The 112,055-nt window shown below is 32.2% G+C and overlaps 8 protein-coding genes across 13 annotated transcripts; 2 read left to right on the forward strand and 6 right to left on the reverse strand.

The window, feature by feature from the left end:
- Nucleotides 1-6,471: 6,471 nt before the first annotated feature.
- On the reverse strand, nucleotides 6,472-24,531 carry LOC123694737 (lachesin-like). Its single transcript, XM_045640265.1, has 9 exons — nucleotides 24,370-24,531; nucleotides 20,635-20,743; nucleotides 20,161-20,267; nucleotides 19,625-19,810; nucleotides 16,713-16,905; nucleotides 16,337-16,465; nucleotides 15,392-15,511; nucleotides 9,595-9,765; nucleotides 6,472-7,789 (listed from the first exon to the last, which is right to left on the reverse strand). Exons 2-9 carry the CDS (start codon nucleotides 20,702-20,704, stop codon nucleotides 7,425-7,427), a joined length of 1,341 nt encoding a protein of 446 aa, XP_045496221.1. The 5' UTR covers nucleotides 20,705-20,743; nucleotides 24,370-24,531; the 3' UTR covers nucleotides 6,472-7,424.
- Nucleotides 17,583-19,487, forward strand: LOC123694738. Its single transcript, XM_045640281.1, has 2 exons — nucleotides 17,583-17,895; nucleotides 19,186-19,487. Exons 1-2 carry the CDS (start codon nucleotides 17,616-17,618, stop codon nucleotides 19,458-19,460), a joined length of 555 nt encoding a protein of 184 aa, XP_045496237.1. The 5' UTR covers nucleotides 17,583-17,615; the 3' UTR covers nucleotides 19,461-19,487.
- Nucleotides 24,532-26,244: 1,713 nt separating the features above from the next.
- LOC123691659 (NADH dehydrogenase [ubiquinone] iron-sulfur protein 3, mitochondrial-like) lies at nucleotides 26,245-27,042 on the reverse strand. Its single transcript, XM_045636205.1, has one exon. It carries the CDS (start codon nucleotides 27,040-27,042, stop codon nucleotides 26,245-26,247), a length of 798 nt encoding a protein of 265 aa, XP_045492161.1.
- Nucleotides 27,043-45,316: 18,274 nt separating this feature from the next.
- LOC123693063 (monocarboxylate transporter 12-B-like) lies at nucleotides 45,317-50,394 on the reverse strand. Its single transcript, XM_045638011.1, has 8 exons — nucleotides 50,258-50,394; nucleotides 49,147-49,273; nucleotides 48,052-48,322; nucleotides 47,652-47,854; nucleotides 47,094-47,349; nucleotides 46,627-46,796; nucleotides 46,317-46,482; nucleotides 45,317-45,977 (listed from the first exon to the last, which is right to left on the reverse strand). The coding sequence occupies exons 2-8, from the start codon at nucleotides 49,255-49,257 to the stop codon at nucleotides 45,628-45,630; spliced, it is 1,527 nt and encodes a 508-aa protein (XP_045493967.1). The 5' UTR covers nucleotides 49,258-49,273; nucleotides 50,258-50,394; the 3' UTR covers nucleotides 45,317-45,627.
- A 5,647-nt stretch (nucleotides 50,395-56,041) lies between these two features.
- On the reverse strand, nucleotides 56,042-63,055 carry LOC123693070 (monocarboxylate transporter 12-B-like). Its single transcript, XM_045638024.1, has 7 exons — nucleotides 62,926-63,055; nucleotides 61,998-62,268; nucleotides 61,599-61,801; nucleotides 57,985-58,249; nucleotides 57,337-57,506; nucleotides 57,004-57,169; nucleotides 56,042-56,670 (listed from the first exon to the last, which is right to left on the reverse strand). Exons 1-7 carry the CDS (start codon nucleotides 63,034-63,036, stop codon nucleotides 56,321-56,323), a joined length of 1,536 nt encoding a protein of 511 aa, XP_045493980.1. The 5' UTR covers nucleotides 63,037-63,055; the 3' UTR covers nucleotides 56,042-56,320.
- Nucleotides 63,056-72,471: 9,416 nt separating this feature from the next.
- LOC123693080 (monocarboxylate transporter 2-like) lies at nucleotides 72,472-80,612 on the reverse strand. Of its 5 annotated transcripts, none has more exons than XM_045638059.1 (8): nucleotides 80,421-80,612; nucleotides 75,535-75,696; nucleotides 74,550-74,820; nucleotides 74,023-74,225; nucleotides 73,718-73,952; nucleotides 73,442-73,611; nucleotides 73,205-73,370; nucleotides 72,472-72,971 (listed from the first exon to the last, which is right to left on the reverse strand). In XM_045638059.1, the coding sequence occupies exons 2-8, from the start codon at nucleotides 75,643-75,645 to the stop codon at nucleotides 72,619-72,621; spliced, it is 1,509 nt and encodes a 502-aa protein (XP_045494015.1). In that variant the 5' UTR covers nucleotides 75,646-75,696; nucleotides 80,421-80,612; the 3' UTR covers nucleotides 72,472-72,618. The 5 variants fall into 5 exon arrangements, with proteins under 5 accessions (XP_045494015.1, XP_045494007.1, XP_045493987.1 ...); XM_045638051.1 differs by having other exon boundaries at nucleotides 73,205-73,367; nucleotides 73,700-73,952; XM_045638031.1 differs by having other exon boundaries at nucleotides 73,700-73,952; nucleotides 80,421-80,611.
- LOC123691743 lies at nucleotides 76,380-88,290 on the reverse strand. The gene is made up of 2 exons (XM_045636323.1): nucleotides 88,148-88,290; nucleotides 76,380-77,037 (listed from the first exon to the last, which is right to left on the reverse strand). The coding sequence occupies exons 1-2, from the start codon at nucleotides 88,288-88,290 to the stop codon at nucleotides 76,380-76,382; spliced, it is 801 nt and encodes a 266-aa protein (XP_045492279.1).
- Nucleotides 88,291-92,132: 3,842 nt separating this feature from the next.
- LOC123696177 (monocarboxylate transporter 1-like) lies at nucleotides 92,133-100,709 on the forward strand. Of its 2 annotated transcripts, XM_045642237.1 has the most exons (8): nucleotides 92,133-92,250; nucleotides 96,717-96,878; nucleotides 98,183-98,453; nucleotides 98,777-98,979; nucleotides 99,060-99,318; nucleotides 99,404-99,573; nucleotides 99,645-99,810; nucleotides 100,054-100,709. In XM_045642237.1, exons 2-8 carry the CDS (start codon nucleotides 96,768-96,770, stop codon nucleotides 100,404-100,406), a joined length of 1,533 nt encoding a protein of 510 aa, XP_045498193.1. In that variant the 5' UTR covers nucleotides 92,133-92,250; nucleotides 96,717-96,767; the 3' UTR covers nucleotides 100,407-100,709. The 2 variants fall into 2 exon arrangements, with proteins under 2 accessions (XP_045498193.1, XP_045498198.1); XM_045642242.1 differs by lacking the exon at nucleotides 92,133-92,250 and having other exon boundaries at nucleotides 96,767-96,878; nucleotides 98,215-98,453.
- Nucleotides 100,710-112,055: the final 11,346 nt, after the last annotated feature.

Consider the following 112,055-nt stretch of genomic DNA (forward strand, 5'->3'; position numbering starts at 1 on the left):
ACCTAGTGACTATGTTCCCCGTTTTTATAGATACTTTATTGTATGATTTGCTCATAACCTCTATTCTAAATCCACGTGTACTACCGACATGTTTTTTATGCATATCTAGTAATATAAAATTTACAAATGTTTGATTAGAGCTAAAAATATATGAGAATTTATTTCGTTCACACAACAGTTCCTTTGATTTGCATCAGAGAGTTTCTGAGCAGTTGATCCTTACCCCCCAAGAGTTTGAGTTGAGTATCGTCAGTAAACTAATCGTAGTTACGGCGGCATATGTGCAAGGGGACGGGTGCCGCCCGTGTAAATTGTTAAAGTTGGAATTGTGGTTGTGATTTTCACAGCTGCATAAAATATTGTCAGATACAGAGACGGCTTAGGGAACTAAATAGGGTGTTTCGTAATAAATGGAGGACGTATTTGGATGATTTTTAATTTGTGGTAAAATATAACTTGGAAATTATGTGTGTAGCGCAAAAAGGTGTGCTTTCTTCTTTTACATGACTTCTTCTATAGAAGTAACTTAATATTTAATGTACATACGATATGAGCATAAAAAAAGAGATTTTGATAGAATTTGATACTAACTATTGAGCTGATTATCATAATATCGTGATACGAAAAAGCCCACATACCTACTATAGGTGCTTTTCTTGCTCTCCCGATCAACTTTTAATTTGTAAATTTTAAAACACTTTTTTATCACGGAGGTGCTAAAAGCCACTGCTGTATTTATGGCATGTAAGTATATTTTATGATAATATAATACTTTAAAGTGGTTAACACTTTCTCAATCAGAATAACATGCTGAAAACCGTCAAACATACTTTATAAGCAAATTGTAATATTCGTGAAGCTTCAAGTTCTTCTCTGGCCACACACAGGAGGGAGTTGTAGCGATGGATGCTCTCTTTGGCTTTTTGGCACGTTTTCATAACCCCAATATCATTCAGTTAGCTTTCAGATGCTAATTTTGTTTTCACTGTGACAATATATAATTGACTGTCTGTTAGATGAGATGATACATCGTCACCATTTCATAGAACAAATATTATTATCAAAGGATTTTAACCATATTTTAGCGGGTTTGGCCAACATCATGATACCATTGTTTATGTATAAATGCAAAAATTACGTGCGTTATGTATTTTTTGAATTGATGAGAAAGAGGTGACTTTAATAACTTTTCCAAATATAGCAAAACATCAAGTATGAAAAAAAGTACGGGAAGACATGCAATAGGTAGGTATATCAATTAATTAAAACGACCTCCAAGTGCGGTATTTGCAAATGGTTACAATTTTGGGACCAGAACATTCTTATACTTACTTTAAAGGTCAGTAACATACCCGTATTGTCTCTGGCATTGTGGGTGCATTTGGGTGACGTTGAGCTCTTACCATCAGGTGACGCGTCCGCTCTTGCGTAAAATATTAAGCTTGGTGAATTTAGTTCATGTACTAATGTCAATTTATATTTGTACCTACATCAAACGTAATATGCTAAAATTGTAATTCCAACAGTCATCGCAGTTGACAATCTAATTATTGATTCGGAACGTTTGTAAAACCATGTTGTTTGAGCGAAATGAAAATACTTATTATTTGACATCGAATACACATTACTGAGCATTATTTTAGTTCAGAGCAGCTAAAACAACGGAAGCAATTACAGGATAATTATATTTTGATTCGTATTATATATTAACGTAGTCCGCAATTCCTAAATTTGATTATATTGGGAACAATACAATTGTAAACAATGCGATAGAAAATATTTAATAAAAAAATATTTTTACACTGCCTCTTATGTACACACATAAAATTTGGCTGAGTATGGATATTAATAGAGACTAGCTAACTGCGCAGGAGAATTTTATTGCACAATTTTGTAAGCAACAAGTGCACTCTATTCCATTACTTGCATAGTTTAACGAAGATTGGTTGTTATAGCCCACCCTTAGTTGGCAATATGGAACAATACATAAAAATTGGCATATTTTCGTTTGGTCCAGAAAAGTTCATGTTTTGTCAAAGACTTTTTGTGTGAGCCAATTTCCAAAAGCGGTATAAGGATTATTTTTCACGCTTTTATACATTTTGCTCTACATTTTCGTGTAATATACTAAATTTTAGTAGGAAAACCCGCACAGTGCGTTATCTATTTTGTAGTTCTGTACATGATTGGGAAGCTGAAATATATTGTATGGAGACAACAGCTGTCAATTTTGGGCAATATGCATGTGGCTTGTTAGAGGGGAAGTAGGACCTCTATTCCTCGCATTATTTCTATCTCAATGAGCTGCACTTGCCTTGAACAGTTGAATACAGTTAAACTAGATTGTTTTGTGACACAAACTAGAATAATATTGTTGGAAACTTAATCAATTTTGAATAATTGAACTGTACAGAACATCGTGCTTCAATAATTGAATAAGTCCACGCATTTTCAACATTTCATGTGATTTCAACTTAATTTCATTTGTTTATTTAAAAATCATTGATGCTAGCGTAGATTATTTTATTTTTATGATAAAATTCGTACAATTAACTAATTAAGATATTACTGATTCAATTATAGGCTATAAACATTTTTTTTGCATAAATTTGGACACATATAAAAAATTAACTCTACATAATATAACAAAGTTTATAAATTCAATCGAAGTGCTCGAATACAATTCACTTAAAATCATACAATTAAAATTCCATCATATTGATATATTATAATATTTACTTTCATAAATAAATTCTTGGAAATCCTAATAACAGGATAATGGTTAAAATATACGAACATAGGTAGGTAACAATAAATAACAAAACAAAATAAAAGAATAACTATCCTATCTACGAGATAAAAGAATACAATATAACATTATATCAATACAAAAATGGTATATAACAAATTGCCTTATTTCTCGTAACGTGTGCGAAAATTAGGTACAAGCTGTTCTAATTGGCCGTTATACACTAAATGTTTCTGAAGCCGGGAACTTTATTAAAAGGTTTAATCTAGTAGATGACTAAATTGTAATAGACAATCTGCCCGGATTTTTAATGAAATCTTGATAAAATATTTGCGAGTGAACTTTCTACTGTGTAATTTTAATAAAATCTTGATAAAATAGTGGGAGTTTATCAAGAATTTCTAAATTTTATAAGTATTGTAAAATTTGTATGTCATGTCTATGAAATTTTAGTGCAGAATATACACACAGAAATCCAATATAGATGGCAATGCTTTGAGTGTGACGCCCGGGGCACTAGATGGGGCTTTTAACAGGTAATTGCGTTAATATATTCGACATACGACACCTACAAAATTAGATAAGCTTGCACTCTTCGGGTCGTATATAGCGATATATTTGATGGCGAATAATTAATTACTAAAGGCCTTTTAGCACGATCCGTGATATTCACCCGTGAACAGGAAAATTGGCTGATATTTTTGTTTATCTGTTCTCAATATGTTTTTGTTAATTTCAAATTTATAGAATAAATGCAGTGAGAATCACGCTCGGGTCTGCAACAGCCACTTTCATTTAGATCTCTGTGTCCAAGAGATAGCGCATTGGCTAGTAATTGAACCGCGGACGTCTTTGATATATCGGCTCTTTTATCGGATTGGACGGACGCAATAACAGACCGTTGATTGCTTCCAAGTGGACTTGGGAGATTGATTATTTTCTCGTTACATCTCCGGTGTCTTGTGGCATTGTTTTCTCTCCGACATTTTCGCCTATTCCCTTAGTTTTAACGCAATGATGGATGGGTTAGGTGACAAGCATTCTCGCAGTTGTGCCATTACAGATACAAATACAAAATAAATAAAAAATCTTGTGTACGGTCATAATAAGGATTTTAATGTTAAATTAACTTTATCTTAGAATATACAGTTGCAAAAACAACAAAATATGAATACTGACAAAGTTAACCGTATGCTGCTAGCCAAAGCTCATAAATAAACAGAAAACTGGATGCCTCGTTGAAAAGTTGTGTAAAAAACTCACAAACGGAAAATTTATGGTCACGAATTCAGACGTGTTTTAATTGACCGAAACGCTACCCTGTGAAACAACCAAAATAATGTATTTTTTTAATTGTATTTCTCCGTGTAATTGTATTTCAAATAATTTATGGTAACAATGAGTCGATATTTCATGATACTTACGTGTAACAAATAACAAATCTAAGATATAAGCAGACTGGAAAATTAGAAATGTATATTACGACCCTATGCAAAACAATATATTTAGTATTGTATTGTATTGTTGTATTGTATTAGCCTGTTGTGTCCCAATGCTGAGCAAAGGCCTCCCCAAAGCGCTTCCATGAATCACGATCTTGTGCTATTGTAGACCAGTCTTTATTAAATTGGTCCAGTTCATCCCGCCATCTTTTCTTCGGCCTGCCGCGACGCCTTCTAGCTGTGTTTGGTCTCCACAAAGTCGTTATCTTGGCCCACAGTTCGTCCGGCATGCGACTAATATGCCCTGCCCAGCTCCATTTAAGCGAAGCAGCTTTTTGCGCTACATCGGCAATTTTAGTTTTGGAGCGTAGCTCGGTGTTTCGAACACGATCTGTTAATTTAACACCTAGTATGCTTCGCTCCATTGCCCTTTGACAGACCTTCAGTTTGTACTTTTGTTCATTTGTCAAGGACCAAGTTTGTGCACCATAAGTTAAAATTGGAAGAATACACATGTCCATAAGCTTCCTTTTGATGTTTAAAGGGAGATTACCTTTGAAGAAGTCTTTCATGGACCAAAAACTTCTCCAAGCATTTTCTGTTCGCCTTGAAATTTCGCGATCTTGTCTTGCCTGGAAGGAGATTACTTGTCCGAGGTATATGTATTCTTTGACATATTGAATATCTTCGCTATCGACTGTCATTTTGATGTTGGTAGAATTGGTCATAATTTTTGTCTTGGTCATATTCATTTTAAGTCCAACCTCAAGGCTAGCATTGCTTAGTTCTTGTAGCATTTCTTGTAGTTCGCGGGCCGAAGAAGCGAATAGGACGACGTCATCAGCAAAACGCAAGTTTGTTAATTTTGCTCCACCGACAACAATGCCCCGTTCAACCCAACCAGTCGTAAGTTTCCTAAATATATGTTCCAGAGTGCTATTGAATAATTTAGGAGATAATGGGTCACCCTGTTTAACTCCCTGTTTGATTTGAAATTTTGGACCAGTTTTCTGTAATTTTATTGACGCTGTACTTTTGTTATAAACATTTTTAAGTAGATTAATATATGTCGAATGTATTTTTTGACTTTCTAGTGCTTCAAATATTGATTTGTGTGAAATACTGTCGAACGCCTTGGAGTAATCTACAAAGGCCATGTATAGTGAGATATTGTATGGAATGTTTTTATTATTTATATATTTTCTTATATAATAATAACATAATCATGTTCGAATTTAAGAAATCATTTTTCACATTCATTTATTTTCATGGATATATCTATTTTGTGTTCTTTAACAAAGATAACATTGTCTGACGCTCCAAAGATTACACAACCCATTGCGTAATTACATTGAATTTGTAAAACACAATGCAGTAGTTATATGAATATATTACGAATAAATTTAAAAGTTTTGTATTTGTTTGTGAACAGCGGCAAACAAATTTGCATACATCGCGCACATGCGTGTACTTGAGAAGTGTTAAACCGAACTTGTTCGTATAATGAAGATGAGCGAAGATGTTTCGTAATCCGTCTTACCTCCGCAGAAACTTGGGAACCACAGGCAAGTGGCTGCGATTCGACTTCTTGCCTACTTACCCTCGTTTGCTTCCAATATTGGAAACTTGATCAGTTAATACAGCGATCGTATTTTCTTTTAAATATATAACATTTATATGTCACTTATATCATGACTTACATATTAATAGATTTTAAACTAGAAGAAATTACATAGGTTATTTTATACATAGTTAATGGATTTTTTTACAAGGTTACATTCTTGTAAACTGTGCGTTAAATACTACTAAAGTACGGTGGTTCGTTTCCCCTGCTAAATAGAATTGTGATTTATTACAGATCATCACAAAAAGAAACGAATAAAATATGAAATAAATTATACACCACATTAAGCTTTAACGGACGCCATCAATCCTTCCTTATTTTGCTTTTTAATTTCTTGAAAATATGTTATAAATATTAAGGTATGGTAGGGAATAGAGAATTTCCATCGAAAACAGAAATGTTTTTTATATCATCTGACCCATTTTATAAACATAATTATTTTAAATAGTTTGCTTGTGTTTCCTGTAAATGAAAGACTTTTTAAGTGTTCAATATATACGTATATATACAACACATAAATACAACTTATATTAAATAATAATATGTAATATATTTACTACAAAAAGCAAAAGGACATGGTTAATTTAGCTTACACACGTTTTTACAATCTGTTAGTTATTATTATATTATCTGTAATGTAGACTTAGAAGTTAGAACCTAAATGAAGTCATCAACAATGTTATAAACATGTTATAAACTTTTAAATCATAATCTTAAATGGCCTTAAACATGTAGTAAATTAAACTAGATATATATTTACAATAAAAAGTATTTTATAATAACAATTAATATAATTACATTATCCTTTATCACATTTATGGTTTATTTACCAAAAAACTAAATCATTTCTCAGTGAAGCCTCGTATTTGTGGAATATTTTCACTAAATAATCTAAATAAATAAAACATTGTTGACACAGTAAACTTATATCACAGAATTATGTATGGTATCAAACATATTTACATTTACACTAATATTTAACATCGATATAAATATTTTATTACATTTAGATAAATAATAAATATTATATATTCGAATATTATGGAGTAAATATAATAACATGCTCGATTTACTAACTATGTTGATTCTGTTTATAACACGTGATTAACTTTATAGATTTTTGGTATTTTTCAGATCTGCAAAGTATTTATTTGATGTTTTCTCTACTTTATTGGCGAAGTGGCAAATACACGGCAAATATTTGTTGCTGAAACAGAATGTGTCGACGTATGTCAAGACATTCCGATAAATCCTTCTTTTAAAGTTTGTCTTTTCTTAACAACAATAGATTACTTTTTAACAACGTAATATGATTATTGATTATATGTTTTTAATTTGTTTATTTATCTATGTTGTATATTCAAGTATAACTAATTTATACTTTGTTGTAAATTACTATAAGACTATGTTATTAACATTTTGTAATTGTAACGTTCACTGTTTTTGAAACAATTTGAACCCATAAAGTTGTATCTTGTTTATCTAGTTATGATTTCAAAAGAAAAACTTTTAATTGCTATATCGTCTTTATATTTAAAGCGTATAAAACGGAACACATCTTAGTATTTTCTATTAGGTACATAATATAAGAAATAATAATAATTTAATTTTAATATAAACTTACTTCAGAAATAATATAGTAACACAAAAATAAACAATAAGTGATCGGTTTCATGTTAACTGCTGCATGACAAGCATTGTTGACTGCTTCTAAATTAGCAATTACTTTTCGAACTTTATTACTGACATTTTGTTTTTCTAAATTGTTTGTTGAATAGAAGGTTTTATTCTTGGAGAAGGAGTTATGGGTTGTAATCTGTATTTTATCTGAAAATTCCGTGGCCGATTCGGGATCGTCTTCATCATCAGAGCTCTCCGCAGAACCGAATTGGTTATCAGGTCCTTCCATAGGTGACGAAAAGTCCTCGTTTCTGCTCGATGGGCTGGTATTTTTAATAAGTGGTCGTGTTATTCCTGCGAAATTTATTTTATTTATTTTCTTTGCAATATGACTAAACGGGCTAAGGTACTAAATACACAAAATAAAGGCAAGAAAAAGTTTAGCGTATCTATTAGCCTTATAACTTAGTAGTGATCTCTTCCGGGCAACCAGAGCAGAAAGTTAAATTTAAAATGAAAGCTCAATGAGGTTTAAATTTAATGATAATTATATTTTGAAGTCGTGTTGTTAATTAATACTCGTATGCGTTTGGTACAAATTTGTTGCAGATAGAAATTCGTGTTCACACGTCGTAGATGGGTGTTGAACATCCAATTAATTAGAAGTTAATTGATAACACGATGAAGCTTGATATTATAATAAACCTCCTCCCCCTCCATTATGGTCATATTTTGTTTTGTCACATTAGAATCAACTTGCGTCTTAATTTTCTACATAAGAGATTTTCAACATATTAACACAATTTTTCGAAATCGACCAATTAAATTTACGTTTTGTAATAAATGTGGTACAACAATGAATGAATTTGATTTTCAGGACTTATTATAATCTCTAGAACTAACCTCTTTCATAAATAATTGAATTGAAACCAATTTATAATTTCACACGTATAAACCTACATATTACACGTGGTTTTATAATCATAATTGTAAACAGATAAATTATGAAAATCAGCTTTGTTAATTGTTATGCATAATAACATTAATCGCGAATAAATAGTCAACTTAGGTTATCATGTGCCAATAATAGATTCTTACATTGATGGAATTGCTATAAGTGTAATAGATTACTATGTTAATTGATATGCAATATTCCGTCCACCAACTGCGTAGTAAGAGAGACTATTAACAATTCTATTTGTTCCGTCCTTTACTTGGTAAAGCAAAACACGTTAATGCCAGAATCGGATCTTAAGCATGCCTTATTTACACACGATTGCCTATTTAGGTCACTCGTTGTTGTGGAATTAGTGTTTGCTTGTATAGCTCAATTCGAATAGAAATAACAGAGCTATTGAGAATTTAGATTAGTTAAAGTTTTAGAAACTCATACCACATTTCTCGGAAAACTGTGAGTTCTATGAATTCTATGTTAAAAACTGTTTTGATAACTTTCAGACGCTATATAGAGAACGTTTTTATAGGTACCTACTAGTTATTGTAACTTCCTAAGAAATGAATTGAAACATGATATAAAAACTTAAAAAAATCTAAGAAACCGCATGAATAAATCACCTAGCGTAGCCAAACACTTTTTTATAATATAGTTGAATAAGAGCAAAGAGTGAATTGGCTTCATTTCGAGTCGATAATTTTGCTTTCATGTACTTCTAAGATTCATTTTGAAGCAATCAAATATTAAAATCACTGAAACAGTTTATTCAAAGAACAGAATTATTAATACTCCTCTTCGCAACCAATGTACTTCTAAAGTTGCGAGTTTACTTCTATTTCATTTTGCGTTCTTAAGAACAAAAAGCATCCATGATTTTGAGTTTATTCTCATATAAAATCTTATAGAAATTGTCTATAACAATTATTAAAATAACATTGCGTATTTAATACAAAAAGTATTGCAAAACGAAAATATGATTAGGGTTACGAAACAGATTCTAGGTCATAAAGAATGAGAAGCTATAATCTAGACTATACATAATTATGTAAACATGTGATGGCAACAATCAACAGTAAAACAACAATCAATACCAAAGACAATGACTCTACAAAACAAAATATGACCAAATAGCTTTAATATCAGTACTACTTTTAGTATACTCTAAATTTCAATACACTCCATAATCACATAATAGTCACAATACCATAGATACGTATGCTGCCATCGACTTCGCCAAGCGAGTTCTTGGCGATGCATCGATACCCGCCAATGTCTGCGTCTGTCAGCCGCCGAACCACCAGCGACATGCGACTCTCGAATGAACTGAGCATTGTGTTCACCACTTCGTACTTGCTTGATTGTATCACCATTTCATCTGTTTATTGAAGTAATATTGTTAATTGACACATACTTGTTCTATAGTGGGTAGAAAAGGTAAAAGAGAATGGAATTAGGATATTTCATTTAATGTTGCTGTGATATATTGTGTATAATAATTAAACCAAAAATATTCTTCGTTATGAAGAAAATACGTGTTAGTTAGGTACCTACTTCAACAACAGAATTTTTTTTTAAATATCTCCACATAATGGTGATGATCTTATGAAACAAAAACTGAACAATGTCTTTATTTAAATTGGTAACATTCATTCACAACTATCGTTACCGCTTTAATATTTCTAAGTATATTGTGAGTAATAAAGAAAAATCTAAATTAATATACAGCTATATAATTACGATTCTCAATCAATGCTTCTGTGATTATATCCACTTCAATCATATTATATCCACTCCCCAAAATTTCAAAATAATCAGTTTTAATGAAAACCGCCCAAATGAAAAGAAATGAATTTTAAAGAGTCGTAGCATAAATTTTATAATAAAGATACATGAATTATTCTCTCGTGCTTGGTGACCTGTCAAATTTAATAGCACATTAAAATATTTCATTATTTTATGTAATACATTATGGTTCGCTATTTTGGAAACTTTGTATTTCACGTAATAAAAGCTACAATAACTAGACGTTACCCACATTACATTGTGCCTGATTACAATCTATTTTGATGAAAATAATTATTTAATTGGCTGTCGATTAACCCCCGAAGAAACTTTTGAACCGGAAAACGTTTTAATCGAAAAATATTGAGCCGTAAATAAGTTGTATAAAGACTTCATAAGAAACATTATCTGCATTATTACCAATTCAATAGTCTGAATAGTCTGATAAACCGTACCTAAACAATGGTTCGTTAGTATTTAATATTGTTACAAGTCGAACTCCACAATCTACATGTAGGAAACATTTTCATGTAAACCCTAAACTGTAGCAATTTGCTAGTTTCGTCGAAACAATTCAGTACGTCTCAGAGCTGGGTAAGCTCTAGTGTCCGTTGTCCGCCAATGATAAAGCGGGGCTCCGGTTACAACGCATTGTACTCATTTCGAATCTTTATTGTGAATCTTTTGTATTTATGCCCCGCTCTAAAACGAAATACTTTTATATTTTATATAAGTTGTGACTTAAATAAAGTTAAATCCAAATATATTTTCAATATGATATCTTATATTTTCATTTGAAAATAAATTACTCTACCTTATTTTAAGTCTATTTGATGATATGTGGGAAAGTTTGTTTTAACCACGACTAATTGGGTACGTCAATTATTAAATTATCGCGACCACGTATAAAATATACTTCATTTAAAATAACAATTCCCTCTTAATATAAAGGCGTTCCAGACCTTTTCAAAAACGCCTTAAATTCATTGAACAATGTTCTACATCTGTAATGAAAGCATATTTGAAGTTAAAACTTATCTGACGCAGAACTTTAAAAGGAAACGATAAGAGCGGCAAATGTTTTGCCTAATCTTAATTTCGATCGAAACTTCAGTTTGTTTACTCTCCAATGTTCTCGGCTTCACGACGTGCGCAGCGATGACCTTCGGAGGAAATTACTTAACAAGCTCCCGCCACTCGTTTCATAATAACAAGAAATTTCATCTCAATTAATGTCTAAAATAACACTGTAACACTCTTAATTACGCTCGAGTGAGGGCTGCTTAATTAACACTTACATGTCAGAGGTCCTAACATAGATTGATGACAAACGAAAATGACAACCTTGTTCGGTTCGCCCCTTTACTGTTTGGGAGTGAAAGCGCTAGTCACTCCTCACTCCCGGGAAAACAAAGGCTTGATCGACGGCCAGCTACACGCTCATGATCACGGTATGATGAACAAGTTCCGGCGGTAATGCGTTTTAATAATTAGCATACGACGCTCCAGCTGATCATTAATATGTGATGGCGCATATTTAGGCTATGTTCTTTTTTATAATCTCACAAATTTAATTATTTTTGTTAATAAACCATAGGCTGAATGTTAATTTAGTACCATCAGTGAAACCTAAGATATATAACCTAAGCTCGAATTGAAAGGTTTATAGTTTAACTGTATCATAAAATGTATGGTAAACCTAATATAATATACCCCTCTATCATAAAATACTTTAAACATGATTACAAATTAAATTATTTAACAATGGGTTTTTGTTTAAAATGAACGTTTCATAACGTCGCGTTACAACATTTACAGTAGGTACATTATTCTACGATAAACGAAGAGAATACTGCAGTCTCCTAAGTGTTGTGCGGACCAGTTTCTAGTAGGTGTGAATAACAAGCCTTGAGGTGAGTATCGGCCATTCAAGTTGTTATGACTGTAACGAGCTCCCGAGTGTTTTGTAAACTGTGCCACGTAATGGAATAAAGGGAAATGATCATTTCGAATGTACTAGAATGTCATATTTCGTGTGATGTTATGTTGAATAAGTTGTATTTAATGGGATTGAAGAGAACGTTTAAATACTGCATTAAAATTAATTAGACTGTTTACGTATAATGCATTATGACTTATGCCAAATTTTCACAAGCTTACTATTGCAAATTTTTTATATCTATTTGTTATTTGTATTCAATGTTTAAAGGTAAATAGTAACTATATAAACCTAATAGTACTGAAAATAATACAGAAAAATTTTCGAATACTATTGCTTTAGAGAAATTCGTCACGATTGGCGAGAGATCAGGTGCGAGACTGATACTACTAAAGTACGTGCTTTATGAATCGCACTGTACCAATACCAACTTCCTCGTTTCGGGCACGGACTACACAGATTTTAGGAAGAAAATTTGCACTTTAAATTTATATCCAGGGTGAATGCATAGATCTCAAATTTTGCTTCGATTATCCGAAAACGTTTACAGATTAAAACTAATAAATAAGATTTCTACTCGATAGACACCACAAAGGTTCTTTTGAAAAATAACGTCTTCTCCTATATTAAAGTAGATCGTATTAAAACCGCAGCCTGATTCAACCCTTTCTGTCGCCACCGTCACACAAATTGTTAGCCGTTAAAATAATGCGTCACACTTGACCGGCTAACGAACCCCTTGAGGATCTAACACTCTACTAACCTTTTACATTAAAGTGCCGTCATTTTGTATTGTCACTGAAATACATTGCCTCACATTTTCTTTCAAGCCATATTTATTTTTTAAAATTGCGGCGCATCCGCTAGTTTCTTTCTTTTATACACATTTTTATCAGTATAAGCTGTAAACTTGCTACAATTGAAAATTAACCCGTAAATTTTACGCTACAACTGCTGAGCTGGGAACTTTCTGAAACCGCCGTCGGCTATGCGAAGAAATATGAAGTAAGCCGTAATCTGCAGTTTTTTCTATATAACGTTTTTTAGCATGATATTACTTCATTTATAACAAAAAATATGCTACTTAATAGATCTGAATATTATATTACATGCATACAAATTAAAAATTAATGAAACAATATTAGGTAAAAAAGTGTCAAAATATTCCACAATTTTTCAGCTCCAAGCAACGTGGACTTGTAACAAATACAATATCATCTGAAATATTACAATTTCGTGAATAAGTAATAGAATGATTTGGGGCTGGTTACGTGCACAGATTTTCTTGACACATACGTTGTTATGAGGCCAAAGTATGTATGTTTGAGAAAATGTATTATTTTATTACGTAACTTTAGTTGGTTTATTTTACGCTCGAATAGGTGCTAATGGATATTTCAGAGTGGATCTGCCGAAGTTTTATTATGATTCCGCAGTGGTAAACTTTTCTACTTCAAAATGTTATTGGAACACATTCTCGTTTTATGCACTCGAGATTACGAACCGAAGCTTCCGTGACTCGCTTGATTATTGAACTATCTGCAATTTATAGTTCTACATTTCATTGGAACATCATATGCTAATTTAATATGTGAACAATAATATATCCACTTATATTAATAGTATGCTTTTTGACTCTCTACAACGTATTGAATTTTAGTTCATATTGGATAGATAAATTAAAAAAAATGTACGTAATCTCAAACATTCTTAGGAAAAGTCTCATAAGTTTGGGAAAATATTGATACGGAAGTATACTTAGTCCATAAGCATTAAGCAGTCCTTTTCTTCCATACATGTAGTAAATTACTCATAAGCTCGTAATACACTAAACCATCTGCACTATATCCATTAACAAAAATCAATTCAGTTTGCACCTATTTTTTGAAAATGAGTAAGTTTGCATCTATCAACACTCGTTATCATTAAGTAGTTGCAGTTACACAACTGTGTCTTAAATGTGAAACGATAGAGTTGCGATAGTGAACGTGTTGCTCGGTCCAGTTGCTTGAGCGGAAACTTAGCGAATCAAAAGCCTGAATAGTTAGCGAAATGTTTGATCTGCCAGCGAAACTTGGCTTTAGCTTTCAGCACGTCATTTAAGTATTCATAGCTGGCTAATGTACTGACGGCAAGGCAATATTCTAGTTATCTCAGATTTCTAGCGAGTTAAAAATAACACATAAAATGTTTAATTGTGACCTCCAACGCAGTAAGTAACATAAAGAAGAATCTTTTGAGATAATAAAATGTAGGAGCGTATATAGCGCATTCTAGAGATATAAATTATAAAAGCATTGTTGGGTCCCTACAGAGAGGTCGTAAACGCCACGTCCACTGAAGTGGAACTAACGAGCATTGTCTTATTTTACCACAATAGGTCAATTTTCTTAAGACTTAAACCTCTTACCCGTAAATTAAATCTAATATCTCATTACTTGCAAGCTAAACTCCGCCCAAGTTCGACGCTTGCCAAAAAACTACACCAATTTCAAACAGACCGCGTAAATTGAAGAATCTTAAGAATTTTATTAATTTAATTAAGAAAGCTCTGGATTATATGTGATAATTAGCTACAATTACGTCTGGAATGATAATATTCCGAATATATTATTTTTTATTAAATGAAGGCAGGTACAATAATTTAATTAATTTATTAGAATAATAATTTTTCTCAATTAAATTATCTACGATTTTCGACTGAAATAAAACCAGTATACATCGATTTATCATATCCAAAAAACCGCTGTATACAAAATTACGTGCGAAACCTCAGAGCCGTTTGGGGGATACATTTTTCATTGTGTATTGATACGAATTTAATGATGTTTAACAATGCATCGATATTCATGCTATCACTGATATAATCTAATAGAATATAAGACACATAAGTAAATGGATACTGAATCTTAATTATCTTGACTAAAAGTTGCAATTACCTGGAGTCAGTGACAATAGAGGTCGTTGTCATGACAACCTAGTGATGCTCTCCCAAAGGCACAATAAGCTCACATTAATTAAAAGCTTCTAGATACGAGAAGGGCTTTCTTAAATTGTTTAGCATAATGTATTTGACAATTTCATTATTCATTTAAATTAACTTAGCCATGGGTCATAATTGTAATAATATTGAGATATAGAGAGATTATAAGAAAAAAATAATATAAATAGAAAGTTTGTAAATCTTTACATAAAGTCATAAGGTTTTGATATTAAGTTTTATAGCATTCAAATGCTTTATAAATCTTAAGTCAAAGTATAAGGTTTATTTTCCACTTACTTGTTTCTCTAACCCAATAGTTGATGGACTTCGGAGAAGACTCTACGTAGCATTCGAGTGTGACGTCAGTGCCGAGGGGCGCTCCTACCAGTTGGTTTGGCACTTGGATAACCGGGTGAACTAGAGGCAAATTAATATATTAGTTCTATGGTAGTCGTACTTGATGCGAGTTAAACGTAATAGGTTTACAGTTTCCAGCTTCGTAAGATCTCTTCGTAAATCATTCAGTTAACAATATTTAGATGGACAAATGAAAAACATGGTAATTTATCGTTGTAACAGACGGACGCGGCGTGTCTACTTCCGCTTTGAAAGGCCTATCTAGATACCTATTATATCGTGATGAAAATAAAAATTTAGCAAAAACATTTGGTACTTCAAAAATGTTAGCAGCTAAAAATGAAAGATTAACGTTGTTATTTCGCACTTTAGAAACCAGAGAAGCAAATAGTCTATTTTCTCCATTAATTTTTTGCCTCAGTAGCAAAGACGCAAACAGCCCAAGCAGTGAAAAATAATTATAATCAACTACTAGCTGACGTTAAATAAAACCATTAATAACATGAAACCTCTGAAAGTAGCGAGATAAACAACAATTATTAGTATAACGAATTTTCTACGGTCAATTAAGGTCAAAAATAAGTTGCACAAATAAGTTGCAATAAGTAGCACAGATGTTTGTTGTGAAAAACATGCTCCATGACAGTTTGATATTGAAAATACAATTGTTTTTCTGTATTAAAAATATTATTTTTCACACATTTGTAGATGTTGTAATAAATAAATAAACACTTTATAGAGCTGCACTTCAAAACATATTTAATTTATTTCGATTTGCCTCAACGTTTTATGTTTTAACTAAATCAAGTAAATAATATTATAAATAAGAGAAATTTAGTGCGGGACTTAATTCAACTTTTAAAACATTTATTTTATTGTACTTACAATGAACTTTCACGACAATTCTCTTGCTCACAGACGGAGGCACGCCATTGCTTGCGATGCAGAGATATGCCCCCATATCAGACCGTGAAATTTTATTGAGTGTGAGAACTTCATCTTCATACACAGGTACTAAAACAAAGTTATTGTAATAAAACATACATCCGTGGCGCTTGAAAGTTAAGACATTAGTAAATTTAATACATAAAGTGTACGTGCAATCTCAAGTCACCGTCATTATCAAAAATAGGAAAAACCACATAAAGTGAACTTGGAGCTGTAAGTTTATTGTATATATTATTTTTAATTATAGGTATAATATTTCTATGACCATTAGACCGTCAATAACCTACTAACGTAGTATTTAAAATTTCCTTACCTTTGCTTTTACTACCATTTGTGTGACGAATGACTACATCGGAACCATCTTCTCTTCTCCACATGACGCGAGGTGCAGGTTGTCCCCGGGCCCTGCAAGATAGCTTAGCTGTTCCACCTTCAGGTACCATTATGTCTCCAGACGTCTCCTCTGCTATAAAATCCGGTGGAACCACTACTTCCAAGTAACCCATCTAAAAGTAAAGGGTTTGTATTATGCATCAGCGCACTCGTTATTGTAATGGGAAAATTAATTATGTCTATGTAATTCTTATACTATTTTGAACTTACTATTTTAATTTAAGACAAGAGAGAAGCTTTTATTTAAGAGAAAGTAGCTGATCATATTAATAATAGCTCCGCGGGGTGATGTATCTCAATCAAAGGGTGAGTAAACAAGCCCATCAAGACAATGGCCATAAATTAGTACAGTCCATTTGGAATACTTTTTGAAACACATTGCATCAAGTGGCGTCATGCCGCGTCGACGTCGCCGTCGAAGCCTGCAGCTGCACTGTCGGCAGCGAGAATTTATGCCGTTATCAGACCCGGGTATAAATTACAACGCAGTGCAATAATTTAGGAGAACTATACACGAATCATTACCCGCTGCGACGGTCGCTTGCCGCTTGCTGTAGTTTAATTCACTTTATCCCCCTACGCTCACTGTAATCGCTACTTTATTTTCAATTATACGTTCAGTGGTGTTTGTATTGAATCCGGCGGTAATTATTATCAGTTTATTAACTGTCAACGTTATTCAATTACGTGCTCTATAAAATCAGTATAATGTATTTTTTACTCTGTTAGTAATTGAAAAATAATCTAGTTGGCTAAGCTCGAATGGACTATTCTAATTTCATCCAAGAAATTAAAATTAAATTTGTGATTTTTACACATTCAGATGAATGCCAAGTATTGTCCGGAAATTAAAAGTCGTTGGAAATGTTACAGCACTTACAAATTCATTTTGTGGGCGTGGATGATGAACGAAATAGCTCTAGTATTTGCCCCTGTTGACATGTCACATAATGGTTACTATATTCATTCAATCTTTCATGTGATTGCTGCTATTATAATGGGTATTCCACTGGTTTATTCGGAGATTTGTGTTTCGCAATACACAAATTGTAACGTCATTACAATGTGGGATTTCTTTCCTCTATTTCGAAGTGTCAGCTACGGCATGATATATTTGGATATTCTCAAGATGATATATATGATGGTCCTCACTACATGGTATTTAGAATACTCTTTTTATGGAGCCTTAGATCCACCGCCTTGGTTTTCATGTGAAGAATTTGGTGGAATGAAGTGCATGGTAAAACGAATAAATGTCTCTATATTTCAACATTGCCTGGAGGCTCAAAACTTATTCGATGATGACTGTGGCATGAAAACTGCGAGCAGTTGTTTTTTCGATCGAGAGATTGGTGATAACAATACGTTACGAAAAAACTGCATTCACGTTTGGAAATTGATAATTGCGAGTTGTACACTCGGCGTCGCCTACTTCATACTCTCGTTGAAAATAGATAAGTGTATGAAAATAGTGGTCAGATTTTTGACAATTTATATTTGTATTGTGATGTTCATTCTGTTTTGTGTCGCATTGTCCTCCAGCGGCACTTGGTACGCGACAAAAATAACTATGAACTGGAGTGAATTCAACTACAAACATTGTTTTTACACGTTCACGCGGGGTATTCTTTCTTGCGGAACAGGATGTGGAATTATTGGTTTTTTGTCTCGTGATGTTTCATTTCGCAGTCCGGCTACCATGACTTCGGTTACTATTTCTCTATTTTCCGTTTTTATAACACTCGTGCTTGGACTTATTATTTTCAGTGGTATCAAAACTATGTCATATTATCATGGCGAAGAAGAAAATGTGCTAGAGATGGGTGAAAGCCCTTTCTTTTCACCATTCGCTTCTGTGTCAGAAATTTTAAGTTATTTTAATAGTTTATCAATATGGGGATTTTTGTGGTTTTTGTCTATATTCTTTAGCCTTTTTGTCAATTTATGGATATTAATATTGTTTTTATACGAAATTTTGTACACTAATTTTGAATTCGTTCGCGATTATTATAATTGGAGCTTAGTTATGTTGATAGCATTCATGTGTATATTTTCAAGTCCATTTTATTGTTCCGATCTTACTGGTTCTCTTGCAGATGCTACTGAAATTATTCAGATCACGAGTAGTTTATTTTTTTCCGTTGCAATATATTGGATATACGGGTATAAAAAGCACAGCATTGATATTATTTTCATGATAGGGGTTAAAGCTAGCTGCTTTTGGAAATTTCTGTGGCTAGTTAATCCAATATTGCTTCTATTGATGCTCTACATAAAAATAAGGAAATTTTTAAGAAAAGCCTATACGAATACTTATGTTATTGAAAGTATACATATGCGTACTGATTTTCTGGTGACTTATATATTGATCAGTATTTATGTTGTTATCGTATTGGTTGGTATGTGCGTCGAAATAAAAAAGTATCATAATAATTCTAATGTACTAGGAATATTCTTCCCAACGGAACATTGGGGTCCACAAGATAGAGTACTATTTAGGAGTAGAAAAATGTTTGTTCCTGAAATAATGACTAGAGAATTTCTGTATCGTCAAGTAAGAATTAGAGGGTATGGCAGGAGCAAGAAAGTTGTTGAAGATCAAAGCGATAAAACATCTGAAGAACCATTTATTGAAAAAATGGAATGGAGTGCACTAACTTCTAATTGATCGTTTATCTCAAGCAAATAAATCATTAGTTAAACAACAGTCAAGTATAAATTTTATTTAATGATAAAATTTTTACCCCTTTATCCAACGTAGGCACTAGGCATGTTAAATGTTAATCACTCGCTCAAACGCCAATCGATTACATATTTGTATTGTAAATTTACCTGGCTTTTCATGGGGTCGGTATTGATCTGGCACATGTATTGACCGCGGTCGTCCTCCTGGACGTTTCTAATGTGCAAATTCCATACGGTTTGTCCGTTGTGGGACACTCCTACTCTATGGTTGTTGGTGATCACGTGGACATGAATCGCTTGTATTGCCTTTGTGTCCGCTTTTACCCAACCTACCTGTGGAATTAAATCGTGTAATGATCTTGTTTTTTTATGATTCAATTGATTATGATATCAATAAAGTTGACGGTAAAACCATTATATTATTCTGTAATAATTGGTTAATGAAGATATAGAATATAAATATATCAAAGAAATTTAAAAACTAGAAATTTTAGAGTGATAAAGCTTAAAACTTTAATCATCTCAGTCTATAATTAGTAATTTTATCGAAGTAATTTGAAACCGTATTTATAAATTTTAATATAAATAAATTATACTAACTCAAAACAATATACACACTATTTCTCTTACCTATGATTATTTTTTTACAACAATAATTAATAATTTATCTAAATTTAACTTACTCTATATCCACCTAAGTTTTGCACAAGACATCGAAAAGTAGCATCTCTTCCTATTGGTACTGTTAAATTGCCAATGGGTTCTGCAAATTCAGGCTGAAATGCCTCCCCTTAAAGATACAAACAATTTTTTACATAAGTAAGACATACTTACAGTAGCTAAATATAATATTTATCATTTGAAGAAGAACATGATAATTTGTTATTTAACATTATAGTAGTATCACACTAGTCTACCAAAGGAATCCAAAAAATAATAAAATAAAAGATAAACATTTTTGTTCTTAGTTTTTGTTTATTCAAAATATGTTATATACAATTTATTTCCATCCCAATTTTATCAAACACATACGTAAAAGCGCTACTAATATTTTCTCATGTCTACATTAGAATGGATATTTGGTTTATTTATAATATTCGGAAATTATGTGAATATAATTTTGATCTATTTATAATATTAGTTACTTATTACGTTACCTGCTAATTTGGAATCGAGACTCAGCATTAATATACCAATCAAGTAAATCGAAGATTGAATGCTATTCATGTTGTAACGCCTCTAAAAGGCTGACTCCTCCATATATTACTGAAAACAAGTCCTATAATTAATAAAATAATATACACAAAACTAAATCTACATTTATGATTAACAGATTAGGATATAGATAATGCATATAGTTTTTCTAAATCTTCCTAGTAATAATTATTTGAGCGCTCTTTTATACTTAACTAGCTTTCCTCCCGCGGCATCGCCCGCGCAGTCAAAGAAAAACCTGCATAGTTCCCGTTCCCGTGGGATTTCCGGGATAAAATCTATCCTATGTCCTTTCTCGGGTATCAAAATATCTCTATACCAAATTTCATGCAAATTGGTTTAGTAGTTAAAGCGTGATTGAGTAACAGACAGACAGACAGACAGAGTTACTTTCGCATTTATAATATTAGTATGGATTTTCCGACTCTTTTTTCTTTATTGCCGGCACCGTTACAGTATGTTTTACCACGTATAAAAATGGACAAGCTATTCATCATACCAAACAGGTGTCATTATAAACACATAAATACACATTGATGCTAATATTTGCCCAAAGAGCAATCACGATACGTTTACATGTAGAAATGTTCGCAGAAAAGCGATTCGTGGGCGCGATTTGCGATTTCATCAGTCAATAATGATTCAATATACCCAGAAAGCATGTATATTGAGTAGGTACGTATTTGGTCATAACTGAGCTCCATTGAATATGCGCTAAAGGAGGATGCGATCGCGCACCGGTAACTACTTTTCCGAAACGGTGCGATAATGCTTGGGAAAAATTCGCGCCACAACCCTATCGATATGACGTTTGGTGAACATATTGGAATTGGTAACGGCGAGACCTCGGCACACGGCTCTATTGAAAAAGCCGGTGAATGTGTAATAACTCGGAGATAGGTACTAACATGCAAAATGTCTTGGTATACGTACTAGGTGTAGGTACTACTACATGATTGCATTGATATTATCGGCTCTATGCAATCATTTACTTAGCTAGTGAAAAGTTACTTTTCTGCACTTTTTTCAGGTGACGAGAGAAATAAAATTGCAATTATGGAAATAATTAAGATACAACAACTTGTATCAAAATGAAAAACAAAACTTTGACGTTGCGTTTGAAATTAAATAATTTACTTGAATTAAACAACTTGTTTTTAATTAAACATTGCTTTGTATTCTTTATAAATTTATGACTTGTTTTGAAATGAAAAACAAAGCATTAATGTTGCATTTGAAATAAAATAATTTCCATAATTTTATATCTTAATCTTATTCTTTTAATTTAATTTACATAAGACTTTAATTATTTTGTAAAACCGATTGTTTAGCGTAGGTATACTTGTAATCACCTACCCATTTCCTTTTCTGTTCAATTATAGCAACGTCTACTTTCCCCTCAGTTATTAAAAAGGTTGAAAAAACGTTTTAACAGTGTAACAGTCTGCATAATATTGCGATAAGCTGTAAGAATGTATATATTCATAAAGAAAGTTAATAATTACGATACTCGATTCAATTACATAATATAATGGTCAGTATATTTTAAATGTTTTTTTTTTTATATTTTTGGTATTCTCAATTCTGTTTATTACAATAATTATAATTTGTATTATTCCTTCGTACAGAATCAGAATTGAAAATTAAAAACTTTCTCTTTATTCTTCAACTTATTTTCATCTGTTTTTTTCTTATTTATATTGCACTAGCTTCCGCCCACGACTTTGTACGTGCATCCCCGTTTTTCCCCGTTCCCGCAAGAATTTCGGGAAATCCTTTCTTAGGGGACGCCTACGTTATGACATCTACCTGCATGCCAAATTTCAGCCCGATACGTCCAGTGGTTTGGGCTGTGCGTTGATAGATCACTATATCAGTCACCTTTGAGTTTTATATATATAGATTACATATCGAGAGCTTTTCAACAATTCAGTAATCACAAAAGCTGTTCACAATGACGTTGATCATTCTTAGGCAATTAAATTTCAATTATAATTAATGTTGATTTACTCGCACATGTGGCGCGTGAATATAACTAGCTGCAAGTGCATAATTATTCATAGATTACCTATACATATTTTATAACGTCACACCACGTATAATTGCTCTAATATAAGCATTTAAATATGCATTTACAATTTACAAAATTATAATATTATGAGTTTCCTGCACAAATTACATATACATATTATAACTGGTACAAAACGAAGTGCCTATAGGTAAATAAATTTAAAGTTATGTTAAAGTCATTATTCAAATTCTGCCTACTGAAAAATACCGTCTATTTCGTAGGCATAAATTATTTATATTATGTGTTTTTCCTTGTTTCTTCAGGTCATCATAAAAAAGAAAAAACAACGTTTTATTCTAATAGTCATAGAGAGGACACAATAAAAAATTACATCAAACACGTTTTAGTCTTACTTTTTATCATTATTAACACGTTTTATTTTGTAAATGATCTAGATTTGATTGGTATTTCCCTTCCGCTTAACACTATCCTTTGAGCGCGTTTACTAATTGTAAAATGTAAGAGAACAATACTCTAAAGTCGGATGCGCTAATTGTTAAGACACTTCTCAGCTTGAAGTAAAGCTACCGGCACCGCTTCATATAATTAGCACTGAACCCGCTAAATTCCCTTTAACCGGAAACAAATATTTGACTTTCATTTTGTTTACTTACTTATTTTTAATTAATTTGTGTATGGAACAACATTGAGTTGCTTCTTCGATGAAGGAAATATATAGTTAACGTAGTAGATAATTATGCGATTCAATACAATTTAATAATTAAATATTAATATAATTAATAAAATTTATAAGTAAGATATAAATATAAAGGAAAAAGAAAACTTTCTCACAGTTTTTAATTCTCTTTAATTAATTAGTTGTTAATTAATTATTACTTATTAATTGCGTCAGAGTCATGACGTCATCAGTGGCAGTGGTTTCTTCTACAATTAAAATAGTGTTGAAATTAGCCTATAAAAATACATGATGAAACATGTAACAAAATAAAAAAATATACCCTCATCTAATTAACATATGAGGGTATATTTTATCTAATTCATGATCATAGAACAATTATACCATATAGGTAATACTAATTATTATGTTATTATAAACTATATAATTTTGATAATGTTGGCTCTACACACGAACAATAAAAGATATTCGGTTCAAAGCTTTGCTAAAACTCCCTTCTAAGAAAATATTCTTCAATAGTAGAGCTATTTAAAGTAGAGACAAACTTTTCAAATACCCGTTCAATCTATTGTAAATACGTAGTTATTTAGAAATACATTCAGATAAAAACACCATATATAAATACATAATATATAAAATAAAATAGATTAATTGTATATTATAAAAATTATATTATAACGATCACTTACAAGTTAATATTCAAGCCCATAAAAATATAATAAAATATTAATATAAAGGAACAATATGCTTACATTTCAAATAAAATGTTTTAAACTCTACTAAAAGATGTATTGTACTAAGGTAACACAATTTTCATTAAACAAAAAGCTATAAAAAATAAAATAATGTAAAAAAAAACAAAACAATGCTAACAAATGTAATGGCGCAAAAAGTGAATGCATGAAAAAAAACTTATTTAACTCATAAAGCTTTCCAGACTTAAACAATGAGCACGTATATCCAACTCACCCGTATATAACAGGAACTAGCTGAAAAAGTAGCTTGGAACTTCATATAGTTAAAGTTAAGGGATGTTTATGTCATAAGCATCGTAAAACACTCGAGTATTCGCGTATTAAGTTTCACGTGATAAGTTTGGGCGGTCCCCAAGGAGCGTGCTATCGGCTATGAGGTCGTACCACACACTGCAGCCGCTGGCTGGTCCATTCACCGCGTACCCTATCTTTATTCCGCATCTGAGTTTTTGATACGCTGATAAGGATGTGATTATTTTTAAATTAAATTATTTAAGAGCGATCACGTATATACTGGAGAAATGTATGGAAGGAGTATTAGGGAAATCTTATTACGAAACGCTTTATAAATTTCATTCAATATATTATTTTTGGAACGGTTATTACTAAGGGAGAAATTTAATATACATAATGTAAACAGATAATTACTTTTAATTTTGCTTATCGGCCAATAATAAACATTGCTCCGATTTTTAATTTACTAATGGATGTAATATTGACGCTAGTCATTTCACTTAATTAATTTTCCATCTAGCTAGTTTAGAAGCGCAAATTCATAAAGTAACCATACCTAATATATATTATTTTATCCATTAGAGGTAATAACGGTAAATGGAGATAGAATAATTAGTCTCTTCGCAGCTAATTTGGCAAGTTATTAATTGAGAGGCGTTTAAAAGGACCGTCATCTGGTTGATTATGAGTTGGAATTTGAGGTTCAAATGAATGCATGCTAAATTTTATAGGTAGATTGTATTCATAAAAATAATATGTTTCTTTAGATTATGATCAATATAATGGAATTTTGCTATAGACCGTAATACAAAAGTGAAGTCCTATGTCCCCTAGTGGGGTAAGGGGGAGATGCATTATACATGCATTATACATCTGTTTCACTGATCGATTTTCTTTAGGGACAAGTAAGTGATCAGCCTTCTGTGTCCTACCAGACCGAGACATTTTTTTTTTCTTCGTCTCCACCGGGAATCGAACCCAGGACCCCTCGGTGCTACGCTCACGCGTCAACCACTGCACCAAGGAGGCGGTCGGAGACCGTAATACAAAGCTTATATTAATTTTTAACGATATCAGTATTTTGTATATTTGTGTTTAGTAAATATGGTATGGTTATTTAATTATCAATATTAACCCTAGATACAGAACCGTACTGCGAGATACATACAACCTTGACATTACAAGATTACCTTGCGCTTAGAAAGCGCAAGATTTTCAAATGCCTCTATTTTAGAAAATAACTTAGGTTCTACAATCTACATCTTTTTAAAGGTTTACTATGAATGTTGGAATAAAAATACATTTACAGTATAGTCTGTTTATTATTTTTTATTATAACTAAATAAGTTGACTTCTATATAGAAATGAAGCAACAAAAATTAAAAGTTTCTGATCATAGAGATTTTCTTACTATCTAGACATTTATAAGATAACTAATTTGATAAAAATAAACATTATTATACTAAATAGGCTTAAAACAAACTTTATTTTTGTGTTCGACCGTTTCTTCAGTGCATCAACTCATCATGGCTCAATAGTCAGTAGTATTGTACTTACAGCAAAGAAACAGATATCCTTTGGTAGAGTAGACCAACGACTGAGAGAAGCACTAGTTGATAAACGCTCGGCATAAAAAATGTATCCGCGCTCGCGGCCGACTTTGCGGCGTAGGTTATCGGTTAAATAAGAATATATAATATGTGTCTATAACAATGTAACAATTCATGTTATTAATTAAACTTAGTAAATAATTCAAATTCCTTCGTCCTTCTTAAGAGAATGAATAAAGCATGATGTAAATAAAACACATCAAGATGTAACAACTAGATATATTAAATAACTGTAAATATAACAATCACTTTTTAACTGGCTTTGGATTATTATATCCTTCGTGGAAATTCTTCATATAATTCCAAGGCGATTCCAATTCATATGATCGCATCTCTTGCGCAAATTCTACCGGTTCATACACAAGCTTTTTCAATTCATCATCGTATCGTACTTCTATATAGCCCGTGAGAGGAAAGTCTTTTCTCAGTGGATGTCCTTGAAAACCATAATCTGTCAAAATTCTTCGTAAGTCTGGATGATTACGGAAAATTATACCAAACATATCGTAAATTTCCCTTTCGAACCAGTTGACGCCATGCCAAAGGTCATACGCAGACTCTACAGGGGTGAGTTCATCAGTGTAAGACTTCACCCTGACTCGTTCTCCAAACCGTAAGCTCAAAATGCAATAAATGACCTCGAATCTGAATTCGCGACTGGGCACGTCCATGGCTGTAGCAGCGGAGCATGTTCCAAAGCATGCATGTTGATGAAGTCTTAAAAACGATAGTACTGGATGGAAACCTTCTGGAGCGCACAGAATCTCTAATTCATCTGTGTGTTGCATTTGGATTTTCTGGACAAATTTTGGCATACAGGCCGCAACATATAAACCAAATTCGTACAACCTTTGGCGACGCTCATTGTTATGTTTCTTGAACGTGCGACTCTCGTACTCAATAGGTTCTAAACAAAATGGATTACCTATTTGAACGTCACCTTGGTCACTTTCCTTACATAATCTGGTAGAAGAGCGAAATCCCCGTTTAAATAACGCTGAGTACAACCGGGGAATTAGTGAAATTCTATTTATGCTCAACATGATTTTCGTACAAAGTAACGCGTGACGTTAGTTTGTGATGTTTCTTTATGTCATACATTACAATCCTTTAGTTTTAAAATTTAGCATGTCTTATTAAACCTTATTGTAAAATTCATAAATACTTAAATAAATATTGTGTGAAAACCTGTAAAAACAATTTATTTTACATACAAAAAGTCAGAAGTTTACCCGCTATGCCACGATCACGCAAATTTGCTCTACATTTTTCTTAAGCTTAACCATAGCGTCCAAACAACAATGTTTTCGTGTCATAATTATTAAATGCTTAATTAGTAGATATAAAAGATTATATTATCGGTGGTTATAAGTTCCATTCGGAGCAAGTGGATATATAGCACAGTCGGAACGAGCAGGTTACATGGAACAAGGCTTTTCTCTTCGTTGGATGGAGTTTTCAAGTGGAAGTTTCGACATGTGTCCCACAAGACTAGCGCTCCGCGTGTATCTCTGAGTATACATATATATTATGGGAATATACGAATATTTTCATACAATACGAGAGTTTATTTCAAGATGCTTTGGTATGAATTGAGGTTAGACGCACTTGAAAAGTATATTACGTTTAATATTTTTTTAACTCTATAATAATTTTCATCAATTTTTAGAAAGTATAGGTATATATATTAATTGTTTTTTCCTTTATGCGGGTATTGTATCTTGGATACTAAGCTTAGGTATTAAAAATTAATAAATCAAAATAATTTACACGTAATAATTTTTACATGATAAAAATATCTGCGAGAGATAAGTAGGTAAGTGTAAACTATAGACTAATTACATGAAAGCTCTATGTTAAGCTAGCTTAATACCGAACTGTATTAGCTATTAAAGTATTAGGTAGTATGTAAACCAAATAATTTTACCTCCTTTTATTCTTCATACATTATTATCAAGTAGGTATATGAATGTATACTAATTATGTGTATGCAATTGGTGTATGTTCCAATGTTTCGATTCTCGATATATATATTTTAACTATAATACAATAGAAGACAGTACAAAGAAATCAGAATTATGTTGTTATAACATATCCATTGCAGTAGCAGTACGTGAACTGCATATGGTGTAACGATGTTATGAGCTAATATGCGTCCGCTACGACGTTCTGAAACCAAAAATATTTCATCCCAGTCGTTCTGAACATTTTATATGTAATAATTCATAGCTATGTACATTTAGCAATTCCTATTTCATCCATATATTGTATTTAGGTTTGAAAGTAGGTCAGAGGATAAGACATTTTTATAATTATCAATGGAATAAGTTATCTTCAGTACGGTTGCAACCAATAGTACGGTAAGGCATGGCATAAGGTAGTTTGTGTGTTGCTTATTTTTGGGAATAACAGAAAATTACATTTTACAGATTGATTGGCTTTTTAATAACTCAGCCCCCGGAATCACAGACACAATAGAAAATCTATTGTGTCGTAGTCCGATCGGGCCGTTCGGGGCTCAATGGGTTAGTGACTAATAGCACAGAATAAGGAAGCTAGAACCGATGAATTTTATCTTACCTCAAATTATTGTTTCATAATAATATAAATACTGGAATTTCTCATAAGCAGTATAATAAAATTACACAACTGTTCATCTCTGCTGTATGGTGTTGAGCACTAGATCATAGCGATACTATTTATTAAGTGAAATTCCAATTCTAAGGTGGTTACTTTCATAATCGGTTAATGTTAAAATATTACAAACAATTTTCTGCCTGGTGAAATTTTAGTTAAATCAAGTTGCAATCTATTTACAAATGTATTCTGTTAGTAAAATACAGAAAATAATACAATGCTGCTACGTTTTTCAAATAGCTCCATATGTTGCCTGGTCTCTTCTGTAGGTATTCTTGGATTTATCACTATGGATTTTAGGTTCATATAAACATGGATATTTATTAACTCATTACTTCATTAGGAAGTCAATTTAATGAAAACTCATAAATATACAAAACATTTAAAACATTTTGAAATCGTTTTCCCAACTAAATATTTAAATAACCGCCCAAAAGAGAGCAAACATTACACTCACGCATTAAGCATTACTTAGCTCTGGCAACCGCAACTGCCGCCAAAGGTTAGTATCAAATGAAAACGCGGCCATTTATCTTTCACACTCATACATAAAACAAAAGCCAGGCTGCACTTGATTCAGTGCTCCCAGTGCCTCCAGATTGCGTGGCCACCACAGCATCCTGCTTCCGGCACCGCTGCGCTTGCGTCCAGCGAATCTGACAGTAACTTTACTAACATTTAAACAAATTTCATTTCATTTATGTGATTTATTATGTGTTGCTAGATTTTATATCTTCATATTAGAATATCATATAGTGTATATGTATTAGAATATTGTTATTAGGCATTTTAAAGCGTCGGATTGGATAAGGAAGTCAATATATTATTTGTATCTTTACGTTCTAACTACGTATAGTTAAGCAATGCAAGTTTATTAACCTGACGTTTAATACAAAATTTTTATTAGCTACGACAAAAATGTACTTACCATAGCAGCTATCCCTAAAAATTATATCCATTGTCAGGGAAACTAAGTAACTTAACAGTTTACCGTTACCTTTGGGTCGCACCTTTAAAAATTCACGATGATATTAAAATAAACGAGAGGTCGGTACTTCAAAACTTGGATAAATCTTTCGTTCCGGCCACAAAAAGCCGGCAGAAAACCTGGCACTTAAACAACGCTGGTATAATTTACAAGTATTAATATTGCACGCGAGCAAAGGATTTGGCACGAGTTTCTCTAACAACCAAAAGGAAAAGGGTATGAGAATCCCACGTCCGCTTGTCTAGAGGGTAATGAATTCCGTTATATTTTTTAACTGCGTTCTATTATTTGTATTAGAATTCGTTTGATAGTTCAGCTTATAATAATTCTATAATCGTTGTTAATTTGTTTAACGTAGCAAATATTTTGCAATTGCTGGTTATAAAATACTACGTTAGTTAATTAAAATCCTCATTGTATATCCGAAAATATTAAATGCCTTTAAATAAATTGGTATAAAATAGATCTAGAGCTCAAAATAGGATATTAGATACATTTCACAAACGTTTGAAATTTTGTTAAAATGTAAGCGTGTTTTTATTGTGGTGAGATTGTACAAAAAGGCACACGCGTTCCTCCAATGTAAATTGGCCCTTTGTCCGTTCAAATAATATGATTCTCACGGGATGCGTAAACAAGGAGGCGGATAAATAAACACACATTCAGAAAAAAGTTGTAATTTATATCCTACCTGAATAGCAACAAGCCGCTTTAAACGTAGAAATAACATTTTATACGTTATCACCGAGTTTATGCGTGCTAAAGGTGAAATAATTTAATTATCATTTTATTAACTGTTCACATATTGAATTTTATAGCACGTATTATTTCTTGCGGTTAAAAGATAATTTACTTTAACTGACTCAAAAGTTTTTTAAGCTTTGAAATGTTTAAATATTTATTGTTACTTTATTACTATTTGATGAACACATCATAACCAAGACCAGTAGGTAACCTTTAGGTAACTATTTCTACTGAAACATTAAAAAGTTTAAAATAAATCATTGACATTGTTTTCACACATACATTCGTGTCAGGCAATTTGTTTTGTCTATGTATTTGTTTCACATGTAGAGCAAACATTAGTTATAATTTTCTTACACTTATAAAAATAAAATACTAACACATTATGTTCAGTTTTTTATGGCTTAAAAAGAATTCCATGAAAACTCTTATTCGGATTTACCTTCGGATAGGATTGCCAATCACATTATTAAAAAATTTACACAAACGTAACAAGTTTTTTACTCTAAAGTATTAGTACAACTTGATCTATATATATTTAGTTTTTACTGTTCTGTGATATTTCTGTATACATATTACATATATCTAAACTATGACGTCAATTGATAAAACCGTAGATAAACTATCTAGCGTTGCAGATGGAAAGCAGACATTGCAGTTGAATTACAATTTCTATATATAAATATAGTTACAATAACTAGTGATGTTATAATTCTGATTTGATTAATACGCTCGGAAACAACCTTTTTTGTGAGAACGTTCAATATGAATAAATTAAAACTCTACCTTGATCGGAAAAGTAAACAAGAACGATAAAAAATTAACACTTTCTAAAACTGTAAAAATGAAGATATTTCAATTTAATTTATTACTATTACTTTTATTACTATTACTTTTAGAGGAAAGGTTTGTAATTATGTATGTGCTAAGTAACTTACCAGTTTTTTTTTAAACTGTATAATGTATGGTTTTCACGCATAAACGCATAAATTACTGGACCGATTACAATTAAATTTAGCACACAGAGGGTACCTTGGATTAACACATAGGATAGGTTTTATCCCGGAAATCCCACGGGAGCGGAAACTATGCGGGTTTTTCTTTGAAAACGCGGGCGAAGCAGCGGGAGGAAAGCTAGTATCAGATAAAGATCTGAGGAACATTATTAAATGCCTACCTGAAATTTAGATACGTAAATAGGTACTAATGTGTATTTTATGTTAATTTTGAATTGTTTGAACAAAAAATTATGTATCTAGTTGGTAAGCCATTTTTTAAATAAATAAATAAATAAATAAATTGCATGGTGGTTGTATGCGGATGATAGCACCCATTGTAGACAAATTACGGGTTTGGGCGGATCGTGACGTAACATTTACTATATCTATTAAATACAGTATCTCTGCTGAGTGCTGTCCTCAACTAATTATTTCATAAGATATTCGTGTGAGTGAAGTCCCGAGTCCCCAAGTGGGGTAAGGTGCAGATGCATTATGCATACATCTGTTTCACTGGTCGATTTTCCTTAGGGACAAGTAGGTGATCAGCCTTCTGTGTCCTACCAGACCGAGACATTTTTTTTTTCTTCGTCTCCACCGGGAATCGAACCCAGGACCCCTCGGTTCTACGCTCATGCGTCAACCACTGTACCAAGGAGGCGGTCAATGAGATATTCGTAGTTGTTCATTTTTAAGATATTATAAATCTAATGGGTGGGAAGATCAATTCACAAAACAATTTTATATATCTCAATTTCTCAAAATTGTTAAAAAATAAAAACCTTTAGGAACTTGAAATAATGGATATCTTAATTCAATGAGTAAAGAACACAAGAAATAATACGTTTTTATAAAAATCTTTTACATTGAAAAGATAAAACCTACTTCAGCTGCCTACTTGAACCTTTTTCACAAAGAGAAGGCACCCGTTCCTCATCTTAATGCCACCTGTTTTTCATAGATGTCACTGTTCTTGAAAGTAAACAATACTTATTATCTTGCTTATTATTGTGATTAATTAATTAAAATAAAATTATTACAATTACTAAAGTATGTTCAAATTTTTATACGCGTTTAGAATTATAATAATGAAGCATCCTTCATATTATAATACGCATTTTGTACTGAAATTACATCTAATTTCAGCACAAAATGCGTATTATCGATATCATAATATCAGGCTCAGCTTTTATTCGATTGCTCCGTAATAATTATTAAAGTTTTTATATTATTTAACCGAATAAAAACTTTAATTAATGTAAGTATGAGAGAATAAAAATTTGATAAGTAAACTCTTCATCGGCAAAAAATAATAATGTATGTATTTTAACATTTTATACCCAAGTACGCAATTATTTTAGTAAGTAATTACGAGGGGAATGAGAGTAAATCATGTTCTAAAATATTATTGTTCGTCCCTTTTTATTTAAAGGGCTTATTAACGCCAACCCTGTTATGCTTCCATTGTACCCTATCGAGACATAATGTGATAAGCATAAAGACCATTATATACTTACGAGATTAACTCAAAGACGTAATTTGTTAATGGAGAGGTCGCAAATCGGGTGTTATCAGATGCCACAACGTCCCGCCTTTTCGAAACAAATAAACTCAATGTGGTTTTCCTTTTTTTTTCTAAGTAATGTTCACGGCGCCGTTTATTTAGTAGCCCCGTGGCGATAAGACCTCTTAAAAAGATTTTAGACGCTTTTAAAGAAATTATCGTTGAATTTAATTTTTGCATACTGAATTAGTATTATTTGTATGATGAAAGGGTTAATGATCTGCGATGTCCTATAGTGTGCAATATACAAGTAAACTACCTATATGAGAAATAGCGTTAGAATCGCTTTATAAAATGATATTCCCTAATATCCCTTTACTACACGAGCAAACCATTTAATTATTGTTATAGCCGTTGTGTAAACCAACCCCAGGGCTGCATATTTTGTGCAGCAAAGAAAAATTTAATTGTGCAAATAGTTATCATAGTCGACTATTCAAAAGTAAAAAAAAATCGTATTGTTATTATATTTTAACGTCTATCAGCGTTTACTACAAGGTTTTTTTTAAGTTCAACTTTATTTATTGATATATTTAGATACATATACAAGGTAAAAGGTAGGTACTATGAGAAAGATTTTTATTGTAATAAAAATAAAACATCTATCTGGTAATGCCTACTGGTTTTCATTAAAAATCTATTTCGGTATATTCTTCTTCTATTCTTCCCTGCTTCCAATCTCATAACATTATTTAATATTATAACAGCATGTAACCCATTCGGGGCTAAATTATCACACGGTACTCATATCTGTCATCACATGATACACAGCATGTTCGATTCCTTTGTTTATTTACAAATATCTTCGAAAAATCCAATAATACAAACAATACATCCCAAGATGCAGTTGTTTATTTTAACAGTTATGGTAACGGCACCGGCAAATAAACATCTTTACATGGGAAATAATACTGACTATTTTTGTGTTAATACTTTCACAACAAGTGTGGTTTTGCGGCTTCGCCTGTGTTATTATTTTTATTACTTTAAATAGATAGTTTTACGCGGGAAATGGTAATTCTTGGGTATTTTTGTATTAGTTCTTTTATAACTTCATACTTTGCGTTGCCTTTATATACGTGGGAATTAACACTTTGGACTATTTTTGTCTTAGTGTTACTGTTAGTGCTCTTTTGTGGCTCTGCCTGTGTAATTTTAGAACTCGTTAGCTTATTTTAGGTACCAATTTTAAATAATGTATCAAATATCAATTAAAAATAATACCTATCTGTTAATAATACTGTTTTCTATTAAGGGCTGATTTTTCAATCCTTGGTTAAAATTTATTCATCGAATAACGTATTTAACTAGCATTTCAAAAATGTATTTTAATTGACCGTATTTGACAGTTTACAGGTGACATTTTAAAATGTTCGTGTAATACTTTATTGGACGGATAAATTTTAACCAAGGATTGAAAAATCGGCCCTAAAATATAATAATTTTTTAATACCGTATTTCAGAAAAGCGCATATATTTTGTTAAAAGTTTTTGATATATCTCAAATTTCGGTTAGGTTTTACACCTGTAATAACGTAGTCTTATGTATTTTGGTATTTATTCCTCTATTGTACCAAAGGTTGTCTGGAAGAAATCGCTCTAAGCGATAAGACCGCCAATTGTACTTAGTGTAAGTTATATTTAAGTGTTTGTATTTCTTGTTTTGTTATCTTTAAGTGCAATAAAGTATTTATAAATAAATGAATAAATAAATAGTCCTAGTATCTACGCCTCCATCTGTAAATCAAATCCGCACTGAAAGTTTGGTGTCCGATATGTTTGGACTGGTTGTTTACATTTCATCAATCTCATGTACCTATGTGTAGACGGGCAGACCACATATAAAATACATTTCAAATATTCTGTTTATTTTCATATATTTTTCAACAAAAATATACTCGTATATGAAAATATGAAAAAATTAGTTTCTTTGTGTTATCACAAACATATCGGGTTGAATTATTCCTCTTAAAAAAACAATTTGAACTTTTATTTTATAGATCAAAATTTATCTCAAACGGAACAAAAAGACCATGCTTAGAAAATGGACACTCAAATCATATAAGTTTTCATGAATTTATTTTTAAACCAAAACTTACGTCTAATTTATGTAAAATTCAATCCGAAGGAGGTGAGATAAGACGTTAAATAAAATTGCTATCTCCACTCTTTGCATTTTGTAAATTGACGTGAAATGTTATATAAGTGGCCAATTTTCACCGCGAACATAGGAAACAGCTTTTGTGGAACCTTTCACGTTTTCTGGGGTGAAATAAGTAGTACTCAAACATTACTTTTAATGTAATTTCTAATATTCCGTAAGAAGTACAATTCTTTGTATTTTCTTCGTTAAATTATGACGTGATATACCGTAAACAATGACTCTATATCTTATAAACTATATATTAAAGATAAATAAACTGTTAAGGTATCTTCTGAAAATTTTAAATATTCAAAGGTATTAAACGCAATCAATATTTTACATAGTTTATATTCATTATTAAACCTCAATCACAACCCTGAATTAAATAAACTGATATTAATTAAATATCTGCTAGACGAAAAATGTCACTAGTCCCTCTATAGTCTATAGTATATTCTATGTATAGCTCTATCCCGGTAAAAAGGCATTTCTTTTACTTCTAGACTCTAGTGGGCAAAATAATGGCTTGAGCGTGGCCTGGGTCCAATGAACTCACGACCGCAGATACGTTAATATTATGATTTTTCTATTTTATTTTAAAGTACCTATTATAAAAGGAAATTTATGACACCAATAAAGGATAGGAAAGGATTTGTATAAACAGTTTGATAATACGTTATTGATAGTTTATCTTAGTTTTTTAACTTACTTTGATAGATAGAACTTGGCACAAAACGCATCAAAATTGCCATTTATCTATTTCAAACCAATCCTGAAAAACATATATCTAATACCATATTATAATAATATTTTCTAGTTTAAATATTCTTTATTAACTACATTTGAAAGCTTTTTAACTATTCGATCGCACCAAATCATGTGCTTCGGAATATCATAGCTCTATAAAAGCGACGGATTATGCATTTAATTTCTACTAACTCTAATGAGAGAGAGCTGCATATTTCATAGCCGACGGCCCTCGGAGGCGTTAAGTGGGGTATTTTATTGGCTTATTATACAATATTCTAAGCTAAAAATCGTGGAAAGAGTACGTTTTTAATTGGGCAGCGCGCTCGCGTGGTGATGACGGGAGGATTATTCATGGCTGCTTCAGAGCCAACACTTCGTCGCCCTTTTGTTTCTCGTATTTTTCCCGTTTTCATTTATATGCCTTTTTAGTTTACATTGGACGCAGATGTAGCGTGTTGACTTGGAACTGGTCTCTCGTTTTTTGTTGTTTCATTAGTTTTAAGTAGTGTGAGACGTATTAAGTTATAATATAGTAACGTTTATTGTTCAACATTCGTTATAAAATTTGTACCAAATAATATGGAAATTGGAATTAATGGGATATTTACTAAGCATGATATTAGACTTCTCTTATTATTATCAAATTTGCACTTTATTGTAATTTATTTATCTATCTACTAATAGTTATAACTGTCAACCTTAACACTTGCAATCGTACTTAAAATATACACTATGACCATATTTAGAAAAAATATTCCTTAAAATTCCATGTTCTACCATTTCAAAACATAATTTTGGTGAGAATGAACTGATATTATATGAAACGAAACGTGGATTTAGGAACTTAATTGCGGCCATGATTTACCTATCTGACATCTACATTATGTATGTTGTGCTCGGTTTATGTATTTATTTTAAAAATTAACAAACGTTTACGTTGATCGCGTTTAAAGTCAGTATAATATGTAATGATATTGAATACTTATGGATATTCTGAGAAAATTGTGAATACAATATTGCGCAAAAATTTATAAGAAATATAGGGTGTTTACACATATTTCCGTCATTATATTTCAAGTTCTGACAAAAATATGGTCGATTTTATTATCCGGCCACATCAGCCACGTTAATATGGCAAAGCCTGTATTTCATGTTGCATTTCATCAAAATGTGGCTGCAGAAATCCACAAATTATTTTAAGTGCTTCGTTAAATTTTGTCCAATTTATTTAATTGACTTAATGCTCTTTTCATTTAAACAAAAATCGTTTGTTCGAAACAGAGTATTATAATTAATATGGTAAACTCAAACGAATGAACACACGTTGATAATATTTATTATTCTTTTACGTACCTAATTGTGATGAAATAAATACTTTATTAGAATTACTTAGCACATATTAGAAATACAAACGAGAAATTGAATACAAGATAAAGCGACAAAATATGACGCCGTCAACCGTGAGTAAATAGAATATAGGGATGAAATACGACAAAGCGGATATTCATATCATTTCAAATAATATCTCAAACAACGCGATCCAGCACGGGCGGGCTAATTTAACGTTCCAAGCCAGCGGTTCGCGGCAGCCTGAAGTCGGGAATTCTTCTAGAAGAGAGGAGCCCGCCTTGAATCTATTTCACGCACATTACGCGCCTGACTTATGAGTTATTACCGCTGTAAAACTCAGTACATATCACTCCATTTACTCCATTTTTAACAATTCATCGCTACGTTCTTAAGCATTATGTAAGCATACTTTTTATGAGTTTCTTCAATCTTTTTTAAGCAGTGTATATATTAATATATATTATATTATTATATGCGTGTATCATATTTTATAGATCTTTTCTTGTTCAGTTGACAATGAATTAAGAAACACAGAATTACATAGATCTAATCGAAAGTAGAGTTTTGTCAACATTACGCGTATACCTATCAATGAAACCTTCATATTACATTATTAAAACTAAATCTCCTATTAAATTTATATTCATTTAAAATAGAAATTGATCATAATTGAAGTGTATTTATTATCTACTACTACAACATAATCGAAAAAAAAAAAAAACAACCAGTTGAACGGTAAAACAAAAACAAAAAACATAGAAACTGACTTTATCATCGTTTATATGTGAAAAAGTCGCAAACACCTCTGGGAACGACAAGCATTGTGTAAGAGGTGAATGGCTCGTCTTGGAAAATACGGAAAAAACTGCATATGATGAATGAAAGAGTTTTAGACTAGACTAGTCTAAAGCAAATAGACACTGAATTAAAGCAAAGAACTTATACGCAAGGTGAGTGTAGTTTTTCTCTGTTACTGTTCTTAAGTAAACAATTCTAAATATTCTGTTTGGGATTTTAGAAGAAAATAATTAGAATAGTATCTTATCTTATTAGGACAGTAATAACAAATATTATCCTGTAAAAGTCTTCGATAAAGTAAATTTGAAGAGAAAATTTACGTGTAAATTATATGAAAGTATATAAATAATTATACAAACTAGATTCTGATATATCCTTTGAATTACCACCTCTTCAAAATTAAACTTCATTATCCAAAAAGAGATAAAGAGGCAAGAGCGAAACGTTCACAGCAATGAAATTGTCTAGACATAATATCAATATTGCCGCTACAGAGGTAAGTAGAAAGTTACAAGGAAAAGTATCAAATTGAGCATATTCCTGTTCACATGAATGAATTAATACAAGTTACGACTACATCGTTACACACCCCACCGTGAGGCGAGACATGGTGGCGCCGAAAGAGCAACAACTCTATGAACTATGATGTCAATACACTTGTGATGAATCAATGTAAAATGATATATAAAATATTTTATATTTTATGTGATTTAAAATAGCATGAAAGTATAAAAAAAAATCTTTATAGCATGTTGAAAACAATTTAAAAACTCAGCTACATGTTATAGAGAAGGCGACTTTTTCAACCAAGCGACTTTCTCTACCAAGTAAACAAGGATCATTTATTACTGAGTCAGGTAGATATTATAGACTATGTCCAAAATACGAAACCAGAAAACTGATAAATATCGTTGTATGTTGTTCTAATGAATTTAATTTCAGAACACGATAGAAAATTATGTGGGAAGGTATAAGTTTGTTGGTTTCTTTATTTCATCGAATCTCGTAACATAATAAATATGTTGTGTTGCTGTTCAATAGTAATTGCGGTTTTTTGCATCATGTCTGTTTAGAATAAGAAAATTTTTGACGAGTTTAAAATGCGTCTTAATAATTAATTCTGTACTGTATCGAGTATTTGAAAACCTTAATTGAAATCAATGTCAGAAAACGTCGTTATTTAACAAATAAATCGTGATTTAGATGTATAGATGCGTATTTAGTAAATCTTTAGAAGTGTTGTATTGTCTTTTTGTCCCGAAGAAGTTGGTATTATCACAAAGTACCAATTTCCAAATGTCTGATAGGTACTGAAGTAAAATCAATCACTAGGAAACACAGATCTAATTGGGAAATCAATTCGTTTGTATTAAATTAAAAAGCTTATTCACAACAAATTATTACACGAATTGATGTTATGCACTGAATTGTAATTTGTATGCTTTAACGCTATCGCATACAACGTTTACAAGTTTTTTCAAACAGTGTTTAAATGAAATGTCGCATTGTATTGAAAATTATTTTTGTATGTTTCAATTAGTGCTTTTGAGTAAAATTTTGTGTCAACATTAATATTTAATATAGTGTTGACATTATTGTTTAAGTAGAAATAACTATATTTTCTTCCTTTTAGAAGCAGCATCTTACAATTATGTGGGTTTAATAAATTAATTCAACTTAAGTCGTAAGTTATACGGGAAGAATGCAGGAAAATATTACTCTTCGATATACTTGTCCCATTGATATTATTGATGTAAAAATATCTATACCTAATATTATAGTAATGTGAAATATCAGAGCTAGAAATTTTTAAATATGGCATAACAAATTATACACCTGTAACATGTATTATTATTCAAGTCTGAAGTAATTAAAAGTAATTAAACTCTAACACCCCCGATGAACTTGGCGAAGGGTAAAATTTTTAATTAACAAGTAAGTGGCTACCTACGCACGTTATCGTCCAAAATATTATGTAAAGGTATGTCATTTCACTTTTGTAGTGCATAAAATAAGTGCAAAGATAACATTTGTTTATATTATGATTTTTACTGTCGTCAAAATATTTACCTATTGTAATTATATTAGATCATGAGATTATCTCATACACTATTGCTATTAATTTGTGTTATTGCCTTGAAAAGCTGTAAATGTAGCTTAGTAAATACTAATTCATGCTGATTAAATAAATAAATAAATATTATTTTAACGAAAAGAATAAAAGGACCGATCGAGTAGTTTCAATACTTAGAAATATCATGTAGCTAATACGTTGGAACAATAATCCAGATTCCAGAATAAAAGGACACGCGATATTATGCCATTGTGGCGATCTTGAATGGATATTCTTTGCACAAGGTTTCTCATATAATAATACTACATTATAACTAGTGCCTCATATAGATGTGAGTGTTTCTACTCGATGTTCCAATAAAGTTTTGTCAAGGGATCTTTGCCGGCACATAATAAAGTATTACAAAGCCAAGACCGTCATTGTTGCCGGTACTTCAATCGGGACCCTCTGGAGTGAGCGTTTACTACGGCGAGTGTACTTGACTGTACGGTGTACCGAACGATTGTTTAACTGAAAGTGAAATATTCAAGTGAGTTTGTATTACAAGTTCACAATTCACAAAGCTTTAACGACTTCTTTGTGTTTGTTATATTTGTAACATTTAACTAGTTTCATTCGAGTTTTTGCTTGCAGGAAACGGAGTTTCGAGTGTCTTTTTGGAGCAGTTGTTTCTAAGTTTGACCACAATTTATTGAGAAAGAGAGAAAATTAAATCAGTTTTTATATTATTAAGCATACGTAGTAAATAAATACCTGTATAACATCGAAGAAATTTATGATAATTTATTCGTTGCCTACTTTTGTTTGTAAACAGTTGCCCGTCTTGCTAAAAAGCAGTATCTCTAGCTAAAAGAAAATGGTAATAATTATTTTATCGTATTACATTTTTTGAGGAGATTAAAGAAATAGTTCAATATGTGCTTTGAACAATTATTCTTGTTGTAAGTTAGCTTGGGTCATAGTAATATCATTTTATTTTTTTTAGTTTCATTTCAGATCTTAAAATAATTTTATAAAAATTCTTACTAATCTGATGCAAAATTTAAACGTAAAATTTTCAGCGGTTTTTGTATATTTGTAATACATATTCACCACACGTGATTATAAAACATAGTATCTTAGCAGTGAGCAATTTTTAAAGATTTCAACGTTTAAAAATCACATATTTAGCTCGGTCAGAGAATAAGTAAGTTATAAGCAAGCGATAGTAAACACGTCATAAGAGGACAGAGATAAGGTTTTATGAGTTCACAACGTCGTATCTGTATGGCGAGCGGTAAATGTGCATAAAATATCTGTAGAACTATAGATAATCTATTTTGTAATTCATATATAAATAATTTAAGTACCTTATTTTAACAATATGTTGTTTTAATAAATTTTGTTAATGGGTGTGAGATTGTTTTATTAGATACTAGAGGTCCGCCCCGGCTTCGCCCGTGGTACATATTTCGCAATAAAAGGTAGCCTATGTCTTTTCTCGGGTATCAAAATATCTCCATACCAAATTTCATGCAAATTGGTTCATTGGTTTAGGCGTGATTGAGTAACAGACAGACAGACAGACAGAGTTACTTTCGCATTTATAATATTAATATGGATTTGTAATTTGACTGGAAAAGATCAGCCTTTAGTGATAAGGCCGCCCTCTGTGCTAGTTTAGCTATAAGTTTTAATTTTAAGTAATTTGTATATAACTAGCATAGTAAAGTGTTATAAATAAATAAAATAATTTTTTGGTCAATTTATAATTATTTTGGAAAAATATTATAATATAAATAGCAATTAGCAATAATTAAGTAGCTTTTTGAAATATAGTTAAAGATGTTCTTCTAAAGTTTTTATCAAACGATGTATAGCGTAAAGTCATTTAGGTATTATGATTTTAGGCAAATTGTGATAAACGACAGAAAAAGTTTTAAATAACCTAAAATAAAACTTATATTAATTATTGAAAATTGAACTATTATCATAAGATAATAATATTTCAGTTATTTCAATAGAATCCCAAGAAGCTGACATTATGCCTACGCAATCTACACAATCTACGGCTAGATTATAATATTATAAACTATAATTTATAATATTCATGTGCTAAATCAAAATTTCAGTGATTATTAAATATACATTTTCAAAGATAGCTTTATGCTGTAATTAAATTATGTAATTAATTCGAACGTAACTTACCAATCACACTAGAAAAGTTCGCAAAATGTAATCGTAATAATTTCTTTCACAAAATAGCTTAATATTGTTAAAAGTCCGATATAAAGAAATCTTAAATATCATACTTTTGCCGGATAAAAGTAAAACTCCTATCACAACAAGTCATTAAAAGAAGAAAGAAGAATTATATAAAGTGAAACAAGTCTCCGAAGTTCGTTTCGTTTAGATAGGTCTTTCTTTTACCTGCTAGCCCTAATTAAATGTTTATTTTCTTTTTTATTATAAAACAAACGATCCGCTCTCACTTTATTGGGTTTTATAGGGAAATTTTTTACAAAATATTTTCTTGTGCTGAATTTGACACGCCTTTTAGATAATATATTAGAGTTATATTAGCGCCTATATATAGAAATTTAGGAATTAAGATCCATATGCAGAGATATGCATATATTATGTATTATGTAGGGATATAATAATATATTATGTGCGTGAATAAGAAATCAAGAAGTATGAGATATTCGAAACTCTATTTAAACTATGTAACAACTATGTAACATATTCTTCTATTAGAAAGAACATCAAAGTCCTAGAAGATCAATCTCATAAAACAGCTGCTTTGAATTATGTATTTGAGCGTCACCAATGACAGACTCATGTATTCCTTGAAATGAGATTCATTTAAATCCCTTTAAAACTTCGCGAAAGTTCTATTCGCTCGCGAGTGTAACCGGTATGGGTGCAAATTTTAAGTATGTATTAGCATCGCCGCAAACCGGCAACCTAGCGAGCACGAATATTCCATTACTGCCTTAAAGTGACATTCACATTTTCTCATGGAACCGGAGGTGTTTTTTAAATAAACTAATATGATTCGTCGATGCCATTCGTTCGGTGGTGTTAATGAATGATGAAACTCAAATGTATGTGATGGTCACTTGCGGAACACGTAAACGGATGACTTGTAAAAATATGTGCGAAAGAGTGTATTAAAAAAATATAAAATACAACATAACCAATAAAACAAAGGATAGGGAATAAAAAAGGTGGGTCACGGGTAGACAATAGGTAAATAACAACAATGATAGAATTGATTGAGACAAGTGCAAAACAAGGAGCGTCCCGGAGAGCGGCGAGCAGAGAGCAACGCACGAGCATTGTTGGGGCTCGGCTCATACAGATGGGCCGGGGATTATCATCAATCACCGGCTGCAATTGCGCACGGCCTTTCAGAATGCACACCATGCTATTTGTGTGCACCGGTCAGGATTACGCAGTATTAGTTGAATCGAATTCCGTGCTAAGCGCTCTGCGGCGCTATGTGTTACTGTGAAATGTGCCCAGCTTCTCTAAATGCCCCGCATGGCCCACGGCCCGCTCGACACGAATTCATTTCTAAATCACTGAAAACGTGTCGAAATAGCAACGTTTCAATTATTAAAAACAAATCCAGTTACTTGTTAAAAATAAGTTAGAGCTAGAGACGATGAATACCTATTGTGTATCATATAATGACATGAAAATATATTATATTAATACATAGAGCATTTACGTTTCTATTGTTCCTAATATTGAATACGTATGAATCGTAAAAAAGGTATTAATTAGGTTGCCAAAGATCAAAATTTAAGTTTTTTTTTTTAAACCGTAATCTTTATTAAAAAAAATCCGATGCCGTTATGTAGAGATAATTAAAAATGTTTGGAGGCAAGTCTTGTGATAATGAGATCTAATTATATGCCGTCATTAATTTTTTCATGTCCGATCTCGTTTTGGCACCAACGTAATTTAATAGACACGCAGAATCTCAAATATATGGACGATGGAAACGTAATTACAATTCAGCAAAAAATTATGAAATTATTATTAGAATAGACCATTAAACGACTTTTTGCTCTAATTCACTAGTTAGTTCGACATGTTATGTTATGTTAATTGTTAGGTATAAACTATTTACCGACCTGCTCATAAAAATTTTTGTGAAGGAAAATAAACAATTATAAGTAATTACTAATATTATAAATATTGCGAATTTTGTATACAAATTAATTGCGTTATATTATTGCCAATACTTTCGTAGTTCAACAGAATTGTTTATATTTGAGTTTAATTGCAATTACAACTCATCACCATTATTAACTACTGATTAATCAAAATGTACGAACATACATAATATTCTCTTTCCAGGAAGTACCACAGGATGGAATTTTAAATACATATTAATTCAGGAAAGTAGTATTTAAATTAATTTTAGAAACAGTTTATTATTCTTAGCGTAATTTTAAAATGATTATGATTTCTAGCTAAGTTAAATTTATTTACCTACGAATGATGGGTAGAAAGCTTCATTTTAATATGAACCTATAACAAGAGAATATATCTAATGTACAGTAGAATATTAAATAATCTTTTTGGCGTAGTTAACTATACATATTAACATTTAACAACTAATTAGTAATCTGTTACATAGATTTTAGTAAAAAGAGGACATTTTTTGCATTTTGCAACCCTGCGGTTTTTCTTAATTCAATATCACACAATCGTTTTATTTTACCACCGACTAATTTGAAAGTATTATGCGATGCGACATAGCATAATATTTCAAAATTTTCAATCCACCTATACTTACAATCAATTTAAAATATAAAAAAAAGATTCACAATAACCATTTTAACAGCGTCCACATTCAGCATGCACTAACTTCCCTCATGATACTTCATATTAGAAAGATATTTTGTCATGTATCATAATTATGTTTATGGTAAAGCTGTTCCATCCGTATGCAGGTGAGCGGCGCGGCGCCGACGGTCAGGCGCGCGACTCGCAGCGTCTTTTGCTGAATTATAAATGAGATTTCCGAACTGATCGGTTGGTTTAACTTTTGTAAACTGTAACATGCTACTTCTATCTTATAGGACTGTAATATTTTAGAGCTTCACGAAATGTGGCTTTGCATACTTACAATTGTATGCAATAAGATGCTGTTTTATTAGATTAATGAAAATTTGTATATAAAAATAATACATAAATAATAATGAATATTTTCAGAGTTTTGGTTACAACATATTTCACTAAGCTGTGTGAGGTTTTTAAATAACTACATACAAATTAATTTCAATAATTTATTTAGTAGACATATTATGACTTAGTCATTCGGCTCATATTGTTCCTATTACTCTTCACACATAAATCATAATATCAGTCTCAGACTATTAAATGCTTAGCATTGTAGGTAACACAGAACATAATATATGTTCTGTGGTAGGTACGCATCATTTGGAACAACACAACAAGCAGCTTCTATTATAAAATTCTCTAATATGAAAAACTACATAAATAATTATAGATACTCTTTACTAGTCTTATTATTTGGTCTGAATGATCACAGTTTGTGTGAACTCATCTCTTCCCTCCCTCTCTTACGTCAATTGTGTTTCGTCTGTTCTATTTTTCTGTTTCTTTTCTTTATAGTATTGATATAACATATCTGGTATCCACATTACCAGAAATAGAACAAGTAATCCATTTTGCGCAGATATACAAACGATATAGCTGCCTGTATAATCTCTTATCCAGCCTAAGAAATAGCCTGCTGGTGGTACTATTAACCCCATACTTAACATTCCTAGACCTACAGCAGAGGCCACTTGGTCCATCCTACATTCTTCGGCAATTGCAATATTTCTAGAAACGATCACCATACTCCTTCCAATGCCATAGAATAGTGATAGAACTAGTAACACGTACATGTCCGTTTGGTATGCTAGAACTGTAAAATAATCACCAATAAATTAACAAGTTCATTTTTATGGAATTTAAATGGATAACACTGAACAATCGCTATCATTGTCAACAAATAAAGTCTGTTACATTTGATACTGTCTGGTCACGGTTACTGGTCAAGAAGACAGATAATTTATTCATGATTTTCTAACGCTTTAAATTCTAACTACTAAATATTAACATAGTAGTAGGTAAATCTTGACAGTAGGATAAATTGTGATCCTCCCTATCTATTATCTTATTATGTATTTACCAAAATTGTGTCTAATTTATTTAAAGGACCTGTGACATTCCTTAATTCGGTATTTTTCCTTAAAATACTTACTTTGTCGTACAACAAGACAGCAGATACTGGACAATATCACAGTCATTTTAACAGAAACATTGAATTTCGCTTGCGCCTGCGGCAAGGCCAGTCTTCCAATTATATCAGCGATGGCCACAGCTGACATGCAATTGGCAGTTTCTTGCTTATCCATGTTTGCAGCTCTCTATAATAAAAATTATTTAAAACATCATCATTTTTTATCATTCAGTATTACATTTTTTAGAACATTCATCATTCATAAAATATAACAATCGAATAGGGATTACATAATATTATCTAATACCTAATATAATAGAGTATTACATACCTGTAGGAAAAGTGGATACAACATGCTAAAGTTTTGTATCGAAACAAAGGTTAAAGATGTGCCAATAATAACATTTAAAAATCTAGGACTTGATAATAATGAGATATCGAGCAAATCGTATACATTTTTTAGCATACTCATAATTCTGTTTCCATTTGTAGTTATATGTTCTGAAAAAAGGGATTATTATGGACATGTTAATTGTATGCCTACTTAAGTAGTAGTAGTAGTAGTAGTTATTAATAACTCGAACTATAATGACAGGACGATATATTATTAAAACAATTCGAAAAAACCATTAACTAGAGGTTCTTTAATGTATGTAATGTTCTTTAATGTTTAAGCTTTAATTTTTACTGGTTCATTTAAAATTATCCACGAATTTTACTATTTAAGTTTATTAATTATTATGTCTTCATAAATATTTAGCTAGTAAAAACATTCACTTCTAATAAAAAGTAACGTACCATTCGTGGGAACATTTGATTTGTCATTTTGCTGCAATTGTGTAAAACTTTGAGATAATAATTTATGCGAGTCAACTTTTTGCTTTCCATTCTCTTGTAAAACTGACGGGATTGTCGCTCGTCTAGTTCTTTTGTAGACTTCATCATTAGTATTGCAATTATTTTCTAGTAACTTCTTTTTTTCGTCAATTACGACCTCCTCTTCCACTCTCTTCATGTGCCATTCAACGGGCTGTATGAGCAGCGTTCCAGCTATCTGAAATACAGACCGTATTTTATTTGTAACATTTGTAAACTGGGAAAATCTAAAGTCTAATTTTTACAGTAAAACACTGCATTGTTTTCTAGGTATATTAATTACTCATCAATCTCACGTGTTTATACGTATTATTTCACTCTAAAAAATTCGATTACCTCACGAATTTTACTGAAGTGCTATCAAATATTGGCCAATTTGATTGAGGTTAAAAGGTTACGAGTTATTTCTATACAAAATACAACTTTGATATGGTTAAAAAAAATATATGAGCGAAATTTATAAATACAAAGAACATTTACCCCATGTAAACTGAGAGCAGAAAGCAGTAAGCATGCTCCTAAAAATCCATAATTATCCAAGAGATATCGCACCACATGTGGCATTACTGTCTGCCCAATGCCGGTGCCCGCCATTGCTATTCCCACAGCAATACTTTTTTTCACTTTGAAGTAACTATTTATGGCCACAAACGATGCATTTTGAATGAAACCTAATCCGATACCTATAACGAAAATCTAAAATTTAATCCGATGATTCCTGACTCTACATATTATTATGTACAAAAATAATTTCATTTAGCTGTAAGAGTTTGCTTCTTACTTAATCTCAAAAAAAAAAAAACAAAATAAAACCATGGAGAACAGAGATGTAATACAATACGTATTAAATTAAACAAAAATATAATTTCTACAAGCTTACCTATTAGAACACCATAGCTTATTATCAGGTGAACGATATTACTAGAAAAACCGCTAACAAAAATTCCCAAACTGGATAAAAATGCTCCTGCCACAGATACAAATCTGGCTGACGTCAGTTTAACTAGAGCACCGGCGATCGGGCCACTAAAATTGCATACAAAAAGCATAGCACTGAGAACTATGGCCGCTCCTTGCGTCTTGTGTCCCATTGCTTCCAGAGCATCTCCGTATAACAAGCTGAAGAGGGACAACATAGACTGATTGAACACCTAAAATAAAATTAGGAGTCATGTTATTAAACCTAAAGGATACCACAATATTTTATACAATTCAATTAAAGTTAAATAAATAATTAGTAATTAATAGTAGGTAGGTAGTAATCAATTATGAGTAATACAACATATTTTATAATTAGCCTTCAGAAAACAAATCTTAATATATATAAATCTCGTGTCACAATGTTTGTCCTCAATGGACTCCTAAACCACTTAACCGATTATAATAAAATTCGCACACCATGTGCAGTTTGATCCAACTTGAGAGATAGGATAGTTTAATAGATAGGATAGTTAAATCTCAAATCGTTTAAAGCGGGCGAAGCCGCGGGCGGTAAGCTAGTTACATTATATTTCTTTACCAAAAAATGTTTCTAATATTATATCTACCTTAATAAAATTGCTTAGTCTTTACATTTATTAATTACGGTGTTAAAAGATATCTAGCTTGCCGTTTAAATTAAGAGTGAGTGGTAATAAATCCAATTATATTATCAAAGGCATTCCTAATAATTAAAGTTTTATCTAAACATTTCTAAACAAAAAAAGTTTATTTGGTGAAATACTATGTACATTGTATTGCACAAGTAATTTAAATTGACTGTAATATTAATCATAATATTACAGTCAACTTAAGTTACTTGTGCAATACGATTTATATAATTATATCTAACGTGCTAACCAACAATGTAAACTTATGAAAAAAAAACTCGTGACCGCTGTTACTGATGTAATATGTACATATATAGGTAGCTTGATATAATACCACGAAATAAGTCTGGTTATTGAATGATTAATATAATATTAAACTAACTTACATTGGAAACTCCTATTCCTATTAAAATTACCCATCCCCAGTCTCCGTCAGGTGGGACTAATTTTATCCTTTTCACAGTTCTTGACAAAACTAGAACTTGTTTCTCCGACATTTTCTTTAATTATCATCTAAAAATATAAATAGAGTTCCTTATTATGGAGTCAAAATACAAATATAAATGAATAAAAAGTGCTCTTGTTACTCTACATTGTATAATAGAACCTGGTTTAAAGAATGGTATCAGCTGTAGTCAGCCTTGAACTTGATATAAACAATTTGTGAGACACGTAAGTAATTACGTTTCGATACAGTTTAAATATTCTGTCATTCTTTTGGTAAAATTACTATTCTTCAAGTTCACAATTTTAAAGAAAAAATATAGAGTTGATGGATGGATATTTGTATAATTGATAGTAATCAACGGTTGGGGTAACCTTGTTTTGTTAACGATTATAAGTATTGTATCTATAAATAAATCATCTACGCCTCATTATCTGGCATGCGTTTACGACTTTATTGGATGTTAAAAAGTCAAGTAGATTAGCATTGTAAAACATGTGGAATTGACAATCAAATAATATTTTGTATGAACATTAAACGTGGACTTTGAAATCATAGATTTATTCAAATTTACATCAAAATCTCTTTTTAATTAACAGTACCATTATATTATTTTTATTACGATCAAATAATTTGCGTTAGGTAGGAATATTATGGACCGAAACAGTGTGAATTTTTTTTTAATGTCTGTATACGTATAATAATTGTAATAAGGGTAATTTAAATTTTAAATTATTCAATATACACATAGACATATACGTCCTCGAAACTCACTTCTAATGATTTTTCATTTCGATCAATGAATCGGATGTCACAATTTAAATGGTAACAAATTACAAGACAGAGTTACATTCCATTTCACGAAACGAATTTTTATACTTTTAAAGCGGCAGATATTCAAGAAAATTATTTTAAAAATGTCTTATAAAACTAAAATATCTATCATGTAATGCATACGTATAAGGTATTCCACCGGCCTTCATTAATGATATAATCATACTCATCTCAACTCTAATGAATATACAAAATTACACTACTAATTAATTCCTTACCTATTTGAAACTATTTACAAATCACATTCATAACCCACAAAATCATTTAACGAAACACATGTTCACACTTTAAATTGAGTTATTTTACGCCATACATCCGTCCAACGTGAAACTACGCTTGTTAGTGAGATATTTCATCATTATTTGCGATTTATCAATGCTAGTCACATTATAAGACGAATTTGGCATTCGAGCTATTACAGTAATCTTTACAGACACTGGGATAAAGTGCGACGCTATCGGAAAATCCAATTAAATATATAGATTTGATCAAGGAAATGTGAAACGTTTTTGTGTGACATCCGCTGGTTTGTCTCACGTTATCAAAGCCTTCCAAATACATTTATTGTGTGGAAGTTCGTCCCAAAATAAAGATTTTCAATTACACATTTTCCACTTATATCTGAAAGCCGTAAATTGTTAATTATATGTTAATCTTTATTATGGTATAGAAGATAAGTAGGTAGTAATCGATAAAACCGATTAAAAAAGAGTATCAGACGTAGAGCCTTTTAAATACTGATGAAAAAAAAAATTACTTACATATACATAATATTATGAAATAAATCATAGTTTTTAACGTGTGTACCATCTCTGCTCGTCTCCTTCTTCTCGCTTAAATTTATTAGGTACATAAATAACAATTTCAACTGCTTAACTATAATAGACTGAAGTGGAAGAACGAAATTCATAGATATTACAATAAAAAAGTGTAAAATTGGGTATTCTCCGTGATTCACAATTTATTATTACAAATAATATTATAAAAAAGATACGCCCACTATAGATAAAATCCAAAGTGATTACCTAGTTAATCCTTTACGCCTTATTTTCAATTTTCACACAAATTTGACCAAATAAAAAAAAATGTGTACGTGTACTAGTGTACACACGTAAGAAGTGAAACTTCTATATGACCTTATTCTTCAAAAAAAATTTACTATATGCAACTTTACAGAAATACGTCGAATCACGCGTGGTAGGGATAAGAAAAAGATGGCGCTTAACGGAAAAATGTCACGCGTAATGAAAAAATGTAACACTAAATTTTTTTCCAACCCCGATAAAGAAGTTTCACTTCCATAATTATTCTAAATTATATTTCATTGAAATTTAATTAGTTGTGAATTAAATTATTTTATTATCAATACATACACACAATATTGCCGTTAAAATGCACAGATACATAAATCATCATCATCATCATCATCATCAGCCCATATACGTTCCCACTGCTGGGACACGGGCCTCCTATGAGGGTACAGGCCATAATCCACCACGCTGGCCAAGTGCGGGTTGGCGGATGACACATGTCGTCGAACTTTTTAATTCTTCGACATGTCGGTTTTCCTTCACCGTTCGAGCAGTGGTGATGTTACAACATGCGCAGATAAATTGAAAAATCAATTTATTTCCTGCGCGCTCGCCTGGTCTCGAACTACGGACTTATCGATTCGAAGTCCGAGGTCTCACCACTGAGCCACCACTGCTCTTAGATACATAAATAATATTAACAAATAACCACAAATTCATTCATATATTTTGCTGTGACTATCATGGGCGAACCACAATATTATTAATATTTGAAGCATGTTAGCCGTACTGAAAATATCAATAAAATTGTGGCTAATTGCTTTGTATTCACGTCTCACTAATCAAACAAAGTTCGCCATACTTGTTTGCGTACTTTTACAAAACCAATTTAACCAAAATGTTCCTGTTCATTTGCTAGAAGAACCGTTTTGTAAAAAATGTTAGTATTTAAAAGCTATTCTTCCCTTTTCTAGGAAACGTTTGCGGCTGATTGGATTTGTTTGGTTCTTTGCTTAGTTCCGTTGATATTCGTTTTCAGTACCTACTTACGCTATACAGTCGAGCATGGACTGTGAAACTTGCACAATTTGCAGCTTATTTCTTTTATTCCCGATGTTATCCATTTAATTTCATTTATATTATGAATTTCTAATTATAAACAAACCGAGAGTCTAAATCTTGTTTAGCATAAGGATATACTTTCAATGTTGCATAAACGTTTACAGGAAATATTTCGTACGCCTACTATAAAATGTATAGCAATAATGTACGTGGGTAATTGTAATAAAAAACATTTAGTACTTTTGCGTAATATTATTTAATTTTGATGATTTCTCTCAAGCATACATCAATTATGCTTTTCATGCAGCATTTTTAGATATTCGTAAGTTTACATTAATTCAACGTTTTAACCTAGTTTATAAAATATAAAAATGGTTAAATATATGCATAATCATCATTAATAAGTTATTTGGGGAGCCTTGAAAATTTTATCAAAACTCAATTAAAACGTGAAAGGCTCTGCTCAAAGGAATCCCGCTAAAACAAAGAACTTACTAAGCCATTACTCGTTATTTATCGTAGTGAAATTCTTTCAGCAATGAAGCTAGCTTAGGATTCTAATGGTCCAAGAAATAAATTATTTCTTGTTCTTAAGAAATATTAATTACGTTAGAATTATAAAGAATTTGAACCGAGGGTTCGTTTGACTAATTGTCACATCTTTATGAGTAAGTTGGTTAGTTGTTTGTGAATTGTGAGTGAAATAAATAAAAACACGAAAGAAAATAAATAACTGAAGCGTTAAAACACCACTTATTATCTTAATTGTACTCTTAATGTGTATTTAGATCGTCGTTTTGTTTATTTAGATTAGTCACAACATCTTGTACCTCTCGTCTCATTGTGACAAATTATGGTCATCAGGTTAATTATTAATTTTAATTGAGCCAACGTTAACCTTCATCTTAATTTTCATATTTAAAACGATCCACGTATATCTAAGAAATATATAAATATCAATATACAAGAAGTGTTAATGATGTTCATACATTGTAACCGCGTGGATCTTTTTAAAAGTAGTAGTATTTTAATCGCAAAATAGTTACTTATACAAAATTGAAGGTACTCCATATCATACGTTATTCCAAGTCTTTAGTGTAAATGTTTTTGGTAATACAGTATTCTAAAATGCTGTTCGATCGTGATTGTGTGAGGATTACGGATTTACTGAATGCCTACGTTCCGAGGACGGTATTTACACGATCGTCGACGCTGACATACAGATAAATAGTAAATTCTTCGAATTCAGTATCGTTCAAATAACAACTGTATAGCTCTAATGTAGGAATGAATTTCGTTTAACAATGTGTTAAAATGTGGTTAAAAGTGAAACTATATGCAGACAAAATATAGAGCAAAATAAAGACAGTAGACACTCTCTTTTTTTTTTCTTTTTTTGACAGATATACAGGGTGTCTCAAAAGAAAGTTTATATTTTGTGGATGAATAAAAAAAAAGTAAACGGTATATTGAAAAAATGTTTATTAATTATTAAAGTGCATAATATGGTAATTTATTTCTTAAAAATAATATCGTCCAAATGCAGTCAGTGTGGGGGTACCTTAAATCTAAAGTGTATGCCTACAAACCAACTTCTCTAGAGCATTTAAAAGAAAATATCCGGCACGAAATGGCAGCCATCACTGTGTCTACCTGCCGAGCTGTCATTCATAATTTTACTGTTCGATTAAATGAGTGCCGCGGCACTCACTGGCTTTGCTACCACTATACCATAATTTTTATATTTTTGCTTCTTAATTTCCAATTAATAATTGCGGCCTAGGCGTCTAATCTTGTTAATCGTCTGGTTATTACAATTAATATAAGTATATGGCCCATAATAATTATCTTATTTATCTTTCTAGTTTTATTATCTCTAAATGAATCTCTTCACAGATTTTGAAAAAAATTGAACGGTCATTGTCCAGTCTTAAAGCACGAGTCTATAATTAGAGAACAACCAATGTTCAATACAACAACGATGACAAATAACCTTTATTATCCAAATAAGAACAAGGAGAATGGCACATTAAGCTCTATGAATAATGGAAGTGGAATATATTTTATTTCCTGGAAAGGATGAATAAACACAGGTAACTATAATGATCAGTGATTGTGACGATGAAAAGAAACATAATGAGAATGGAATCAAGTTTATTAACATTGTATAATGAACGTATAAATGCATATTTATAAAACAATTATAGACGGTGTAATTTAATACGTATGAAAGATAAACGACCGATTCTCGAACGACCTGAAATGTTTTTATCGACATCATTTTGCTTTTGAATATGCTGTAAAATATTAGTTGTATCGTAACTTACAACAGATGATTTTTTTTTCTTTTGAAATATTACCGAAAAGCCGATACAAGAGAAAATATAGAGTTCGAGAAGTGTGCCTGATTTAGTAAAAGCTCATTATCACACTGTTTGTATGCGTTTCCTGAGAACATTTACTATGGAAATGTTTATTTTTTTTACACCATATGAAAGTAGAGATTTCAATGAACAAAAGGCTCCCCAAGTTTTTGAAAAAAGCTGATATTTTGACGGGTGACTTTTTGATTGAAAATTAGGTTGTTTTTTTGGTATTAATTCAAAATAAGGCGAAAAAATAAATATTTTCAATCAAAAAAATTACAGTGTATTTGGGACATAATAAAGTAAGTTTCCACCAAATTTCGTAGAAAATAAATAAGTAAATTTTGAAGTAGATAAAAATAAAAGACCAAAAACTTGGTTTTTTGAATTTCTCACCTAAATTTTGAGGTTATGTGAAAAAATTGTTAATACAAAAGTTGTAGAACTTTTAATTACCTACAACTTTGCGATTGAACTTTTTTCCGTAAGACTTGTAGTTTTGTCGGAAATCGAGAGAAACCATTTTTTTCTCTTAAAAGCTCCCCCCTCCCACTTCCCGAACTCGGATTGACCGTAATTTATTTTTCCTTTTATTTTCATCATATTCCCCTCCTTTTCTAATGGGTTTCATCCGACTGCGATTTTATTTTGTTTCAAAAATTATCTACTCTAGTCTATAGATTTTATTAAAAAGAGGACATTTTTTGCATTTTGCAACCCTGCGGTTTTTCTTAATTCAATATCGTACAATCGTATTATTTTTACCATCGACTGATATGAAAGTATTAAAGATTATCTTATTTTGCGGATTGAAAATTTTGAAATAAGATAAACCATCTATCTTATTTCAAAATTTTCAATCCGCCTACAATTAATTTTAAATATAAAAAAATATTCACAATAACCATTTTTTAACAGCGTCCACATTCAGCATGCACTAACTTCCCTCATAATACTTCATATTAGAAAGATATTTTGTCATGTATCATATGTTTATGGTAAAGCGGTTCCATCCGTATGCAGGTGAGCGGCGCAGCGCCGACGGTCAGACGCGCGACTCGCAGCGTCTCTTGCTGAATTATTCATGAGATTTCCGAACTGATCGGTTGGTTTAACTTTTGTAAACTGTAACACACTACTTCTATTTTACAGAGCTATAATTTTGGAGCCTCATGAAATATATAAAGCATTTGTAGTTATTTACAATTTTATGCAATTAGATGCTGTTTTCCTAGTTTAATGAAAATCTCTTTATATAAAAAATGAAACCCTATTTCCATATTTCATATTTATTGGTCACGGCATCACGCGTGAATGGGTGGACCGATTTCGATAATTCTTTTTTTATAATATTACTTGAAGTGCGAGGATGGTTCTTATGGAGAGAAAACGTAAACATATACCAAGGGCGAGGCCGGGGCGGACCGCTTTTTTGTACATAAAAATAATTTACATGAAATAACAATAAATTGAATGTTGTCCAAGTTTTGGATATAACATAATTTACTTAATTGTGTGAGGTTGTTATATAACTATATACAAATTAATTTCAATGATTTATTTAGTAGACATATTAAGACTTAGTCATTCGGCTCATATTGTACCTTTATTTCACACGTATAAATCATATCTAATATCAGTCTCAGACTATTAAATGCTTAGCATTGTAGATACGCATCATTTGGAACAACGCAACAGCTAGCTTCTATTATAACATTCCATAATATGGAAAACTTTTAACTTAAATAATAATATACTCTTTACTAGTCTTATTATTTGGTCTGAATGATCATAGTTTGTGTGAACTCATCTCTTCCCTCTCTTACGTCAATTGTGTTTCGTCTGTTCTATTTTTCTGTTTCTTTTCTTTATAGTATTGATATAACATATCCGGTATCCACATAATGAGAAACAGTACAACTAAGGCATTTTGAGCAGATATACAAACGATATAGCTGCCTGTATAATCTCTTATCCAGCCTAAGAAATAGCCTGCTGCAGGTATAATTAAACCCATACTTAACATTCCTAGACCTACAGCAGAGGCCACTTGGTCCATCCTACATTCTTCGGTTATTGCAATATTTCTAGATACGATCACCATACTCCTTCCAAATCCATAGAATAGTGACAGAACTAATAGGACGTACATGTCTGTTTGGTATGCAAAAACTGTAAAATAATCACCAATAAATTATCAAGTTCAAATCAACAATTTTTGTATCACTATCAAGATATTATGTAGCTTTTAACGTTTAGTTTTAGTTTGTGCGAAACATCGGAACACAATGAATAAATTGTTGTTAAGAAAGTTTTTTTTTTGGCAAATCTAAGAGACTAACGTAATATTAAATCTTGATGGTTTAATAAATCGTATATCTCCTATAAGAATGCTATTTTATTATTATTAATTTATGAATTATTTACAAAAAATCTATCAATATTTATTTCATGGACCTACGAAATTTCAAGTTCGAAATTACGAAGTTTTTCCCAATTACTTACTTTGCCGTACAACAAGACAGCAGATACTGGACAATATCACAGTCATTTTAACAGAAACATTGAATTTCGCTTGCGCCTGCGGCAAGGCCAGTCTTCCAATTATATCAGCGATGGCCACAGCTGACATGCAATTGGCGGTTTCTTGCTTATCCATATTCGCAGCTCTCTATAACAAAAATGATTTAAAACATCATCATTTTCATCCTATTTTTTATCATTCAGTATTACATTTTTTAGCACATTCATCATTCATAAAATATAACAATTGAATAGGGATTAAAATATATTATCTAATACCTAATATATTATATAATATAATAGAGTATTACATACCTGTAGGAAAAGTGGATACAACAAGCTAAAGTTTTGTATCGAAGCAAAGTTTAAAGATGTGCCAATAATAACATTTAAAAATCTAGGACTTGATAATAATGAGATATCGAGCAGATCGTATACATTTTTTAGCATACTCATAATTTTGTTTCCATTTGTAGTTAAATGTTCTGAAAAAGGGATTTATATGTACATGTTAATTGTATGCCTACTTAATAACTCGAACTATAATGACAGAACGATATATTATTACAATAATTAAAGAAAACCTTTTACTAAAGGTTCGTTAATTTAAGCTTTCATTTTTTATGGGTCCACTTAAAATCACCCACGAATTTTACCATTTAAGTTTATTGTCTACTAGGATTCCGCCCGCGGCTTCGCCCGCGCAGTCAAAGAAAAACCCGCATAGTTCCCGTTCCCGTGGGATTTCCGGGATTGCGTCATTTTCCCGGGATAAAAAGTAGCCCATGTCCTTTCTCGGGTATCAAAATATCTCCATACCAAACATGAAAATTGGTTCAGTAGTTTAGGCGTGATTGAGTAACAGACAGACAGAGTTACTTTCGCATTTATAACATTAGTATGGATGTCTACATAAATATATAATAGGCTAGCAATATTCACTTCTAATAAAAAGTAACGTACCATTCGTGGGAACATTTGATTTGTCATTTTGCTGCAATTGTGTAAAACTTTGAGATAATAATTTATGCGAGTCAACTTTTTGCTTTCCATTCTCTTGTAAAACTGACGGGATTGTCGCTCGTCTAGTTCTTTTGTAGACTTCATCATTAGTATTGCAATTATTTTCTAGTAACGACTTTTGCAACTTTTTTTCGTCAATTACGACCTCCTCTTCCACTCTCTTCATGTGCCATTCAACGGGCTGTATGAGCAGCGTTCCAGCTATCTGAAATGCAGACCGTATTTTATTTGTAACATTTGTAAACTGGGAAAATCTAGTCTCCTTTTTAAAGTAAAACACTGCATTGTTTTCAAGGTATATTAATTACTAGCTTCCGCCCGCGACTCCGTCCGCGCGGATGTCGGTCTTCGCGTGGATAGTTTATTTCTCCATTTTGAGTAACTCTGACAATGACATCTTATAAATATCTATTGGACCCAAATACGGTTAGGCCTATAATAATAATTAAGGAGATCCCTTCTTCTACATAACAACGTCTATGGATAAAACTGAAAAATTAAGATTTATTTCTTTTCTACGTATTTTTCTAGGATAAAAAGTATCCCATTTTATGCCCAGGTATAATATAAGGTATAATTATACCAAGTTTCATCGAAATCGAACAGTTACTTTTCATTAGTTTAGTGTTAGTTAGTGGTAAATTTTTTTAAATTACATATTTGGGTTTGGAATCGATCCAGTAACAGTGCTATTTATTTTTTCAATATTTTCAATGTACAGAATTATTGACTCTTCTACAGAATTTTTATGTAGTGTGAGACCCATTAAAAGTCTTCAAATAACGATTTTCGTGGGCCTCACCTCCGCTATACGGACTACTGATATCCACTTAATCGGCATGTTTTTTTGAACACAAAAAGTGCGGTAGTCACTTCCTAGGGATATGGAGGGGGAGCTATGACGTAGCAAAGGTGGCCGTCGGGCCATTCTATTGTGCGGTATATCTATATAACTATTGGACCGATTTACTTAAAAAGGGTGTCAATTGAAAGATAATTAAATAAACATTATTTGATTCCTAAGATTCATTAATGTAAAACTGACTGTACCAACTGAAATATTTTTAAAAAACAACATTTTATGAAATATATATTTTTTTAAATGTAAAAATCTCGGTAACCGTAAGAATTATGAGAATTTAGCTTATTATAAAACATATAGCTACTAGAATACTTGGGGTGTGATCTACAATAGATACCGAACCCAAAATTATAGTTTTTAAAATTTTTGTATGTTTGTCTTTATGTATGTCTGAGCTAAACTCAAAAAAGTACTGTATGGATTTATTTCAAATTTGGAATAGAGATAGCTTGAGACATGAAGAAGGTCATAGGGTAGGTTTTATCCCGAAAATCCCACGGAAACGGGAACTATGCGTGTTTTTCTTTGACTATGCGGGCGAAGCCGCTGGCGGAAAGCTGTTTAAAATAATATAATTCTGAATAAAAAGTAGTAACGTCATTTTTTTTTATTTCCTGATTTTTATTTGAGCAGAAACGTATTACTTACATAGATAGTATTATCAGTATTTTTTCTGATGTGATCAGCATAATAAATAGCATAGGACAGCGCACTTTACTTGGATATTAATAAGAATGGTTTTTAGTAAACTCAATACAAGGCTAAAAATTAATAAAAGATTTTTTTTTTTATCTAATTTTCATCGTCATTATTTTGATCAATATCTTCTACATAATAAAACTGGTAAAACATTTGTATCGGACGTGGCATATCACTTCCAAGCACTTTTGTTTCATGTCACTACATACACAACGGCATAAACGGCAACCAGTTTTACATTGACATGATACCTAATATCACTTCGATAAATTGACTTTACTGATGAAGTAATTGGCAACAGTTGGTTGTCCTCAATCTTTTAGCTAGAATCTATGGGTTTAGGAAGCGTGGGTCTTACTACGTTTGCATTCTGCCAATCTAAGTATCTTTTACGTGCCTAAAAAACTGGTAGATCTGATTCAGGTGGCCACTAAGGATTGCAAAATGAGGGTAAATGTGGGTAACGATTTGACGGAGGGGTTTGTAGTCAAAACAGGACTGAAACAGGGCGATGCGCTGTCGCCAATGCTTTTTAATTTAGTGCTCGAATACGTCCTCAGAAGAGTTTTAACTGTCGACTTTGGACTGCAGCTAAATGGGAGGCACCGGGTTAGGGTATGCGGACGATCTGGCCCTTTTGGGAGAAAGAAAATCTAAGCTGGCGCTGGCTGCAGCGGCTCTGGAAGAAGCAGCTCAAACAGTGAGACTTAACATTAGCCATGAAAAAACTGAATACCTCCACATGAAACGGTACAAAAACACACGTCTAGTGAGGGAAGATCTTCATGTTGGACAGACAGTTTATAAGGGCGTTGCAAAGTTTAAATACTTAGGCTCTACTGTCACTGACACGAATACGAGGCAGGAAGAAATAGATATCCGCATCCAGAGTGATTTACGTTGCAGCGCAGCCCTTCACAAAGTGTTAGTGTCAAAGCTCCTGAGCAGAAAGACCAAATTAAAAATTTACAAAACAGTAATTAGGCCTATTCTTATGTACGGTTGTGAGACTTGGACGTTGACGCTAAAGCAGGAAAATAAGCTACTCGTCGCCGAACGAAAGATTCTGCGCAAAATCCTGGGTCCCGTTAAAGAGCCATATGGTAGTTTCAGGATAGAAACGCGGAAATTCAACACCTTGTGGCCGAGCCCAACATCATTGGCCAGACAAAGGCGCAACGCACGTTTTAAGAATGAGGGATGATCGGGCCGTGAAAAAGGCATATGGGCATTCCAACTGGCCGACGCCCCGTGGGCCGTCAAAGATATCGATGAAGCGACGCAACAGTAGCTGATCTACGCAATATGGGGCCGTCAATTGGCAAGAAACTGCGCGCGATCGAGGAAAGTGGCGTAAACTCGTGTCGGAAGCCAACACTCTGTTTGGGTCGCAGAGTTAGTAGTAGTAGTTAAGTAAGTAAGTATTTATTTCATAAAATGTTGTTTTTTGAAAATATTTCAGTTGGTACTAGTTTTACATTAATGAATCTTAGGAATCAAATAATATTTATTTAGTTATCTTTCAATTGGACACCCTTTTTAAGTAAATCGGTCCAGTAGTTATTTAGATATACCGCACAATAGAATGGCCCGACGGCCACCTTTGCTACGTCATAGCTCCCCCCTACATACCCCTAGGAAGTGACTACCACACTTTTTGTGTACAGAAAAACATGCCAATTAAGTGGATATCAGTAGTCCGTATGACGGAGGTGAGTCCCACGGAAATGAATTTTATTTCAATCGGGGACTCTACTAATATGTATATTGTATATAGATAGATTCATCAATCTCATTCGTTTAAACCACAGGTTTAAACGTATTATTTCACTTTAAAGAGTTCGATTACCTCACCAATTATACTGAAGTGCTATCAAATATTGGCCAATTTTATTGAGGTTAAAAGGTTACGAGTTATTTTTATACAAAATACAGCACTGATGTGGTTAATAAAAACATATGAGCGAAATTTATAAATACAAAGAACATTTACCCCATGTAAACTGAGAGCAGAAAGCAGTAAGCATGCTCCTAAAAATCCATAATTATCCAAGAGATATCGCACCACATGTGGCATTACTGTCTGCCCAATGCCGGTGCCCGCCATTGCTATTCCCACAGCAATACTCTTTTTCACTTTGAAGTAACTATTTATGGCTACAAACGATGCATTTTGAATGAAACCTAATCCTATACCTAAAATGAAAATATACATTTTAAAGAAATTTAAATTCGAACGGTTCTAAATAAATTTATAGAAATCATATCATTTCTTACATTCATGATAGAAAAACTCTACTTTTAATAAAATATGTGTGAAAAATTTGAAAAAATCATGCTTTTATAAACAACACAAATACCTAATCGACGTATTAATGTGATAGTAGCTTACCTATAAGAACACCATAGCTTATTATCAGGTGAATGATATTAGTAGAAAAACCGCTAACAAAAATTCCGAAACTGGATAAAAATGATCCTGCCACAGCTACAAATCTGGCTGACGTCAGTTTAACCAGAGCACCGGCGATCGGGCCACTAAAACTGCATACGAAAAGCATAACACTGAGAACTATGGCCGCTCCTTGCGTCTTGTGTCCCATTGCTTCCAGAGCATCTCCGTATAACAAGCTGAAGAGGGATAACATTGACCGATTGAATACCTAAAATAGAATTAGGAGTCATGTTATTAAGATGGATACCATATTTTATACAATTAAATTGAAGTTAAATAAATGAGATGTATGCAGATGACAACATTAAGAAATAAGGTAGGTAGTAATTAATTATGAGGAATACACCATATTTTATAATTAGCTTTCAGAAAACAAAAGACATTATATTTCTTAACCAAAATATGTTTCTAATATTATACCTTAATAAAATTCCTTAGTCTTTACATTTAATAATTACGATGTTAAAAGGTATCTAACTTGCCATTTAAATTAAGAGTGAGTGGTAATAAATCCAATGATATTATTAAAGGCATTTTGTGATCATTCCTAATAATTAAAGTTATCTTATAGCTAAACATTTCTTAACAAAAAAAAGTTTGTTTGGTGATTTACTAATGTACATCGTATTGCACAAGTAACTTAAATTGACTGTATAATATATAATCATAATACATACAATATACATATTATTGTGAGTGCAATACGATTTATATAATTATATCTAACGTGCTAAACCAACACTGTAAACTTATGAAAAAAAATCTCGTTACCGCTCTTACTGATAATTATGATATATAGGTACCTTGATATAACAGCATGAAATAAGACTGCTTATTGAAAGATAAATATAATATTCTTACTTACATTGGAAACTCCTATTCCTATTAAAATTACCCATCCCCAGTCTCCGTCAGGTGGGACTAATTTTATCCTTTTTACAGTTCTTGGCAGAACTAAAACTTGTTTCTCAGACATTTTCTTTTATTATCATCTAAAAATATAAATAAAATTCTTTATTATGGAGTCAAAATACAAATATAAATGAACAAAATATGCTATTGTTACTCTACATTGTATAATAGAACCTGTTTTAAAGAATGGTATTAGTAGTCAGCCTTGAATTTGATATAAATAATTTGTGAGACACGTAAGTAATTACGTTACGATGGAGTTTAAATATTCTGTCATTCTTTTGGTAAAATTACTATTCTTCAAGTTCACAATTTTAAAGAAAAAATATAGAGTTGATGGATGGATATTTGTATAATTGATAGTAATCAACGGTTGGGGTACAACACACTGTAAAACATATGGAATTGACGGTCATATTTATTTATTTATTTATTTATATAAGGCACAGTTACAGGATATAGTCCAAAACATTTACATCAACTTACTAAATTAAACAATATTAAGATTTACCCAATTACTACTGCACACAACATTTAAATCATTACAATAACATAAAAAAGTGAATACAGTAACTATATAACATCCTTAATTATATAAGTCAAATGTTTTATCAATATATTATCACACAATAAGTACTCATAAAAATAACAAAAATAATTTAAATTAATTATAAGTACACTTCAATTTTATTCATCATTTAAATTAATATCTATTTTATTTCATATTAAAGGAAAATATCATTATTGTTACAAATCTCATTATAAAGCCTACACATTCGGATCAAAGGGCTGTTCTGAGAGACCATGTTTTTTGTAGTTGGCAAAGTAAATAATTTATAGGACCTTTTGGACCGACTTGGAACATTAATATTTATTTCATCTAATAAATTCTCATGCAGGGCACCATTGACAATCCTGTGAATATAACAAAGATCGGAGTTAATCCTCCGATTCTTCAAACTTTTCATGTTAAATTTTAAAAGTCTGTCATCATACTCCTTAATACTATTCCTCAAACCTAATCTAATACACAATGATCTTACAAATCGTCGCTGGATTGCCTCAATTTTATCAATATGTATATTATATATTGGTGACCATACTAACGAACAGTATTCAAGGACGCTTCTTACAAGAGAGTTATAAAGAGTAATCCAAGAAGATGGACATTGAAATGGTTTGGCAACTCTGAGTATAAAGCCTTTGCTTTGCTACAAATGTGGTCATAATGGTTTCTAAATGACAATACCGAATCAAATATTACTCCTAAATCTGATACCTGATGAACTCTTTCTAACACGAAATTTGAGATTCTGTATGGAAACTCGATTTTATATTTACTTTTTGAAAATGTTATCACTTTACACTTATTAATATTTAGTTCCATACAATTATCTATACACCAATCATGAATTTTATTTATGTCATATTGTAATAATTTACAATCTTCTACGCTTTTTATTGCACGGTAAATTTTAAGATCATCAGCATAAGCCAGACAATTACTCTCTATTATATGTCATTTATAAATATTAGAAATAATAATGGTCCTAAATGAAATGGAGCCCTGGGGAACTCCAGATTTTGTGTGATAGGCAATTGAGTCGTATCCAAATACAGTAACCATTTGCGATCGGTTCATAAGATACGACTGAAGCCAACGGTGCAGGTTGCCGTGTATTCCAAGATGAGCAGCATTTATTAATAGAATAATAATTATGATTAACGCGATCAAAGGCCTTAAAGAAATCTGTATATAGGGAGTCAACCTGCAAATATATATATCTATACTAATATTATAAAGCTGAAGAGTTTGTTTGTTTGTTTGAACGCGCTTATCTCGGGAACTACTGGACCGATTTAAAAAATTCTTTCAGTGTTAGATAGCCAGATAGCCAGCCACATATTTTGACTAAGGTGTAGAGTTTGTGAAGTTAGGCCTTGTAGAGTTAGGGCGTGTAGTGTTAGAAGCTTGGCTCTACATGAGATCTGATAACTTTTTGACAGTGCGAGTCATATGGGCTCGTCTTGGCAACATTTTACATGAAAATGTTTTTGGTGGGCCAGATTTATTCAAATTTGTCTCCACATCAAAATCTCTTTTGAATAGTACCATTATATTATTTTTATTACGATCAAATAATTTGCGTTAGGTAGATATAATATTATGGACCGAAACAGTTTGAATTTTCTTTTTTGAATGTTTGTATTCTTACAATAATTATTGTAATATGGGTTATTTAAATTGTAAATTATTCAATATACCTACACATAGAACATAATATACGTCCTCGAAACTCACTTCTAATGATTTTTCATTTTGATCAAAGAATCGGATGTCATAATTTAAATGGTAACAAGTAATTACAAGACAGAGTAGGTAACATCCATACTAATATTAAAAATGCGAAAGTAACTCTACTGTCTGTCTGTTACTCAATCACGCCTTAACTACTGAAACAATTTGCATGAAATTTGGCATAGAGTTATTTTGATACCTGAGAAAGGATATAGGGTAGGTTTTATCTCGGAAATCCTACGGTAACGGGATTTTCTTTGAAAACACGGGCGAAGCCGCGGGCGGAAAGCTAGTTTCATATAATCAAACTAATTTTATACTTTTAATGCGGCAAATTTTTGAAAATTATTTAAAAATATGTCTCAGAAAACTAAAATAATATACATCATATAATGCATAAGTATTCTACCGACCTTCATTAATGATACTCATCTCAACTATAATGAATGTACAAAATTACACAATACACAACTTATTCACTCATTACCTATTCAAAACTCATAACACATTCATAACCCACAAAATCAGTTAACAAAACACATGTTCACACTTTAAAATTGAGTAATTTTATGCCATACATCCGTCCAACGTGAAACTACGCCTGTTAGTGAGATATTTTAACATTATTTGAGATTTATCAATGCTATTATGCTAGTCACATTATGAGACGAATTTGGCACCCGAGCTATTACAGTAATCTTTACAGACACCGACGCTATCGGAAAATCCAATTAAATATAGATTTGATCCAGGAAATGTGAAACGTTTTTGTGTGACATCCACTGGTTAGTCTTACGTTATCAAAGCCTTCAAAATACATTTATTGTTGGGATATTCGTCCCAAAATAAAGATTTTACAATTACACATTTTCGCGGTTAGTCCCGCTATGGTATGGTCCCGGTATGGCACCCTCTTAAAATACCTATCAAAAAGTCCCGCTATGGTACCCATCTTTTAGATCTACGTTAGACAATAGAAGGTACAACTGAAAAGAAAAGTGTATCTATAAATAAATACTTTTAGGAGTGTATCAATAAAACGTCTGTTTGCGATATTAAATCAGTCTTTTATTAATTCAAAATATTTATAAAAAAATATCAAACAGTAAAACGAAATATTAATTGCAATGTAATTTTTAAAATTATATTTTTTTCAGTAACCGTCTGTAATAGAAGGCGACAGCCAATAATATACTTTTCTGTACTGATCCGTAATTTGAATTTACTTCTTTTTTGCACTCAATTATAGCCATTTGAACTTCATTGTCTTCAAAATGTGGCACGCACTGATCACTGTGTTTATAATCTTTAATTATTGTATTATTGGTATTGTCAATAGTTATATATCCACTACATTTAATACTATTTCTCCTATTTACACAATGCCAAGTACTTGAATTTTTATTTTCTCTGCGTTTAATATGTTTATGTCCGGCACGTAATAAAGTTTTTCCACCGCGTCGACTGTCAATAATTATTAAATTTACACCACGTGCACTACTTGACCCAGACATTGCAATAGATAAACTAACAAGCTATCCTGCAAATAGCAAACTAAACCCGGAATAATACTGTCTCTCTCTATTTTCATAAAAACAAAAGGGAAGAGCTAGATACGAATTCGAGGAAGGGCTCGTCTCTATTGTTTTACGAAAAAACCGGTTGGTCAGGTAACTACCTGAAGTGAAACGACAATTACCGAGCGTGATTTGTTTAAAAAATAGTATTAATAAATATTATCTTGCTTAACTATAATAGTTAAGAAAAGATATTTTTTATTAATACTATTTTTTTCTTAACGCATTGTATAACTTTTCTTTACAACAGTACCAAAAACTGAAGGGTACCATAGCGGCACTTTTTGATAGGTATTTTAAGAGGGTGCCATACCGGGACCATACCATAGCGGGACTAACCCCATTTTCGAAAGAAATAGAAATAGAAATAGAAATCGTTTTATTTGCCACCATGTAACTCTTAGTAATTAATACACAAAACAGAAAAAAAAAGATAGTAATGGAGGCAAAAAGGACTCCCCGTCAGCAAAGCAGCAACCATTATTTAAAATGTATTGCTGCACTGATTTTCAGATATCTAACAACTGTGTATTGTTTATGTTTACATCTTGGTTTACGTTAATCTTTATTATGGTCGCGACCTATCAATGATGGAACCGATTAAAAAAGAGTATCAGTAAGAGTATAAGTACTTCAGATCTTGGCGCCCCCCCATAATTTTTCGCCCCGGGCCATTGCCCCCTCTAGCCCCCCCCCCCCCCCCCCCCCCCTAACGCCGGCACTGTCCCTTTTCGTACATATTATGAACTAAATCATAGTTTTTAATATGGTACCATAGATATGGATGGACGAGCAGAGTCTCATATTCATCTTCTCGCTTAAATTTTATAGGTACCTATACAACACTGCTTAAACATAATGAACAGAAGTGAAAGAATTAAACAAAAAAATATGTAAAACTCGGTATTTTCCGCGATTCACATTTACAAACATAATAATAATTTAAAAAAACGAGGCGTGTCACTCGGGGACTGCCGCGGTAAAGCTATTGCATGCTAAGCCTTCAAGCCACACCTCCGCCCGTCGGAGTGGGGAGCGTGAGGTTTTTTCGTTACGGAATTTCTCAATTCGGTCCCCGCGCTCAAGGCCCGCGATAGAAGCTATGCAATAGCTTAAAAAGATTACAATACGCCCACTATATATAAAATCCAAAGTGATGTAAGTTAATCCTTTTCACCAGTTTTCAATTTTCACACAAATTAGACCAAATTAAAAATAATTCTAAATATATTTCATTGAAATTTAATTAGATGTGAATTAAATTAAGTTATTATCGACAAACACAACATTGCCGTTAAAATGCACCGGTATATAAATAATATTAACAAATAACCACAAATTCATTCATATACCTATTTTGTTGTGTGACTATCATGGGCAAACCACAACATTATTAATATTTGAAGCATGTTAGCCGTACTGAAAATATCAATAAAATTGTGGCTAATTGCTTTGTATTCACGTCTCACTAATCAAACAAAGTTCGCCATACTTGTTTGCGTACTTTTACAAAACCAATTTAACCAAAATGTTCCTGTTCATTTGCTAGAAGAACCGTTTTGTAAAAAATGTTAGTATTTAAAAGCTATTCTTCCCTTTTCTAGAAAACGTTTGCGGCTGATTGGATTTGTTTGGTTCTTTGCTTAGTTCCGTTGATATTTGTTTTCAGTACCTACTTACGCTATACAGTCGAGCATGGACTGTGAAACTTGCACAATTTGCAGCTTATTTATTTTATTCTCGATGTTATCCATTTAATTGCATTTATATTAATATTATGAATTTCTAATTTTAAACAAACCGAGAGTCTAAATCTTGTTTTGTATAAGGATATACTTTCAATGTTGCATAAACGTTTACAGGAAATATTTCGTACGCCTACTGTAAAATGTATAGCAATAATGTGCGTATGACATTATAGTGATAGGTAATTGCTACATTTAGTACTTTTGCGTAATATTATTTAATTTCGAGGATTTCTCTCGTGCATAGATAGATCTAATCAAATAAAATCAAATAATTTATCTTTTAACAAGCTATGCGGCACTTTTAGATATTCGTTAGTTTACATTAATTCAACGTTTTAACCTAGTTTATTAAATATAAACAAGGTTAAATATATGCATAATCATCATTAAGGTGGATTCCCACGGCCTGATTGCTTCACAGGCATTGGCAGACGACAGGCGCCTGTCGCCATCCGTCGCCATCTGAACTGAGCGTTCCCACGGCCTGTGTGCGTCCGGCGAGGCCGGTGGACGCTCATTCCTACTAATACCTAATAAATTTTCTTTTTTTTTTAATTCAACGATAGGTATATTTCCATGTGTTAAGTGGGTTTTTATTCGTAACCAGGCATCATTAACATCATTTCTATTTTTATATTGAGGTTTTGAACAATTCCATAGAGCTGGTTCATTTTCGTACAGAGTTAAAAACTCGAAAATAAGTTCGTTCGTCCACTCCATCAGCTACGTAGGCACAAAATTATCGTAGATGCTATCGTACATCGTACGTAGGCACAAAATTATCGTATTTGTACGATAATTATCGGTTCCGAACACTGACGCGCCACAGACGGCAGGCCCTGACGGACGTCGACAGACGCCGTCGCACCGCGCCACGCCGCACCTTTGATCTTAAGGTGGGTTCCCACGGCCGGATTGCTTCACAGATCCGACCGCGCCACACCAGACCACATGCCGTGGGAATCGGCGCGCTTGTGGTCGTCTGCCGAGGCTCGTGCTATCAATTGCAAGTATTTCTTGTTCTTAAGAAATATTAATTACGTTAGAATTATAATGAACTAGGTTTCCGCCCGCGTCTTCGCCCGCGCAGTCAAAGAAAAACCCGCATAGTTCCCGTTCCCGTGGGATTTCCGGGATTGTGTCATTCTCCCGGGATAAAAAGTAGCCTATGTCCTTTCTCGGGTATCCAAATATCTCCATACCAAATAATTATCATGAAAATTGGTTCAGCAGTTTAGGCGTGATTGAGTAACAGACAGACAGACAGAGTTACTTTCGCATTTGTAATATTAGTATGGATGGACCTTAATTATCTTATTTATCTTTGTAGTTTTATAATCTATTAAGCTTATTAAGAAAGTTCGCCTCAAATTTAGGAACTAAATGAACAGTTATGGTCCAGTTTTAAGCACCAGGAAATTATAGCACGAGTCTATAATTAGGGAACAATCAATGTTCAATAAAAAGATGACAAATAACCTTTATTATCCAAATAAGAACAAGGAAAATGACCCATTACTAGCTCTATGAATAATGGAAGTGGAATATTTATTTCTTGGAAAGGATGAATAAACACACAGGTAACTATGATCAGTGATTGTGACGATCAAACGAAACATAATGAGAATGGAATCAAGTTTATTAACATTTTATAATGAGTAAATTCATATTTTATAAATCAATAATAGAATTTAATACGACAGATACATTAATATTTTTATTCAAATACTGATGATTGTTCTCGAGTCGAATTTAATATTATGATATAAATTATACAAAGATATTAATTACTGAAGACTTATATTATATATCATCATATTATTATGATAAACATAATTTCAATAGAATTATAACGAAACTATCATATTCATTATGTTTAAACTTTAAATATCACTCACACTCACATATAATAATATGTTACTCACAATATGCTTATTTCTAGAAAATTCTTGTATACCTGTAGAAAGACAATTTTAACCTTATATTTATATTTCAAAATATGTCAATCACAATGCGTCAAACATATTATTTCATATAAAGAAATTTAATCATATTTAGGAAAAACCGTAATTTGTTAACGTCGAGAGGAAGATAACCATATCAAATTTATATCGATGGATTTAAAATTTAGCTATAAAGCTCAAGCATATTTTCGATTATCATGGGAAATCCCCTTAGATTCATATTTTAATTCCTTAATAAAAAATAATATGATCTAGTCTGTAATAGTTGTAGTTCATTTAATTTATTATGTCTTCAAAAATCTCAAAATAGTTGCAGAGTTAGGAAAATAATGAAATACGACTAGAAATAACGTACATTTTTGTTAAATTAAATTAATATTAAGTATGTCTTCCTTTCACACAAATTAAGGTAAAAGCACCTAATACGGAGGTATTTCGCAACATTTGAAAGTAAGTATCAAAAATAAGCATTTGTAAGTATTTCTAAAGGTGCCAAACCACTTTATCGTTAAAAGTGGAACTTAAATTTTGTATTGCTGTTGAGTCTATGTTTATTTTCATAATATTTCTTATTTTAAAAAAATATTTAAATAGTCATGTCGATTTTCCCTAATACGGAGGTATGATTTTGGTCAGAGCCTAATACTGCGGTAGGCGGCTCCTAATACGGAGGGTCAGATATTATATACATTGAAGTTCCGTACAAATAATATTTGTTAAATAATAGGAATGTGTTAGTAAAGTAAATTGTAAGTTTTTTATTCATTAACCATTGGTTTGATTACGTTGATTCACTTTTAATGTGTTTCATTTATGCTTTTAGTTTTATCGGAAAAAAAACACGCATATCAAATAAGAATCCACAAAAAAAGACACAAAACTTCTTATTTATTTACGCAACCCTAAATCTGGTAATTTTAAGTTCTATGAAATAGGGCCGTAATAGGAGATCATATATAACCTAATACAGAGTTACCTGGAAATATCTACCACCGTAATAGGAAAACTACTCGTGTTTTTAATAATCCTAATTCTGACCCATCAAAAATTCGATAAACAAGAGAATGTAAATGCTTAATCAAATGATAACAGTTTTTTGGCTCAGATGTGTAAAACTCAAATCAACAGTTATACAAAATAAATGATTTGTGATACATTAAAATACACCTTCCTATTTTTACCCCTTCTAAGAAACAAACATTTTGTACTCAACCATTTTCATATTTAACTGGATTTCTAATTAAGAAAACATACCGCAGAATATGGTTTCTAATTTATCAGATTAATAATTATTCCAACTAATCTTGGAATTAATTCAATAAGTAAATAAAATTCAAGTTATAAACAATTAAACATGCCCAGTATTTTTCCTATTTCGGAGTTATGCCACCGTATTAGGATTAATCTATAAAATTTGTATCGTATTACGGCGGTATTTTATTTCTTATTTTTTGGGTAGAAAATGACTTACAAATATGAAACAAGCTATTTAAATAGTGAGTGTAATAGTAGGAAAATGCAATAAACAATACATATACAAACTTGAACGGCTTTTTAATACGAAAAACTTAGTTTATAAATATTAGTGTACTTACTTTTGTTGTTTCGCGTTTGTATGGAAACACCTCTCATGTCGATGCCGTTACACAGATTGATTGATCTTGTTGTGTTGTCTATGTGCTATACTTGCAAACGTTAGTTAAGTCATGGAGTAATAAATTTGGAATAAATAGCTTACGTTTTGGTGTACTTAAAATTTATAAAACAGGAATAAAACTCGAAAAAAGAAATACCACCGTATTAGGAAGCGATTTTGACTACCGCCGTATTAGGAGCCTTTACCTTACTACATCAGTCTCAATGTTATAAATGCTAACTGGTGTAAATTGAGTTACTTTAGTTAATTGTACACGTATACATTTGAAAACATCACGGCCAACTTCTCTCGGCAGGGCTTCATATGTTCAACAATTATGCAGCCTTTTACTTCATAATTATGCTAGTCTTGATTCATTTGGCTTATTAATATCACAGTCTGTGTGAATTCATCTAGTATACTTACGTCATCTGCGTTTCTTCTACAATTTTTTTATTTTTCTTTTTATCTTGGTAATATTGATGTAACATATCCGGTATCCACATGATTAGGAACATCACTAGAATTGCGTTTTGCGCAGTTATACAAATTATGTAACTACCAGTATAATCTCTTATCCAGCCTAGGAAGTAGCCCATAGGAGGGACGATGATTCCCATACTTAACATTCCTAGACCTACAGCTGACGCTACCTGATCCATTCTACATTGTTCTGAGATTGCAATGTTCTTAGATACACTCACCATACTTCTTCCAAAGCCATATAATGATGACATAGCAAGCAACACGAACATATCCGTTTGGTAGGCCAAAACTGTAAAAGAGATCAAATATTATAAATACCTTATTAAGTTAAAGGACATGCAGCTAGATTAGATTAATCCCTTATCAAATTACGTGGAAACATATACCCCAAATATGGAATTTTTGATGGTGATAATATCAATTTACTGCGACAGTAAAATATAAATTAGAGTATCGTGTAAAATAAGTAAATTATTTTCTATTAATTTAAATGCTCAGATCTATTTTGGAATGGTTACTTACTTTGTCTTATTACAAGTAACCAAATACTGGTCAATACCAACGTCATTCTAGCTGATATTTTGAATTTTGATTGCGCTTGCGGCAATGCAAGTCTTCCAATAATATCTGGAAACGCTACGGCTGACATGCAGTTAGCAGTTTCTTGTTTATTCATACCCGCAACCTTCTACAATTAAAAAAAATTTTAAATTTTTAGAATATCATCAATAAATTTGTTATGGAAATAGGAATAAATACCTGCAGGAAAAGTGGATATAGCATGCTGAAGTTTTGTATTGAAATAAATGTTAAAGCTGTTCCGAGTATAACATTTAAAAATCGTGGGCTGGATAAAAGGGAAATATCAAGTAAATCGTATATTTTTTGTAGAATTGTTTTGTTTTTCTTTGGTTCTGCGTGATTATGTCCTAGAAAATAAAAATTATGTACAATATACCTACATTATACATCATAAGATTATGTGAAATACAGGCAATTTTTAATTGAAATGCGTACCATTCATAGGACTATTACCATTTTGATGCATCTGTAATTCGGTATGACTTTGATATATTTTATGAGAACTTTCTTTTTCCTTGCCATTTTCATGCAATACTGTTGGGACAGTTGCGCGTCGAGTACCCTTGTATACGTCATCATTATTTTCGTGATTATTCTCTAATAGCGAAATTTTTTCATCAACTACAACTTCTTCTACTACTTTTTTCATGTGCCATTCCACGGGCTGTATTAACAGCGTTCCAAAAATCTTAAATTACAAATTTTGTTAATTGATTTAAAGAGCTATCAACGGAATCGATATAGGTTGGTATACCTACCCCATGCAAGCTGAGGGAAGAGAGAAGTAAACATGCTCCTCTAAACCCATAATGGTCCAAAAGATATTGCACCACATGAGGCATTATGGTCTGCCCAATACCGGTTCCCGCCAATGCTATTCCAACTGCAATACTCTTTTTCAACTTAAAGTAGCTATTTATGGACACGAATCCAGCATTTTGAATAAAACCTAAGCCTAGACCTGAAATAGAATTAACTGTAAGTATTAATCAACGAATTTTATAGCTAATTGTATGTAGGTATAGTATATGTACCTATATTGTCGCGGATATGGTAAGAAGAAAAAACAAAATGGATTTGATGGGAGGAAACTGCAATATCTGAGCTTTGTTCAGCTGTATAAGAATAAGGTTGGAACAGAACTAGGAGGGTTATATCACGGTGTTTTATTAAAAAATATGAGTAAAATAATTTTAAATGCAACAAAAATACTTGGCACAACACAGCCTGTTTGGAGTTGAAAATTGAAATACTGAAAATATAAACTTTGAAATGACAACATTACCTAAAAGTATGCTGTAACTTATAATCAAATGCACTATGTTCGTTGAAAATCCACTACAGAATATTCCTGTGGTACAGAACACAGCTCCAGTGACGCACACAAATCTGGCTGACGTCAATTTAACTAGAGCACCGGCGATCGGACCACCGAAATTGGACACAAAAAGCATAACACTGAGAACTATGGCCGCTCCTTGCGTCGTGTGTCCCATTGCTTCCAGAGCATCTCCGTATAGCAAGCTGAAGAGGGTCAACATAGACTGATTGAATATCTAAAATAAAATTTCATCTTGATTTAATACTCAAAAAAATTGCTTAAAAATTTTAGAACAATCAGAATATGTATTAAAACTGAATACCACTAGATTTTTGAATATAATAATATGCTTGCCATTAATATAGAAAAAGTTTCGGATTACCTCATATTTGTTATTTTACAGAGTTTCAATGTAAATATACTTTTCATGAATAAATTGAAATAGTAACAATCAAATAACAATCAAATTAATTTACTGAAATTATCTTAAAAGATTCAAATTTCGTTGATATTTCTTCATTTAGCAGTTTTGAGTAATTTATTCAAACATGTTATCTACGGTTCTAGGTTCAAATTATGGGAGGCTATTATGAAATAAAAAGAAAATTACCTATCATATCGTTTGGTAAGAATCCGTGATCTTCATTCAAGGTAATAATATTATGTATCTATGATAATACTAATATAAGTATGTATAAAAATCATCTACCAAATCTATTTAAAAAAAATATAATTCAACACTATATATATTTTAAAAATTGAAGTGTAACTAAAAATCAAGACTTCTGTGTTCGAAGGATCGTGAATAGTGATAAAAAAATTCCTGTATTTTACTTCATTGCTCAATTTCTTGTTTTTATTTTTATTGTACTATATGAAGATACATACTACAAACTTTTATACAATATAACTGCTTACTGGTAGATACCTTAATGATGTTCTTACTTACATTGGAAAGTCCAGTTCCTATTAAAACCATCCACCCCCAACCTCCATCAGGGGGCACTAGTTTTATCCTTTTCTCCGTCCTTGGGAACGCTAATGAATTTTTCTTCGACATGTTTCCTGTTTTTCCTTATGTTTCATTAAAAAACTTCATGTGAGTGTTTTTCTAAAAAAAAATAATTTGTTGTTAACACCCTGAAATAGCGATACGGAAAGGTTAATTTTAACACTTTTGACCGCCAATCTCGAAACGGCTATTATTTTAAGTAGTTACTATAATATCTCTTGATTTGAAAATATGACCTCAGAGTAACTGGTCATTGGACATATTACGTACGTACGACATACGTCATACATGGTATTTATCACAATACCAAGTAGCCGAGTGAACCGAGTCAAATATTAATTACCGGTTGTGGAAAGATATAATGGAAAATAGTGGTAAAAAACCTATACTCTAACATAATATCAGTATAATAGAAGAGTAAAGGTTTTCATAAAACACTTTGTAAACTAGTTTTTTTGTAATTTGCTAGGTAAAATTTATTTATGTAAATTACCATTATATTTTAATCTGTTCCATCTTTATAGAATACTAGCTGCTCCACTCGGTTTCACCCCCGTGGCTCCACTCCTGTTGCCCGTAGCGTGATGAAATATAGCCTATATCCTTCCTCGATAAATGGGCTATCTAACACCGAAAGAATTTTTCAAATCGGACCAGTAGTTCCCGAGATTAGTGCGTTAAAACAAACAAACAAACTCTTCAGCTTTATAATATTAGTATAGATGTGTTAAATACCTAGGATTAATAAAAAGTAAAAATCATCATCATCATCATCTGAGGCTCTACAGCCGCGAGTGGGCCTTGGCCTGGTCTAGTATTTTCTTCCAGACATCTCGATCCTTTGCCCGGGTTCTCCAATTTTTCACATCTATCGTCTTTAAGTCCTGTTCCACGCCATCCAACCAACGGAGCTTTGGTCTTCCACGATTTCTACGTCCATCTGGTTTTCCATCAAGCAGACGCAGAGGAGCCCTGTTGTCGTCCATACGTGCAACGTGTCCGGCCCAGCGTAAACGGCCGAGTTTTATGGTCTTTATGACATTCGGCTCCTTGTACATTCCATAAAGCTCATGATTATACCGTGTTCTCCAACGTCTATTTTCCAGCACAGCACCGAATATTCGTCTGAGGATTTTTCGTTCGAAGACCAGCAGGCAATCCTCATCTTTTTTGCTCAAGACCCAGCTTTCGGACCCATATGTTAGTACCGGTCTTAGTAGGGTCTTGTATAGCAGTACCTTTATGTTTCGGGATAGCAGTTTCGATCGAAAATATCTCAGAAGGCCGAAGTAGCACTTGTTTGCAGCCATGATTCGTTTGCATATTTCTGCAGATATTTCGTTCTGGTCTGATATTAATGATCCCAGGTACACAAAGTCATGTACAGCCGCGAATGTCTTGTCGCCGATGACAATATCCTGCCGAGTTTCGCTCGGGGTCCTAGTGGCTTTCAGGTATTTTAGTAAGTAAAAATAACTAATTAAAATAAATGAAAATTGTGATGTGTACCTATTGTTACACTTTGAATTATGGGCTGACCGTTGATTGAGTGCATGTGATTGATGAGAGTTTACAAATAAATTATTATAAGAGATGTGACGAAATTCAAACAAGAACTAGAAAATTACCTATCATAATATGTAGATACTCACTAGTTTACTAGTTACTAGTTTCGCTTTTTACTTTTTACACGGTAATAATATTATCCCACCAAAAACATAAATGTAAAAATTGGAGCCAATTTCAATCGTTGACTTAATTTGCCGAAAAAAGAATTGAGATCTAAATGTGTGCCAAGTTCTGAAGACAGTCCAGAAATTTATTTACAAAGATGTATTAAGTTCTTAGGTGAACTGAAATCTCAATTGTTTTATTTTCCCTTAGAGAACAACGTTTATTCCAAAATATGACTTTTCTCTTGTATGTTATGAATGTCTGCGCACATTGCCCGGTCATTATCTGCAATTTTTTAAACTCGTTTTCTGTTAAAAAAAATTACATGATTTTCTAAACATCCAGCGTGAATTTGTACACACACTATAATAACCAAGATGCAAAGAACGTCGTAGAAGAATCGTCGCCTTACCCCATGACGTGACGGTATTGCTATGACGCGATCTTGAAATCTTACTCTCAACGCGCCTAAAGATGTTACACTTATATTAATATTAATATTACCCAAATTAAATCATTTCTACCTTCGATGAAGCCTTCTTCCATGACACTGAAATTAAAATTAAACTTAACACTCATATAAATAAAGAATAAATAAATGTGAATACTTATGTAAAATTATATTATAATTATTATTTTCAACTGTATGAGCAATATTTTTATTACAATTTTCTTTTATTTTACGTTGAATAACAGTTTTCAATAAAGAAATCATACAATCGAAGTAATCAGCCCTAGCGCTCTAGCGCGAGTGAGTGTGATGACGTCAAGGCGCATCGAATCCACAGAATATGTTTCGTGAAAAAATATTATGTAAATTTCAATCCATACTAATATTATAAATGCGAAAGTAGCTCTGTCTGTCAGTCTGTTACTCAATCACGCCTTAACTACTGAACCAAATTGCATATAATTGGTATAGAGATATTTTGATACCCGAGAAAGGACATAGGATAGGTTTTATCCCAGAAATCTCACGGGAACGGGAACTATGCGGGTTTTGCTTTGACTGCGCGGGCGATGCCGCGGGTGGAAAGCTAGTAATCTATATCTCAGTCATTTATTGGTGGATTTCAAAATTTTTTCAGCTATTGATTAGTTTCGATCTAAGTATATTCTAACACTATTATGGTGAATATAATATTTTCAACATGAGAAAACTTTTCCATTTTTACCTACTTACTTATTTAAAAAATTAATGCATGTCTAATATTTAACAACGAAAATAACGTCTTGCAATAAAAAATGTATGTCTGATGGATCTATCTAAAGGCAAAAGATTAAAAATTACGCGTTAAAAATGACTTTAAATTAAGGATATTTTCCTGTGCAGATAAGATGCGCATTAATAAACGCAACCACTGCGGCCAGCCAGACAGCCCGGACTATAACCAAAATAGCAAGAGGAACAGCATATCAAATAACCAACTATACTAAAATTCTCTCTTGTCAACGTTGATACGATACGTTTCTTTATCTGATAACAATATTTGCGTGCAATATTTATGCTAATAAGATTGAGATTATTATCAAATATTAAACAAAAAATTATCTTATTCATAAGATAATTTTTTGTTAAAACACGTTCATGAACGTGTTTTTAATTAAATTTACTTGATAATTATTGTGTATGTATCTAGTACATAATATATACCTATCACATACATTTTATAATGATTGGAAATTTATTATAGCTAAATTGGTCTAATAATAATTTAGTTGTAGTAGATATTATTAAAGACATTATTTATACGTATATTTTTTGGCAAAATTTTAAAGTATACTTGTGTGTGTTAATAATTATGAAATACATATCATGTTTTAGGACAATGTTAGAACGCAGATCTGCTAATAACTAATTATAGTCTTGCGAACTCTAGAACAGCTGGGCCGATTTAACTGATTTTGGTTTTGAAATGTTTGTCATACATGAAGTAACGGGTGACACGAAGTTCTTTAATACTTATTATTTTATAAGTGCAAGAAGTGTGTGCTTATTATATTTTAAGCTCAACTTGCAACTATAGGGTAAATTTATTATGATATAATATTGGTGTACAAATAATCTTCTTAATGTATATAAATCTCGTGTCACAATGTTTGTCCTCAATGGACTCCTAAACCTCTTAACCGATTATAATAAAATTCGCACACCATGTGCAGTTCGATCCAACTTGAGAGATAGGATAGGTTTTATCCCGGAAATCCCTCGGGAACGGGAACTATGCGGGTTTTTCTTTGAAAACGCGGGCAAAGCCGCGGGCGGAAAGCTAGTCTTAATATATATAAATCTCGTGTCACAATGTTTGTCCTCAATGGACTCCTAAACCACTTAACCGATTATAATAAAATTCGCACACCATGTGCAGTTCGATCCAACTTGAGAGATAGGATAGGTTTTATCCCGGAAATCCCTCGGGAACGGGAACTATGCGGGTTTTTCTTTGAAAACGCGGGCGAAGCCGCGGGCGGAAAGCTAGTGAATTATAAATAATAACTATTTAATCACTAATATGTGGCTAGCAACTAGTTTTTCCTATCAGATCATATATTTTCCAAACACTAATTCCCTTTACCAGCTTTCTATATTGATTTAAAACAAACGTACGATAATGGTTGGATTACTTCGCAATTAATCACCTGGAAAAATAATATGATAGTATCGAACAAATATTACCTATTTGAAAATCGAACTTTCAAATATATTTAAATATACAGACTTTAATCACAGGTCACTGGCATAGCAGTTTTAAAATTTTTATTTTCTCTCTTTTCACATTAGTGGAAAACATTTTACACCGAAATATTCTAATGTATATCAGCTATAATATATCTAACTATAAAATAAAAAAAATGGTTAGTGAAATCAGTGCCTATAGCTACAGTTAAGACAGGGGTCCACAAAACTTAATACCATTAGAGCCTTACCTAAATCATATGTAAAGTCATAATCCACACAAAGTCAGGTCACGAAACATACACGTTTGCACTACCTAAATAATTATTTATTGTTAGGTACATACAACCGATCGATGTGGACGCACACGCGTAAATGGGATATCAAGATCGTAATAAATTTATTAAGTGTTGCAATGTTATCAATGCGTAAGCACATTTTTCATTTCGCACCCTATTTGAAGCATACGTACCTAATAGAATGAATGACGTATATCTGGCAAAATTTTCTTCATATTTTTATCAGCATACTAGGTATGTATTATTTCGTAATTGCATAAGACCAATCCATCATCATCATCATTATTTATAGGCGGGTCTACACAGAGCGAGCAGCCTCGCTAAGCAATTGCTGCTCGAAGCATTTCAGTCCACTTGTCTAAAACTAGATTTTTCTAGTCACTACATAGTATAAAACAAAGTCGCTTTTTCTGTGCCTATAATTCTTATGTTCCTATATTTTGTGAGGTTCTAAAAACTAGCCTCATCAAATTATGGGGTTCAATAGGTCATTAGTTGTTTGCTTTGTGAAAATAATTATATTATTCAAATTAAAAAGTCATATTTTGGAATAAACATTGTTCTCTAAGGGAAAATAAAACAATTGAGTTTTCAGTCAACCTAAGAACTTAATACATCTTTGTAAATAAATTTCTGACTGTCTGCAGAACTTGGCACACATTTAGATCTCATTTCTTTTTTTGGAAAATTTAGTCAACGATTGAACTCGGCTCCAATTTTTACATTTATGTTTTTGGTGGGATATCATTACTTTTTGTACAGAAAATTACTCTGCAAATTTGATTTACTTTATGAATATAATACTTTTTGTATACGAATTTTTTTTTTATTTTTTCTTGCGGTTTCTCTGTATGGTTTGTTTTGTATTATTTTCTATATTTTCTTGTATGTTATGAATGTCAGCGCACATTGCCCCGTCATTATCTGCAATTTTTTAAACTCGTTTTCTGTTTAAAAGATTACATGATTTTCTTAACATCCAGCGTGAATTTGTACACATTATTACCAAGATGCAAAGATCGTTGTAGAAAAATCGTCTCCTTACTCCATGATATGACGGTATTGCCATGACGCGATCTTGAAATTTTACTCTAAACGCGCCTTAAGATGTTTCTCTTATATTAATATTTCGCAAATTAAATCATTTCGACCTTCGACGAAGCCTTCTTCCATTACAATGAAATTAAAACTAAACTAAATAAATGTGAATATGCAAAATTATATATTATTTTTAACTGTATGAGCAATATTTTTATTACAATTTCCTTTTATTTTACGTTGAATAACAGTTTTGAATAAAGAAATAATGCAATCGAAGTAATCCGCCCTAGCGATACTAGCGCGAGTGAGTGTGATGTCAGAGGCGCATCGAATCTACAGATGTTTCGTGCTAAAATATGTAAACTTCAATAATCTATATCTCAGTCATTTATTGATGGATTTCAAATTTTTTTTCGGCCACTGATTAGTTTTGATCTACTTTTTAAGACTAGTAAGGTGAATATAATATTTTCTATTTTTATAAACTTTTCCATTTTTCCATACAAACAAAATTAATGTCATTGAAAAAAAATTAAATACAGATAAATTCAGTATTTACTGATTTTTTCCTTTGTACACACACTATTACCTAGTTGATTACAAAATTTTAACTTTCTAGGTCATCTGGAAGTGGGTTAGGTTTTGTATATATCAATGAGTCAGTCAGTCTTAAAAATTGCGATTTTTGGACATTAATATCTACGCAACTCTGTATTTATGAAAATTAAATCTGTATTTATGAAAATTAAGGTTCTTGTTTACCTTGGGGTCCTCTTGATATGTACCAAATTTGGTTTATTTAACTTAAATAGTTTTCGAGTTATTAGGGGGTGAAAAGTGGCTCCAAATGGTTCGTGTAAATATACACACGCTGCTGCTCGCCAGTTCTCTTCGCTTGAACTCGGCTTGACACGCTGCCACGTGTCTAGATTATTCAATTTCGAGAATTTCTCTCATGCATACATCTATTAACAAGTCGTGCGGCATTTTTAGATATTCGTAAGTTTACATTAATTCAACGTTTTAACCTAGTTTATAAAATATAAACAAGGTCAAATATATGCATAATCATCATTAATAAGTTATTTGGGGAGCCTTGAAAATTTTATCAAAACTCAATTAAAACGTGAAAGGCTCTGCTCAAAGGAATCCCGCTAAAACAAAGAACTTACTAAGCCATTACTCGTTATTAATCGTAGTGAAATTCTTTCAGCAATGAAGCTAGCTTAGGATTCTAATGGTCCAAGAAATAAATTATTTCTTGTTCTTAAGAAATATTAATAACGTTAGAATTATAAAGAATTTGAACCGAGGGTTCGTTTGACTAATTGTCACATCTTTATGAGTACCTAAGTTGGTTATAATTTTTTGCACAGTATTTTGTGAATTGTGAGCGAAATAAATAAAAACACGAAAGAAAATAAATAACTGAAGCAATTTACGTTAAAACACCACTTATTATCTTAACTGTACTCTTAATGTATATTTAGATCGTCGTTTTGTTTATTTAGATTAGTCACAACATCTTGTAATTCTTGTCTCATTGTGACAAATTATGGTCATCAGGTTAACTATTAATTTTAATTAGGCCAACGTTAACCTTCATCTTAATTTTCATATTTAAAACGATACACGTAAACGTAAGAAAAATATAAATATCTATATACAATAAGTGTCAAGCGCGTCACACACGGTGACCCCAAATGACCCGAAATTTTGTGGGTCATTTGTAACAGGATGGCGGTTCTACAGGGGTCTTAGTACGCAATGACAAAAAGAAAAATGATGGTCAGAACGTTGATACCGGATACCTTAAGATACTATAACGTTTTATATTAGAGTATCTTAACATAAAATATTCATATCTTCACCGTGTGTGACGCGCTTTAATATTGTTCATATATTGTAACCGCGTGATTATTTTTAAAAGTATGTACCTTCCATCATATTGGCATTTATTTAATCGCAAACGATTTACTAATACAAAATTGTAGGCACTCCATATCCTACGTCATTCCAAGTCTTTAGTGTAAATGTTTTTGGTAATAGAGTACAGTTCTAAAATGCGCGCTGTTCGATCGTGATGGTGTGAGGATTACGGATTTGCTGAATGCCTACGTTCCGAGTACGGTATTTACACGATCGTCGGCGCCGACATACAGATAAATTGTAAATTCTTGGAATTCTGCAGTATCGTTCAAATAACAACTGTAATAGCGTTATTGTAGGAATGAATTTCGTTTAACAATAACGATGTGGTTAAAAGTGAAATTATATGCTGACAAAATATAGAGCAAAATAAAGACAGTAGACACTCTCTTTTTTTCTTTTTTTGACAGATATATTTCCAAAAAATTTATATATATTATGTTATTTGTATAAATTTATAAATATATATGTTACTAGTGGTCCACCCCGGCTTCGCCCGTGGTACATATTTCGCAATAAAAGGTAGCCTATGTCCTTTCTCGGGTATCAAAATATCTCCATACCAAATTTCATGCAAATTGGTTCAGTAGTTTAGGCGTGATTGAGTAACAGACAGACAGACAGAGTTACTTTCGCATTTATAATATTAGTATGGATTTGTATCAAAGAGGACCTTGAAATAAATATACTTAATATATAAAATATTTATTTTTTAATAGATAGCTTTAAACTCGCTTTATTTATATTCATAGTTTCTTTAACTACAGCACCTTTCAATCATTAAAGCCAGCATTCCTCCTTATATGAGTAAAATTCATAAAATTTAAAAAACTGGAATATATAAAAAATTGTGTGATGTAATGTGATAAAAAAACATTAGCTCGGGTATGAATTATTGCGGTTACAATGTGATGATGTGTAAATTAATTATTGTTCCAGTCATACATATTTCACATACTTGGGACTATGGGATTTCCCATACACGTTTACATTATAATATTATATTATAGTATGCTCAGATATAGGGAATTGTAATATTCTATATGCATTAAATCGTTATATTAATATTATAATTTTTTTTTTAAATATAAATTGAAAATAATAAGGTAGAGCATACAATACTTTAAGTGTTCGGTGGCCAGCGTTTGGCTACCACTATAACATAATTTTTATATATTTGCTTCTTAATTTTGATAATAATTGCGGTCTAGGCGTCTTAACTTGTTTTCTGATGATTACCAATTATATATGGCCCATAATAACTATCTTATTTATCTTTCTAGTTTTATTATCTCTAAATGAATCTCTTCACAGATTTTGAAAAAGATTGAACGGTTATTGTCCAGTCTTAAAGCACCATGAATCTATAGCACGAGTCTATAATTAGAGAACAACCCATGTTCAATAAAATGATGACAAATAACCTTTATTATCCAAATAAGAACAAGGAAAATGACCCATTACTAGCTCTATGAATAATGGAAGTGGAATATTTATTTCCTGGAAAGGATGAATAAACACAGGTAACTATGATCAGTGATTGTGACGATCAAACGAAACATAATGAGAATGGAATCAAGTTTATTAACATTGTATAATGAAAGTGTAAATGCATACTTATAAAACAATAATAGACAGATTAATTTGATATTGCAGTTTTGTCTATTATTGTATAATAAAAATATTTATTAACTGTCATAAGTTAATAAATATTTTTATTCAAAAACTGATCGTTGTTCGTATTTGTTCTCGAGTCGACTATAAAATTTAATAAAAATGAAATTGATACTCATTTGATGTTATTTACTAAAGACTCTATATAAGATCATCATGTTACAATAAAAATAATTTAAATTGAAATTATCAAGGAACGGACTATCGCATATTATATAATTTTTATGATACAACGCAAAAAAACAAGAATTTCTAGAAAATTAATTCCAATACTTACCAATCTGTAGAAACACATTTTCAACCTCATTTATAACGGGTGATTTTTTAAGAGGTATAGGATTTGATTTTCAAAAAAAAAAAAACAAAAATTTGAAAAATTTCATGTAACCAATAATGTAATGGATAGAACGATCAATATAATTTAATGTTTGAAGATGATTTCATGCAAATACTGGCCGCGGCTCCGGTTCAGATGGTCCATTCGCAAGGCCCAATGTCGGCACACTCTCTACAACATATCGGCTGGTATATGAAGAATAAATGCTTCAACATTGGCTCCCAGTACGTCAATCATTGCTGGTTTATCCCTGTAGGCATAAGAAATAGTCCAAAGGCGTTAGATCACACGAACTAGGCGGCCAATCGACGGGCCCAAAACGTGAGATAAACTGTTCGCCGAAGGCGGCTCTCAATTGGGCTATTGTTTCGCGTGCTGTGTGCGTGCTGGCATGTGGCACCGTCTTTTAGAAACAACATGTGAGGAATGTCTAATTCTTCCATTTTGGGCAAAAAAAAAATCTTCAATCGAAGAAGTGCATCGCGCACTTCTTAACCGACTTCACACTCTCTTAACCGAGCATGAATTTTGATAGTAAAATTCAATAATTTGCAAGCGTTGTTCGTTCGTAAGTCGATTCATGGTTAAATTGTAGACCAAACTGAACAAGTTTGATAAAGACACAAGACACGATTCACGCGTGATCTATCAAGTCAGTATTGCCAAAAAGATACAAGCAAAAAAATCACCCTTTATTCAAAATTTGTCAATCACAATGCGTCAAACGTGTTACATATAAAGAAATGAAAACGTATGTAGGAAAAACCGTAAACTGTTAACATCGAGAGGAAGATAACCAAATATCAAATTTATATCGATGGATTTAAAATTAGCTATAAAGCTCATGCATATTTTCGGTTATTGTGGGAAATCACCTTAGATTCATATTTTAATTCCTTAATAAAAAATAATATTATCTAGATTCTAGGCTATATAATATAATCTAAGATCAGTAATTCTACTTACTCCCCTATCGAAAATATTTTACGGGTTTTGTAAAAATAAATCTTCAGCGAATGTAAACATAAAACTAATTAATTAATCAAATGTAAACTGGTTTATAAATACCAAGAGTATCGCCAGTTCCTTGTAATATAATTAAAACGTCGCCTAGGTATCGTTCATTTCCACGTAACAACACCTTTAAACCAGAAAATGGATGAAATAGAGAAGTTGTTAAAAGAAATACGACATTTCTCATCTCTGTTTATTACCGTACATTAGTTATACAGCTTCCGTAGTGTCGTTTCGGTATGAAATGGGAACTAATGAGATTTTGATGTTTTTTTGACTGAGTTTTTATTTTTCTCGACACTGGCATTCAATAGGACGTCCTTCAACAACTTTACTAACTTATTTTTAAGAAGTGACCGCATTACCTTATAAGTTTTTAATATATCAGTAACAAAATTATTAATATTTATTACATTCTTATTGTATTTTAATAACAATTTATTTACAGCATATTTAAAAGTGCGTATGTAAAATTAAAACTTACAAATATATAACTATGTAGGTACATTCATAGTGTATAAATAGTGTGATTGATAGCACATTATGCTATTCCACAACATGCGTAAAAAATTAAAACGCTTAATAATATACGCATAAAACCTCTCCGTGATACACATGATTAACGAACTATAACACAATGCAAACATCAAACAACCAGATGTGGTTATATCATTACTTGATTGTTTCAAAGGCACTGTTTCCCGGGAAATCATTTCTTAGAATATGTAAGGTTAATTGGGTTAAACAGAATATATTAATGTATAATTAACAGATGCATATTTAAGCATCTAAAAATATAAATCTATATCTATAGATACTTACTAGCGGTTCACCCCAGCTTCGCCCGTGGTACCTACATGTTTTCGTTTTTTTTTTCATAAAAACTATCCTATCTCTCAAGTTGGATCGAACTGCATATGGTGTGCGAATTTTATTATAATCGGTTTAGTGGTTTAGGAGTCCATTGAGGACAAACATTGTGACACGAGATTTATATATATTAAGAATAAGATAATAAATCTGTAGAGAGGCCAATTCTGTACATGAAGTATATTTAAAAAAAATAATGAAGGGGTGATAAGGGATCGCTACTGATGCCAAAAATGCAATCAGTAAAATTTTTGTCTGTCTGTCTGTCTGTCTGTATATTCGTTATATAAACAAAAACTACACGACGGATTTAAACGAAATTTGGCACAATTTATTCTTCATACTCCTGGGCAGGTTATAGTATACTTTTTATTACGCTACGATCAATATGAGCAGAGCAGTGAAGGGAAATATTGGGAAAACGGGAGAAGTTACTCCATTTAAGCTTCCGTCGCGTGCGTCGTTGCGTATAAAAAATAATATGTAACTAGCAACTGTATGTACCCAAAGTCATATCCAGGTCTTCGAACCTCAAATGCCGGTGGCATGGCCGGCGGCTGTGCCGCCGGCAATTGCAAAGGCATTTGCGAAGGCATTTGCGAAGGCATTTGCGAAGGCATTTGCGAAGGCATTTGCGAAGGCATTTGCGAAGGCATTTGCGAAGGCATTTGCGAAGGCGTTTGCGAAGGCGTTTGCGAAGGCGTTTGCGAAGGCGTTTGCGAAGGCGTTTGCGAAGGCGTTTGCGAAGACGTTTGCGAAGGCGTTTGCGAAGGCATTTGCGAAGGCATTTGGCATCTTCATGGTTTTTTATTACCCTATACAATTTGAGATCGTCGGCGAACATTTGGTACTTAGACGTAATGTTGGCACCTAGGTCGTTAACGTACAGAAGAAAAAAGAGAGGACCGAGGTGAGAGCCTTGAGGTACGCCTGAGGGTACTGGTCGAGCGACTGACTTGTAACCTCTGAGTGTAACTAATTGGGACCTATTACGAAGATATGATTCGCACCATCTGAGCAGAGAGCCGCAAATACCTGCGTGGTACAACTTTTGGACAAGAAGGCCAAAAGTCAACCATGTCAAATGCCTTGGAGAAATCTGTATAGATAGCATGAATTTCATTTTGTTTTTCGAGCTCTTCATTGATGTCGCTGACGTATTCCAAAAGGTTAGACATGGTTGAACGCCCTGGAAGAAATCCGTGTTGACAGGGGTCAAACCAAACCACAGGGTCAAACAGAGGTTTGAGATGAAAATAAAATCTGTTGTAAATTTCCTACCTTTAGTAGGAACTGAATTTTATAGTGACCTTTAACTTTTAAATCTGGGGGCACTAATATGTGGCTTGGCCGTTCGTTACTACAAGAACTATTGTATAACACAAAAGTAATGAACAGTGAATTAATTTTTCACCTTACGCCGATGTGAATGTAGCGAAATGGCCAAGCCACATATTTTGACTAAGGTGTAGAGTTTGTGAAGTTAGGCCTTGTAGAGTTAGGGCGTGTAGTGTTAGAAGCTTGGCTCTACATGAGATCTGATAACTTTTTGACAGTGCGAGTCATAAGGGCTCGTCTTGGCAACATTTTACATGAAAATGTTTTTGGTGGGATAACGTTTTACATGGAGGCACTTTTTAATTAATTACCAAAGTACATAATTAGTAGATATTATGTCGTTATTTCTATTGATAAAATTGATTCATAGATATATTAAAAGTCCATGTTATGGGATACTAAATTATCTATGAAATTAATATCGATATTGCTTTACTGGCTAGTTAGTGGCTACTGACCTTCATACACAGATAAAAAATCCAATCAAATACGTAGTCGATACTAGATGCCTATGATTCGCGTTGTAATCTAAATATATACCAAACTAGCTGTGCCCGCGACTTCGTCCGCGTGGAATAGTGACTGCATAGTAGTTACTACTTATCTTAAATTATTGAGTAAACACAGACTACCATAAATAATTAAAAGAACTGTAAGTAAAATTTATTACTAAACTGAGCTAAACAAAAAAAAATGCCTTATTAATTTTCTACGTAAAATTTCTTTTAAATTATGTCATATTATTTTTAGGCACCAGGGGGGAGGGGAGCAAATTTCTTTTCCTTCCTTCCTTGTATGGATGTTTTTAACTATGTATCGTGCAGCAACTGATCAGCTAAATCGATACTCAGTTTTTATCAAATCCAGCACAAAATCCAAATCAGATCTTTCCTGAATCCTGTCTCACGCCTGTAGGTAGTAACTAAACCGTTTAGACCGTGCAATAAAAATTAAATAAATAAAAAAAATAGCGCTACGATTAAAAGTGCATACATAGAAAAAGGAATAAATAATTTCACAAACTTCCCGAAGATTTTTAAAATAAATACCATTTTAAATATTTATAAAAAAAAAACAAAGTCATCGGGGCTGCCATGCCAACATCATCATAATATACCTCATTATCAAAATACATATATGGTACCTACTTAATTTTAAAGATCGTCGGGAAGTTTGTAAAATAATTATTTATTCCTTTCGGTTTCTTATTTTCATGTAATATTTTCAAGTGAGCGAGACCTACCTCTACCTCCATATTACATTCCTACATCATATTGATATCTATAAGTTTGTTGCTCCTTGACATCTTTTAAGTTGGGCCGTAACCGTGCACAAATTGTAATGGACCACAGTGGCAAAAGAAGTGGTATACTTAGGAAAAAATATTGCCAAGGGCCAGGCCTATGTAGCTTTGAGTAGAGTTCAATATTTCCAGGGTGTGGCTATCCTCTCGCTCCCATATCCCTTCTTATTTCACAGACTCTCAACCCTTCCCTTTCCATCCCTAGTAAATGGCAGAACCGATTTTGATGTAAACCATATCTAATTGTACCTATATGTACACGTCATATCCTGTAGTTTGATGCTCCATTTGGTTTATTTATCCCCACTGTCACCTCTAAAAAGCCCTAAATGTAATAAACGGATGAACCGATTTCGATAAAATATGACTAATTGTAATTCACACGTTGCCCTTTCATATTTTGAAATGCCGCTTGAGTATATTATTTGACCACATTATTCATTCCCACTTTTACCGCTGTAATCTAATAAATGGATAAACCGAATTGGATAAAAATATAACTAAGTGTACTTCACCCGTTATGCACTTTTATTTGATATGTCACTTGGGTATATTTGACAACATTCGTTTTTTTTTCATTCCCACTTTTACCCATAAAAAGGTATAATAAATGGATGAACCGATTTTGATAAAACATGTCTAATTAAACTTTACACGTCATGCCCTTTCATATGATATGTCACTTGAGTATATTTTTGACAAATTCATTTTTTTTATTACCACTTTTATATCTACCTATATTAAATAAATGGATGAACCGATTTGTTACTGATAGGTCGTTCACTTTCATTTAATATATCACTTAGGTACTTATATTTGACAACTTTCATTTTTTTCATTCCCACATTTATCTACCCCTATAATAATATACCTAGGTATAATAAATGGATGAACCGATTTTGATACACTTTATCTAAGAACCAGCGTCGGAAAATATGCTGCCTAACTAAAAAAACCGCATCTAATTCGGATTACCTGTTAGCGAGCTACGGTGGCACAAACAGACACACACACACAGACACACATAGCGGTCAAACACTTATCACCCATCTTTTTGCGTCGGGGGTTAAAAATATAATACGACATAATTTAAAGGACATTTTATGTATAAAATTTACCTAGAAGTAAGAATAATTCTAATTTGACCAACACCCCCCCCCACCCTTGGGCACTTTCGATATGATCACTTGGACATTTACAGGAATAATAATTGTAACAGATAACTTACGTTTTATCGTACAGTGTAGGTAAAGAATGCCTTAGCAAATGTTCGCCGTGAATACTTAAATGGTCATAACTTTTTTATTTACGAACCGATTGACATGAAATAAACACTAAATGTTAAATGAAGATTACCACAATATATTAGTGAAAACCGCATCTTAATCGGATAAGCCGTTTCTCAGATTAGCGTGCACGAACATACAGACAAACAGACAAACAGACAAACCGACAAACAGACAAACAGACAAACAGACAAAAAATTTTTTAACTACAGTTTTGGGTTTGGGATCGATTTAATAATAGCACCTGCTAATTTTTTTTTTTATATATTTTGATTGTACAGACACGACTTTTCTAGAATTTTATTATATGTATTGATGATTTTGATTGTACAGACACGACTTTTCTAGAATTTTATTATATGTATTGATGATGATAAGGTGAATAATCTCTAGCTAAATAAAAACTTTCACGGCATTTTCTAATTTATTAAGGAAATGTTGAAAAACCTATGTTACTTAAATGTACAACACTAACAATGTAATTAAAATTATGATTAAAACCTTCAAGTAACGTTTTATTTACATGTACTTTCATATTTTTTCGAATAACCTGAGTATATCCTCTTTGTATGGATATAGTACTGTTTCATAATATACTAGCTTTCCGCCGCGGCTTTGCCCACTTTGTCTAAAACCTAACAAATTATATACTAAAACCTTCCTCTTGAATAACTCCATCTATTAAAAAACCGAATCTAATTCCGTTGCGTAGCTTTAAAGATTTAAGCATACAAATGGACATAGGGGCAGAAAAAGCGACTTTGTTTTATACTATGTACTAACTAGAAAAATCTATTTTTAGACAACTGAACTGAAATGCTTCGCGCAGCAATTGCTTAGCGAGGCTGCTCGCTCTGTGTAGACCCGCCTTGATGATGATGATGATGGATTGGTCTTATGCAATTACGAAATAATACATACCTACCTACTATGCTGATAAAAATATTAAGAAAATTCCGCCAGATATTTCGTCATTCATTCTATTACGTATGCTTCAAAATTTCAAATAGGGCGCGAAATGAAAAATGTGCTTACGCATTGATAACATTGCAATACTTAATAAATTTATTACGATCATGATATCCCATTTACGCGTGTGCGTCCACATCGATCGGTTGTATGTAACAATAAATAATTATTTATGTAGTGCGAACGTGTATGTTTCGTGACCTGACTTTGTGTGAATTGTGACGTTCCATATTATGATTTAGGTAAGACTATAATGGTATTTGGTTTTGTGGGCACCTGTCTTCTGTAGATAGGCACAGATTTCACCAACCATTTTTTTTATTTTATGGTTAGATATATTATAACTGATATACATTACAATATTTCTGAATTCTGTGTAAATGTTTTCCACTAATGTGAAAAGAGAGAAAATAAAAATTTTGAAACTGCTATGCCAGTAGCCTGTGATTAAAGTCTGTATATTTAAATATATTTATTTGAAAGTTCGATTTTCAAATAGGTAATATTTGTTCGATACTATCATATTTTTCCAGGTGATTAATTGCGAAGTAATCCAATCATTATCGTGCGTTTGTTTTAAATCAATATAGAAAGCTGATAAAGGGAATCAGTGTTTGGATAATATACGATCTGATAGGAAAAACTAGTTGCTAGCCACGTATTAGTGATTAATCAAGTACTTATTATTTATAATTCATTATTTGTACACCAACATTATATCACAATAAATTTACCATATAGTTGCAAGTTGAGCTTAAAATATAATAGGCACACACTTCTTGCACTTAAATAATAAGTAAGTTTTAATAGTAATTCTTAAATAATAAGTGCAAGAAGAACTTCGTATCACCCGTTACTTCATATATATGACAAACATTTCAAAACCAAACTCAGTTAAATCGACCCAGCTGTTAGTTCGCGAGACTATAATTTGCTCTATAAAACTTAATATATTCGATATTGACTTAATTTTTAAATATTAATGTATAACTAAGACGCATTATAAATTTTGTTTTGAACAAATAAATTATACAATTTCTTCCCATGAAAAAAAAAACAACCGACATCTATTATTACGCAATTTTAATTCTTTCTGTTTCTATAACAAGTTTCAGTAAATTTAATGTAAAGTGGGAAACGAAATTATTAAATTCTTAGTGTTCAGCAAATTCTCTCTGTAATTAAAAATATAATTACTGTTATTATATCCTTAAAAGCTATTATTTTGCGTAAACAATTTGAGATGGATAATTACAGTTGAGTTTAATAATATCTACTACAACAAAATTATTATAAGACCAGTTTAGCTATCATTATAAAATGTATGTAATAGATATATATTATTATGTACTAGATACATACACAATAATTATCAAATAAATTTAATTGAAATCACATTCATAAGATAATTTTTTCTTTGATATTAGTTATTAAACCTAAAATGTTATTAACATAAATATTGCTCGCAAATATTGTCATCAGATAAAGAAACATAGATTATTATTATAGAAACCACAATACCACGAAACAAAAGAAGGCACAAAACCATAATCCAGTTTTCATGGCTTGATTTATAGCTCAGTGTACGAGTAACTACATGTCCTCGTATTAAATTGCATTACTATGTCATCAAAAGCACGGTAATAATATTATTACCGTGTAAAAAGTAAGAAGCGAAACTAGTAACTAGTAAGCTAGTGAGTATCTACTGAATTAAATAATCTCAAATAGCCTTTATGTTATTAATAAGAACATTAAGGCTATTTGAGATTATCAACAGACGTTCTTATAATTATTATACACTAGATTACCGCCCACGGCGGGCGGATTTCGCCACAAGCGGGCGAACCGCTTTGTCTAAAACCTAATAAGTTATATACTATAAATTACTAGCCCTACTACCTCCCTCTTAAATCACTCTATCTATTAAAAAAACCGCATCAAAATCAGTTGCGTAGTTTTAAAGATTTAAGCATACAAAGGGACATAGGGACAGAGAAAGCGACTTTTTTATACTATGTAGTGATTACACCACACAGTACCCTTTTAAAAAGAGGTTTTTGCACAAAGAATGTGTTCTTGCTCAATGACTAGAATCCATACTAATATTATAAATGCGAAAGTAACTCTGTCTGTCTGTCTGTCTGTTACTTAATCACGCCTTAACTACTGAACCAATTTGCATGAAATTTGGTCTGGGGGCACGGCAGTGCCCCCGCCAAGACGAGCCAAGCGAAAGAGAAGCGGACGGGCACTACCTACCTTTTCTCGAAGCGCTTCGACGTTTTTTTGAACCCTCATAACTTGGGTTTGGATTATGCTAGATCAACAAAATTTTCGGGATATATTGTCAATAGCGGACTTATTGAAAATATTAAGTTTTAATTACATTAGCTTTTATACTTCAGATTTTATTTATATCTAAAAAACGCTAATTTCGTCACTGACTCACTGATGATCATCAAAATTCTTAAGGTACTTCCTAATGTCCTAGAAAGCTGAAATTTTCTATGTAAGCTATTATTGGCACACACACAACAAAAAAATTATAAAACATGTAACTTTCATCCCCCAACCCCTTAAACTAGGGGATGGGAGTTTGTATGAGACCTGTAATTTTAAATTAAATTTTGATGACGCTAGAGGTCTAATCTAATAATCTAAAACTTGGTTCCCCTAGATATATATATGTATAGGTACTCCTTGTTAAGAAAAATTAAAACTTTAATCGACATATAAAATTTTGTTACAAACAACTTACAAAAAGAAATGAAATCCCACCAAAAACATTTTCATGTAAAATGTTGCCAAGACGAGCACATATGACTCGCACTGTCAAAAAGTTATCAGATCTCATGTAGAGCCAAGCTTCTAACACTACACGCCCTAACTCTACAAGGCCTAACTTCACAAACTCTACACCTTAGTCAAAATATGTGGCTTGGCCGTTCGTTACTACAAGAACTATTGTATAACACAAAAGTAATGAACAGTGAATTAATTTTTCACCTTATGCCGATGTGAATGTAGCGAAATGGCCAAGCCACATATTTTGACTAAGGTGTAGAGTTTGTGAAGTTAGGCCTTGTAGAGTTAGGGCGTGTAGTGTTAGAAGCTTGGCTCTACATGAGATCTGATAACTTTTTGACAGTGCGAGTCATATGTGCTCGTCTTGGCAACATTTTACATGAAAATGTTTTTGGTGGGATATAGAGATATTTTGATACCCGAGAAAGGACATAGAACAGGTTTTATCCCGGAAATCCCACGGGAACGGGCACTATGCGGGTTTTTCTTTGACTGCGCGGGCGATGCCGCGGGTGGAAAGCTAGTATTCCTATAATGATATCACTGTTATTCCCCTAAGCTGGTATTTAACAGCTATCTTCTATAAATACACAAATGTTATTCCCCTTATGTCCTTACATGGCAGTCGATGACGACTGCATGATCACTGTTAAACAACAAAATTACATATTACATACGACTGTTATTTGATTGCAAGTCTAACCTTGGTGAAAATGAAACCCAGCTTAGCTTAGTTTATCAACATTTTGTATTACAACGAAGTCTTAAGCTGGATACTTTGAACCAGCCTGAAATTATTTAGTATAACGGTGCATTTAGATCAAACGAGCGAATGCTCATTCAAACCCCACTATGTCAAATTCTTTTAGTTTAAACAAGCGTAGGGCATTATTTCGTTGTTCTTAGAGCGTTCGAAAAGATTAGAACATTTATAATTCTGAATACGAGTTTTCTTTTACACTAAAGAATCACGAAAGAATGCTCATGCTCTTGCTCTAGCTCTATGTTCGTTTGATGTAAATGCACCGTAAGACAAAAGCCGAGCGAAATCCCAATTACCACACTATAAAAACATACATCAACCTTCAATATCCGACAAAACAAAACTTATATTGGACTTGTGATTGTTACCTTAACGGAGGTTGACTTAATGCTAATGCTAATAATAATAAACTCTTAAAAATTAATCTGTACCGGCACTGAGATAATACGATTATTTACGTTTTAAATACATTAGTAACTAACGTCTAACGCAACCACACAATTGTTTTTAAAATAACTGATAATTGTGAATTATCAGAATTTGTAAGCATAGTTCTCATTTGAATTAAAACAACTGACCCTTTATTATTTGGAGTGATATTTTTTATGTTTATCTTTGCTTACGCAATTTGAGATCAACTAAGACAAAGCGATTTATCAGAATTCCTTTAAATCTATGTCATCACTCTCAACTTCAAGCATAAACATTTCGTCACATCTCTTATAATAATTTATTTGCAAACTCTCATCAATCACATGCACTCGATGATTTTTCCTCGATTGTCAATGTTAATTTACTGGTTAATAAATAAGTGTTAATATAATAAATATACAGAGTCAGTCCATAATTCAAAGTGTATCAATAAGTACACATCACAATTTTCATTTATTTTAATTAGGTAGGTATTTAACACATATACTATAAAGATGGAACGGAATAAAATATAATGGTAATTTACGTATATAAATTAATTTTACCTAGCAAATTACAAAGAAACTAGTTTACAAAGTGTTTTATGAAAACCTATACTCTTTTATTATACTGATATGTTCCGTATAGGTTTTTTACCATAATTTTCCATTATATCTTTCCACAACCGGTAATTAATTAAACAACAAATTCTTTTTTTTTTTTTAGAAAAACACTCACATGAAGTTTTTTAATGAAACATAAGGAAAAGCAGGAAACATGTCGAAGAAAAATTCATTAGCGTTCCCAAGGACGGAGAAAAGGATAAAACTAGTGCCCCCTGATGGAGGTTGGGGGTGGATGGTTTTAATAGGAACAGGACTTTCCAATGTAAGTATAACATCAATTATCTACCAGTCGGCAGTTATGTTGTATAAAAGTTTGTAGTATGTACCTTCATATTATAATACAATAAAAATAAAAACAAGAAATAGAGCTGCAATGAAGTAAAATACAGGATTTTTTTATCACGATTAGCTATGTCCACATGCTATGTTTCATCTTCAAGTTTCGTCTTCATCTTTCTATTCAACTTTCGTTTGTCGCTTTCAATATTGAATTCAATATTGAAAGCGTTAACGAACGCAACGCCAACAGTCATTTACCTAGTTCATTCGTAGTTTGTCAGCTTGTGGAAACATGTGCGACGACAACATTTTACTTAGTGGAATATGTGCTGCTTACTTGGTCATAAGAAATTCCAGAAAAAAAAGAACCAAGCGAAAGTATTGGATACGAGGCTATTACAATAATCGAAGTAATGTGATTTTGAGAGAACTACGAGAAGATAAAGATATTCTTTTTAAAAATTTTACACAATATGTCTGAAAAAAATTCGATAGACTTTTGAAATTGGTTACACCATCTTGTTGTTGAACGCTTTGTGGCACAGAAATCCACCAGACGCGGGAAACGTCTTTCGCAGCGCGCGCTGTGCTTTCAACTGTCAAAAACGCATGCGTCAAGGGCATGCGTTGCGTGCGCTGTTGACTGCGATGTGACGCATGCCCTTGATGAACGAAAAAAGGCACAGTGTGGACATAGCTATTCACGTCACTTCGAACACAGAAGTCTTGATACGCTTCAATTTTTAAAATTGTCTGGTGTTGACTTATATTTTTTATAATAGATTTGGTAGATGATATTATATACTTGTTTAGTATTATCATAGATACCTACGTTGAATGAAGGTCACGGATTTTTACCAAACGATATGATAAATGATTTCTAATACATTTTATCTAATTCTGATAAAGGCCCGTATTATTGATTTTTTTTTCTTTTTATTTCATAATAGCCTCCCATATTATGAATCTAGAGCCGTAGATAATATATTTGAATAAATTACTCAAGACTGCTTTAAAGAAATGAAGAAATATCAACGAAATTTGAATCTTTTAAGCTAATTTCAGTAAATTAATATTACTATTTCAATTTATTCATGAAAAGTATATTTACATTGAAACTCTGTAAATAACAAATATGAGGTAATCCCAAACTTTTTTTATATTAATGGCAAGCATATTATTATATTCAAATTTCTAGTGGTATTCAGTTTTAATACATATTCTGATTGTTCTAAAATTTTTAAGCAATATTTTTAAGTATTAAATCAAGATGAACTTTTATTTTAGATTTTCAATCAGTCTATGTTGTCCCTCTTCAGCTTGCTATACGGAGATGCTCTGGAAGCAATGGGACACACGACGCAAGGAGCGGCCATAGTTCTCAGTGTTATGCTTTTTGTGTCCAATTTCGGTGGTCCGATCGCCGGTGCTCTAGTTAAATTGACGTCAGCCAGATTTGTGTGCGTCACTGGAGCTGTGTTCTGTACCACAGGAATATTCTGTAGTGGATTTTCAACGAACATAGTGCATTTGATTATAAGTTACGGCATACTTTTAGGTAAGTTTCTGTGTTGTCATTTCAAAGTTTATATTTTCAGTATTTCAATTTTCAACTCCAAACAGGCTGTGTTGTGTCAAGTATTTTTGCTGCATTTAAAATTATTTAACTCATATTTTTTAATAAAACACCATGATATAACCCTCCTAGTTCTGTTCCAACCTTATTCTTATACAGCTGAACAAAGCTCAGATATTGCAGTTTCCTCCCATCAAATCCAATTTTGTTTTTTCTTCTTACATGTCCGCGACAGTATACCTACATACAATTAGCTATAAAATTCGTTATTCGTAAATTAATACTTACACTTAATTTCATTTCAGGTCTAGGGTTAGGTTTTATTCAAAATGCTGGCTTCGTGTCCATAAATAGCTACTTTAAGTTGAAAAAGAGTATTGCTGTTGGAATAGCAATGGCGGGAACCGGTATTGGGCAGACCATAATGCCTCATGTGGTGCGATATCTCCTGGACCATTATGGGTTTAGAGGAGCATGCTTACTTCTCTCTTCCCTCAGCTTGCATGGGGTAGGTATACCAACCTATATCGATTCCGTTGATAGCTCTATAAATCAATTTGTAATTAACAAAATATTTTGTCATTTTAGATTTGTGGAACGCTGTTAATACAACCCGTGGAGTGGCACATGAAAAAAGTAGAAGAAGAAGTTGTAGTTGATGAAAAAATTTCGCTATTAGAGAATAATCACGAAAATAATGATGAAGTATACAAGGGTACTAGGCGTGCAACTGTACCAACAGTATTGCATGAAAATGGCAAGGAAAAAGAAAATTCTCATAAAATATCTCAAAGTCATACCGAATTACAAATGCATCAAAATGGTAAAACAAATGGCCATATGAATGGTACGCATTTCAATGAAAAATTGCCTTTATTTCAAATAATCTTAAGATTTTATAATGTGTATTGTACGTTATTTTTATTTTCTAGGACATAATCACGCAGAACCGAAGAAAAACAAAACAATTCTACAAAAAATATACGATTTACTTGATATTTCCCTTTTATCCAGCCCACGATTTTTAAATGTTATACTCGGAACAGCTTTAACATTTATTTCAATACAAAACTTCAGCATGCTATATCCACTTTTCCTGCAGGTATTTATTCATATTTCCATAACAAATTTATTGATGATATTCTAGAAATTTAAAATTTTTATTTATTGTAGAAAGTTGCCGGTATGAATAAACAAGAAACTGCTAACTGCATGTCAGCCGTAGCGTTTGCAGATATTATTGGAAGACTTTCATTGCCGCAAGCGCAATCAAAATTCAAAATATCAGCTAGAATGACGTTGGTATTGACCAGTATTTGGTTACTTGTAATAAGACAAAGTAAGTAGCCATTCCAAAATATATCTAACTACATATTTAAATAAATAAAAAGTAATTTAAATATGACAGCTTACACGATACCTAAATGTATATTTTACTGTCACAGTAAATTGACATTATCATCATCAAAAATTCCATATTTAGGGTATATGTTTCCACGTAATTTGATAAGGGATTAATCTAATCTGGCTGCATGTCCTTTACCTTGATAAGGTATGTATTTATATTTGATCTCTTTTACAGTTTTGGCCTACCAAACGGATATGTTCGTGTTGCTTGCTATGTCGTCATTATATGGATTTGGGAGAAGTATGGTGATTGTATCTAGGAACATTGCAATCTCAGAACAATGTAGAATGGATCAGGTAGCGTCAGCTGTAGGTCTGGGAATGTTAAGTATGGGTATCATCGTCCCTCCTATGGGCTACTTCCTAGGCTGGATAAGAGATTATACCGGTAGTTACATTATTTGTATAACTGCGCAAAACGCAATTCTAGTGCTGTTCCTAATCATGTGGATACCGGATATGTTACATCAATATTACCAAGATAAAAAGAAAAATAAAAAAATAGTAGAAGAAACGCAGATGACGTAAGGCGCATACACTAGATGAATTCACACAGACTGTGATATTAATAAGCCAAATGAAACAAGACTAGCGTAGGTAATTGTGAAGTAAAAGGCTGCATAATTGTTGAACATATGAAGCCCTACCGAGAGAAGTTGGCTGTGATGTTTTCAAATGTATACGTGTACAATATAACTTAATTGACACCAGTTAGCATTTATAACATTGAGACTGATGTAGTAATTTGTGTGAAAGGGAGACATAATTAATATTAATTTAATTTAACAAATGTACGTTATTTCTAGTCTAATAAATAAATTATTTTATTTATATTCGTATTTCTTTTTTTCCTACCTCTGCAATTATTTTGAGATTTTTGACGACATAATATTATATTAACTGCGATAATAACTATCAGAGATATTATGCTAATTAAAAAAAGAACTTTTCGTAAATTATTGTTGATAGTTTTTTTCTTTTTTATAAAACACTAAAATAACGATGAAAATAATATTGGATAAATACTTGATAAATAGGTTAATATGATACAATAAACAATAAATTGATAAATAAATTAAATTGTAAACTTAATACGCGACGTTTAGTCAATAAGTACAAACATCTCTCACTTCATGAGATTTCAGTAAAATTATAGCTCTATAAAACAGAAGTAGCATGTTACAGTTTACAAAAGTTAAACCAACCGATCAGTTCGGAAATCTCATGTATAATTCAGCAAGAGACGCTGAGAGTCGCGCGCCTGACCGTCGGCGCCGCGCCGCTCACCTGCATACGGATGGAACCGCTTTACCATAAACATAAATGACAAAATATCTTTCTAATATCAACTGACGTAAAGAAAATAAAGCATGATATATGGAAATTCACAATGTTTTTCATGAACGTCAGTTTCATCCCGTATATTGTCGATAAGATAATGCTTGCTATATTGAAAGGGCATTTACTAAATTGCCAGATAAGAATTCGTATTGGCATTTTTATTCATACTTCACAGCAATTCGTCAGGTTTTCAATATTGAATTACTTCGGTACGGACAGTCGCTTAATCAGTCTGAATTTAATGGAACAAATTGTAAATTCTTTTTTATTTATACCTATAACTATCTTAGTACGAACGTATAATAGGTCGATGAAAACTAGTATAATGTTTGTGCACAAGGTCCTCAAACAGAAGTCGTGTAACAAACGATGTCAGATTTTGATAACGACCTGCAATTAGTCCGAGAGCGGAACTAACAAAGATGGACACTGATGGCACCCTTTAAATCTTGATTAGCTGCAACATCAGCGGAATTTTTGTGATACCTTTGGACTGAGATTTTACTATTTTACCATTTCTTTTTACAACAATTTATATGTCCATAAAAACGTATATGTTTGTTATAAAATATTTCTTTCCTAACCATATCAGTAGACTATAAAATATAAATGAATTTATCCATACTTCATACATACATAATTCTTGTATTTTTTAAATATTATGTAGAAACATGGTAAGTAATTATTATTAAGTATCTATTATAACTCAATAGGTTGCATTTTTCCCTTTAAACAGTTTCTGTGCTCTATTCAAATTATTCACTGTGAACTTATCTATAGAGTTGTCCGAGGAATAAGGTACGTTTTATGTTTTCCTTATAGGAATCGTTCACAAGAAACTTAATAAAATGAAAATTAATGTTTTGTAATGTAACGCTTCTAACAAGGTGATTTTATGAACATTAATATTCTGTTATACTTTGGGTACTTCTTGGAACCTGAGCATGAATTATACATAAATTTTCATAAATTAGTAACTATGAAGATGAGTATTGTGTATTGAGTATGATGATATTATCTAAACTCAGTATAAACAATTTTGTTTATATAAAGATGTTTGCGATAATTTATCTCACATATTGATCATTTTGGACATATCTTAAGCCCATTTACAGTAAATAAACATCATAGATGTAGAGTTATTTCGATACTAAATTTAATAAACAACAATCTGAAACATTATATGCAAATTATAGTAGGCGGCACAGATTTATTTGTGTTTAATTTAGCCTGCGCTAAATAAATTCATTCCTACCGTGCAACGAGCACGGCGTAAATCTGTAGGGTGCTTTCGTATATATTTCGAGCAAGTCTAACAGATTATGCTCGCAATTTTGTTTACATTGGGACTAGAGCTGAACCATTTTTACGTATCTGCATTTATCAAGTTAACTGTTATCACGGTCTAATGACGCAATAAAAACATGCTAAACGGAATTATGTTTTTTAATAAAACCGAGTTAGGACTGACCTTTGTTAATTAATAATATTATTGTTTTATCCACTTGAGCGTAATATGATTTATTGATATGAAAATTAATGTTTTGTTTCATTGAAACCGTATTAAAAAAATTCAAGTATAAACAATGAGTAGTCAAAATATTTAATCAGTTTGCAAGATTAATTATAACGGAGGAAAGAGCAATAGCAAATTTCCGTAGATCATAGTAAGTACAGTATCTGGAGAAAGGTTCTCATATTACTCATAAAGTTGCCAAACTTTCAATTATAACTTTGCACATAACCTGTAAATAAAAGTGAATAGAGTCCGTTTATTTGGTGGAGTGCGGAATAATTTGGTAAATTCGCTTAGAACGTAATATTCTCCGTTCACTGAGGGAACGTAAAACAAAACTCACGCCAACAAAACCAGTGTGTGCAGCTGAATATAAATTGCTGTATTATATGCAACTGTTTCCTCTAAATTAATTACTTATCATATGTTGACTTGTTTTGGATAATAATAGTCACGTTACGTCACGTTACACTAGTACGAAATGGTTTGCAGATGTGTACACAGTGGGTATGTCTATTGATATGATGCGTAGATATTAGGCAATCGCAATTTAACTTGAAACTTTTTAAATTTTACGAACGATGTGTATTCAAAATTACAAGCATTACTTATTAACCTAAACCGGAATAACTCAGTAAGGGTTTGTGGTAACAAGCGAAGAAAACGAAAGCACATAATATTATCTAATAATTATAAAAAAAAACGACGTGTGGCACTCGGGGACTGCCGCGGTAAAGCTATTGCATGCTATGCCTTCAAGCCACACCTCCGTGCCCGTCGGAGTGGGGAACGTGAGGTTTTTCGTTACGGAATTTCTAGATTCGGTCCCCGCACTCAAGGCCCGCGATAGAAGCTATGCAATAGCTTAAAAAGACAATTTATTATGCCCACTCCTTTCCGGACTACCTATATATAAAATAGTTTATTTTACGTATGCAGCATGTTTATTAAATAACTTGCCGCTTGCCCCGGCCTAAAATATCCTGTGCTACTCCGGAATTGTGTAGCGTTTAGTGAATGTTCTTTCGAGATGGGATCAGTATTTCGGAAGAACCAAAAAAAAATGTAATGTAAGTAACATACATAAAATATTTGCTTATGTTAATTACAGATGATAGTTCCAGAATTGTTTTTTTATATTTCTTTAGATCTTTAAAAATATATCGCTATACATTAATGCTATAATTATAAATTAACCGAGGTACGTAGGCGGTCCCAAAATTACCCGACCTGACTTAAGTACTGGCAGTTTTATTCGATTAAATACTCTTTTTAAAAAGTCTGATCAATGCGAATTTTAAATTTGGAATTCGAACACGCTAGGTCATTTGTCATTTGTTTTGTAGTCCTTGAAAGTGAACGCTGTTAGAGAATTTTCTAATATGGATAAAATTGGTCTACGATACGTCATTCAATACTTTTATTTGAAAGGCCTCAGCCCAACTAACATAAAAGAAGAGCTAGATTCTACATTGGGGGAGTCTTCTCCTTCGTTTACAACGGTAAAATATTGGGTGGCCGAGTTCAAACGTGGCCGAACGAACTGTCTAGATGAACCTCGCTGTGGGCGACCAAATGAGGTGACTTCGCCAGAAATGGTAAAAAAAATCCACAAAATTGTATTGGAAGATCGTCGACTAAAAGTGCGCGAGCTAGCAGATATGGTAGGCATTTCAAAAAGTGCAGTACATCGTATCTTAACTGAAAAGTTGGACATGAGGAAGCTGTGCGCAAGGTGGGTGCCGCGATTACTCACACTAGAGCAAAAACAGCGTCGTGAGGATGTTTCAGTCGAGTGTTTGACAAAATTTCAAAGCAATAGTGCAGAGTTTTTGCGTCGATTTATTACCATGGATGAAACGTGGGTTCATTATTTCACACCGGAGACGAAAGAACAGTCAAAGCAATGGACCGCAAGGGGAGAATCGGCCCCAAAGAAGGCAAAAACGGTTCCATCGGCAGGAAAAGTCATGGCATCGGCTTTCTGGGACGCTCGTGGAATAATCTTCATAGATTATCTACCAAGAGGAAAAACCATTAACGGCGAGTATTACGCAAACTTGTTGCAGCGTCTAAGTGAAGAAATAAAGATAAAACGGCCTCATCTATCAAAGAAAAAAGTTTTGTTTCATCGGTACAACGCGCCAGTCCACACCTCCGGCATTGCGATGGCTAAAATCGAAGAATTAAAGTTTGAATTGCTACCTCATGCACCTTATTCACCAGATTTGGCCCCATCTGATTATTTTCTGTTCCAAAACTTAAAAAAATGGCTCGGTGGGAAAAGATTTGCAAGCAATGAAGATGTTGAGTCTACGGTTAATGCCTATTTTGAAGAGCTCGACAGTTCCTACTACAGACGCGGCATTGAAGCTATAGAGCACCGCTGGGAAAAGTGTAAAGGACTACAAGGAAGCTATGTAGAGAAATAAATATAATTTATTCCATATTTATTGTTTTTTCTTGGTTAGGTCGGCTACTTTTGGGACTATTAGATATAGGCATAGCCATTTAATCTCAGTATTGGTCAGCCCTATATGCAATAACTATTTATAGAATTGTGTTTTGTTCTATTCGCAATAAACAATTGATTTATTTTGAAAATTGGCAAAATTTATACGCAATTGATAAGGATATGGAGCAATTAGACAAACTTGAGCGTCTTCAGAATTTTGGTATCCGGTTCGTATTTGGTCTTCGCAAATACGATCACGTCTCCTCCTTTCGCAAGAAGCTCAAGTGGCTCCCAATCCGTCTTCGCCGGAATGTGCATTATTTGCTGCTACTATATCGTATCTTTTTTGACCCTAAGACCCCTTCCTATCTCAAAAATAAATTTAACTTCCTGCATTGTGAAAATTATTCTCTTCGTTCTGTTGATAGGCTTGTTTTGAGTATTCCTTTTCACCGCACACACTTCTATGGCGATTCCTTTACGGTTACTGCCATTAACCTCTGGAATGCCTTGCCGATAAATATCAGACAAGCCCAAACGCTATCCACATTCAAAAGCCTTGTCAGAAGTCATTACCTGAATCTTGCTTTTGACTCGGGATAGTTTAGCTCATGATCTCTCTTTCGCTGTAATTTGCCTTTTTATACATATTATATTATGTATATGTATTGTATGTATTTATTTATTTATTTATGGTATGTATTTATAATTATAGGTATATACGTATTTTTTATATGTTGTGATGTGTGGTGTGCGTCCATTACGGGCATTGTGGATCAATTTTATTTACAAGATTACTTGGTATACCACACAATTTACCAAATACAAGTTCATAAGGTGTATATTGTGTTTCACTATGAACCGTTGTATTATATCCAAAACACCAATATTGTAACCAAGAGCTCCAATTTTGAGTTTGGTTGTTAGTTTGAATCCTTAGAAACGCTCCCAATGTTTTGTGCGAGTTTTCTAAAGAACCAATACTTTCGTGGTGATATGCTGTTGATTGTATTTGCTTTACTTCTAACAATCTACAAACATCTTTCATAGTTGCTGAAATGAACTCAGTACCTCTGTCAGTTGCAATCGTCTGTGGAATACCGTAACGTAAAATAAAATTATCAACGAAAGCACGAGCTACTGTGTCTGTTTCCTTATTTGGTATTGGGTATGCTTCCACGTATTTCGTCAACTCACATTGTAGTGTTAGTATATAGGCATTTCCATTAACATCTCGTGTTATTGGACCAACTGTATCAAGAAATATTTTTTCAAAAGCTGAAGATGCAGTGCTAGTAATGCACATAGGTTGCTTCACTTGCTTATGAAATTTCTGCTTTTGACATTGCTCACACTTATTCACAAAGTTATATATGTCATTGTCCATATTTGTCCAGTAGTAACGTTTCTTTATGTTATTCGTCATTCTTCTTATACCAGCATGTCCACTGCTTGGTAATATATGAAAATCATTTAGTATGACCTTTTTGTCATCCATATTTTCTATTTTTACTACACCTTTTAATATGCATATCCGTGGTCCTTGCCACTTATTTATATTTTTTACTTCCTGAGCTAGCTCTTTTATTAATTTTTCATTTCTTTCATTTTTTATTATGCATAATTCTTGAATATTTTCTTTGTTACAGAATTGTTCTAATTCTCTCACTGCGAAAGCTCGTTTCAACCATGATCTAGAATTAGGATTCATCGTAACCATATTCCTTGAAGGTGTATACATAAATGTTTTTTCTTTACTATGGACATTTTCTGAACATGTCTCGTTCTTCGTATATTCGTTAGTCTCCAAATTGAATTCTATCGAATTTTTTGTCCGTTTAAGTATTTCTACGACTCTTGGGTGATCAGTCCAATCGTCAGCTTTTTCATCGTTATCCTTCTTCTTATTTTCCATTTCATCCATCATTTTTCTTTGTTTTCTAGTCATAACCATGAGGCAATTGACTTTATTATTAATAGACTTTAGGTCGTCCGTTGTTAATACTATACGAGATAAAGCGTCTGCAGCGACATTATCTTTTCCTCGCGTGTATTCTATTACAAAATCGTATTCTTCTAAACATAGCCTGAATTTGGTAAGTCGACTCGATGGGTCTTTCATGTTGAATAAGTATATCAATGGTCTATGATCTGTACAAATTTTGAACTTTCTTCCATAAATGTAAGGTCGAAAATATTTGATAGCCCATACAATTGCTAAAAGTTCCTTTTCTATCACAGGATAGTTTCTTTCAGCTTTGTTTAAAGTACGACTGGCATATGCTACTGGTCTTTTGTCTTGATTTGATAAAACAGCTCCAATCGCTAACCCTGAAGCGTCTGTATGAATAATGAACTCATTACTTTCTTCAAAATTTGGATATTGCAATAAAGGCGGGTTACATAGTGTATGTTTTAAAGTTTCAAAAGAATTTTGACAATCTGTAGTCCAATTGAAGTTAACATTTTTTCTGGTTAAATTATTTAAACTTGCTGTAATGTTTGCAAAATTTGGTATGAACTTTCTATAATAATTGGCAAACGCAACAAACCTTTTGACTTCATCTGCGTTTTTAGGAGTTGGATAATTTTGCATGACTTTAATCTTTTCTGGATCTGGTCTTATACCTTCTGGTGTAACGATGTGACCTAGGTACAAAAGATCTTTTTTCAAAAAATTACATTTTAATGGGTTTAATTTCATATTTACTTTTCTTAAACGTGAGAATACATCAATAAGATTTTTATTATGCTGATTTAAATTTCTTCCCATCACAATAATATCATCCAGGTAGACTATGCATTTTTCATAATTTAATCCTGATAATGCAATTGTCATCGCTCTACTGAATGCGCTAGGGCTTGTTTTTAGACCCATTGGTAATCGTTTCATTTGATAATGTTTATCAGCTACAAATGCTGTATATTTTCGGCTTTCTGCATCTAATTTCATTTGATAATAGCCCTGATTGAGATCTAAGTGACTAAAATACATAGCTCCTGATAAAGAGTCCAATATTTCGGTAATATTTGGCAATGGGAACTTATCGTCTTTGATACAATCATTTAGTTTTCTGTAATCTAGTACAACTCTCCATTTCTTTTCACCATTTGCTCCCATTTTCTTAGGCACTATCAGTAATGGGCTGGACCATTCTGAAGTTGATTCCTCGATAATATCGTTGTCTATCATTTCCTGTATTTGTTTACTAATTTCCGCTTTCTGTGAATGAGGTAGTCTGTAAGGTTTAGAGTAAACTGGATTGGTATTTTCTTTTAGGTGTATTTTCTGTTCGTATAAATTGCAAGTGTTCAGTCGATCACCCGACAAGTGGAATATATCTGCAAACTTAGCACATATACTTGCAATACTTTTCTGTTCTTCTGTGTTCATGTTTTCTAGTTTCAGTAAATCGAATAACCTTTTAACTCTTTCTCCATTGTTTGTTACTTCTTCAAATGTAAAGCATTCAAACTCGTCTAAAGGTATTATTTCGGGTGTGAAACAATGTAAAACTACTTCTGTTTCCCTAGTATTCATAATATGTATCGATATTTTTCCATTTCTGGCTTTATTCAAAGTATTAGCTATGAATACTCCATCACACACCTCTTTTGAAGTTATTACACAGTTGCTAGTATGGTTCGTTTTTATATTAATTATTTTTTCACATCTGGGTGGCAGTTTTATGCTTGTTGTGTTTATATCTTCTGTTGAAAACATGTCTATTGGTATTGTTGTATACTTTGAATCTGTTTGAAGCGTTAATGTTTGGTTTTCAAAATTTAGTAATGATTTGTATCTCGACAAAAAGTCTTGCCCGAGTATACCGTCAATGTTTAATGGTAACGTTTTAAATATATGAAATTTATGTTCAAATTTTTCATTTTTACATTTCAATGTTAATTTTGTATATCTGTCTGAGGTTATTTTTCCACCAATGCCCTTAATTTGTGTTGTTTTTTGGGTAACTTTGTGTTTAGTATGTTGTATAGCAATATCTTTAATTATAGATAAGGATGCTCCAGTGTCTAATAGAAAATTTAGTTTTTTATGATTTATATAAAATTTTACTGAATTCATGTTGTTATAACTTAATACGAATTCATTATTGTCGAAAAAACCACTTCGGTATCGAGCTTTGCTCATCTTCGTCCTCTTCGTTTTGCGAACTTTGGGCCAAATTTACCTGCTGATGCTGGTTTCTGTTTTTATAAGTATATGGTTGAGTACTACGGGTATTTGATTTATTCCTTCCGTTTGTTTTACCTCGACCTCTTTGAAAATTCCCTTGATTCCTACCACATGAATAGTTGGTGAATGTATTCTTAAATTGTGTTTTTGGTGACCTTGAATTAGTATAGGAATATGATTTTCCACAGTGTCTAGATCCTTGGAGTCCCCGATGATAGGGTCTTCCTTTTGCAAAGAATACTTGGTCAGATGATGGAGAAGTCATCGTTACTTCCTCATCCTTTGCGCCTTGAATAGCGTCCTTTAACGAATTGTAATTTCGTGCAGCTATAACAGTTTTCAATCTGTCATTCCGTAGACCATCGGCGAATTTATGTATTGCCTGTTTTTCATTTATGGATTTCAGAATACTGAACGTGTCTGAATTTCCTTTTGATTGTGAGATGGTAAGGTTAACAAACAGTTGCTCGAGCTCTGTTCCAAATTTATCTATCGACCGATTTCCTTGATAACAATTTAATAGTTTTTTCTGCAAAGCGATTTCTGACTTAGTAGTTAGGAGGTGCTTTTTCATGTCACTAACCATTTCTTCTACGCTACTATAGGTATCTTTTAATCTTAATTTCGCGTTTCGTGACAACCGTGTCTTGCAAACAAATTGAATAAGATTTGTAATACTTTCTTTTGAAATCATTGTCACATATAATTCAATAGCATCTATTAACTGTAGAGTGACATTTTCTGTGTCGTCCATTACGGGCAACAGAGAAACTGCCGTTTTTAATTCAAATTCTGGTTTTGTCGACATGATTGTCATAAGATTTTTGATTTTATCAAAAAGACTATCTATTTCTAATGTTACACTTAATTCTTCTACTTTAATTTCTACCACTTGTATATAGTTTTTATACTCCTTGTATATTTGTTTAGCTACTTCGTATTTTTCGAATGCTGTTTCACTTTTAAGACGTTTAATTCCAAACTTAACTAAATATTGCTTAATTTCTAGCAAATCATTTAAATATTTTTGTAATATTATATTAGACATTTATGTTTATTATTATATATTTATATATATTATTTTTTTTAAACATAATTTTAACTAATATCTTAATTATATTTCTACATAAAGGATAAACGTGATTAAATAAAAATAGATTAGAGAGAAAGGAAAAATTGCCACTTACAAGTATACTGCGAGTCACTGCACACACTAATTGCCACTTTTGAACTGGGTTTTCAAGTTGTGTTTTACTTTTTATATCCCTTTAAACCGAGGCGCGACGTGACTTCAAAACTATTTCCGTAGCTTGCCGCTGTATCTTCTTTGTAAGTCGCTTGTGCATCTTCTTGTAAACAAAATACGCCAATATTATTCCACAAATGACTGCTATTACCACGGTCAAATTGAACATAGTTTCTGATTTTTCCCAGGGTGCGATGTTGTTTGGTGCGTAGTTGTTCTGTCCGCTCTGTGTTATAAATACTTCTTCTTTTTCGACTTCTTTAGATTGCTGCTTGCCCATTTTGTCTTTACCAATCTGCGTATGTAGAATCTCTTTCCTAACTTATTTTGTATAAAAATAATTCTCCAATTCGGTGTAATTCTCCATAATAATTTATTATGAAGCCTTCGGCTCTCCGTATGAAGATGAAACTCCGATTTCAGCGCCAAATAAGGAACGTAATTCTAGAACACTATTATCCGACGCGCTCGCACTGGCAGGGTCGCCATGTGATGTGTGGTGTGGTGAAGCCAGTGTATAACCAACCATCATTCGTTTTATTTCTCTCCACGCACACCACACATCACAATGTATGATATCTATTAACTATACATCTATGTATTATTTATAGTATATTTATTAGTATTTTTTTTTATTGGTATTATATTACATAATTTTTGCGTATACTTTTTACCCACCTCCTTTTTCTATTATGTTATCACATCTTTAGTTGGTTGCCTGGAAGAAATCACTTATAAGTGATAAGGCCGCCATCTGTGCTGTGTCTTCTTTTAGTATAAGTTTTCTTTTTGTAATTTTTTTTGGCAGTACAATAAAGTATTTAAATAAATAAAAATAATTGAACATAAATTACTTCTCCGCATTTCAAATGTCATGAGCGATTATTTGGCGTAGATCTAATTATGTTGATGCCTAAATGTTATCGAAGCCGATAAAATGTAATGGCGCCGTCTAATTAGGTCTCAATTATGTTTACAACGATCGCTTATTGATTCAACAAGACTTGCGCGTATGTATAAAATGAAAATTTTATCACTACATCAGTGTGAAGGTGATAATACTGGTCATTTTTTTTAAATATGCGCCGTTATAAAAATGATACGAACAGTTCAATTTCTCAGAATTGTACAGTAAAATTAAGTGGTTTTAAGTTGAAAATAGATTCCTTATAATTTATCTCCCATTATGACTTTGATAGAAAAATCATCCACTATTCTGAGGGCGCCCATTTGGCCGATATCGTCTTCTTGACTTGACCAGTAAAATTCTAAAGGTTCAAATAAACATAATCAAAAAGCAAAATCGAAGGTTTTCATTTAGAAAAAAAATAAGTCCCAAATATCATCGGATGACTTCTTGTGGCCGACCTTGAAGTTGTAGGTAATATTTTGCTGTGTTAAACACATAATAACGCTTTATTATT

This window comes from Colias croceus, chromosome 1 (assembly GCF_905220415.1).
Source record: "Colias croceus chromosome 1, ilColCroc2.1".
NCBI classification, from domain to species: Eukaryota; Metazoa; Arthropoda; class Insecta; order Lepidoptera; family Pieridae; genus Colias; species Colias croceus.

Coding starts and splice junctions, on each gene's coding strand:
- LOC123691659 (XM_045636205.1), bottom strand. CDS start 27,042: ATGTTGAGCATAAATAGAATTTCACTAATTCCCCGGTTGTACTCAGCG.
- LOC123694738 (XM_045640281.1), top strand. CDS start 17,616: ATGAATGCCAAGTATTGTCCGGAAATTAAAAGTCGTTGGAAATGTTAC. Junction 17,896..19,185: donor ATTTCGAAGTGTCAGCTACG/GCATGATATATT, acceptor TTGTTATCGTAT/TGGTTGGTATGTGCGTCGAA.
- LOC123693080 (XM_045638031.1), bottom strand. CDS start 75,645: ATGTCGAAGAAAAATTCATTAGCGTTCCCAAGGACGGAGAAAAGGATA. Junction 74,821..75,534: donor TAGGAACTGGACTTTCCAAT/GTAAGTAAGAAC, acceptor ATTTTATTTTAG/ATATTCAATCAGTCTATGTT. Junction 72,972..73,204: donor GTTACTTGTAATAAGACAAA/GTAAGTAACCAT, acceptor TCTCTTTTACAG/TTTTGGCCTACCAAACGGAT.
- LOC123696177 (XM_045642237.1), top strand. CDS start 96,768: ATGTCGAAGAAAAATTCATTAGCGTTCCCAAGGACGGAGAAAAGGATA. Junction 96,879..98,182: donor TAGGAACAGGACTTTCCAAT/GTAAGTATAACA, acceptor CTTTTATTTTAG/ATTTTCAATCAGTCTATGTT. Junction 98,980..99,059: donor CTTCCCTCAGCTTGCATGGG/GTAGGTATACCA, acceptor TTGTCATTTTAG/ATTTGTGGAACGCTGTTAAT.
- LOC123691743 (XM_045636323.1), bottom strand. CDS start 88,290: ATGTCTAACCTTTTGGAATACGTCAGCGACATCAATGAAGAGCTCGAA. Junction 77,038..88,147: donor CCAAAAGTTGTACCACGCAG/GTATTTGCGGCT, acceptor GAAAGCCACTAG/GACCCCGAGCGAAACTCGGC.
- LOC123694737 (XM_045640265.1), bottom strand. CDS start 20,704: ATGAATAGCATTCAATCTTCGATTTACTTGATTGGTATATTAATGCTG. Junction 19,811..20,160: donor AAAACTTAGGTGGATATAGA/GTAAGTTAAATT, acceptor TTAATTCCACAG/GTAGGTTGGGTAAAAGCGGA. Junction 9,766..15,391: donor CTATTGGGTTAGAGAAACAA/GTAAGTGGAAAA, acceptor TTCAATAAACAG/ATGAAATGGTGATACAATCA.
- LOC123693063 (XM_045638011.1), bottom strand. CDS start 49,257: ATGTCGGAGAAACAAGTTCTAGTTTTGTCAAGAACTGTGAAAAGGATA. Junction 46,797..47,093: donor ATCAAATGTTCCCACGAATG/GTACGTTACTTT, acceptor CCCTTTTTTCAG/AACATATAACTACAAATGGA. Junction 46,483..46,626: donor TGTATCCACTTTTCCTACAG/GTATGTAATACT, acceptor TTTTTATTATAG/AGAGCTGCAAACATGGATAA.
- LOC123693070 (XM_045638024.1), bottom strand. CDS start 63,036: ATGTCTGAGAAACAAGTTTTAGTTCTGCCAAGAACTGTAAAAAGGATA. Junction 58,250..61,598: donor CTGCTCTCAGTTTACATGGG/GTAAATGTTCTT, acceptor TCTGCATTTCAG/ATAGCTGGAACGCTGCTCAT. Junction 57,507..57,984: donor ATCAAATGTTCCCACGAATG/GTACGTTACTTT, acceptor TCCCTTTTTCAG/AACATTTAACTACAAATGGA.